A 144,179-nucleotide genomic window follows, 5' to 3' on the forward strand; every position below is an offset into this window, starting at 1 on the left:
AGCAAACAATCCCAAATACTACAGATCGATCCCATTCCGTTCTTCACCATCATCAAAACAAACACCATCATCAAAACAAACACCAGCATCTGCATACAACCATCACTGCTTTATGTTTCCCCCTATCACAACTGTCGATATCTTGAATCAACTCCACCGATATATTGTTACAAAAGCATCTCTAACCATTCTGCTTCACAAAGCCTCAAATTGAAGCACTTTAGCTCCATATTTCACTCTTGATTTCATCGGAATAAGCTTTATCACGCCCTAAATTCCTCCAAATCAAACCCTAGTTTCACTGTTGCTATCAGAGATATGAAATCGATCTCAAATCAAGCCTAAACTTATAAATTCCCATCAATTATTCAAGAACATAACATCAAATTCAAAACCCCTCTTTTAATATCTCTAATTACATCTTAATTAACCGCCACCATCTCCTTTCATCAATAACATCAGAAGCAGAAATCAACGTCTCTTATTTACCCCATGAACATCTTCCCTGTTAGTTATTAATGTGAGCTTTATGGAAGATCTTAAGATTCTTAACAATTTCAATACATTGGTTCACGATTTTAATGAAGGGTTTAATCTTTCATCCATGGGAGTTTTATCAGTGGGAAGCAGAATAAGAAGAGAGAAGAAAAGAAAAGAATAAAAAGACTCATCTTTTAGATCACAACCGTATGCTCCGTTGGATCTAATGGAAATATTAGGAAAGTGAAGGGTGTGATAGTAAACTCCTATAATTATTACTATTTTTCCATTTTTTTATAAAATTATTTATTAATTTCTTAACAGAAGTCAACATATAACTGAGTCAACGCGGGTCAACGTCTTTTCCAAGTACCAAACGCCAAGTTGGACAAATGTTAGACCAAACTCAAAACTTGGACAAAACCTGAGTACCAAAAAAAAAAATAACCCTTCTTTTCCGCATTATATTGTTTATCTTTATAATTGAAATATCACAGGTTGTGCGTAAGTTCAATCAATTGGGAATCCGACCTTTGGTTGTTGATTAAATTGATTGATACTTGGATATTGATTTTTGATACCGTCCAAGTTATTTCTTATATTCAATCGGGCTCGCAAATTCCTATTTGTTTGATTGCGGATTGAATTGAGAAATTGAGATATAACTCTTTGATATACTTTTCTTAAGATTGAGTCTGACTGTCTAGTTGATTCTCTTGAAAGTATATTGGAGTTAGTCCATACAGATTGCCAAACGAATTATTGGGTGTGGTTGTTAGACCCCCACCTTTTCACATTATATTTAATCTTTTAGACTATATTGTACAACTATACGATAGTCATAAGATTAATGATATGCGAGCTAGTTCTCATTTATGTTGTTGATTTAGTTATTATATTAATAAATCAAAATGAGCAAAAAAAAAAACTGGTTGGTTTGGGGTATACAAATTAATTGGGGGTATATCCAAATTAAAATTGACATATTTCCCTGGCTAAAAGGTGGTTAAATTTTGCGAATTTATCTTATTACCCTTGAACTAATAAAACTTAAAAGTATACTCCATTTTTTGACCATTTCTTTAAATCAGTTTAACCTAAAAACTAAATTCTAAAAATACTTAAAACTCTTAATTTTCTTTACTCCTTCGTCTTCCATCAAAATCGTCATCTTTGTATTTCTTAAAAAATGGGTGATCAAAACCAATCAAGGAACAATCCAGAAGGAAAAACTGATATCAAAACCTCAATGGAAAAAGGAAAGAGAAAAGTTGGATCTAGTGAATAAGTGAACTCAAACATGAAATCCCTGAATACGTTGAAAAGAACTCATCATCGACAAGAAGAAGACTGTAAGTGATGTCTAAACTCAAACTCATTATTATGTTGTGTGGTATGATTATTATATTTTGTTGTGTAGTATGACCGAAAATTATCATTTTCTAGGTTGGGGTCGACATGGTTGATATATTAGTAAATGAATTTTGACTAGGTCTCAACCCGTGTCGTAACGGCACGGGAAAGGATATGTGTTTCAAATGTATCCATCGATTGATACATGTCGTAATTGTCTGAGAAGAATCAAACCGATCGATATAGGCCTAAATGTTTTGAGGAGTTGGTTAATAAAAATGTCCTTATCCTCGAATCTTTTAATATTGTGTATGTAAGTCATACAACCCTTTGGGACAAACACAATTAATCGTTAGAGCAAATCCTATGGGCATTAGAACATTACTTCGTTCACTACTTCAAAAAAATATCATCAAAGGTCATTCACCAAACTTGTAACAAAACTAAAAATACCTAAAATTACTTTAAAATCAATTAGATTAATCTTGTAAAATCTGTTAGGATTGGAATTTAATTTTTCTCTTTGATATAAATTGTTGGTTCCCAATTTACGTAGATTTGTAGATTTGTGTTTATTCATTTTCCTAAACTTTATAATAATATTTAATTCTTGATCCATTTCTTTTCTTGTCTCTTTGCTTATTATCATGAACAGTTAATTTACCAAGCATGCATAATTACACAAAGTTGGGGAGAAATGACAAAAATAGAAATCATGACAAAAAAAGGGAATAAAGAGAGATGTGAGAAAATGAATCGATTACAATTAATTCACGCGAAGCCTTGAATAATCCCATGAAATAGGGGAAAAATAATGACAGAAACAGAAACCATGACAAAAAAGGGGAATAAAGAGAGATGTCAGAAACTGAACCGATTACAATTAATTCACGTGTTATCTAGCCTAACCGTGACTTACTCGATCGGGTACTATAAATAGCTGGGATCCCATTTGGGTGATCCACCGATCATGATCATATTTTCTTATATGATTTAGTATCCTCTTCAAAATATTTGTGTTTTGTCCTTACCAGTTGTGCTAAAAACAGCCAACTACATCTATCACAACAAAATGTTTCCCATTTTGTAAAGACACAAAACTATTGTTGTCCACTACTATTTACTAACATCCACCACCGTACGTAAGAATCAGCTACGCCCACTATTTTTTCAACCACGAGTAATGTTACCACCTCCACCACTCACAAATATCCGACATTGTTTCCACCACCCACTGCTTCTTTCACTACCACCGGGGTCACTGTAGTACAGTGGTAAAGTCATTGGGTGATGATACCAATTACCTGAGTTCGAAACTCGCCAGCACCAAATTCTTTACCGATCAATATATATATAGTTTTTTAATAAACTTATTTATTAATAAAAATACGTATTAATTAGATTCATTAAATGAACGTTTATCATGAAAAATTAATTAATCATTCATCATGAGCAATTAATAGGACACAAATTAATAAAGTATTTATAATGATTAGTTAAAAAAACCACGGCCGTAGATTTATCCCTCCTAGACAAATCTCGGTCGCTCTTTATCTAACATAACTTAGCCAAACTTTGTTTTATATTCTAGATATTTAGTGTTAGTTGTCACAGTATTTGGATGAAGATCTTGCCGACTTTCGATATTATTAAAGGCTACCGTTACCAAGAAACTAAGTTCGGCACGATATATAAGCCTGAATGACGACGACCTGTGCTAGTAATTTTTATCTTCATCTTCTTTAATTTATAACATGCCAGCTTAATGTCATTCAAACGTTGTTTTCCCTGAATAATTTTAGGATATTAGTCGTCATTATTTTGAAATATGAAGCTACCGACTATTTAGTCACATTTTTAGTTGGTGTAGTCGTTAAAACCATAATATAACGACCATTTAGTCAAATTTATGGTCGGTATTGTCGTAAAAATTAGAACATAGGGGTTGTTGGAGGTTCAACACTCTTTTATGTGTTCATAGCTTGTACTTGTGTATTGTTTAGGTTCCTAGAGGATAATATAGTGGATCTCCCTTGTTATACCAATACAACAGAGGTATTATCCTGAATTGAAAAGGTTTATCCTCCTTTAAAAGGTCCTTGTGATATAACTGGAGAGAAGGACCCTATAAGAGACTTATTTTTATGGGATAAGAATAATCCTGAAGAATTTCTAAGTGATATGCACAGTCCTAGCAATCTCCTTAAGTATATTGGATGTTGCACATCATCAGAGGAAGAAGAAGAGGATTGAGACGATTATGATCCAAGACTTTTTTCAAGGCATCTGACTTTTCTGGAGCGAACCCATATTACAACGAGGATGGTAACTACATAGGTTTATCGTTGCAGTCAGAAGCAAAAGCGGATGATGGTGAAAAAATGGAAGAAGTGAAGGAAGAGCAAGTTGATGATGCTGCAAACCCTGATGAAGTGAAGGAAGAATATCACAAGTATGGTGATCCATGAAAATGTGTGTTGATATGTTTGTTTATGTTGTGGAGTGTTTCTAAGACATTTTATACTCCCTCCGTTCCACTTTAGATGATGTTTTTGGAATTTTCACGTGGATTAAAAAATGGAAAAGATATGAAAATTTTCCACCTATACCTTGAAAAAAAGTCTTCAAACATTAATTGTTATTAGGGCACTTAAAAAGAAATTTATAGTTCCAAGACAAAATGCTAGGGTGTTATTGGAAGTTTTGTGGAAAAATATGAAAACCTTCAAGTATTGTGGAACAAAAAATAACCCTAAAACATCATATAAAATGGAACGTAGGGAGTATTATGTTTTGTACCCTTAATGTGTGGATTTAGAATGGTTGATAACTCTTAAACTTATGTTAATTTCAGTCTCAATTGCTTTCTTTAGAGATTCAGTCTTTTTCTGCAGTTTCAAAAAAAATAGTAATAAGTCAACAGGGTTTGAAATATTATACACTTCCAACTGTTTATGGTCGTCATAAAACTGATGTAAGTCCTTCATGACTTCTTAATGGTCGTGGTGGTACTAAGTGACTACCTCGACGACTAATGTAACCTATAACCTTTTGTTAGTATAAAAATAATACTTTGAAGTACAAAGTACAATCCATAGAATGCTCAACGGATAGTACTTGAAAATATTAGCCGTTGAGTGTGTTTTTCGTATAAAAGAACTTTCAACTTCATCTTCAACCAATTATGAAGAATGGAAGGCTAAAGTGCACAATTGCCAATTTTTTGTAGTTTTTGTACATTAAATGAAAACGCGAGGGTACCAAAATACACCACCAACTTTTTCTTAGGAAACCTGTATGGACTAAACCTAAATACAATTCTGAGAGTTCAACTTAATGAATTTCAATCAAGGAATAATATTCAGAGTTTGTATCTCTTTTGTTCACAATAAAAATGTTAACAGAGTGTAGTCCGCGAACCAGATTTATGTGTGAGAGTAATTGGACGACTCCAAAGATCAATATCCAAGAATCAATCACTACACCATATTCTGCGATTCGTAACTAAAATTCGTAACCAACATGTTGCCGTAACGAATTCGTAACCGGAAATTTCAGTTACGAAATTTAGTAACAGCAGCTGTTTGGTTACGAAATTTTACTAGTTTAGTGACAGCCCAGCCCGGGTTACGATTAGTAACTACTGGAAAAAAAATCGTGTGAAAGAACCGTGTGCAGAGTAGCACTCAGTAACACCCTCCTGAGCAGCGTGTGAATGAACCGTGTACATTTTTCTCCCTTTACCTACACCACAGAAATGTTATCTTCTTCTCTCTTCAGTATTCTCTCCCAAAAACTCCATCTCCATTTACTTCTCCCGTCTCCATGTCAGTTTCTTAACTGAGCTCTTCTTAACTCCATCTCAACTACTCTCTGCTGTGCATTATTTCCCGTCATTAACCTCCATCGATCTAGATCCGCCAGTAATTATTTGGTAAGATTGATAATTACGTTATCTTCTTTTAGGGTTTTGATAATTAGGTTTTGATTTTAATTAGGTTTTGATATCTCTGCACGATTGATAATTAGGTCATATTTCTTTTTGGGTTTTGATACCTCTGCAAGATTATTAGGTCATATTTCTTTTAGGGTTTTGATAATTAGGTTTTGATTTTAATGATTCTCATTTATTTTACTGCAGGTAGAAGCACTAACCTGGGATTATTTTACTGCAGTTGTTTGTGAAATAATAACCCATATATTATCCCTTTTCATGCCTTTGTTTTATTCATTGGGTTTAATTTTTAGGTCAGTTGGTTGTAACTGAGAGTTGGACAATTTTGAAGACTTGAAGTTTGAAGATTTGGATTGATGTTTTTATCATACTAAATCGTGTCGTTCCTATCTGAATGTTTGATGAGAGCTAGAGCACTCTCTTTCATTTGAGTAAGTCAATTGCTTAAGAAGAAAGGAATTGATTCTCTCATATGAAAGTGAGTGCACCAGCACTCTCTAGATTCCAGTTTGTATGGGCTTAGATGACTTATTCTAGTTTTGGTTGAGTTGGAACAGCTAGGAAACGTGTCGATTATATTCGTTAAGTTGCTATGTTTTACTATTATCTGAAAAAAATTTTCAATAAGTGTCATAATGAACTTCAAGTGTGAGATTTTTGAGCTTCTTGGTTGGGATAAAATGCTAGTTACAGCACATGATGAGTACTGGATTTCGCATTAGTGTGTGTTGTTGTGACATATGCTTTGGGTTTATCATTGCAGAATAAATGGATGATTATAACTTCACAATGTTGAATAATGTACAATACCTTCAAAAGAGCTTCAAAGTCGATACATTTTAAATTTTTGGCTAATGTTGTTCTGTATCTTTGGTATTTGCAGAGCCAGGAGAGGATCCTTTTGGCAAGAGCCAAACAGAAAAGAAGCAGCGGTTACGGAATCTGTTAAGGTAGTAATCTAAATTCCCGTTTGTATGTTCCATAAATATGCTCATCATGATTTGAACTTTTACTTCATGTTAAGGTAGTTTTTTAAGTTTAAATGAACTAAAGTTAGGAAGTTTTGTTTTGATATTGACTGATTCTCAGTGAGCATGGTGATAACATTCTTAGTGGTTATTCGCAAAAGTTACTTGTAGCTCATTCTCTCTTCTTTGAGGGGATGTTTCTGTCGCTAACTTGCAGGGCTTCGGCAACCCTGTACCACTAGGACTAAGTTATTTTATTTTGTTGATTATAATAGAAGTTGGTATTAGCATGATTATATTAGTATGTATGTTAAGTTGTGTATAAATAAGTCTGGTTTTATGTACTCTGTGAGCATGATGATAACAGTCCTAGTGGTGATTCGCAAAAGCTACTTGTAGCTTATTCTCTCTTCTTTGAGGGGATGTTTCTGTCGCTAACTTGCAGGGCTTCGGCAACCCTGTACCACTAGGACTAAGTTATTTTATTTGGTTGATTATAATAGAAGGTGGTATTAGCATGATTATATTAGTCTGTATGTTAAGTTGTGTATAAATAAGTCTGGTTTTATGTACTCCGTGAGCATGATGATAACAGTCCTAGTGGTGATTTACAAAAGCTACTTGTAGCTCATTCTCTCTTCTTTGAGGGGATGTTTCTGTCGCTAACTTGCAGGGCTTCGGCAACCCTGTACCACTAGGACTAAGTTATTTTATTTGGTTGATTGTAACTGAGATTTGGATTTTCAATTTTTTACATGAATATAGATTTTTGTTGAATCATATGCTAAGGGAAACTTGCAAATACATATGTGCAAGTCCCCTGCGTAACCACGTCTTGATCATGGGAGCATAAATATCATTTAGTTATTACAGTTGTAGTTATTACTTTGCCTGAATGTTAACATAGATATCATTTAGGTATCAATGGTTGATAAAGGCTGGATGAAATGTGCGCGTACTTCTGTTCAATACTTAGAAGGTGTAAGATCATTTATAGAGTTTGTGCGTGAAAATGCTGGTGGCAGGACGAAGTTCTCATGTCCTTGTAACAATTGTAAGAATGGTAAAGGACCTCTGTCTCTAGGTGAAATTGATTATCATTTGGTCAAGAATGGTATTAAGTTGACCTATACATTGTGGCGTTTCCATGGGGAGAAGTCACATGAAGGTAAACCCAGAAGTGATAATGTAGGAGTTGCAGTTGACAACGTAGGAATTAGAGACAATCTAGGAAATTCAGCTGACAATGTAGAAGATTTTGTTGAGAACGTTAATCCCGCTTGTAGTGTAGATGAGAATGTTGGCGTACACAGTAGGGTTCACGAGGAGACTAGTAGTAGCAAGAAAAAATGCGGGGGTACAACAACCACACCCAAAAAGTCGTATCCAATCAATACGATGGATGTGCCTACTTTGGTTGATTTACATACAACTTATGATATTTTAATTGTAAAGATAAATAATACAATGTGAAAATGCGGGGGTACAACAACCACACCCAACAATTCGTTTGGCAATCTGAGATGACTTACTCTAATATACTTTCAAGAGAATCAACTAGACAGTCAGACTCAATCTTAAGAAAAGTATATCAAAGAGTTATATCTCTATTTCTCAATTCAATCCGCAATCAAACAAATAGGAACTTGCGAGCCCGATTGAATATAAGAAATAACTTGGACGGTATCAAAAACCAATATCCAATTGTCAATCAATTTAATAAACAACCAAAGGTTGGATTCCCAATTGATTGAACTTACGCAAAACCTGTGATATTTCAATTACAAATATAAACAATATAATGCGGAAAAGAAATAACACAGACACCAGAAATTTTGTTAACGAGGAAACCGCAAATGCAGAAAAACCCCGGGACCTAGTCCAGAATAAACACACACTGATTATGAGCTGTTACACCAAATTCCTACTACCTATTCGGACTAGATGTAATACCTGCTTCAGCACTAATAAAACTCCTAGCACAACACAGGTTGTCTTTAGGAATTCTTCTCGTAAATCTTCTGGCAGAACCCAAGGCTCTCTTTAGAAGATACAACAACACGATTGATACGATTCGATATTTTGTCTGCAAAAAACACCGGTGTGATTTCCCTTTAGATGTGAATCAAGGTTTTGTAAATCTTGTGTTTGTTTTGAGAAAAAAAATTACTAGGTAAAATTAATATCAAAACAAACTTATAGATTAGGGTTTTAACTTACAATCAGTATGCGTACACACAAGGAGTCCGTGAAACTGATTTTCACAAGTGAACTTGGGAGATTCCAAAGATCAATTTCCAAGTTAAGAAAACCCTAATAATTCTACAACAAGAACAACTAGAATAAATCTAGAGATATCTTGTTTAAAACTTCTTAAGGATTTTTACGAGATACCTTAATCGAAGTTTTGTTTCTAGTCTCCGATTTCGACTAACAAGTGTTGGTATACGATCGGAAACTGAAATCTATCAAGACCTAGGGTTTATGATCAACAACTCTTGAATGGTTTTATATCAGAAGAGAAAACCTTAGAATAGATAAGAGGTGAAAACCCTAGATTACAAGTTGTATAATCAATCACAAAGATTAAACCCAACTTGATTTTGTGACCCCCATTACAAAGACTTTTATCTCACTCTTGTTCATGAAGAACAAAAGACATAGAAAACAACCTTATGAGCTTACACCAATTTTCCAAAGAGGATAAAAAAAACGTGTAGCACTCACGAACCCTTTATTTATAGTGAAAGGTAGCTTGAAAGCTAAGCATAGTTATTTTCCTTTTTCAAGACTCCCCCAATTTTGGGAGTCTTTCCTAAGTTACAACTCTTGATAAAATAATTAAATAAATGATTAATTAGCAAACATTGTATTTATGTGAATAAATCACACTCTAACTTAGGAATGAATCACAAACACTTTAATATGGTAATCAAATATGTTTGGAGTAATAGATATCTTGCCTAGATAAGGAAACATCACAAACATGACCAAAAATAGCTTCTAGTCACATAATTGGGCTCAAGTCCGGGAACCGTTACAAACAGTTTGTGGATTGTTTCCTACTAACGAACTGTAACAACTACAGCAACACTTATAATTGTTACTTTAATAAATCACTCATAACTTCATCGTTATAACTCGGAATTGAGTGATTCTTGGCCCGTTGAATTCGTAAGATCATTCACTATAACATGAGAACCTTTCCAGGAATAAAGATTATTGTCCCAAAAGTCGGGGCTCAAATAACCTCGAGTATATATACATAAATGTACATTAACCGTCATAGGAATTGTTCCATAGAGTGAGCATTTGTTTTGATAGATTAGAAAGGTAGAATTGAACAAGAATCCAAACGAAATCAATCACCACATACCTTTGTTGATGAAGTCCTTGTTGATGTCTTCTTTTAATCTTCAGTCTTCATGCTTAAGAGTACTTCTTAGACCTAATCTAGTCTGAAACTATCTTTAGTATACTAAATCAAGAATGCATTTTGGCAACTAAAATTGAAAACTAACTTGACATACCAACGCTAGTGGGTTCAACCGAGCAATGGTCTAACAATCTCCTCCTTTGTCAATTTTAGTGACAAAACAATTTTACATATGGATTGTACTTGTTAAAAGCATCACAGCTCCAAAATCCGACATGCTTGATTTCCTTGGTTCTTCAACTATGTGTGTGTTCATCCTGTACTTGTTGAAGATCCATCATGGTATTATTACAAAGCATCAAAGTTCAATTGTATCACAACTTTGACAATAATACTACAGTGACATGTATCACTCCCCCTTAGTCAATACTTCATCTCACAATGAAAACCACTCCCCCTTACATAATGACCCGTAAACCATATGTATATGTAGTGTGAACTACAAAATAATTCTCCCCCTTTTTTTCAATATAAATTGGCAAAGGTACGAAAACTAGTGGAATCCTAATGAAATTTTCATAGAGGAATTTCTTGACCAAAAGAAAACATGTCAACTTTACTTTAGATGATATATATCACAGAGTCGAAACTTAGTGACTTCATCAAGGAGTTTATTAAGATACAAGTTAACCCCTACATGTTCCACAACCGCTTCTCCCCTCAAAGATATAGCAATTAAGCACAAGATCAACAAGAACTCTCCCCCATAAAATGTCATTCTCTAAAGAACAACAAGAGTGACCTTACTCCAGAGAGAAGGATTTAAATATTGGATTTTAGAAATCCCAAAAGGAGATATGAGCTAAGAACCGATCATTGAAAGTCTCTCATGAGATCATGTTACAAAAAAAAATAGAACTATCTCATGGTAACAATACACAATATGTAATCATGAATATCAAGTATTGTGATCATCTTTTCTAAGATACAAACTTGTATAAACAAGAATTGATATACTTAGAAAGAAGAATAACCTTTTCCACAAGGATTGACACCAAGAATGGTTACCATAAGTGTATGAAAAAGTTTCTCTGACAATTAAAAACAGAGTTAATTAGTACTTGGGTCGTAGGTTTTGGTATGTCTTAGTGTTTGGGTCCTAAGTTTGCCCAATTTAATATTTGGGTCGTTGACCCGTTAGTCAAGCCAGTCAACGTGCGAAGTTAAGTCAAGTTGTTATTAGAGTTAACTTTAGTTAGTGTATCTATTTACACATATGCCACTCCATCAAATGTCAACTCTTCGGTTCTGTTAGATTAAATTTGTTCCTGGAAATCATCATTTGATCCCATTTCATCGTGTTTAAGCTGATACGAATATCATCATTTTAATCCTATTTCATAGGATTGGAATTCGATCCTATAAACCCACCATTTCTTCTATACCAATTATCAAAAAGAATTTCTTTTTCTAACAATCTAGCCTGCAACTGTTTCTAATAACATGATCAAAATCTATCAATAAACATGTGAGAATTTGGATTTAAGAACACAACTTGATGCTGATAGATATGAGGTCAGATTTGATATACCTTTACACTTTTACAGATTTATGATAGAAATAAGATTTCAACGAGGAACCAACCCTAACCGTTTTGGGAATTTTTTTCAAAAACGATATTGTTTGAAATGGCAAGATTTGAGTAATTAAGACAAATAGATTCGATTCCATTTTAGATATGATCTCTTCTTCAAGAACAGGGAACTAAGAGAAGATCTTGAGCATCGACACATAGAGATAGGATTTTGAGTATTTAGACATTTACTCTTAAAATGAGATTGACAAACAGAGGGATAAGATCTTGAATCTAATTTTCTTGGAACTCTTTATCGTATTTCTCAATTCCCTGTTCTCCTCTTTACTTGACAGTCGAAGAAAATGAAACTTGGATTAACCAACTAAGGCTAACGGACGTTAACCAACTTAACGGTTTGACTATAAAAATGGCTGACTAACGGGTCAACGACCCATACACTAAATTGGACAAACTTAGAACCCAAACACTAAGACATACCAAAACCTACGACCCAAACACTAATTAACTCTAAAAAACAACATCCAATGGCTTTGATTATTGATTTTAACCTGTTATACTTAAGAATTTCAATCAAAAATCAAGTTAGGTAATTAAGAATCATACACGTGGTATTTGTCCATATGAGCACTTTCATATTAACCTTATTCATCTTCACCATAACTAGTCCAAATAACTCAAATGAACTAGTTTGAGAGTTGTTCAATTGCTTAGATCTCATAGAAGTATACAAGACACAATCGAAGCAAAATCGGTTTCGATTCACTCGAATCGATTAATGAACAATATAGCCACGGTTTGCATTCCTTAATATATAAATGTTTTAGTTCATGAACAAATCGATTTTAGAAAGTAACCCAATTAAGTATGTGTACGGGTATGCGTACTTAAGTAACCGGAGTTGAGTTTGTTTTGGTTTTCAAACTCAGCAGAAATTTACGGACGTGAACTTTCCGCCAGCATGCATACGGGTACGCGTAATTTAGGTAACCGGATGAGTTTGGTTTGGTTTTCAAACTCGAGCAGAAATTCATGGACGTGAACTTCCGCCAGTATGCGTACGGGTACGCATACTTACCCAGTCTCCTTCAACCATTTTGTATATACACAAGTATGCATACTTTTGGTTCCCGGTTTTGGACTTATACACTAATGTGCGAACACACTATGCTTATATCCAAAGATGGTTACATGTTATAAACTCTTTATTTCAATCATTGAAACATTCTTAGAGGATGTTATATAGCGGTTATTCACAAACTATTTTCCATCAAAGCAATTTTCAAGATATTGAAATAATTAATATGACTTTCATCACGAGTAAAGATAAACTTGGACAAAGCGAAAGCTTACCAACACATATTTCGAGAAATAGATAGAAGATATAAACTCGGCTCAAAATAATAAATTGTTCCACATATTCAAAAATTACCCAACATAATATGTGTGCCCCAATTCTTTTGCAATCCTCACCGCATTTCCAAGGGATTGAACAAGATCTTGCTCACAATAGGTATTCGAAACAAAATCATGCATGGACTCTAGGAATTTAACAACTTCCTTGAAACTTCCAATAATTGTTCCATACCTTTTTAAGATGTTATCCCTTGTCGAACTCTTTTCTGGGAGATCCTTGCTTTATTGATCTTCTTTGGTACCCATTTCTGAGTATCTTTTGGAGCAAAGTATTTCTTTTTCTCCAGTTTGGTACATCTTGGAGGGAATAGTAGAAGAACTGAAATTCTGAGTCTCAGTTTTTCTCCAGCTTGGAACATCACATCTTGCCATCTTAGCATAATCAAATTTGGTTTTAACTCGTTTAAGATATCTGCAATTCCTTTGCAAGTGACCTGGTTTTCCACAGTAAAAGCAATGTTTAGTAGAATGGAAAAAGTTATGTTTAGTGTTACCTGAATGTATATGTGCTTGCTTTGGAGCTTGACAGAATTTCCTCTTTTCGTCATCGACAGTTGGTAGAGATCCTTCACTTTTGTCAACCGTGGAAGGTTTTGGTTTAGAAGAATATTTAGCTCTGACAAATTCTACTTCTTTGCTAATACCAGGAGCGTCCAGTCCTTCATATCCCAATCCTCGTGTATCACAATGAATTCTACATGATCCCAATATCGAGGTTAATTTTTCTAAGCTACTATTTCTAGACAAACTCTATTTTAAGCTCAAGTTTTCTTCTTCCAACCTTTTGACCTTTTCGAGCGCAATAACTAGATCATTCTTGGATGATTCACATTGAACTTTGAGATCTTCTCGTTCTGAATCAAATAACAAGTTCATCTCAATGTTCTCCAAGTTATCTAGTTTTGCTTAAAGAATATTTCCCGATCTCGACTTCCAGCAATTTCTTCTTTAAGCATTCGTATTTCGTTTAGATAATCTCTTGCACCATTAGAATCAAGTTGGTCTTGCAAGTATTTATTCCGAAAACGAAGTCTGTCATATTTAACTTTCTCACTGAGTATGGTGCTTTCAGCTTCCGAGTGTTTTTAATGACATTCCTTAAGAAGATTATTAGCAACTGGATCTTTATGGAACACTTCTTCGACAGAATCAGAATCAGTATCCGAAAGAATTTTTTTAAGAAGCTAATGCAACCTCGCTTGCATACTCTTGGTGATCATAATATTCGGGTCCATCATCAAGAGCAGGCAAAGCTGCTGCATATGCCGATTGTATATGGCTTCAACTAGGACATACTGAACAAAGGTGCCCGAAACCACGACAGTTAAATAATTGTACATCATCATTAGGAGATGTTGTACCTTTATAAAAACTCATTTTTCTGTCTCTCAAGATTTTTCTAAATTGTCGTGGAGTAACATCCTTAACATCTGGCGAACCAGATTTATCCTTAGAGGATTCAGTATTGTTTGCATCTTTAAAATAAATCACCTCTTTTCCAGATCGGTGCTCATTATCAAAGATCTTTAACTTTCCAATAAGAGTATTCCTGGAGTATGTAAAAAAATCGTTTGCTTCTTTAATGGCATGTTTCTTAGACTCGTATCTTGATGGTATAGACCTGAGAATTTTGCACACAATATCTCTCTCCGGAATAGTTCTTACTAATGAAAATGAGGAGTTAACTATTTGAGAAAGTCTTTGGTTAAACTCATCAAAGGTTTCATCATCAGACATACAAAGGTTTTCCCAGTCAGAAGCTAGGTATTGAAGCCTTGCTTCTTTCTCTGCGGCATTCCCTTCAAATACGTTTTCTAAGATATCACAAGCATCTTTAGACTTATTGCAAGTAGTCACATGATGTTGGAGATCTGGAGTAATGGCATGGATGATAGCATTTAATCCTTCAGAGTTTGTCTTGGAAACAAGAATCTCAAGATCATCATAATCACCAATATCCTTCGCAATATTTACACCGTCTATTGTAACTAATGGAGGATTATAGCCATTAACAATAAGAACCCTTGATTGAAAATCTCGCGCTTGAATAAAAGCACGCATAGTAATTTTCCACCATAAATAGTTTGTGCAATTGAAGACTGGCGGTACGTTTATAGAGATAGCACTTATGTCCATATCAGATCGTTACAAACACAGACTTATAAGGTCTTTAACGTGTTTGCCTGCTCAGATACCAATTGAAAATGCGGGGGTACAACAACTACACCCAACAATTAGTTTGGCAATCTGAGAGGACTTACTCTAATATACTTTCAAGAGAATCAACTAGACAGTCAGACTCAATCTTAAGAAAAGTATATCAAAGAGTTATATCTTTATTTCTCAATTCAATCGGCAATCAAACAAATAGGAATTTGTGAGCCTGATTGAATATAAGAAATAACTTAGACGGTATCAAAAACCAATATCCAAGTGTCAATCAATTCAATAAACAACCAAAGGTTGGATTCCCAATTGATTGAACTTACGCACAACCTGTGAAATTTCAATTATAAAGATAAACAATATAATGTGGAAAAGAAATAACACAGACACCAGAAATTTTGTTAACGAGGAAACCGCAAATGCAGGAAAAACCCGGGGACCTAGTCCAGAATAAACACACACTGATTATAAGTTGTTACACGAAATTCCTACCATATTCGGATTAGATGTAATACCTGCTTCAGCACTAATAGAACTCCTAGCACAACACCGATTGTGTAATACCCAATATTTTTATGTACGGGTTTAGGCTTCTAGTTATAGCCCGTTTGGTATATGATGAATATAGAAGCACAATATACACATATTTATAATCAAATAGTTAGCCCATAAAATCTTTATTGTGACATTTAAAATAATGTTAGACTTTTTATGTTTTGTTAATGTGGAAATTTCTGAGGAACCCGAATTTGATTCTTCTCTCTTCCACAAACCCGTCATTAAGATGGTATATATTTGTAGCCCAAAATACAATCATCTACCGTTAAAAATAGTAGTTTTAGATCAGATTGAAGTTTTCATGTTTTGAACATGACTATAATAACCTTTATCCATTATGTATTACTAACACAAATTAGTAAATAAAATTCTATTAATAACGGGTCAATAGTCAGTGTTTTTTGTGGGCGTTATTTAAGGGCGGTTCTTCTTTCTTATTGAGAATATAACCCCGATCCTTCGCAGGTTAGCTAATAATCCCAATCCGACATCCATTTCCTTTTATTACTTTTTTTTCTTTTTGCTCTGGCCATCAATAAATCTGTTGAAGCGGTAGATGTTAAGGCCTTTTTTTTTGCTTGAACTTCTTCTCCTCGATCAAGCTTAAATTGCTTAATCAATTGGATTTTAAATTTTTGTTAATCTTTCTCACGATAAGTGTGATGTTGTTTAACAGGTTTCATGGAATCAATCACAAAGAAATATCAAGTTGTTGATAAATAATTTTGTAAACGAGTTTTGATGACAATCTCCAACACGATTAACAAATACAATCTTCTTCTTTTCGTGTTTGATGAAAAACGATGGTGTATTGATGATAATTGCAATTATCCCAACTGATGAAAATAGTGACTTTCACAAGATGCAATGAGTAAAAATTAGAAAATTGCGATTATCACTAATTGGATACATGTGAAAATTGGAATTTTCCCATGCTTTTTAATTTGTGAAAATAAGAACTTTCACAATTTATTTCAACTGAATGTTGGAATTTTCATCAATCCTCTAATTCTCTTTTACGAAAAGTGTAGTTTTCACATATCTATCCAAACTTTACAAATCCGTGAGAAGAGGAATTTTCACTAATCTCCTACGTGATAATTGGAAATGTTTAGGGATAGGGAGATTTTTAAACGAGTATCTTTTGCAGAATATGGTATCGCTATAAGGAGAGATATTCGAGGTTATTTTAATTAGCAGAGTTATCTTAGGGATAATTTTCGGTAAACAAATTAATTAAGTTGAGTTATTTAAGGGAATTCTTTGGATAGAGTATTTTGAGGGAGTTATTTAGTGAATCCGTTTTATCACAATTTTTTTAATTTCCTAAATAAAACTTAAAAGGTTATTTTTGTAACGAATAATTATTATTAATAATTATGGATTTCTCATATATGGGATCTTAATGGAGGGTTATTGATATACAAAAATAAAAAATTGGGCTAGAAAAAAAGATCCCCTTTTGTTAATAGAATAAAGTTGTATTAAATAGATAGAATATATTTATCATTAGAATAATAATATATTTGTGGGACATGAAAAGATATAAACGAAAGAATTGTGGTGGAATGCTTAAATTTGATTTGGTATTTAAAATAGGCACTTGATGATATTGTGGAACTAGAAAATAGAGAAGGAAAGACACAAAATAGATACGAAAAACGGGAGAAAATCTTATTAGATATGAATAATAGACTAACATTAGAGCCTTTATTTATAGGGCTAGACACAAGGGCATCCCAGTAGTAAACAGGATTTTCCTATATATTCTTAACATAATTACACGTTTATAACACTTTTCCTGATGACATTATGTCTAAGCTAATTGTCTCGTTAAAACCTTGTCAGGAAATTCCAAAAGGACAAAAACTAATCGAAGGGAAAACAGTACAATTAAGAAAACTTAGAAAATATTTGGACACGCAAATGTTGCCTCATTAAAACCTTGACAAGGAAAACCTTGATGAAGGAAAAAGAGTACAACGTGATAGTCTAGTAACACCTTCTAATTTGATACTCCCCCTGATAAGTACTTCAGTTAAATCTTGGCTTGCAAATCTTTGATTCGAATCAATTTCAATAAACGAATTTCTTGAATTCTGGAGATAGCAATGCGTTCGTGATAAATTTCCCAGTTGATGAAGTATTATTTTGTGTTAGTCTTTTAATGGTAGTGTTCTCGAGTCTTCACGCTTCTTTAAATACATTGAGGACTTGCTTCTTGGATTGCTAGCTTCTCGAAGATGATTTGCGGAAGTAGTTGATGTAATTTCTTCAACAAAGTGCCAACATTTAACAAAATAACCAAGTTAATGGTGAGAATCCACCAAATAGGTGAATAAAAGTTGTGATGATACCATATACGGATTAGAATAATATCCAAATTCATAGGAGACTGTTATGTTGATGTGGTCTAACAAAATAACCAAGTTAATGGTGAGAATCCACCAAATAACCGAAATTGATATTGTTAGAGCATAGCTCGGTCGACCTCGCATGCGTTGCTATCTCAAGCATGTTTGTCAATATTAGTGATCAAAACTATGAGTCTTGATTTCTAGTCTACATAGCTAAGTCTCGGACTAGGATAGAAAAGTGTAGTTGGGCTCAAGGACTTCATGGCGATTCATCGTACAACGACGAAGATCTACTCAAGGAATCGTGTAAATTCATCAACAAAAAGGTATGTGGAGACTTGAACTTATCTATCACTCAAAAGTCTATCTCTTCTATCTCCTACTTCTTATGAGACAAAAGTCGTATGTTATATAGACTGGATCATACACATTTGATATTTTGAGCCGATTATATCTCTCCTATCTATATCTCTAAATCATGTGTTGGTAAAGCGTTTCGCTTTGATCGGGTTTATCTTCACCTAATGACGAAAGTCATAATGTTTCAATCACTTTGAAAATCGCTTTGACAAGAAATAGTGTAACAACTATATAACGTTCTCTAAGAATGTTTCAATGGTTGGAATGAGAGTTTAGGTCTATATAACCAATGATGGATATAAGCATTGTGTGGAAAAACATATGTGCATAAGTCATATTCCTTAATCCGAAGTTTGCGAACTTTGTTGATTAAGAGAAACCGGAGGAATTGGCTTTGCCAAGTCCGCGAACTGACGGAAATTCTCTTGCCGAGAATTTCTGCTGGGATTTTCCAAAAACTCGTCCACGAACTCATTCCGCGAACTGGTGGAAGTCTCCTTGCCGAGATTTTCTGCTGAGTTTGGAAAACTCTGCCGGTTGTCTTAAGTCCGCGAACTTGTTTGCGTACTTGAGTGGTTTATGATCTAAAGATGTGCTCTGAACATGAAACTAAAATTACTAAGGAATGCAATATGCAAACCGTGGCTATAAAGTTCATGAGCCGATTCAATCGAATCGATTCATCTTTGTTTCAATTGTGTCTTGTGTAGTTACATAAGATCTCATAGCAATTGAACAACTCTCTAACTAGTTCATTTGAGTCAATTGAACTAGTTATGGTGAAGAAGAACAAGGTTAATATGAAATGCTCATATGGTTTACCTTTTGGGTTACTATGTTGAACCAACATGCACGTACACGTTTGGGCACGGTTTTCACAAACCCAATAATCGTATATCTCAAGTGTGTGTGGAAAGCTAAGTTTTCGATCTAACGGTTGAGAAATATTAGCTTGAATCTAAATCAGGTTTTCATCTAACGGTGAATATTGATTGCTTTGTAACTAAGGCAAAACCCTGATTAGAAGACTATATATATGAGACATCTAGCATTGGGAAAAACTAATCCCCACACGTCTGTGTGATACTAGTGCGTTCACTAGAGTCGATTCTCCTCTAACCTTTGATTTTCTTTTCTAAAACAAGGTTAACGACTTAAAGACTTCATTGGGATTGTGAAGCCAGACCGATACTATTTTTATCGTAGTTGTGTGATCTGATCTTGCATCTTCTATCGTACGAGTACAATCTTTGATTGGCTTGAGATCGTGAGAGTTCTCCGATAGGCAAGATAAAGAAGTCACAAACATCTTCGTCTCATTGTTTGTGATTCCTCAACATCTGCTTGTGTAGTCAAGAAAGATTGTTGAGAGGTGATTGATTAATCTAGGTTGTTCTTCAGGAATATAAGACCGGATTATCAATTGGTTCCTGTTCACCTTAATTTCATATCATAAGACGGAACAAAAACCTAGGGTTCTTCTGTGGGATACAGATTTATCCTTTGATAGACTATTCTGTGTGAGACAAATTTGTTTATTATCAAGTCTGCGATTTTGGGTTGAAGCAACTCTTAGTTGTGGGTGAGATCAGCTAAGGGAATCAAGTGTGCAGTATCCTGCTGGGATCAGAGGCGTAGGAGTACAACTGTACCTTGAATTAGTGGGAGACTAATTGGGGTTCAACTATAGTCCAGTCTGAAGATAGCTTGGAGTAGGCTAGTGTCTGTAGCGGCTTAATACAATATGTATTCAATCTGGACTAGGTCTCGGGGTTTTTCTGCATTTGTGGTTTCCTCGTAAACAAAATTTCTGGTGTCTGTGTTATTTCATTTTCCGCATTATATTGTTTATCTTTATAATTGAAATAATACAGGTTTTGCGTTTGTGATCGTCAATTGAAAATCCGACCTTTGGTTGTTGATTGATATTGATTGATCCTTGGACATTGGTCTTTGGTATTGTCCAAGTATTCCTTGTGTTTAATTAGGATTCGCTGATTTCTATTAGCTTGAGTAATATCAAAAACAATAGAGAGATATTAACTCCTTGAGATACTTTTATCTAGATTGAGTATGAATGTCTAGTTGATTCTCTAGCAAAGTATTTCGGAGTTAGTCCATACAGATTGCTAAGCGAAATATTGGGTGGTGTTGTTAGACCCCCGCTTTTTCAATTGGTATCAGAGCAGGAAAACACGTTAAAGACCTTATAAGTCTGTGTTTGTAACGATCTGATTATGGACGAGTCTATCTCTAATAACGTACCAGTTCAGAAATTACCAGATGATTCTAAAAGCTTGGATTCACCTGAGAGAACTGTCACATCTAAGTCAATATCCAAACATTCTCTTGATGTAAAAACTGTTGATTGGGAAACTCTCTTAGAAGAACAGTTGGATGAACTTTCTGATGAAGGTGATTCAGATATTGATAGAGATGTTGATGAGGAAGTCTCAGAGTATGTTAAGTTTTTGGATTCGTGAAATATGAATAAGATTACAACTTCTCGTGTCACACCTCTTCTGACTCCTCTCTGTCGAGAAAACAAGAAATTAAGAAGATGTTACGCAGGTGTTTATTTTTCGAATCGTTCTACCGAATCGATCCTCAAGGATTCTGAGGAAAACCTACGTATGAAGTCACTTGAATGTGAAAATCTTTATCAAACATACTTTTTGTTGGAAGAGAAACTTGCAAAATCTCTAGCAAGGTTTAACTTCCAGCAAACAAGTTTTGACGACAGAGAATGCGCTTATCTCACTCGAGAAAAATGCCTTGAGGATGATTTAGCTGCTGCTCTTGATAAAATCAAGATGTTGGAAGATGACTTGAAAATTTTCAATACTAGTTCAAGCAAATTAACCACTATGCTAGGAGCAAGTAAAAATCATCGTGATACACGAGGATTGGGCTATAAGGGAATAGATGCTCCAAGTACTAGCAAAGAGGTAAAATTTGTCAAGGCTAGTAATTCTTCTCAACAAAAGGTTTCCACTGATGGAAAAAGTGAAATACCTTCTCCAACAGTTAAGGTTCAAAAGAGAAAAGTTTATCAACCTCCAAAGTTAGCACACACGGATCGAGGTAAGAACATTCCTTATGTTTGCCATTATTGCGGAAATAAAGGTCACCTGGAAAGGAGATGTCGTTTCCGTATAAGGAATGAGAAACTTCATGATGTTCTTGTTTGGGCATCACAATAAGTTGTGAAACCAAGATCATACGTTAAGACTGATCCTCTTAACGTTATAGGTTGTAATTGTCCAACTTTTAGGCAAAGGAATCAGTGCTATGATAGACCTAGATTTTCCTATAAACGTCATACGAATCCTTTTCATAATCGTAATGGTTATCAAAAGGATAACTTCGTAAAGACGAAGACAAGATCTGATGCTCCCAATTGGAGAAAGACTAACTTGCAAAAGAATAGTTAATCCAATTCTCTTTCAAGAATTCTAGAAGAGAGTGATGGGAAGAAGGTTCTGACTGTTCCTAAACGCACTCAGAAGTGGATACCGAAAAAAGACAATGATGTTTTGAGTGTGAAAAGGAATGATCTTCCAAAAAAATCCATGAGTATGGAAAAGGCAGTATCCATGATGTTGGAACTTAACAAGTTTTTTGGAAAAATGGAATTGGATGTGAAAGGTTCTAAAAGTGATCTCTTTCATAATAATCCAAAGGTCACTTGTGGTGAGCAAGACTTTGTTCACCCCAACGCAACTTGATTGTGTTGGAAGTGCATCCTCACCAAGGAATGTCCTGCTTTGTATACGGTGAGGGAAGCACAAGAATTGGGGCACACATATTATGTTCGGTAAGGCGGTAGAATTCGATTGTATTCATCTAAAAAGGTATGTCTATAAACTTGAGCAAGATTTGTACTTTTATTTGCTTAGAATACTTATAATAATCTTGCTTATCGTTCATATCTACCTAACTTGATTTGTGTTTAAGGTTCTTAAATGTTTAGGTTTGAAAATAATAGTTCGGGATGTTTGGACTACATGGTACACATACCAAGTATGCATAACAGCATTCAAAATCAAAATCCAGGGGTTTAAGTTCGCAAACCCGTATGCATACTTGACGTCGATATTCGGTAAACTTTTTTTGGCCGTAACTTCTTCGTCCGAACTCGTATTTACCTCATTCTTTTTTCATTATCTTCCTTATTTAATTCCCTTCAAAATGGAGATGAGAAGATGAGTTAATATTGGTCTTTGTCCTGTCTCTTGTTTTTTAGTGTTTGCTCTGTTTCGTTGCACTTGTTCTATTCTCTTGGACTTGGGCACTGGGATTCTTTGAGAAATCCTATTCTAAACTATTTTGTGGTTGTTACAAGAGTGATGTTGGTGAATCACAAAGAAGGAAGTTCTATAATGGGTAGTAGTTCGCATTGCTATATATTCTTGAGTGTTCACAATCATCTCATGTGAACTATGGTGCATAGTCGTCAATGACTTTGTATGTTCTTCTTTGTTAAGGAAATATTTTTATACGTTTTTGGTAACCACTTTTGGTATAAATCCGTGCAAAAAAAATTGATTCTACCTTCTAAGGGCAAAGATTGTTATTGCAGTATTAATCTTTATGATTTTGTCATATTGCAATTGTTTATGGGATATGTATTGATGCATCTGTGAACTTGAAGGTCCCATATGTTGTCAAAAGTAAAGTCGTTCATAAATTGGTATTGGTATTGATGAAAGGACGAATGGACTTTTGACAAATACAAAAGTTATGCCTGCAGTCATTTATTTGACGAAAAATAGAGTAAAATCTTTTGTGTGACAAGGATAAAGTCTATTATGTCGTTATGCAAATAGTGATGGAAAAATAGAATAGATCCGTGTATGTATTCCACGGTATTGATCTTCTTTGATCCATTCCTTTTGTATTACCATGAAGGCTCCATTGTGTGTCTTATGTTGAGCACGATACAACTAAGTCGATTATTCTTATTGGCTTTGTTGGTTGTTCCATAAGATGCTATATGTTGAGCATTATGAACTAAATTAATCATCTTGATTACCTTCGTGATTAGTTTGGTTGTTTGTATTCCAATTAGATTAATTATGGGTTCTCTTGTAATTAGTCTAGTTGAGTTTTCATATATTCCACAAGTTCTTGTGTTGAGTATATGAACGGCTACACTGACTATGTTCTATTGGTTGATATAGCCGTATATTCCGTAAAGTTTTCCTTATGTTGAGTATGTGAACGATTAAGTTATTCATCTCCGTATGATTACCTTAGTCGTAGCTCCGTAAGTTTACTTATGTTGAGCACAATCAATTAAATTGATCACTTTTGTGGTTTAATTTAGTTGCGTATTCCAATTAAATTAATCATGGGTTTACTTGTGATTAATTTGATTGAGTTTTGGATATAGAAAATCATTTTCCTATGGTTTTTGGTGTCCAATTAAAAATCCTTCTTTTCTTTCGAAATTAAGGTCGCTCTTGTTGTTCTCTCGGGAATGACATCAAATGGGGGAGAGTTCTTTTGAACTTGTGCTTAATGGTAATATCTTGCGGGGTGTGCGGCTGTGGAATTTTATAGGGGTTATCTTGTATCTTAAAACTCCTTGATGAATGCATTTAGCTTCGGCTTTATGATTGCATCTAAATTAAGTTGGTATGCAATTCTTCTTTTAGTCTATGAAACGTCTCTTCTCGGAAATTTCATTAGGAACCCGTTCTTGTACCTTTGCCAATTTTATTGACAAAAAGGGGGAGAACTAATGTGTAGTTCTACTACATATACATATGGTTTTCGGATCATTGTATAAGGGGGAGTGGTTTCCATGTGAGATGGAGTATTGACTAAGTGATACATATCACTGTAGTATTATTGTTAAAATCGTGATGCAATTGGACTTTGATGTTACATAATAATACTATGTCACTGTATAATGATGATCGAGAATCTCGATTTCTCTCATTGTTATAGCTACGGATCTTCAACAACGGTGATGCTAAACTTACAACCTTTGGGATCATTGGAGTACTTGGAAGGACGAAGATTTCAGGGAACGTTGAAGATTATACTATGGAATAGGAGCCACTAAAGTTTATCTTTTTTGTATTCCATATGTATTAATAGTTTTGTCAATAAAATTGACAAAGGAGGAGATTGTTAGAGCATAGCTCGGTCGACCTCGCATGCGTTGCTATCTCAAGCATGTTTGTCAATATTAGTGATCAAAACTATGAGTCTTGATTTCTAGTCTACATAGCTAAGTCTCAGACTAGGATAGAAAAGTGTAGTTGAGCTCAAGGACTTCATGGCGATTCATCATACAACGACGAAGATCTACTCAAGGAACCGTGGAACTTCATCAACAAAAAGGTATGTGGAGACTTGAACTTATCTATCACTCAAAAGTCTATCTATCTCCTACTTCTTATGAGAAAAAAGTCGTACGCTATATAGACTGGATCATAAACATTTGATATTTCGAGCTGAGCATATCTCGCCTATCTATATCTCGAAATCATGTTGGTAAAGCGTTTCGCTTTGATCAGGTTTATCTTCACCTAATGAAGAAATTCATAATGTTTCAATCACTTTGAAAATCGCTTTGACGAGAAATAGTGTAACAACTATATAACGTCCTCTAAGAATGTTTCAATGGTTGGAATGAGAGTTTAGGTCTATATAACCAATGATGGATATAAGCATTGTGTGGAAACACATATGTGCATAAGTCCTATTCCTTAATCCGAAGTTTGCGAACTTTGTTGATTGAGAGAAACCGGAGGAATTGGCTTTACCAAGTCCGCGAACACAGTCCGCGAACTGACGGAAGTTCTCTTGCCGAGAATTTCTGCTGGGATTTTCCATAAACTTGTTTGTGTGTTTAGTCCGCGAACCTAGTCCTCGAACTGGCGGAAGTCTCCTTGCCGAGATTTTCTGCTGAGTTTGGAAAACCCTGCCGGTTGTCTTAAGTCCGCGAACTTGTTTGCGTACTTGAGTGGGTTATGTTCTAAAGATGTGCTCTGAACATGAAACTTAAATTACTAAGGAATGCAGCATGCAAACCGTGGCTATAAAGTTCATGAGCCGATTCAATCGAATCGAATCATCTTTGTTTCAATTGTGTCTTGTGTAGTTACATAAGATCTCATAGCAATTGAACAACTCTCTAACTAGTTCATTTGAGTCAATTGAACTAGTTATGGTGAAGAAGAACAAGATTAATATGAAATGCTCATATGGTTGACCTTTTGGGTTACTATGTTGAACCAACATACACGTACACGTTTGGGCACGGTTTTCACAAACCCAGTAAACGTATATCTCAAGTGTGTGTGACAAGCTAAGTTTTCGATCTAACGGTTGGGAAATATTAGCTTGAATCTAAATCAGGTTTTCATCTAACGGTGAATATTGATTGCTTTGTAACTAAGGCAAAACCCTGATTTGAAGACTATATATAGGAGACATCTAGCATTGGGCAAAACTAATCCCCACATGTCTGTGTGATACTAGTGCGCTCGCTAGAGTCAATTCTTCTCTAACCTTTGGTTTTCTTCTCTAAAACCAGGTTAACGACTTTAAGACTTCATTGGGATTGTGAAGCCATACCGATACTACTTTCATCGTAGTTGTGTGATCTGATCTTGCATCTTCTATCGTACGAGTACAATATTTAGTTGGCTTGAGATCGTGATAGTTTTCCGATAGGCAAGATAAAGAAGTCACAAACATCTTCGTCTCTTTGTTTGTGATTCCTCAACATCTGCTTGTGTAGTCAAGAAAGATTATTGAGAGGTGATTGATTAATCTAGGTTGTTCTTCGGGAATATAAGACCGGATTATCAATTGGTTCCTGTTCACCTTGATTTCATATCATAAGACGAAACAAAAACCTAGGGTTCTTCTGTGGGAGACAGATTTATCCTTTGATAGACTTTTCTGTGTGAGAGACAGATTTTTTTATTATCCAGTCTGCGATTTTGGGTTGCAGCAACTCTTAGTTGTGGGTGAGATCATCTAAGGGAATCAAGTGCTCAGTATCCTGATGGGATCAGAGGCGTAGGAGTACAACTGTACCTTGAATTAGTGGGAGACTGATTGGGGTTCAACTATAGTCCAGTCCGAAGTTAGCTTGGAGTACGCTAGTGTCTGTAGCGGCTTAATACAGTGTGTATTCAATCTGGACTAGGTCCCGGAGTTTTTCTGCATTTGCGGTTTCCTCGTTAACAAAATTTCTGGTGTCTGTGTTATTTCGTTTTCCGCATTATATTGTTTATCTTTATAATTGAAATAATACATGTTGTGCGTTTGTAATCATCAATTGGAAATCCGACCTTTGGTTGTTGATTGAACAAAAGTTGTGATGATACCATATATGGATTAGAATAATATCCAAATTCATAGGAGACTGTTATGTTGATGTGGTCTAACAAAATAACCAATTCAATGGTGAGAATCCACCAAATAACCGAAATTGATATTGTTAGAGCATAGATCGGTCGACCTCGCATGCGTTGCTATCTCAAGCATGTTTGTCAATGTTAGTGATCAAAACTATGAGTCTTGATTTCTAGTCTACATAGCTAAGTCACGGACTAGGATAGAAAAATGTAGTTGAGCTCAAGGACTTCATGGCGATTCATCGTACAATGACGAAGATCTATTCAAGGAACCGTGGAACTTCATCAACAAAAAGGTATGTGGAGACTTGAACTTATCTATTACTCAAAAGTCTATCTCTTCTATCTCCTACTTCGTATGAGACAAAAGTCGTATGTTATATAGACTGGATCAAACACATTTGATATTTCGAGCCGAGCACATCTCGCCTATCTATATCCGAAATCATGTGTTGGTAAAGCGTTTCGATTTGATCGGGTTTATCTTCACCTAATGACGAAAGTCATAATGTTTCAATCACTTTGAAAATCGCTTTGACGAGAAATAGTGTAACAACTATATAACGTCCTCTAAGAATGTTTCAATGGTTGGAATGAGAGTTTAGGTCTATATAACCAATGATGGATATAAGCATTGTGTGGAAACACATATGTGCATAAGTCATATTCCTTAATCCGAAGTTTGCGAACTTTGTTAATTGAGAGAAACCGGAGGAATTGGCTTTGCCAAGTCCGCGAACTGACGGAATTTCTCTTGCCGAGAATTTTTGCTGGGATTTTCCAAAAACTCGTTTGCGTGTTTAGTCCGCGAACTCAGTCCGCAAACCTAGTCCGCGAACTGGTGGAAGTCTCCTTGCTGAGATTTTCTGCTGAGTTTGGAAAACTTTGCCGGTTGTCTTAAGTCCGCGAACTTGTTTGCGTACTTGAGTGGGTTATGATCTAAAGATGTGCTCTGAACATGAAACTTAAATTACTAAGGAATGCAATATGCAAACTTTGGCTATAAAGTTCATGAGCCGATTCAATCGAATCGAATCATCTTTGTTTCAATTGTGTCTTGTGTAGTTACATAAGATCTCATAGTAATTGAACAACTCTCTAACTAGTTCATTTGAGTCAATTGAACTAGTTATGGTGAAGAAGAAAAAGGTTAATATGAAATGCTCATATGGTTTACCTTTTAGGTTACTATGTTGAACCAACATACACGTACACGTTTGGGCACGGTTTTCACAAACCCAATAAACGTATATCTCAAGTGTGTGTGGCAAGCTAAGTTTTCGATCTAACGGTTGAGAAATATTAGCTTGAATCTAAATCAGGTTTTCATCTAACGGTGAATATTGATTGCTTTGTAACTAAGGCAAAACCCTGATTAGAAGACTATATATATGAGACATCTAGCATTGGGCAAAACTAATCCCCACACGTCTGTGTGATACTAGTGCGTTCGCTAGAGTCGATTCTCCTCTAACCTTTGGTTTTCTTCTCCAAAACAAGGTTAACGACTTAAAGACTTCATTGGGATTGTGAAGCCATACCGATACTATTTTTATCGTAGTTGTGTGATCTGATCTTGCATCTTCTATCGTACGAGTACAATCTTTGATTGGCTTGAGATCGTGAGAGTTCTCCGATAGGCAAGATAAAGAAGTCACAAACATCTTCGTCTCACTATTTGTGATTCCTCAACATCTGCTTGTGTAGTCAAGAAAGATTGTTGAGAGGTGATTGATTAATCTAGGTTGTTCTTCAGGAATATAAGACTGGATTATCAATTGGTTCCTGTTCACCTTAATTTCATATCATAAGACGGAACAAAAACCTAGGATTCTTCTGTGGGAGACAGATTTATCCTTTGATAGACTATTCTGTGTGAGACAAATTTGTTTATTATCAAGTCTGCGATTTTGGGTTGCAGCAACTCTTAGTTGTGGGTGAGATCAGCTAAGGGAATCAAGTGCGCAGTATCCTGCTGGGATCAGAGGCGTAGGAGTACAACTGTACCTTGAATTAGTGGGAGACTAATTGGGGTTCAACTATAGTCCAGTCTGAAGTTAGCTTGGAGTAGGCTAGTGTCTGTAGCGGCTTAATACAATGTGTATTCAATCTGGACTAGGTCTCGGGGTTTTTCTGCATTTGCGGTTTCCTCGTTAACAAAATTTCTGGTGTCTGTGTTATTTCATTTTCCGCATTATATTGTTTATCTTTATAATTGAAATAATAAAGGTTATGTGTTTGTGATCGTCAATTGGAAATCCGAACTTTGGTTGTTGATTGATATTGATTGATCCTTGGACATTGGTCTTTGGTACTGTCCAAGTATTCCTTGTGTTTGATTAGGATTCGCTGATTTCTATTAGCTTGAATAATATCAAAAACAAGAGAGAGATATTAACTCCTTGAGATACTTTTATCTAGATTGAGTCTGACTGTCTAGTTGATTCTCTAGCAAAGTATTTCGGAGCTAGTCCATACAGATTGCTAAGCGAAATATTGGATGGTGTTGTTAGACCCATGCTTTTCAGATACAACCCCCCCTTGGATGACCACCATGTTGAATTAATTTGCCTCACTAAAACCTTGCCACTAAAACCCAATGGAATAAAACTTGGAAGAAGGAAAAAGAGCACAAATATCAACATTTTGAGATAAAATTAAACATCAACGAGATGTTGCCTCGTTAAAACCTTGTCAGGAAAACTACATGGGACAAAACCTGAAACGAAGGGAAAAGAGTACAACTTTTGACGTAAATATGGATGCTAAACCAAGCATCAAAATAATAACTCTAGTTTATATCAAAAGACGAGTTTAAGCTAACATAATATTAACTGCAGATTTAAGAAAGAAGAAAAAAAATAGAATTTATGCTGCTAAAATGTGGATTTTGGTGTTTTTATGGACTCCTCAAGAGACTTATGAAGTTGACATAAACAACTAATTAATCTGGATTTTTTGGTCTTGTACCAAATTTCTAAAAGCACATAAAAGATTACTAAACCTTATATAGTCGATTCAGGTGGCTTCATGGATATGTTTGAATCCTTTAAGGATTACAAATCCTAGATGTTCTCTGACCAAATACGAGTCCCTCAGGGACTACCACGCCAAATGTATCATATAAGGAGAACAATCATTGAAGCAATCCTAGGATTTAAGCAAAAATTAAATCCTCAAATCGTTTTTAGTACGATTAGTTTCTCTTAATAACGCATCACGACTATACCAACCTGTAATTTTAAGAACTCAGGCTTGCACATTTAAGGTGTTAAGTCTTGGATCCATAAATTGCGTTATTCGGGAGATTTCAATCCAACATAATTTGGATTTTGTGCATACCAATCACTGATGTCGATATTTCTTTGGAGAGGGGTCAACAACCACCATCATTTACTATTTCAGTAGCTACTATAAATGAATATTCGACAATAATTTTCTTATCACAATCTCACACAACTTCCAGTGTATGAATACTTTGAAAAATTCAAAATTTGCTGGTACCAGTGCCCACGGGCGTGATAATCTCCTACTATTCAAATAAAGAGATATGGATTTTTAGAATGCGAATCGTATTATGATAGACTTTGTAGCCTATATAAAAATGCTACATGCTTTCTAGATGTGATTGAGTTTGCCTTTTCAAATGGCATAAGCTTAAATAAAAGCTAGATGAAATATTTTCACGCCTAGTAAATGACAGCCTTTTTCGATTATCAAGATGGGAGAAACGGATATAACTTTGAAGTTAATTAATATCAACGTTCGGTAATGTATATTCTCCCCCTGATTATGGCGGAAATATTTTCATCTCATATACGAAAACAAGTTTCGTAGAGTATTATCCGATTAATTCGAGGACATATACTCATAATAATTTATGGATTATAAACAACTCCAGATTGGACAGTAAATTCTGATTTAAATAATCGTAAAAGAGATTGTCCTAAAATTAATCATCAACCAAGGATTTTATTGGATACAACCAAAAACATATAAAATATGTAAATAAATCTCCATATAATTGCGTGAACCCTAAGGCCAACGATCCAACGAGATAAAGATTGGGATTGAGATTATAGACACTTTATTTTCCAAAAGAAACTAAATTTTAAGATCAATTTAGTCACTACAAGGACTAATGATATATAGGCTTACAAGCCGAATGCACCCTTTAATCTTATGTGTCTTTCGGTGTTCCAACAAGTGGAATAATCCGAATTTTGGAAATTATCATGAGGAAACAATAATTGCTCAATATCCCTAAGGAATGCAACAATTCCTCGTTTTATTGGTGTTTGTAATAATAACGATATTTTATGGCTACATCCTTTTAAGATCGATAGGAAAAAACCAAACTTAATTGGCTAATTGGTTTCTTTGAGAAAATATAGAAATCATTATCGTTATGATTTTTAGAGAAAATCCATTTTATGGTTGTTGAATGATTTTCTTAGAGAAATATAAGTCAATGGTTTATTATTTAATAAAACCGTATTTGATGGTGCAAGTTCATTTTCGAAATCACACCATATTGGCAAAATTTAGAAAATATGCCAATATATTTTCTCTCATCTTAAAGAAGCGATGGAGAAAATCAACATCGATTAGTTTCTACGATTTACCAAAATTGTATCGACAAAAGAAAAAAAAAATTGTCGTTCTAGTCATCCCAAAGAGAAAATCCTCGTTGTGGTTGATTAATGGTTTCTTGTAAAAAAAATAGAAACCATGTGAGTAAATCACATGATCTTTGTCTATATGACAAAGATACCAAAATTAATTGGCCGTAGATTTTTCAACCATTCATGTGGTTCCAAACCAACACCAATTTTTGGTGATTATAGTTTCATTACAGAGATAGAAACTATAAACTATCTTTCGATATTTTTCTTTTTCTTTTCTCTATGTAAAAGATGAGAGAAGAAAGAATTTGGAACTTGTTAACAAAAGTTGGTCAACACACCCCACAAAGAAAAAATAGGCCATGCCATTTTAGGATTAGACAATGGAATTTAATTGCACCCAAAATAACACCGAGAAAAATTATAATTAGATTCCCGTGTTAGGGTTACGAAGATATATAAAATCCATTGTAAGGAAATATATCCTGATGTGTTGACTAAATCAAGGAAGAGAAACGACATCTAACATAATTGACCATTAATGTTAATTGATCAAGTAATCAAATAAAAATAGAAGAAAGAAAAATTAAATTTAATAAATTAACTTTACTGTATAAGACCGTGTAAGTTGTGACATCTCATGCTCAAACATGTGTTTGTGCATATACCGCCATGGCTGCCTCTTAAAAGGTTCTGTTAATGCTGACGGAAGCACCAATCCACTTATGCAAGCACAAACATCAGATGATTTATTGCTTCAACTATCCAATCGAGATGAGTTGGTACATGCAAAACATGAACAATAGTCGATGTTAGAACTAAACAAATCATATCACGTTATGATTGAATATGTAAAACAAAATAGAGATTAGACCGAAAGCTTCCCTGTTTTATGGTGCTATCTTATGCGTCTTAGAGAAAAAAAATCAAAAATCTCACAACACTTTTTCTTCTTTAAGTTTAGAGAAACACTCAGTGTAGAGCGTGTTGATTACTTGTTGTGGAACTAGAAAATAAAGAAGGAAAGACACAACGTAGAGACGAAAAACGGGAGAAAATCTTATTAGATGTGTACAATAGACTAACATTAGAGCCTCCATTTATAGGACTAGACACAAGGGCATCCAAGTAATAAACGGGATTTTTCTAGATATTCTTAACATAATTACACGTTTATAACAAATGACGAATTATAATATGTAGTGAATTTATTGGGCTCCGGATCCCCTGTCTTCCTCTTCCGTGTGCCACAGTGTCCTTCCAATTAGACGCTGCCATGTGACGTTTATTTCCTTCCCATGTAAAAACGTAACAAAAATCTATTAAAATCGAGAAAGAGAATATATTTTCTTTAATTCTTTCCATATCAGGAAACCATATGCAAACCAATATCCAAATCTTTCGCTCCTCCTTGATGAACGAGTTTTCCATCAAACAATGAAACAAAAAATGACAAAAAAATAATGAACAAATATTTTTATAAGAATTTCATAATATAACCCGATCTATAAGGTTAAGATGATCTTCCTATAGCTCATTAGACTCCGTCTATTATGAATGACCCATGGGATGGTAAAAAATGATTCGGCTTTCACGTTCAGAAAGGTTGTGTATTATACCTATCTTCATTTCTCCAACTCCAATTCATAATCTGCTTGATTATCTTCTCTCTTTTGACTGTAAATATTTATATTTTATACTCTTTCCCGATTTAAGTAGATTCATTTATTGATAAATATATGGGTAAAAAATTGAAACCACATGACAGCGTTTAATTGGAGGGACACCATGGTACACAGAAGAGGGGGACAGGGGATCCCGACCCAATTTATTGTGAAATTAATAAATGAAAGTATCTGGATTTGTTTTAGGAAATAAGAAGAAGGAAAATAGAACGTTTCATTTGTAATATTAATTAAGAAACTTTAAGCAAAACATTTAAAATAGCTATTAATAGTGCATGCACTTGTAGTCTAATGGAAGTAAATATCCGCTGAGAAAATGCATGGCGTCTAGTGAAATTCTTTTTGTCCACTTAATAGAGATAATGTTTGGGAAAATTAATGAATATTAATTATTATTATTTTAATAATATGCTAATTATTTACATGGAATAAAAATTGAAAAGTCTTTCAAGCTTACTGGAAACTTCTTCTTATTATCATTAAATTATGCAGGTATTAAAAGAGTATTGAATGTGAGACTTATAATAACATTTTGGAATAAGAAAGATGGGTTTGAGAAACCATAGTTTTCTCACACCCTGTTTGTGAAATCGGATGATAGTTTGTGAAATCGGATGATAGTTTGTGCTATGATTTTGTTTCTTTTATTTTTGAATGTGAGTTAATCAATGAAACCATAGTTTTCTCACACCCTGTTTGTGAAATCGGAGGTATAATTTATTTGCATGTTGATTTTAAATTATGTGAAATCAGTTAATGGGTACCATTGACGATTTGCACCTGCAACTTAGCATTCTCTAAAAGTTTGATTATCTACTTTATGTTTTGTTTACATTAAAAAAAACTTGAAAAAGGCTTAGGTGCTGGGCCTGGCGCCTCAATACAACATAGGTACAGAGAAACTACATACTGAGTCTCAATCCATTGACGTTCTGCTTGAAACTACATTTAGAACTCAATGAAAAGAAAACGATTATTCCCCCACCAAGCTTTGCGTTGATTTCTTAGATTTGATAAAGAGGGATAAGTGATAGTACAGATACAAACCGACATAAACTCAACTCCTTCTCTAAATGACCTGATAGGACAACATGATATATGAACACATAATTAAATATCCCCTATGGGAATTTTTTTACAACATCTTTCAAAACAGACAGAAGCTCAAAAACATTCTTCTTACTCATGTGATCGTCAGTGATCATCAGATTGCATAGAAAACTAAAAAAAATAGAGGTATTATCATATCTTTGTACGCGGCTAAACAGAGAACCCATGAATGAATATATCCTTCTATGGCATGATGAAGCTTGAACACAGTTGTTGCTGCTCCATTACTTGTAGGGTACTTGAATATGAGAATCTCCCATAATGGTAGTATATCTTGTTCAGTTCCAACCTGCGAAATAATTTGCAGCTGTATTTTGAGTTTTTAATTGGATTATGGTACATCACATAAAAAATGATAGAAGTACTATACAGGTAAGAGGTCTTTCCTTACCTGTTAAAGCTAGTTTAACATAAAAATCCATTCCCACAACACAAATGTCGAACTGGATGTATGTCATACTTTTCTGTCTTTGCCAAAAATATGAAAAAATTTACTGCAGTTAATAGAGCAAACTGTGGATAAATTAGTTGTACATATATTATGGAAGCCCTGCAATAACTTCTCTCTATTACATTTAACTGAGCTTAGAATTTTTTTTCACTTTATAATAACTTACCAAAACAGATCACAACAGAACCCATTAAACGAATCTCTTCCCTAATTTGCATGGGTTTGTTTAAGGTTGTCAAGAATTCAATACTTTACACACACCTTAAAACTCTTGGGGGCTATCGAATTGATAACCATGTAAGTGGATACACACACCTATATACACATTTTCGATGCCAACTAAGTTACAAAGACTATTCAGTAACAAAAATAGCATGAAAGGGGACCAAAAGATAACCAAGAAGCAGGTCCATAAAGTTTGTTGAGACGCCATTCCAACCTGAGTCTGCCATTACGAACTCACTGCTGGTAGTTTGAACCACAAAACCTTATCCGCATACTCCAGGATTACCCATTGATGCCAATCACAACAAATCAAATTAGCTAGGCTGTCTAAAATAGCATTCTAACACTCTGACATATTTCACCTTCTTGCAAGAAGCAAGCTATGCTAAAGGCTTTTAAAATGTGTAAATCATAGGCTGAAGTGTGCATAACCACTTTTAATCTTCCTTCACAGTCATGAGTGACAGACAACACTCTTTGTATGGCTCTAGTACTGTCAGGCCATAGTCATCAAAGCACAATTTGTTTCTGGTGATCCATAAAAGCAGCAATAGTTCAAAGTATTCATAGATCATATAACTTTTATGCTTACCAAGAGATAGTAATTTATCAAAAGAAGTATGGTATCTCCTAAGTCCCAGCCATTTCCATAGTATTTGACTATAGTCACAATGCCAAGCTGATCTATCGAGATTCGCAAAATACATCTTCCTACTTCTGCTTCCATGAGCCTGAAAATATATGAAAACAAATTATTTATGAATTTTCTTTCGAACTTCTGAATATCATCAGCATATATGTTTTACTTGATTTTTCATGCAAAAATGATAACTGTTATTTCCACGAAATTGAATCTATATATTTAACAAATAAAAATTAAGATCAAACTGTGATAGATGCGTAGAATTTCGACTCCATCATGCAATCAAGGAACCAAAAGAAAAAGAAACTACCATCATGCATCAGAATCCCCAAACCAAGAACCGCAACATCTGAGCATAAAGGTCATTCAACCTCGTTCTGATATAATGGTTTCTTCTTTTGGCTCACCAAACATCCTGGAAACATGATTATCTACTCCGATTTATATTATAGAAAAGAAATAAAAAAGAAAAACACAACTAAATTAGCGAAAACCTTAGAAACCAAAATGATAGACACGTTTTTGTGTCTAATTTGATCTCAATACTATATATTGTTGGCACTCGAATTTGTACTAATTTCGGCATTTTATGTGTAGGTATTTTTGGAAAATAAATATTTTTTGGAAGAATCGGCTCGAAAAGTTGTTCACGGCACTCGGAGGACACGTGTTATTCGGACTCTCACTGTTGGTTAAGGGGCACCTCAATTACTAAGGGGTAACCCATTTCCATGGAAACTACTATTGGCAGGCCCGTATAGGATAAGGGGAGGTCATCTTCTTAATTTGAATTTCAGATTTTGGCGGGAATAGTTGCAGCGAAGAACATATTTTAGGGTTCGATCTCTGGGCAATTTCTGAGGAGATTTAATCGGAGAAATTCGTTGGTCTGGACTTGAATGGACTAAACAAGCCTGGTATGGTCGTCGGAATCAACGAATTTGGGATGGATAATCACATTGAATAAAACAGGGAAGAAGTTAGAAAACACGATATTTCTGTTAGAAATTTCCGGGAGAATTGGCGAGATTTCGCCCCATGGAATTGTAATCACCCTTCTACGGTTGAACAGGGGTGGTAAGGTGTTTTTTTTTTGACAAACTTGGGCTGGATCGTTGGAGGGAAGCAAACAGAGGACACGAGTTCTTCACGAGTTCTTCTTGAGTTACAGTGTGTTCGTAACGTGTTATGTGTGTGTTTGGAGTATGTTGAGTCGCAACAGAGGCATTGTGGAGATATTATACGCATAATTGACAGCTGAAGATGCATTGCGTAGGCAAGAAAGGAAAGAAAACAACCCGAGAATATATTTTGTTAACTGCGAGTTATTGTGAAGATTTATGGAGCTAATGTGGTCTTGTCAAGTCCTGTCGAGTATATATAGAGTTCTGAGGAGTTGTATCAGAGGATGGAGAGTTAGGAGAGGATACAGAGCGAGAAAATAGAGTTGCAGAGAAATTATGCTGAACATAATACTGTGAAAGACAGTCGTTTTCAGCGTCTTATATTTTTGTAGTCTGTAACGGTCCATAAGCAACGGTTAGCTTCAGTTCACAACTACTGCTTTGTAACGGAGAGTTTGTAACGTCATTACATCGTTGCAAACTCGTTGCTTTTGTTATTTCCCTTCATTTTCACCATTGTAAACACTTTTCGAGCCATAAAATAATCTTCTGAGAGTGTCTACAACATGAGGTGCTAAATCCATCACTGGGGCGACGGATGAGGCTGTTTTTCGTTCATGTGGTAATTAAAATAATTCTTTTATAACTATTTGCATAGAATTTAATGGTTTTATGATTTCTATTAATTATTTGGTATTTTGTTTGATGTCGCATGCTTGGTTTTAATTACTTTTGATGCGTCATGCTCACAACTTACAACTAATATTTTATGAAATCTACTTTGGCAAAGAATAGAGTTATTGTTTATTTTGCTTTGAGCTATAAATGTCTAGGATTAATTTATGAACCCCATGAACATGAAAAGCAGTGGAATCCTGAGTCCCAGTAAATTCTTCATCCTGTGACAATATTTTTGTATATATATTTTCTTTATTTTTATTATTTTTCGTTATTAAACCTGAAATCAATCTCATTAAGTCTGAGTGAACGACAACTCTACTTACCACTATTAAAACCGATCAATTTTTCGCGCCGCCGACGCGGATTTGTTTATAGATTTGTTTTTAGGTTTATTTTATTTGTTCTTTTTTACACGTATTGGTATTTTTTGTTTGCTTTCAGATTTGGAGCTAAGCTAAAGAAAAAAGAGAAAGTGCTGAAAAGAAAGGAAAAGCCCAAATAGGAAAGAAAAGAGAAATCCAAATGGAGTGAAGAAGAAGATTTTGTATATTATTTTATTTTATTTTTTTAGAAACTGTAATTAAGGTTTTTATTTTTGTAATATTTTATTTTTGGACATTTTTTTTCTTTTCTTTCGGACATTGAACATTGGACTTTATTTTTAAAACCCTAAGGAAGGGTTGGTTTAAATATAAACTGCACAGGGAAGGACGACAGTTACGATACTGTCTCGGCCCCTCGGGTTCGTACAGTGACATTGGAGTTGGCGGCCCGAGTCGACCTCAACGGTTCATCCCCCGTCTGGAACGGGAGGTAAGAATTCTAAACACTCGCGAATCCCCTGTCAGCGGGTTTACTGGATGATTTTGTATGCATATATGTTGAGGACCTGAAATCGGATTTAATTTTCTAGTAAAGTCCAAGGCCTGGCCAAATCAAGATAAGGATTCGGATTTCATCACCGTTTCCTTCTTGCCCGCCTTAGGAACACGTAACCTACGCGAACCTAAGACTTAAAATTTGGACTAGAACGAGACCGATAGGGTAACGAGCTTAATTGGAAAGTCGTTCGAAAAATATTGGTTACTCTTTTGAGCATACTTTGAAGTTCATGATGGTTTATGTGAGTTGAATACTCCGCCTTGTAATGCCGGTGAGGCCTTGGGTATCAAAGCTCCACGCAGCTTCCTTCGTCTCTATTCAACTTACTTTTACTCGGATTGATTCCAGAGGGGTTTGCTCAGATTGTAACGAATTCCTTTTCGAAAGAATAGAAGCTGGTCTAGAAACAATCTAAGTGGAGCCATCATGCTTTTTGTTTGCTAGATGAAATAGGCTTGTTGTGGTCGAGTCAGCCTTCTTTGTGCTTGTTTAGAATTCCCTTGCAGTTAGGATGTCAAACTGGTATTATAGTAGCCAATAAAATGAGTATCCGACTGAGTAGCTTGGACATTATCCTTTTTATGACCATACTGTGAATAGTGATTGGAAACGCGAAACTTTTGAAGTTTATGGTCCATACCATTGTGAGCCCAATTACTATCCACATACCCACAGGTCATACGGGCAAAAAAATCCTTTTATTTCTCTAGAAGAGTCACTCAAGAGTTTCAATGAGTCAACACATAAATTTCAATTATTTATGAAAGAGACTTATAATATTCCGCTCCCAGAAGAGTCCGTAGAGCAGTCAACTAAGATGTCTCTAGAAGAGTCCCTCAAGCAATTTACTGAGAGTACAAATAGGATTGTAGAAAAATTTGCTCAAGATAGTCTTAAATACCAATATAGTGTTCCCAATACCACCCTTGAAAATAAGGATAGTTTTTATTCACATAATCAAGATGACGAGGTTAGAATTGGTAATACTACTTATTTAGATGGGGTTCGATCATTTTCATGTTACTATGATGATTATGATGGGGATAGTATTGATGAAGAACATAAAATATGTAGGCATAGTGATCAGGAATTAGTTACTCCGATTGAGCTTTATAATGATAGTGTTGTTTCTAGTACAAATCCAAATAATTTTAATAATTATTCACCTATTCAAAAGGATGAGGATTTGACTAGAGATACCACCGTTTTAGACGATGTAGTTCATGATCCTTTAGCCTGCAATGTGTTGGATAATCTATTATTTGATGTGCCTATCAGTGAATCAGAGGAAGTAATTATGATTAACACCTTAGTGAATGAGCCTTTAGTAGAAACTTTCGCTGATAATCCTTTATATGATTGTGATGATGGTTTAGAGGAAAGAGTTTACCCTGAGAATATTGTTTTAGAGTCTAGCGATTTAGAAACACTAGTCTTAGAAGACCATAAACTCGTAGAGATGAGTGAGGATGAACCTGACTTAGAAGAATCAATTGACCATTTCCAGGAATCTGATGACCTAGAAATTAGGGAAGTTGTGACTAGTCTTTCTAGAGACACTGAAAACTCTAAGTTTGGGGGTGATTATCATTCTCCGTGTGCTTTAACTTTTAGAAAGGTCCCTCACTTGGGACTTGATATATGTGCCTCAAACATTGTGCCAGATTACCGTCATACTATCTCTCCCGAACCTAATAATGTCCAGGAAGAAGTTCAGTTGTTAGAAACCCATCCTCTGGTTGATGTGGTTTACCCAGGCTATGACCCAGATTGATTTTGTTTTCCCACCAAAAACTTTTATTCCAATTGTGGGAACGTTTGAATTTGAAATGTGTCAGTTATTAATTTTTGAGACTAAACCTAATTACTTTAGGAGATTAGGGTCGACACATTTGTTTAAGGAACACCACCACTCTCATTGTGGTCAGCTGCGTAAGTTAAATTTGATTGACTTAGAGGATCCCCATTTATTCAGGTTAATTTTATGTGCTTCTAAATTCTTAGTTGAGTATTTCCAGACTCTAGAACCTGAACATTCATCTAACTTATGAGGAATTGCAACCCATGAAAATATTTTATCTAGACCCTGTTATAGAACCCGAACCTGAACCACAGCTAGATATAGTTGTCTTAAACAGGAAACTAGACAAGGGTGTGCTTTATTTGCTAATTTTCTTGGGATGTTGCGGATTCCTTTTACTTGTGATATCCCTATTTGGTTTTGGTGATCCACAGTTATTCCGGCTATTACTTTATGATTCTATGAGGTGACTAATTCCTTCTGATGTCTGGCTGAAGACTTTAAACTTAGCACTTCTTGGGAGGTAACCCATGCTCATGCAACACGGTAATATCTTTCCTTAACTCTTTTTCTTCAATTGGTAACAGTTTCTCCTTGTTCATGCTTTTAATTTTATCTTTAGAACATTGAGGACAATGTTAGATTTAAGTTTAGGGGTATGGGAGAAACTTTTTAGTTGCAATACAAATAAATAAACTCCAGAGCCTAGAAATTTATGCTTATTAAGGTTGGCACTAACCAATCTAAGTGGATGGGAACATCTTGGTTGTAGGAGTTGAGGAACCAATCTGATTAGATGGAAACATCTAAAGAGTCTATTCATAAAAACACAGAGCTCAGGTGTTAGAATTTAGAAAAAAATATGGTAGTTTCGCCATATCCCGTTGAATCCTTTTCACCTTCTGTTTTTATTTTCTTATAAGTAATTGGGTGAAATAGAGTGATTGAGATACCAAAAAAAAAAAAAAAAAGTTTGAGACCAGACCATCAGACCAACCGGAATAAATTTAATAAAGTCGACCACTGGTGCCCCTGTATATGCCAGTTGTGTTGACCTAGAGTTAGGATTATCACCCGCTGGTTCCCTTGTATATGCCAGCTGTGTTGATATTAGTCAGACCGGTATCTCAGTCCATTACGATATGTTCACCTTAGTCAACATCAAAACCATCTACGTTTTTCTCTACATCCATCTTCTTAATCTTTTCATGTGATTGGTTGACTCCGGTTATGATGTACAGAAACTATCTGAGTAGAGCTCTGTCACTTATATGAATTTTAGTATGCTTAAGTGCAAACTCGTGTACAGTAATTGGAATTTCGCATCAAGGTACTTCCTCCTATAGTCAATGATTGTATTCCAACCAAGGAGATTCTTTAGTGCCTTTCAAGGTTTTGCGTAGATAGCTAGGGTCTAGAGTAAAGGTTTTGTGGGTACACCTCTTGTAAACCCTAACTCGGCCACTAGAGCCACCTAGGGGTTCAAAGGATTTTATTTTATAGAGTAAATTTGCTCAAGGACTAGCAAATAATAAGTTTGGGGGTATCTGATAGACACATTTTTGTGTCTAATTTGATCTCAATACTATATATTGTTGGCACTCGAATTGGTACTAAATTCGGCATTTTATGTGTGTGTAGGTATTTTTGGAAAATAAATATTTTTTGGAAGAATCGGCTCGAAAAGTTGTTCACAACACTCGGAGGACACGTATTATTCGGACTCTCAATGTTGGTTAAGGGGCACCTCAATTACTAAGGGGTAACCCATTTCCAGGGAAACTACTATTGGCAGACCCGTATAGGATAAGGGGAGGTCATCTTCTTAATTTGAATTTCAGATTTTAGCGGGAATAGTTGCAGCGAAGAACATATTTTAGGGTTCGATCTCTGGGAAATTTCTGAGGAGATTTAATCGGAGAAATTCGTTGGTCTGGACTTGAATGGACTAAACAAGCCTGGTATGGTCGTCGGAATCAACGAATTTGGGCTGGATAATCACATTGAAGAAAACAGGGAAGAAGTTAGAAAACACGATATTTCTGTTAGAAATTTCCGGGAGAATTGGCGAGATTTCGCCCCATGGAATTGTAATCACCCTTCTACGGTTGAACAGGGGTGGTAAGGTGTTTTGTTTCGAAAAACTTGGGCTGGATCGTTGGGGGGAAGCAAACAGAGGACACGAGTTCTTCACGGGTTCTGCTTGAGTTACAGTGTGTTCGTAACGTGTTATGTGTGTGTTTGGAGTATGTTGAGTCGCAACAGAGGCATTGTGGAGATATTATACGCATAATTGACAGCTGCAGATGCATGGCGTAGGCAAGAAAGGAAAGAAAACAAACCGAGAATATATTTTCTTAACTGCGAGTTATTGTGAAGATTTATGGAGTTAATGTGGTCATGTCAAGTCCTGTCGAGTATATATAGAGTTCTGAGGAGTTGTATCAGAGGATGGAGAGTTAGGAGAGGATACAGAGCGAGAAAATAGAGTTGCAGAGAAATTATACAGCTGTTGCATGAAGATGAACATGAAGAACATAATACTGTGAAAGACAGTCGTTTTCAGCGTCTTATATTTTTGTAGTCTGTAACGGTCCATTAGCAACGGTTAGCTTCAGTTCACAACTACTGCTTTGTAACGGAGAGCTTGTAACGTCATTACATCGTTGCAAACTCGTTGCTTTTTTTATTTCCCTTCATTTTCACCATTGTAAACACTTTTCGAGCCATAAAATAATCTTCTGAGAGTGTCTACAACATGAGGTGCTAAATCCATCACTGGGGCGACGGATGAGGCTGTTTTTCGTTCATGTGGTAATTAAAATAATTCTTTTATAACTATTTGCATAGAATTTAATGGTTTATGATTTCTATTAATTATTTGGTATTTTGTTTGATGTCGCATGCTTGGTTTTAATTACTTTTGATGCGTCATGCTCACAACTTACAACTAATGTTTTATGAAATCTACTTTGGCAAAGAATAGAGTTATTGTTTATTTTGTTTTGAGCTATAAATGTCTAGGATTAATTTATGAACCCTATGAACATGAAAAGCAGTGGAATCCTGAGTCCAAGTAAATTCTTCATCCTGTGACAATATTTTTGTATATATATTTTCTTTATTTTTATTATTTTTCCTTATTAAACCTGAAATCAATCTCATTAAGTCCGAGTGAACGACAACTCTACTTGACACTATTAAAAATCGATCACAAAATCAAAAAATGTAATCAGAAGAAAACCAATCTTGCAGACTTGGATATTTATAAGCATCCTGAATAATATCTTGAAACCTGAGAGACAACAAACCAAACTTCATGCGCAAAAGGACAATGTAACAGCAAATGATCCTTAGTTTCTAACTGATTATCACACATCACACAATTACTGTTATTCACTCTAGCTAGTTTTTGAACCCTCGCAGCAACTGGCAGAATGTCTCTAGTGAAAAAAAATTGTTGATCGATAGAACTAAACATAAGTGAAAACCCAAATGCAAAATGGGAAAACTGCTTCTGTTCATCAACAAAAGAATAAATCGAGAGGCAACAGCCTTTGATAGAAAATGTAAACGGGAGGAGGAGAGAAGGCAAAACTTACATGTCGAACTGGTGAGACTGATGTTGTTGTGTGATTTTCGGAGACAATTTATAGAGGCAGCAGTCAATCAAATCCATGGCGTGCGTTTCTTCTGGTGTAATTTCACTAATAAATCAATCTGAGCGGAAATCTCATCATTGGGGCAAACCTAGAACCGTTACTGGTTTAAGAAATTCTGAAATTGAATGGGAAATTGGAGCGACAACGAAATCATAATGAAAAGTTGGAAGTACTGGGTAACAAATGAAGAAAGATTGAATCACAGATAGTGGAAGGATTGAATCTGATAAGCATTGATAGGGGTTTTATTTGGGCGTTACAAAATAGAGCGCATGGAGGTTCTTTAATCAGTCCCAGGGTTCGTGGTACCTATATTTACTACTGACAATCATCAGTCACTGGATCAAACCAATCTAGAATGAGCTGGGAGGAGGGGTGAGATCACAACCGCCAGTTGATCTCAATGGATATATCCTAGTCGTCCCATGACTCACCAAACACTACTGCAGTATAAATATTGATATTACCTTTTCTTATATGTGAATAATTTGGAGAACAATATTTGGAGTGCTTTATGGAATCGAAGAAACATATTTTTTTGTGGATTGATTTATTGGTTCTATTGGAGTATAAATATTGAGATGTAAATTATAAAAAAGGTGGGTGTACAAACCCCTCTTCTTTAAATATTTGTTTGTGATTTCTTTGATTCAAAATGGTGTAATCTTCTTTTATTTCATCTTGTGATTTCTTTGATTGAAACTAATGACTTGTTTTTATGTTCTATTTTGAATCAAGTTGAGTAATTATGTACAATTGTTGTTTTGATAATATGAATGATCTAAAAACTAAATTGGAAAGATTAACTAAGTTAATTGTAAAAATAATGTGCAAAAAGAAGAGTTCACGTTTTCCGTCAGATGGAACTTCGTTTCATGCTAACGGCGGGTAATGATCCCCGAGATTTAAATGAGTAATGATTCCCAGTAGGAACTTGTGTTTCCTGACCATCAACGGCGGTTGTTCGTGCCGGATAACGAAAATGAAACGAGTAATGATCCCTGAGAGCAAATGGGTATGATCCCCATAGTAACTTTTGTTCCTGACCATTGATGGCGGCTGTCCGTGCCGAGAAACGATAGGTGGGTGTACGAACCAAGGACATTCGTATCCTGAACTCGTAAACTCAAATGAACTCATAAACTAAAATGAAAATGAATAATGATTCAGAATTAATTCGGGTGTTGTGAAATTATAAACAAATGGTTGAATGCATTTTTTGTTTAATTCATTGTGATCTTTGTATATTTTTAGAGGATGGGAAAGTATGCCTATTGATCCGTCAACTCACCCCAATTGATATTTTTTTACAGATTTCTTAAATGGTGGAATATGGAACTTAGAAGTTAGTTAAATTGACGATTGCGCTGCTTTTCCTTATAATTGTTGAAGTGTAATTATTTATCTAAATATTATTTGGTGAATGTTTTAATAGTAAATTTATAATACTTAATTTATGTATTTAAAAGTTAAGTTGTGCTTAGTGAAAAAAAATATAAATTTTATTAAAAAATAGGTTTTAGTCTCTTCCGACCCATAACGCTTCGAGTTCGGATCTCCATATGGGTTTGACCATGGTCCGGAACTCGGGGTGTTACAGATTTTCTTTAAGAATTCTTTTCATAAATCTTCTAGCAGAACCCAAGGCTCTCCTTAGAAGATACAACAACACGATTGATACGATTCGATCTTTTGTTTGCACAAAACACCGGTTTGATTTCCCTTTAGATGTGAATCAAGGTTTTGTAAATCTTGTGTATTGTTTTTAGAAAAACAATTACTAGGTAAAAGTAATATCAAAACAAACTTGTAGATTAGGGTTTTAACTTACAATCAGTATGCGTACACACAAGGAGTCTGTGAACCTGATTTTCGTAAGTGAACTTGGGGGATTCCAAAGATCAATTTACAAGTTAAGAAAACCCTAATAATTCTACAACAGGAACAACTAGAAGAAATCCAGAGATATCTTGTTTAAAAATTCTTAAGGATTTTTACGAGATACCTTAATCGAAGTTTTCTTTCTAGTCTCCGATTTCGACTAACAAGTGTTGGTATACGATCGGAAACTGAAATCTATCAAAACCTACGGTTTATGATCAACAACTCTTGGATGGTTTTATATCAAAAGAGAAAACTTTAGAATAGACAAGAGGTGAAAAAACTAGATTACACAAGTTGTATAATCAATCACAATCCCCAATACAAAGACTTTTATCTCACTCTTGTTCACGAAGAACAGAAGACATGGAAAACAACCTTATGAGCTTACACCAATTTTCCAAAGGGGATAAAAAAACGTGTAGCACTCACGAACCCTCAATTTATAGTGAAAGGTAGCTTGAAAGCTAAGCATAGCTATTTTCTTTTTTCAATACTCTCCCAATTTTGGGAGTCTTTCCTAAGTTACAACTCTTGCCAAAATAATTAAATAAATAATTAATTAGAAAAAATTGTATTTACGTGAATAAATCACATTCTAACTTAAAAAGGAATCACAAACACTTTAATATGATAATCAAATATGTTTGGAGTAATAGGTATCTTGCCTAAATAAGGAAACATCACAAACAAGACCAAAAATGGCTTACAGTCACGTAATTGGGCTCAAATCCGTGAACCGTTACAAACACTTTGTGGATTGTTTCCTACTAACGAACTGTAACAATTGCATCAACACTTATAATTGTTACTTTAATAAATCACTCATAACTTCATCGTTATAACTCGAAATTAAGTGATTCTTGGCTCGTTTACTCATAACTTCATCGTTACAACTTGAAATTAAGTGATTCTTGGCTCGTTGAGTTCGTAAGATCATTCACTATAACATGAGAACCTTTCTAGGAATAAAGGTTATTGTCACAAAAGTTGTGGCTCAAATAACCTCGAGTATATATACATAAATGTACATTAACCGTCATAGGAATTGTTCCATAGAGTGAGCATTTGTTTTGATAGATTAGAAAGGTAGAATTGAACAAGAATCCAAATGAAATCAATTACCACATACTTTTGTTGATGAAGTCCTTGTTGATGTCTTCTTGTAACCTTCAGTTTTCATCCTTAAGAGTAGTTCTTCTTAGAACCTAATCTAGTCCGAAACTATCTTTAGTATACTAAATCAAGAATGCATTTTGGAAACTAAAATTGACAACTAACTTGACATACCAACGCTAGTGGGTTCAACCGAGCAATATTCTAACACAATGCGGAAAAAGAAATAACATAAACGGAAAAAAAAATAATAAGGAAACCGCAAATGCAGAAAAATCCTGGGACCTAATCCAGATTTGAACACCAAACTGTATTAAGCCGCTAAAGACCCTAGCCTACTATTAATACTTCGGACTAGAATGTAGTTGCTAGCAAATTAAACCTCACAACAATTCAGTTGTACTTGCTCTGCTTATGAAATTTGAATCTCATCAAGACCTTGCGCAACGGATTCCTTTCACTGACGTCCTTTATAGACTAAGAGTTGCTTCAACTTAATTTAATACTTTAAACCAACCTGCCTCCCAAAGATAAGCCTATATGTGATTTCCTTTGTGTCCAAGGTGAGACTGGAAATCGATTGCAATAAACAGTCTAGCAAACCTCAAAATCCGGTCTTATGACTTCCGAACAGCATCCTAGACTATTCACCTCACAAATATAAAACCTGTGGAATTACAAAGTCTGAGACGAAAAAACTTTGCGATTTCTATCTATCTTGTTTGATGGAGCAAGACTTCATAATCAGGAACAAGATCATCATACATGAACTATCAAGATAAAGATAGTTTGACCCGGCTTCACGAATCCCTAGGTGAAATCTTTTTAGTCTCTAAACCCTAAAAGGGTTTGAGGGAGAGGACGACTCTAGTTTACAAATAGGACATACAATAATAGTGTTGAGGATTCAAAAATCCATGTTGGTTGAGGTTCTCTCTTTTATAGACTTTCAAAACAAAGGTTGCTTTAGTTTAAGCTAAGATAGATTTGGAACCTAGCAATCAATATCTACCGTCAGATGAATCTTTAATCTTGAGTCACAACCATAGGTTATAATGTGATCAAATATGTTTATATAGTGTTTTTAGAGAGTTATTAAAATGCTAACTATATCATATAAATAATTTTGATGCATCTGAAAATATTCGACATGGTAAGTACGTGTACTCTTCCTGTTCGTGACTATTTTTTCCATGGTACATGTACCATGTATATGTACCCTTAAGACAAAAACCAATCAGGAACTCAAAAATATTCTCCGGTTACGGTTATGTGTATCATTTCGGTTTCAAAAGCAACAGATCCTTTTCGGTCTGCATATAAGTTATGCGTACCTTCCTGGTTCATGAGTCGAGAGACTTTTTATGGTATATATACCGAGTATGCGTACCAAAAAGTTGTTGTCGAACTATAGCTATCCAGGTACATGTACTGCGGCTCCAGACCTATAACAGTTGTTCCAGATGTAAAACTGGTATGCATACTGTTATGTATCCAGATTTACAGTAGTTCTGAAAACGCGGGGGTACAACAACCACACCCAACTATTTCGTTCGGCGATCTGTATGGAACAAACTCTAATACAATTCTTGAGAGCACCAAGTTTCTGAGCTCAATCAAGAAAGATATCAAAGAGATTTATCTCTTTATCAATACAATCAGTAAATCGACATGATATAAATACGCGAACCTGATTGTTATGAGAATTACTTGGATAGTACCAAAGACCAATATCCAAGCGTCAATCATGTCACTATCCAACAAAGAAGGACAGACTTATCAACTGTGATTGAACAACGTACAACCTGCAATTACGGAACTTTATAAGGGTAAAATGAGTAACATACAAAATTGGTTATCCAGTACAAAGTCTTTATGTAGTGGTTAAACAAACATGTTTTCAGTGCGAGTTCCCGATTTTCAAAAAGAAGTGCCTCGAGAACCATCAAGTGGCCTGATGGTTCTCATGCTCCCTCCCTTAGAGGAGGTAAGGGTTCGAACCCTGGACCTTGTAATTGCTAGTAGTATTTAGGGACCACAACTAACCACTGTACTAACCCGTCAAAAAAAAAAAAGAGAAGTGCCTCACAAACACAAGCCCCCGCATTTTAGTGCCCTTTTATCAACCGGGCCGCGAAAATTCGTGAAATACCGTCACGGTCGGGCCTTAGCACGTGACTCATGTCCAAGTCCGGTTTTCAAACTTTGCTAAAAACATAAAAGCATAGAAGTTTTCTCCAACTCGGAACACCCCCTACACATCATACTCTCTTCGGGTTCTTGACGATTCAATCAAAATTTGAACAGAAATTTATCACTCAATCCATGGAGATTTAATCTGTAAGTTTACTTCTTCTTCATCATTGTTTTAGGGTTTCAATTTGATTAATTTTTCTCAGTAGTTCTTTTTTTTCATCAATTTCAAGGGTTTTTCCGTCGATTGATATTAGTTTTGCAAAAAAATTCAGCACAGATTTTTTAATGACGACTTCAACACAAACTCAGTCATCCTCATTTTCTTCTTCTACATTTTCATTCGGAACTGCCACCTCCTCTTCCTCTTCTTCCTCACAATTTTCATCTACCCCTTCTTCCACTGGATTATCTTTTTGTATTACAGCAGCATTTGGTTCATCTGCTGGACCTTCAACAAATCTTTTCTCATTAGGATCTCAACAACCTTCCGCTCCATCAAACAATTTATTTGGTTTTTCTAGTTTTGGAGTGACTTCTGCATCTGCCAGCACTACACCTGCATTTGGGTTTCGCAAAACAGCAGCAACTGCAGGCGGTGGTTCTTCATTGTCTGGTTCAACATCTGCAGCTCTAGCTGTGTCTAATGTAGCACCAAAGTTCTCCATTCCTTCGTTTGGAACAGCTCCCTCTACTTCGTCAGCTTTGTCAAATGCTGCACTAGCTTTTACTATGCCCTCGTTTGGAGCTCCCACTGCTGCTGCTGCCTCAATTACACAGACGACAGCTCCTGCATCAGTGGCACCTGCTGCAACCACCTCGTCAAATTTTTCCTTCCGAACTCCATCCTCTTCCCCATTTGGATCTAAACCAGCATCTGCTGCTGCTACTACAAATGCAGTTTCGGCTGGCGCACTCTCTATCCCTGCACTTGCAAAGCCTGTGTTCTCAGCATCAACAGTCACCACCATGGGTCCAGTCCTGTCAGCAAGTACAGCAACTGGTACCCCTGCTACTTCTACAAGTCCAGTAAAAACTGCTATCCCTGCTACCACTACTACAAGTCCACTAACAACTGGCCTACTCTCTTGGCCTGCACCTGCATCCACAGTCACGACACCTGCTTCCACTGCTCATGGTCTTTTTTCTTCGCAAGCTGCTGTCTCTGCTGGTTCCGCACCATCTATTTATAACTTCGGCAGGAAAAAGAGTGAAGCATCCTTTAAAGTTGATCAGATGTGGGCCATTTTTGACGATTTAGATCTTATGCCAAGAAAATATGTTCGGATCGATAAAGTGTATTCACCTTTCAAGGTGGATGTCACATGGTTGGAGTTTATTGCTGAGGATGTACATGAGACTGCTTGGAAGAGAAGTGGGTTACCTGTTGCTTGTGGAATGTTCAGATACAACAAGAGTCAGAAGACTGATACAATTAAAGATACGAGTTCATTCTCCCATATGATCAGGGAAAAATATGTTAATGAGGATTGCAACATCCATCCCCGGAAAGGGGAAACTTGGGCACTCTACAAGAACTGGAACACTAAATGGAGCTCTCATCCGGACAATCACAGAGAGTACGAGTATGAATTTGTTGAAATCGTGACAGATTACACCAACAAATATGGCATTGTGGTGACCCGTTTGGTTAAGTTAAAAGGTTTTGTATGCCTGTTTAAGCCCAATGGCATGACTTTCTTTCAGATACCATCCAATGAAATGTTAAGGTTCTCTCACAGGGTTCCTTCATTTAGAACAAACGGTAGAGAACGAGAAAATGTGCCTGAAGGTTATTTTGAACTTGATACTTCTTCCCTGCCAAGTAACCTTGAAGAAGTGTCCGGGGTAATTGATGTGGAAGCTGCTAATACAATTGATTATAATATTAATGGTTTGTTGATGTCCGAATCAAAAGATAAGCATCCTATGCAGAAGAAGAGAAAAAATCCTGATTCACAGAGTACCTTGGATGTAAGTTCCCAAGGTGCAAATAAGTTTTCAAGGATGTCAAACGGATGCTATAAGAATCCAAATGAAGAAAAGCGGGCAGCAGAAGCTTACAATCAAACGGGTAAGAGTAAGGCAACCAGTGTTTCAGTCAGCGAAAAAAATGCAGCTGCTTGCGCTAAGGAAATTAATCCAGATGGGGTGATTACCATACCCGACAGTGACGAGGATATCCCCTCTTCACCTTCTTCTTTGAGCATTTTTGAAATGCCAGACACGGAATTCTGCAACTTTGACAGAGAGCGTTCTTGTGAAAAATTTAAGATCAGCCAGATATGGGCTCTTTATTGCAAATTGGATAAGCTGCCCAAAAGCTATGCTCAGATAGAGAGTGTTACATCATTTCCTGTTTTTAAGCTGTCTGTAAAATGGCTTAAACCTTGCGATCCACCGAGACGTATTTTTCCATGGGTTGACAAGGAAATGCCAGTAAGCTGCGGAACATTTAAGGTCACATCTAGCGAAGTTGTTGTCTTTAGTGATTCTATTTCTTTCTCTCATCAGTTAACTGGGGTACCAACTGTTAATAACATATACACGATACTCCCAAGAGCAGGGGAAGTGTGGGCACTATATAGTAAATTTTGCTCTGACTTGACGTGCTCGGACTTGAAGAAATGCGAGTACGACATTGTTGAAATATTAGAGGTGGTTGATGTTCATTGGATAATTGTATCGGTTTTGGAAAGAGTTGCTGGTTTTAAGACGGTATTCAAAGCTAAAGAAAAAGAGGGACTTGATTCCACTGCGGCTATTCCATGGATTGAATTGTACAGATTCTCTCATCAAGTTCCTACTTTCATGATATCAGGAGCAAGGTATGGAAAATTGCGTGGTTGCTGGGAGCTTGATCCTAGATCATTGGCAGCTTTTGATCGACCTCTGGATAAGAGTAAGGCTACCAGTGTTTCAGACAGTGAGAAAAATATTGTTGCTCCCACTAAGAAAATGAGTCTAGATGGAGTCATTGCCGTACTTGGCAATGTGGATGAGGACATCTCCTCTTCACCTTCTTCTTTGAAGAATTTTGAAATGCCTGGCACAAAATTCTGCAACTTCGATCTAGTGCGATCACGTGAAAAGTTTAAGAGTGGTCAGGTATGGGCTCTGTATTGCAAATTGGATAAGTTGCCCAAAAATTATGCTTTGATAGAAAGTATTAAACCATTTCCTGTTTTTGAACTGTCCGTAAAGTGGCTTAAACCTTGCGATCCGCCAACATGTATTATTCCATGGGTTGACAGGGAAATGCCAGTAAGCTGTGGAACATTTAAGGTCGCGTCCAGTGAAGTTGTTGTCTTTAATAATTCCATTTCTTTCTCTCATCAGCTAAGTGAGATACCAGCTGTTAATAACGCGTACACAATCCATCCTAGGGCAGGGGAAGTGTGGGCAGTATATGGTACATTTCGCTCTGACTTGATGTGCTCGGACTTGAAGAAATGCGAGTACGACATTGTTGAAATTTTAGAGGTGGTTGATGTTCATTGGATAATCGTATCGGTTTTACAAAGAGTTGCTGGTTTTAAGACGATATTCAAAGCTAAAGAAAAAGAGGGACTTGTTTCCACTGTGGCTATACCGGTGCTTGAATTGTATAGATTCTCTCATCAAGTTCCTAGTTTCATATTGTCTGGTGCAAGGTTTGGGCAGTTGCGTGGATGCTGGGAGCTCGATCCCAGATCATTGGCAGATTATTGATATTCGACGAACTGAAGATGAGCAGGGTGGTGTAGATTTTATCCAGTACCACAGTCTGTTCCGAAAGATGAACAATTCATAAAGGTATTGTCTTTTGATGTGAAACTGTTTTTTTTTAAAAGGTATTGTATGAGCTTTCCTTGTTAGCTTGTAGAATTTTGGATGGAGTCGATGGCGTCAGTTAGTATAGCATCTCTTTTTCCTAGGCGCGGAAGTGGTTGTGTTTTGTGGAGCTTAATAGAGATGTACTCTGACATTACGTGTTTATTATGTGAAGTTATATTGGCGTCAGCATATAGTAACTATCTCATTTTACCTAGTTGGCTTGAAAGTATTCTTCTTCTGTATATCTTTATAACATATTCCAGGTCATATTAACCAAATGAGTCCATCATCTGACTAAGGAGACTCAGTTGCAAACAATAATAAGCTCTTATCTGTGTTTTCTGAAAAGTTTCATGAAGGACCACCGAACTGAACCCACGTTTATGTATTTACGTTGTGTTGACAGGCTTTAGTGTTGCTCATTCCACTTGTTAGTTAGAGAACTAGAGAGCTACTGAAGTAATGGATGTGTAACAATTTACTATGATCATTATTCTTTACATGGAGCCTACTGCATAAGAGCCCTTGCACATTACATCACATAAATAGGAGTGCTGGCATAATATGGTATCCTTTATGATGGATTGATGCCCAAGCTCTCAAGAACTTTGTTGGTATTCTCTTGCATGTGTTTTATATTTTGGATTGTCTGAGGATTTGCCCTTTGGGGTACCTGTAACTGAATATTTTAAGATTTTTTGGTCAGGTTGATAAATTAAAATCTACATTTCAGTTTTCACCAATGGGAGAATGTCCCTTCAAACACTGGATAGCAAGTCCATCTGACGAAAGAGGTACAAATTGGGTGTGAAAGCATTCACTGGCAGGTATTACAATCAGTTTGACAATTACTTTCTTAGATGAATATTTCCTGATACATTATAGGAGGAATACACACGTTTCAGTCCGAGTTTCCTCTTCATCTAATCCCACAGACTTAGAAAAACAAAACCCCATCTATGATAACTTCAGACCCTCTCTCTTAAGAATTCCCACAAACACTTTTTCAGATCTGAAACTCAAATTCATTCTTCCCTGAAGGAGAGATTTAGGGTTTTTTGATCTGATTGATTATCATCATCAAAGATGGGGAAAGGAGGAGTGAATAAGAGTGTTTTAAAGAAGAATGCATTATCATATGCTTATGTAAGTATATGGATCTTCTTAAGTTTCACTGTAATTGCTTACAACAGATACATTCTAGACAAAAAGATGTATAATTGGCCATTCCCAATTACTCTAACAATGAATTCAGAGAAGACACTTGAAATTTCATTGTGGACACTTGAATAATTTCATTGTTGACAGTATAAGCTAAATGCGCCTCTGGTCTTTTGTGACCCAAAGATGGCTGTTATATCCTTTGAAAATTTCCACCTATACTTTTACATAGAGTAGCATATTCTTGTTATGGCATTGATGAAGTGGAGCTTGAGAAACGTAGAAAAGATGGACCAGCACTGCTCGCATTCAGGTATATTGCAAGAATTCATCCGATGGAGACTTTTTATTAGAAACTCTCAAGGTCCTACAGTCATTATTTTAGTTTAAAGAAAGCTGCCTGATATTAAATTTTTGGGTCTTTTTCTTTCGAGAAACTTCTGCAAAACTTCTGCATTCAAGTTCATTTTTGATTTAAAAAAATCTGTTACTTTTTTATGCTGTAGAAGCAAGAAGTGCGAACAGTATGCTCCAGGAGCTAATGAGGGTCCCTAATGATCCTTCCCAGGCAGTCAAATCCAGCTCATATGCAGCACAAGATAATGATGATTTCATCATCTTAGTCAGATTGACAGATGCTCCGCATAAAGTAATCTCCCTCTCTGTTATTCCCCAGTGGTCCAACAAATACCAAGATACATACTTGATTCTTATCGATTTGCTTTTTGGCCAGCTGATATTTCTAGGCAAAAAGATAATGAACTGAAGGAGTTAAGTGCAAGCGTGCAAATAATTGGAGGTGTGGGGCTTACTTTACACGAAGAACTTACTCGACAGGTAGAATTTCTGATTGTCATTCCTTTTGTGAACTGTTTGTCTTGTTTGTCGGAATTTGGAGATACTAGGTTACTGAACTCACACCACTGTTATCCAGCATTACATATACTTAGATTTCTCAATGGAAGCTCTCTTTCGATTGTCTTCCTCTGCAGTTGCAAGTCTTGTTAACTTGTTTACAATGTCATACGTTATCTATGTATGTCAGTGTTAGAACGGGAATAGTGGCGATTCCTTCTGTAAGGTTGAAATACTGTCTTCTTTGTTAAAATTTGAAGATAGCATGTTACTGAAGTCACTCCCTTGGTCCTGCTGTCCAGCATCAGAGATAGTTAGATATTGTTTACGGAAATGTCTCTTAGGATAATCTTCCCCTGCAGTTGAAAGTCAAATTCACTTTTTATATTCTCATAATTCCATTAAGTATGTCAATGCTATTGCTGCGCACCCATAGTTTACCAAGTAGCTGCTGCCAAGTTTTCTGAGTTTATATAGAGATTTCTTTGTTATAGTAAAATGTTTTACTAAATTTTAAACATTTTGTTTCAGTTTTGTTTACGTATCTGTTGTTGCTGTTGGCCTTGTTGCATTTGTATACTGAGTCAATTTTATCCAATCAGACCCCAATAAGTTGGCTTGATTTGTTCAGAATACCAACATTATCTCAGGCTTTATTAAAACTCAGATGAGTCAGTTTGGGTTGAACGACCTAACAAAAGGAGTTGTCAGTTTGCCACCAATTTGTTGTTATTGATTCTGAATTACTATGCCCATTCTTGTATTTGTTAGTGCTTGTCCTGAATTACTCTTGTTTCTGAAAATTGTGGATGCAAAGCGTTCGATTGGTTGAAGGTTTCAGATCCATCAGTTCAAGCTGAGATGAAGTTATGGCCTTTCAAGGTTATTGCTGGACCAGGTGAAACACCTATGCTTACTTCACATACAAAGGTGAAGAGAAGCAATTTTCATCTGAAGAAATATCATCTATGATTAAGATGCGTGACATTGTAGAAGCTTACCTTGGTTCTTCTGTAAAGAATGCTGTTGTTACTTTCCCTGCATATGATTAGCAGCGTCAAGCTACAAAGGATGCTGGTGTCACTGCTGGTCTTAATGTCATGAGAATCATCAATGAACCAACTGCTGCTTACTGACCGGGGAGAAGAATGTTCTAATTTTTGATCTTGGTGGTGGTTTGATGTTTCCTTACTGACTATTGAAGAGGGTATTTTCGCTGTAGATACCCATCTAGGAGGAGAAGTTTTTGATAACAGGATGGTGAATCATCTCATGCAAGAGTTTTAGAGGAAGAATAAGGACATGAGTAGAAATTCAAGGACATTAAGAAGGTTGAGGACATCATGTGAGAGAGGGAAGAGGACTCTTTCATCCACTGCTCAGACCACAATTGACATTGATTCTTTGTATGAAGGTGTTGATTTTTACACATCTATTACTCGTGCTAGATTCGAAGAGATGAACTTGGATATTTTTAGGAAGTGTGTGGAGCCAGTTGAGAAGTGATTGATGGATGCTTAGATGGACAGGAACAGTGTTCATGATGTTGTTCTGGTCGGTGGATCAACTAGGATTCTTGAAGTGCAGCCATTGTTGCAGGAGTTCTTTGATGGGAAAAAACTCTGCAACAGTATTAACCCCGATGAAGCTGTGGTGTATGGAGCGGCTGTGCAGGCTGCGATTTTGAGTGGTGAAACTAATCAGAATTTGGATCAATTGTTGCTGTTGGACGGTACTCCTGTCTCCCTTGGGCTCGAGACAGCTGGAGGGGTACTGACCACATTGACTTCACGAAACACCGGCATTCCCACCAAGGAGGAGCAAGTTTTCTCCACCTGCTCCAACAACCAGCCTGGAGTATCAGTTCAGGTGTGTGAGGGAGATAGAGCTAGAACCAAGGATAAAAACTTGCTTGGTTTCGAGCTGTCTGGAATCCCACCTTCCCCTCGTGATGTTGCTCAGATTACCGTTTGCTTTGACATTGATGCAAATGGTACTCTAAATGAAGAACAAAATCACAATCACTAATGATAAAGGAAGCTTGTCCAGGAAGGAGATTGAGAAGATGGTGGAAGAAGCCGAGAAGTACAAGACTGAAGATGAACAACACAAGCAGAAAGTCGAAGAATGCTTTGGAGAATATGAGGAATACCACCAAGGGCGAGAAGTTAGCACCAGCTGACAAGAAGAAAAATGAGAATGCAATTGAAGCTGCTATTCAGTGGCTTGATACCCAATTGTTGCTAGGATGTATCAAGGTGGTGCTGGACCTGACATGGGTGGTTCTGGTGGCATGGATGAGGATGGTCCTTAAAATGGGTGGTGCTGGTAGTGTACGGGACCTAAGATTGAGGAAGTTAATCAAGTGGAACTTGGTGGATATGACTGCTTGGGGTTCTAAAGTTGGAGAAGATTTATTTGGTTTAGCTCTGTTTAGTTTACATTTTTAGCTGACAAAATGATGGTACAGTCTGGCTGTTGGTTGTAATTTGGATACCCAAAGGAAATATTTCAGTTCAAGTTTGTTAAATCAACTTCTCATATCATTAATTCTTCAAAACTTGTGTGCATTATTTGTGTATGCAAGCTCCAGAAGTTTTGAACATGAAAAACTTTGGAGGTATCCCTTATCAGTCGTCGTGCCGCTAAAATGCGTGAAAAACCGTCACAGTGGGCCTTAGCCCGTGAACTCTGTATCCAAGTCCGCTTTTCAAACTTCGGTTAAAATCTTGAAAAGCATAAAAGTTTTCTTCTCCAACTCGCAAAACCCCTTACTCATGAACTCTCGTGTGGGTTTTTTCCGATTGAAAATCTGAACAGCGAATCAATCAATATATGGAGATTTAATCTGTAAGTTTACTTGTTACTTTCATCATTTAATTTTTATTAATTTTGCTTTCAGTAGTTTAATTTTACTCTTTTCTTTTTCCAATTTCATGGGTTTTTCTTTTGCTTGATAAACCCTAATTCTGTAAAATTGTTCGGCACAGATTTTTCAATGACGACTTCATCACAAACTCAATCATCGTCATTTTCTTCTTCTACATCCCCTCTACGTTTTCATTTGGAACTGCCACCTCCATTTCGTCTTCCTCACAATTTTCATCTACCCCTTCTTCCACTGGATTATCCTTTAGAACTACAGCAGCATTTGGTTCATCTGCTGGACCTTCAACAAGTTTTCCTACTACAACCCCTAGCTTTGGAGTCACTTCTGCATCTACCACCACCACACCTGCATTTGGGATTCGCAAAGCAGTAGCACCTGCAGGCGGTGGTTCTTCATTGTCTGGTTCAACATCTGTAGCCCTAGATGTGTCAAATGCCGCACCAGCTTTTACTATGCCCTTGTTTGGAGCTCCCGCTGCTGCTTCAACTACTGTTACTGCTTCTCCAGGTTTCTCTACTTCAAATTTGTTGGTAACACCTTCATCTGCTGCTTCGAGAACATCTACTGCTGCTCCTTTTTCTAGCATGTCAACTGCTGCCTCTTCTTCTTCACCCATTAGCACGACTACGAAATCAACAGTTTCATGTGGAACTGGTTCAGCATTGCCCAATACCATTGCTAGCTTTACACAGGACTGCTCCTGCATCAGTGGCACCTGCTGCAACCTCTACTCCAACAACCACCTCTGCTGTTACTACTACAAATGCACTATCGGCTGGCGCACTCTCTAGCCCTGCACCCGCAAAGCCTGTGTTCTCAGCATCAACAGTCACCACCACAGGTCCAGTACTGTCAGCAAGTACAGCAACTGCTACTACTACAAATGCAGTATCGACTGACGCAGTCTCTAGCCCTGCACCCGCAAAGCCTGTGATCTCAGCATCAAGAGTCACCACCACGGTTCCAGTTCTATCAGCAAATACAGCATCTGTTACCCCTGCTACTACTACAAATGCAGTATCGACTGGCGCAGTCTGTAGCCCTGCACCCGCAAAGCGTAGAGTCTCAGCATCAACAATCACCACCAAGAGTCCAGTTGTGTCGGCAAGTATAGCAACTGCTACCCCTGCTACTACTACAAAAGCAGTATCGGCTGGCGCAGTCTCTAGCCCTGCACCCACAAAGCCTATAGTCTTAGCATTAGCATCAACAATCACCACCAACGGTCCAGTTCTGTCAGCAAGTACAGCAACTGCTAACTACTACTACAAATGCAGTATCGACTGCCGCAGTCTCTAGACCTGCACCCGCAAAGCCTATGTCCACCAAGGGTCCAGTTCTGTCAGCAAGGATGGCAACTGCTACCCCTGTTACTACTACAAGTCCAGTAACGACTGGCGTACTCTCTAGCCCTGCACCTACAAAGCCCGTAGCTACTGGTCTCGTATCAAAAGCCATCACCATGACGCCTGCTTCTCCTGCCCAGGGTCTCTTGTCTTCGCGAGCTGGCCTAGCTGCTAACTCTGCTGGTTCAACACCATCCATTACTACTCCTAAACGAGAACCTGAACTGGTGGTCCTTAAAGTTCCCAATCCAGATTTTTATAACTTCAGGAATAAGTGTAAATCATCCTTTGTAGTTGGTCAGAAGTGGGCCGTTTTTGACGATTTAGATCATATGCCCAGAAAATATGTTCAGATCAATAAAGTGTATTCACCTTTCAAGGTGGATGTCACCTGGTTAGAGTTTATTGCTGGGGATATAAATGAGACTGCTTGGAAGAGAAGTGGGTTACCTGTTGCTTGTGGGATGTTCAAATATGGGAAGAGTCAGAAGACTGATACAATTACAGCTATGAGTTCATTTTCCCATAAGATTTTCAAGAAAAAAAGTGTTAGTGAGAGTTGCAACATCTACCCCCGGAAAGGGGAAACCTGGGCCCTCTACAAGAACTGGAACATCAAATGGAGCTCTGATCCGGACAATCACAGAAAGTACGAGTATGAATATGTTGTAGTCCTGTCACATTACACCAAGTATTCAGGCATTTCGGTTGCCCATTTGGTTAAGTTAAAAGGTTTTGTAAGCCTATTTAAGCCAACCAATAACAATGCCATGGCTTCCTTTCAGATACCATCCAACGAAATGTTAAGATTGTCTCACAGGGTTCCTTCAAATAGAACGAACGGTAAAGACCGAAAAGACGTCCCTGAAGGTTATTTTGAACTTGATCCTTGCTGCCTGCCCAGTAACCTTGAAGAAGTGTCCGAGTTCATTGATAGGAAAGCTGAAGTTTATGATGATAATAATAATAATGGTTCGTCAATATCCGTATCAAAGGATAAGCATCCTATGCTGAAGAAAAGAAAAAACCCTGATACAGAGATTACCTTGGATGGGAATTCCCGAGGTGGAAGTAAGACTTCTAGGATGTCAGATGGATGCTATAAGAACCCAAATGAAGAAAACCGGGTAGCAGAAGCTTCTGGTCAACCTCTGAATAAGAGTAAGGCTACCAGTGTTTCAGATGGCGGGAAAATTGTTGCTGCTCACGCTGAGGAAATGAGCCCAGATGGTGTGAATTCCATACCTGGCAGTGTGGACGAGGCCATCCCCTCTTCACTTTCTTCTTCGAAATTTTTTGAATTGCTAGACACGGAATTTTGCAACTTTGACCAAGAGCGATCCTGTGAAAAATTTAAGACGGGTCAGGTATGGGCTCTGTATTACAAATTGGATAAGTTTCCCAAAACCTATGTTCAGATAGAGTGCGTTGAATTGTTTCTTGTTTTTAAGCTGTCTGCAAAGTGGCTCAAATCTTGCGATCCTCCAAGACGTATTATTCCATGGGTTGACAAGGAAATGCCAGTAAGCTGTGGAATATTTAAGGTCACATCTAGTGAAGTTGTTTTCTTTTATGATTCCATTTCTTTCTCTCATCAGGTGAGTGGGGTACCAACTGCTAATAACGTATACACAATACTTCCAAGGGCAGGGGAAGTGTGGGCACTATACGGTAAATTTCGATCTGACCTGACGTGCTCGGACTTGAAGAAATGCGAGTACGACATCGTTGAAATTTTAGAGGTGGTTGATGTTCATTGGATAATAGTATCAGTTTTGGAAAGAGTTGCTGGTTTTAAGACGATATTCAAAGCTAAACAAAGAGAGGGACTTGATTCCACTGCGGCTATTCCATGGATTGAATTGTATAGATTCTCTCATCAAGTTCCTAATTTCAGGATATCAGGAGCAAGGTATGGCAAATTGCGTGGCTGCTGGGAGCTCGATATCAGATCATTGGCAGCTTCTGATCGACCTCTGGATAAGAGTAAAGCTACTAGTGTTCCAAATGGTGATGAAAATGTTGTTGCTCCCACTAAGAAATTGAGTCTAGATGGTGTCATTTCCATACCTGGAAATGTGGGCGAGGACATCCCCTCCCCACCTTCTTCTTTGAAGACTATTAAAATGCCTGTCACAAGATTCTGCAACTTTGATGTAGTGCGATCCTGTGAAATGTTTAAGACTGGTCAAATATGGGCTCTGTATTGCAAATTGGATAAGCTGCCGAAAACCTATGCTCAAATAGAGAGTTTTAAATCATTTCCTGGTTTTAAACTGGTTGTAAAGTTGCTTAAATCTTGCGATCCACCAAGAAGTATTATCCCATGGATTGGCAAGGAAATACCAGTAAGCTGTGGAACATTTAAGGTCACATCTAGTGAACTTGTTGTCTTTAAAGATTCCATTTCTTTCTCTCATCAGTTAAGCAAGGTACCAGCTGTTAATAACGTGTACACAATCCATCCAAAGGCAGGGGAAGTGTGGGCACTATACAGTAAATTTCGCTCTGACTTGACGTGCTCAGACTTGAAAAAATGTGAGTTACGACATTGTTGAAATTTTAGAGGTGGTTGACGTTCATTGGATAATCGTATCTGTTTTACAAAGAGTTGCTGGTTTTAAGACGATATTCAAAGCTAAAGAAAAAGAGGGACTTGGTTCCACTGCGGCTATACCGTGGCTCGAATTGTATAGATTCTCTCATCAAATTCCTAGTTTCATATTGTCAGGAGCAAGGTGTGGGCAGTTGCGTGGATGCTGGGAGCTTGATCCTAGATCATTGGCAGTTTATCGATATTCAACGAACTGAAGATGAGCAGGTTGGTGTAAGTTTTATTCACTCGGAAGTCTATATCAGAAGATGAACCATTCACAAAGGTATTGTCTTTTGATTTGAAAACTGGGTCTCTTTTAATAGGTGATACACGAGCTTTCCTTGTTAACTTGTAGAATTTTTGATGGAGTCGATGGCGTCAGTTTGTATAGTATCTCTTTTTACCTAGGCCTGATACTCTCTGGCATTACATGTCAGTTATTTTGTGAAGCCATATTGGCGTCAGTATATTGTTTTCACCTAGGCCTGAAAGTTTCTTGTTTTGCGTATTCTGATAACGTAATCCAGGTTAGATGTGACAACAAATTCTAAGGAGACCTAGTTCCAAGTTGTCTGTCAGACACAGTTTTTAAACAACAAGAACCCTCTTATCTGCGTTTTCTGAAATGTTTCATAAAGGACTACCGAACTGAACCCACGTTCATGTATTTACATTGTGTTAACAGAGTTTAGAATCATATGGTTATGAAGCCTGTGTTGTTTGTTCTGAGTTTCCGATTATTACACATGCTAGTTAGAGGACTAGGGAGCTAATGGGTTGAAACTAAGTAATGCAATTTTACCATGGTCATGACTCTGTTTTGATACAATTCTACCGGTTATACAGGGCAACAATCTCATACTCCATCTTTTTACTGCGAGTCTTGGCCAGTAGTATTGAACTGTTGTCGGCATTGAGTGCATGTGTGGAGTGTGGGACCCACATGTCCAATCAATGAAGTCCACGTGTGTGGACTGTGGGACCCACATGTCCAGTCAACTACTGCCACGTGTGTAGAAAGTGGGACCCGCATGTCCAGATGGAAGTAATACAGAATGATTTTGAAAGAAGTTCTGTTGATTGATAAAAAGAGGGACAGAATTGGTCAACTGGATGTAGTGTGAGTTGGTAGTTTATGAAGAAACCGTCTCTCCCTTTGCTCCACTTGATTATACAACGAAGTTGACCTGAATATGTTCTTTGGTTCAAGTCATCTCAAAGCATCTAATTGACAAGCATGGTCAAAAGTAAGACAAAACAGGCCCTGTGCACTTCTGAATTCGATTCAAAGTAATACAATTTTATACTTCTCCCAAACTCCCAAAAGAAATAAATTACAGACCTTTGTTATCGGCATTCTGTAGAACTTAACCATTAACCAAATTTTCAAAAGCTCCACTCAATCGCATAAAAGTTTAATTTTCTTTCACTTTGGGACCACAAAGAATAAGAAATATACTTGCCCATTGGTACAGAAGGAAGCATCCAGCTTGCACAATGGTTTCTCATGATGAATATGTCAGCAGCTTCTTCAGCATTCATTAGGAAGGATCTTGTTTGGGTCCGATTCCCTTCTTGCTTTCTCAGCCTTTCTTGGACTGCCACAACTTCATCCTTGTCTTTGAAACCCTGCAGTAGCCAAATATAATATCTTAGGGATCTACTGTTCATCACGAAAAGCATACACATACAGTTCTTCTGGCAATCATGCATCTGTAGGTGTATTAGATCAACTACCCATTACTGGAAAAGTTATGGAACTACGGAAACTCGCATATTATTTGGATGGTTAAAAAAGTGAGGGGACCTTGTTAATTTTAAAACAAAGACATATTACAGCACTAAAACAAGGACTAGATGAAGAAAGAAGGCAGTGGGATGAATGTTACCCAAGAGAATATGGCATCTTCAAAAAGCTAGAAGATGGACTCATGAGGCTCCTGCTCCGAGCACTCCACCTTTGCTCTATTGGAGCAGGTGCTGGTATCCCTTCGCTCTCTACGAGCTTTTGCAGCTTCTCCAAGAATTCTAGGTCTTTCATGCTTGGTTTCGCTAAGCTTCCAGCAAGGAAGAAGTTCTCTGAGACCTACTGCTGACCACCACAATCAAAACCCAAAATTTCATCACTCCATCCCACTCTGTATCCCTCTGACTTTCTCCAGAACTCTGCCTCTCATCAAGTGGATCAAGGGAGAGAAGCTTATCTGTCAGCTCTGTAAACGAGAGTTCTTTTATGTCTGGCTCATCGTTTTCTGAAGATTTAGCAGCAGTTTCTCCGATCCTGCAAACAACTAATGTAACAGTTCATTAGTTAACACCATTATTAAGAATTTAATATAAGGACATAATAGACCTTACAACATGGATAAACTCCACACAAACATAGTGAAAAGAACAGAAAATCACTTTAATCAGCAGCCTCAAACTCAACATTATTGACCAGAAAAATAAGTATGATACCTATACAAGCTACAAATGTACAGCGAAAAAATCATAAGTGATTCCTAAGGAGAGAATCGAAGAAAGAGAAAATCTAAACCATAATACCAATTCACTTTTTTCAACCCAGTGGACCTCTACATGGATAGAGACGTAGAGTTTAATTCTTTGGGAGCTAGAAAAAAGCGTCAAAAGGGGACATCGGCAGCGTGGACACTTGAAAAGGACGAGGCAACCAAAAAAAGAATAAATATGACCAGATTTTTATATACTTTTTATTCCTGCTTGTAGGAAATAAAAAAAAAAGGTAGCACTTGAAAATGAGTTGATTATAGAAAATAAAAGAAAACTCTGTAGTTTGGGAGCTACTGCTAAAAAGATAACTACGAGAAACTGATTTATGGTGGATAAAATTAGTTTCTATTTTCAGTTCTCTATATTCTTTTTCAGTAATGCATTCTTCAAAACTAACTACCAAGTGCATCTCAAAGAGAACTTTGGGTATAAATTACAGCCTGCAGTTTGAATAATAGATGGCAATAGTTTTACCTGTACTTCTTCCCTAACTCCAGGTGAAGGTCACGCACATACTGCAGTGCTTCATCCTTCACATACTTAGGTTCAAACTTAGGTGGACCTCGCCACTTTGAAACAGGATTGCAAGTAACAACCACAACTGTCTCTGAATATGGATCCACAAGTACTTCAGATGCTTATTACCCGTAAGCCATTTCCTGAAATAAACAAGAAAACAAGAATCAATAAGAAACAGAAAGCAAATGTCCTGGAGATGAATCTTTAATGGAATGCTACATCCGATCACCAGATATAACATTAAGAGGGTACTACAACTTGATGAAGAAATATCCAGAATTGGACTTGGTCAGAAACAAATATCTTGAGATGTCGTTACTTGTGGTTTTTCTTGATCTCTATCATGTTGAAAACAAATGTGTCCTCCAAGGTTCCTGTCTCTCAACACTGCAGTGTGACCTCAACCTCACTCCAAGGCCCTCAAAGCCACAGCGAACTAGATAAAACAACTCAGGTTCCTTCTCTCTATTGTTCCCTTGGCAGGGATAACTAGTTTCATGCTGATGACTTGCTCATCGATGGGAGGCAATCTTGCACCAGTACCATGGGCACCAACCTACCCAAAAATGAATGCAAAAAAAGAGAAAGCTAAGAAACAAAAAATCAAATGAAAATCCTGGTGTAGGTGCCATTTCAAAATAGTGAACTAGGTATTACAATTTGAATTAGCACATGACACATTACCATTGTAGAAATTAATCACACAACCCTAGCAATCAGAATTTATTTGTTCCCTCGCATTTTAGCACTCTTTTTTATTTGTTTAAGGATCTAGTCTTAATCACGAAAAGCATAAAATGGCACAGTACATAGTTTAATCTTGTGGTTGTCAGGACTATAAACCTCAGTTAAGATATTATGCTTCGATCTGCTGGTCCTGATTGAAGTCTCAATACACTAAGAAGCTCAAACCCAATATCGGAGAAGTTATGAAACTCCGGCAACTCGCACATTATTTGGTAGCATTTCTATTTGGATGGTTATAAAGTGAGGGGACCTCGTTAATTTTAAAACAAAGACATAACAGCACAAAAAACAAGCATTAGATGAAGAAAGAAGGCAGTGGAATGAAAGTTACCCAGGAGAAAATGTCATCTTCAACTAAGCTAGAAGCTGGACTCATGAGGCTCTTGCTCTGAGCACTCCACCTTTGCTCTGTTGGAGCAGGTGCTGGTATCCCTTTGGTCTCTACGGGAAGCTCCTCCATGAATTCTAGGTCTTTAATGCTTGGTTTCCCTAACCTTCCAGCAGGGAAGCAGTTATCTGAGACCCACTGGTGATCACCTCAACAAAACCCAAAATTTCATCACTCCATCCCAAGCTGTATCCCTGTGACTTTCTCCAGAACTCTGCCTGTGCTTCATCAACCTTTATGACATGATCTGTGTCAAGTGGATCTAGGGCAAGAAGCTTGTTCTGCTCTGTGAATGAGAGCTCATTTATGTCTGGCTCCTCATTTTCTGAAGATTTAAGCAGTTTCTCCGATCCTGCAAACAACTAATTTAACAGTTCATTAGCTAACACTATTAGGAATTTGACATAAGAACATAATAGACCTTACAACATGGATAAACTTCATGCACACAGTGAAAAGAACGGAAAATCACTTTCATCAGCAGCCTTAAACTCAAACTTATTGACCAGAAAAATAAGTATATCACCGATACAAGCTACATATGTACAGCGAATCAAAAACATAAGTGATTCCTAAGGAGAGAAACTAAGAAAGAGAAAATCTGAACCATTACCAATTCAGTTTCTCAATCCAGTGGATAGAGATGTAGAGTTGAAATCTTCGGGAACTAGAAAAAACATCTAAAGGGAACATCATCGGCATGGACACTTGAAAAGGACAACCAAAAAAGAATAAATATGACCAGATCTTTATATACTTCAATTCCTGCTTGTAGGACAAAAAGGTAGAACTTGAACATGAGTAGATTATAGAAAAGAAACGGAAACTCAATAGATTCGGAGCTACTGCTAAAACGGTGACTAGGAGAAACTGATTTACAGGTCGATAAAATTAGTTTCTGTTTTCACTTCTCTGTATTCTTTCAGTCATGCATTCTTTAAAACTAACTACCAAGTTCATCTCAAAGAGAACGTAAAGGTATAAATGCATTCTGAATAATAAATGGCAATAGGTTTTACCTGTACTTCTTGCCTAACTCCAGGTAAAGGTCACGCACATACTGCAGTGCTTCATCCTTCCCATGCTTAGGTTTAAATTTAGGTGGACCTCGCACTTTGAAACAGGATTGCAAGTAACAAAGACAAATGTCTCTGGATACGAGATCCACAAGTACTTTAGATGCTTATTATCCCAAAGCCATTTCCTAAAATAGACAAAAAAAAAACAAGAATCAATAAGAAACAGAAACCAAAGGTCCTGGAGATGAATCTTTAATGGAACACTATGTCAGATCACCAGACACCACATTAAGAGTGTACTACAACATGATGAAGAAATATCCAGAACTGGACTTGGTCATAAACTAAAGTTTTGAGATGTCATTACTAGTGGTTTTTCTTGATCTCTGTCATGTTGGTAACGAATGTGTGCTCCACGAGTTCCTGTCTCTCAACACTGCAGTGTCACCTCAACAACCATTCCAAGGCCCCCAAGACCACAGCGAACTGGATAAAACAACTCAGGATCCCTCTATTTTGAGATCTCTATTGTCCCCTTGGCAAGGGTAACTAGTTTCATGCTAATGATTTGCTCATCAATGGGAGGCAATCTTGCACCTGCACCATGAGCACCAACCAACCAAAAAATGAATGCAAAAACAGAGAAAGCTAAGAAACAAAAAATCAAATGAAATTCCTGGTGTAGAAATTATTTACACAACCCTAGCAATCAGAATTTATTTGTTGCCTCACATTTTAGCACTCTGGTTTATTTGTTTAAGGATCTACTCTTAATCACGAAAAGCATAAAATGGCACAGTACATAGTTTATTCTTGTGGCTGTCAGGACTATAAACCTCAATTAAGAAATTATGCTTCGATCTGCTGGTCCTGATTGAAGTCTCAACCCAAAATTTAATAAATACACTCAAAAGCTCAACCTAATACTGGAAAAGTTATGGAACATTATTTGTAGCATCTCTATTTGGATGGTTATAAAGTGAGGGGACTTGTTAATTTTAAAACAAAGACATATTACAGCACAAAACATTAGATGAAGAAAGAAGGCAGTGGAATGAAAGTTACCCAGGGGAATATGTCATCTTCAACTGAGCTAGAAGCTTGACTCATGAGGCTCTTGCTCTGAGCACTCCACCTTGCAGCTCCTCCATGAATTCTAGGTCTTTAATGCTTGGTTTCGCTAAGCTTCCAGCAGCGAAGCAGTTATCTGAGACCCACTGCTGATCACCACAATGAAAACCCAAAATTTCATCACTCCATCCCACAATGTATCCCTCTGACTTTCTCCAGAACTTTGCCTCTGCTTGATTAACCTTTATGACATGATCTGTCTCGCAGCTCTGTGAATGAGAGCTCATTTATGTCTGGCTCATCGTTTTCTGAAGATTTAGCAGCAGTTTCTCTGATCCTGCAAACAACTAATTTAACAGTTCGTTAGCTAACTCAATTAGGAATAACATAATAGACTGTACAACATGGATAAACTCCTAACTCAATTAGGAATAACATAATAGACTGTACAACATGGATAAACTCCATGCACAAGAAATCACTTTAATCAGCAGCCTTAAAACTCAACATTATTGACCAGAAAAATAAGTATGATACCTATACAAGCTACAAATGTACAGCGAAAAAAGCATAAGTGATTCCTAAGGAGAGAATCGAAGAAAGAGAAAATCTGAACCATAATACCAATTCACTTTTTTCAACCCAGTGGACCTCTACATGGATAGAGACATAGAGTGTAATTCTTTGGAAGCTAGAAAAAAGCGTCAAAAGGGAACATCGTCAGTGTGGACACTTGAAAGGACGAGGCAACCAAAAAAAGAATAAACATGACCAGATTTTTATATACTTTTTATTCCTGCTTGTAGGGAAAAAAAAGGTAGCACTTGAAATTGAGTTGATTATGGAAAATAAAAGAAAACTTTATAGTTTCAGAACTACTGCTAAAAAGATAACTAGGAGAAACTGATTTACAGGTCGATAAAATTATTTTCCAGTCAATGTATTCTTTAAAAATAACTATCAAGTTCATCTCAAAGAGAACGTAATTAAAGCCTGCATTCTGAATAATAAATGGCAATAGTTTTTACCTGTACTTCTTCACTAACTCCAGGTAAAGGTCACGCTCATACTGCAGTGCTTCATCCTTCCCATACTTAGGGGTGGACCTTGCCACTTTGAAAAAGGATTGCAAGTAACAACCACAACTATCTCTGAATACGGAATCCACAAGATGCTTATTATCCGTAAGCCATTTCCTGAAATAAACCAAAAACAGGAATCAATAACAAACAGAAATCAAAGGTCCTGGAGATGAATCTTTAATGGAACCCTACGCCAGATCACCAGATACAACATTAAGAGGGTACTACAACTTGATGAAAAAAATGTCCAGAATTGGACTTGGTCATAAACAAAAGTTTTGAAATGTCATTACTTGTGGTTTTTCTTTATCTCTGTCATGTTGGAAACTGACGTGTGCTCCCCGACTTCCTGCCTCTCAACACTGCAGTGTTACCTCAGCAACCACTCCAAGGCCCCCAAAGCCACGACGGACTAGATAAAACAACTCAGGTTCCTTCTCTTTAGAAATCTCCATTGTTCCCTTGGCAGGGGTAACTAGTTTCATTCTAGTGACTTGCTCATCAATGGGACGCAATCTTGCACCGGTACCATGAGCACCAACCTACCAAAAAATGAATGCAAAAAAAGAGAAAGCTATGAAACAAAAAATCAAATGAAACTCCTGGTGTAAGTAAGAGCCATTTGAGATAGTGAACTAAGAATTACAATTTGAATTAGCACATAACACGTTTAATTACTCAACCCTAGCAATCAGAATTTATTTGTTCTTATCAATATCCAAAAGTTCACATAACCTATTATTTATCCACCATGCTATTCTCACTCAACAAGATCGATTAATGAACCAGTAACAAACAGAGATTCAAATCAACAAAAAAGAAGTTTGAGATGCTACATTTCTGTCTATTTTTGCCCCAAATTGAATCCAGACTAAAACAAACAAGTATCATTTTCAAAATTAAACTACCCTAATTTTAAACACGGAATCAATTCACTGAAATAACCTGCAAGATCCGGCTATTTTCTGCTCCGTTATCGATGCGAAATTCTGCAAAGGAAGGTCCATCCTCCTTAATTCCATCAACAAGTTGCTGAACTCTAACAGCTACTTCAACTCTTAACAGTTTTCTTTTGTTTATCAATCTCAAAAACCTTATCCATGAGTGCGAAATTCACCCATTCCAGCTCTCAATAAAACAATTCCATTGGTAGACAACCCTTAACCAACATTTCTGTCTAATCTTCTGTTCTTTATCATAATCTTTTCCGATCCTTCGAGATTTTCTGGTTGTAGAGAAACCCTAGTTTGAACTTCATGAGTACCAGTCCATCTGGAAACAGTATGAAGATCTTCAGGTAATGGAGCATACGAAATACTGCTCCATTGTCAACAATGTCAAGTGATGATATCTTCGGACTTCTCTCTTGAGTCAGTTTTCACTTTCTGGTCCGACTCAGAGTATGGAATGGAGTTGTTTCCTATTTCTATTGAAATGAGTTAGGTCAAGCAATAGTATTGCCTTGGCTTAGATTATATTGCCGAGAGGTGTCTAGGAAAAACACCTTAGTTTTTTTTGGATCCGTATGTAATAAAGCAAAAAGATGGATTATAATTGTGGGCTCTAAAAGAATTACTTTACGAAGCTCTAAAAGAATTACTTTACCGAAACTCACTTTTGATTGGTTTGACTATAAGAGAAAGTCTTACGGTGGAATCCATCCATCTTCCATTTTCCACGCCAACTAAGCACTTGGAACTGTGGATGGAAGCGCAAGTGTAATGGTGGAATAGTGAAAACCCTATTCTTAATAGTCTGGCATTTTTAGGGGCGACACAAAAGAAATTAGGGGCGATACTAAAAGACAAAAAAGGTCACACAAACGTAATTCTAAGCTACCCCTTATCTCTAATTTTTCGAAATGGACAATATGCCTTTATATAATCGGGAGCCTACACCATAATCGGTAGGTTAGAGGTGAATCGGTAGGTTAAATTGAAATTGTACCTACCGATTATAGTGTAGATACTTCGGCTAATAATCCCTTTTATAATCGGTAGGTTATCCAACATATATGACTACCGATTATAAGTTGCCCCAAAATGAGTTTTTTTCTAAAATCTTTCATGTATTGAATTTTGAAACCTGGTATAATCGGAAGGGAATACAACTTAACAACCTACCGATTATAAGGAGTCCCAGATCGAACCCTTGCCATATTCCATAGGTTTTGAGTGTACATAACCATCCATAACCACTTGGTTCGTGTTTTGGATGCAGCGTTAATCGGGAGTTAAATATATTACAAAACCTACCGATTATAAGTTGCCCCAAAATGAGTTTTTTCTAAAATCTTTCATGTATTGAATTTTGAAACCTGCTATAATCGAAAGGGAATACAACTTAACAACCTACCGATTATAAGGAGCCACGGATCGAACCCTTGCCATATTCCATAGGTTTTGAGTGCACACAGCCAACCATAACCACTTGGTTCGTGTTTTGGATGCAGCGTTAATCGGGAGTTAAATATATTACAAAACCTACCGATTATGAGTTGCCTCAAAATGAGTTTTTCCTAAAATCCTTCATGTATTGAATTTTGAAACCTGCTATAATCGGAAGGGAATACAACTTAACAACCTACCGATTATAAGGAGCCACGGATCGAACCCTTGCCATATTCCATAGGTTTTGAGTGCACACAGCCAGCCATAACCACTTGGTTCGTGTTTTGGATGCAGCGTTAATCGGGAGTTAAATATATTACAAAACCTACCGATTATAAGTTGCCCCAAAATGAGTTTTTTCTAAAATCCTTCATGTATTGAATTTTGAAACCTGCTATAATCGGAAGGGAATACAACTTAACAACCTACCGATTATAAGGAGCCACAGATCGAACCCTTGCCATATTCCATAGGTTTTGAGTGTACACAGCCAGCCATAACCACTTGGTTCGTGTTTTGGATGCAGCGTTAATCGGGAGTTAAATATATTACAAAACCTATCGATTATAAGTTGCCCCAAAATGAGTTTTTTCTAAAATCCTTCATTTAATGAATTTGAAATCTACCATAATCGGGAGGTATTGTTACTCGTAGCTTTCCGATTATGGGAAGCCCCGAATCGTTACCTTAGACAGGTTTTAATTTGTCTGATTATATAGGAACCCCAAATTTCACCATTGCAAAAATCTAAAGATTTCTAATTTCTATACTTTAACAATCGGTAGTCTCTTGAGGATCTTGTTACTCCCGATTGTTATAGAAGCCAGATACGAGTTTGGCACATAAACGAACTTAATCGGTAGTGTAATATAGTTAATAACCTTCTGATTAGGTATTTACAATCGGGTACAGTATAGCTTCCGATTATGTAAGGGCATTAACGTATTATCCGCGTTTTTGGACATCCCTTAACGTAGTGTATAGATTGGGAATAAAAACGTCGCCCCTAATTCCTTTTGGGTCGCCCCTAAAAATGTCAGGCTTAATAGCACTAAAAAAACGCTATTAAGAATAGCACTCAGTGCTATTAAGAATAGCGTTTTTTTCTCAGCCGTTAGATTTCAACAACTCATTTTAAGTCTACGGATAAAAAAAAAACGTTATTCTTAATAGCACTGTGTGCTATTCTTAATAGCGTTTTTTTAGTGCTATTAAGAATAGCGTTTCTTGTCTTCTACTGCGTTATTCTTATTGGCGTTCACATGGATTCCACGGACCCTTCCAAGAAACCGTGGAACTCTGCTTGGATTTTCTATGGAAGACCCCAACTTGGAAGCCACTCGACTTGACATTCCATGGTTTTCCACACTTGGAATAGGTTGGATTCCACCATAAGACTTGCTCTAATGAGAATAAATGTGTTCCACTCACTAGCCAATCCAAGGAATTCACATTTGAGACAACCCATGCTCTATAGTGGTTGGGTTTCGTTATTATCTAGTTATTGCCAAGCCAAAACCCTAGCCATAATGCTTGTCCTTAGTTGATGGGTAGTAATGGTTCAACAATTTCTGTTATTTTGTCGAAGTGATGACATAATTTGTAATAGGATAATATTGTACCATGTTTATGGTAGGTCTGTTCCTATTCCAATTTGTTGGATATTTTATTGGGATATTTTGAATTTGGTTCCCAACTTTGTGACCGGTGTTACGATTGGGTCCTGCAAAGTTCAATATTAGAGTTTGGATCCCACGACCGAGGTTGACCGCATTGATAGTTACAAAATCCAGTTAAAATACTGAAATGACCAACATAATATTGGGTTTTGATCTATTTACTAACCCTGCCATTATATTTTCCGTCAGACACACAATACTGAGATTTTTCACCAAAAAGAAGAAAAAAAATCATCATCATTATCTAAGATATGGTTTGGTTAAACCTGTACAGAACATCAATGGATTCTTTTTCTTTCTTTTTTTTTGAAAAAAACATAAAGTTTTACTTAATCCACAGAAAACATTACAGACTTGCAGAAAATTACAGACAACATCAGACCCAAAACACCTAACTGAAACAAACAGAACACTTACTCAAGCAGCAGACCAACAACAACTAACTACAACAGACAAACACCCACTCTATGCTAACTGATTCACACATATCATTGTTTAAAGACCGAATAAGGATATGAGGAGGATGAGAGTACCATTGTTGATTACATATATTACTTTTAGCATACTTAGCTAGGACATCAGCCACTTGATTACAACTTCTAGGAACAAACTGAACTACAATGTCACACAGACTCTGAAATAAAGAAACACATTCAGCTAGTAATACTTATCTTCCCACCTTACACTATCTAGTTGATTCTTTTAAAAAGCTTCCATTATACCTTTGTTATCACCTTCCACAATAATCTTACTTAAACCCTTAGTTTGAATCCATTGAGCTACCATGAGAAGAGCTAAAGCTTTCGCCTGATCTATATCTCGTTCCCTTCTATTCCTAGTCATGGCTTCCGCAAATTTCCCTGAATGATTACGAACAACAATAGATACACCAGCTAAATTAGAAGAATGGTTAATGGAAGCATCAAATTTAATTTTCAACCATTTGCAGGAGGAGGTTTCCAATGAATCCTGGTCTGAACGGTATGCAAAAGATTAAGACTAGGGTTATATTGAATGCATATTCTATAGTCGTAACAAAACTTAAAAATTTGAGAAACTATGGATCTAGGTGACTGAGTTTTATGATCAAACAATTTCATGCGACGACTTTTCCAAATGAACCACATAGTAATAACTGTCAGATTGAGTAAATCCTTTCGAGCCACTACGACCAAATTAACGCGAGAAATCCATGATAAAATCCATTCCTGGATATTAGGAAAATTATAGGTTTTTTGCAGAATAATGTGAGAAACACCAAAACAAACTTCCTTAGCAAAAGAGCATTGAAGTAGAAGATGATTAGCAGTCTCCAAAGCAGAACCACACAATCCACATTGATAATTATCCAAGGAAGCAACTCTCTGAAATTTGGTAGCAACTGGCAAGATTTCCTTAGCTACTTTCCATAAGAATAGTTGACATTTAGATGGAATTTCCATGTGCCAAATCATTAACCAAATTTTTTGTTGTTGCTCAGATATCACTTGGTATGTGTGTTGCATCGGTATAGCCATATAAGTTGACCTAACTTAGAAATCCCCATTTCTTGTAAGAGACCAACAAAGACAATCCATGGCTGGTTGTGGAGGAATTCTGATATTTTGTATGATCAGTAACTGATCATGTGTGTAATATTGAAGTAACTTGTCTACCTTCCACTCTCTATGCTCATGGTCTATAAATTCCTTTACTTTAACTACAACTTGAGGTGAAGTAAAAACTGGAGGCTAATAGTTATGATTAGAAATTGCTCCAAACCAATGGCCTTGAAAGAAATTTAATTTTTAACCATCACCTATATCCCAAACATGAAATCTTCTTACCCACTTCAAACCTATTTGAATTCCATGTCAAATCCAAGTTCCCTTCTCTTTGATTTTATCATACATAAGATCTTCATTTTTAAAATGACGAGCTTCTAATAATTGAACCCATTTGGCCTCCCTGTTATGAAGCATTCTCCAAGCAATTTTTGTTAACATAGCTTCATTTAGATACTTCATGTTTTTAAAACCCAAACCCCATAGTCTTTTAGGTTTATTCAAATTCTTCCACCAAATAAAGTAGCAACCCTTAGAATAATTCTTATTCCACCAGTAATTCCGCTTCAATGCTTCCATCTGATCAATTATTTTATTTGGAATTTTCATACAAATCATTTGAAAATGTGCCATAGCCCCAACTACATCTTGTATCTGAGTACTATGACCATCCTGATTAACCAATTTACCTTGCCATGCCTGAAGTCGAAAATCCATTTTATCAACAGTTTCTGCACAGCACGACTGTTTATTTCTGCCAATAAAAAGCGGAATACCTAAATATTTCTCATTCAACTGCATTCTTTGCATTTTAACTGTATCGGAAATAACAGCTTTGACAGTGTCATTCATATGGTTACGAAAATGAATACTAGACTTATGTAAACTAACCAATTGTCCAGAAATCTCACAAAACTGATTAATAAGATTCATTAGATTAGGAATCGAAGATCCTGCTGCTGAAGAGGATTAGATACATTCGTCAGCAAAAAAGAGATGAGATATCTTAGGGCCTCCTCGAATTGGTTGCAAGGGAGAAATTAATCCAGCAGATTCAGCATTTTTCAGCATACAATTGAAAGCTTTCATACATAAAATAAAAAGATAAGGTGAAAGTGCATCACCTTGACGTAGTCCTCTTGTAGGAGTAAAAGCCGGAGTAGGAGAGCCGTTTAGAAAAATTGAAATAGACGACGTACCGATGCATTGATTAATTAACTGACACCATTTAGTACTGAATCCCAAGCATTCCATAATCTTAATGATGAAACCCATTCCATTCTATCAAACGCTTTCGCCATATCTAGCTTAATAGCCACTGCACCTGGAAACATCTTTGTTCTTTTCATAAAATCAATTAACTCATGAGAAATTATTGTATTGTCTAAAATATTTCTACCTGGTACATATGATGCTTGCCAAGGTGAGATGATATTGGGAAGATACTTCTTTAATCTATTAGCAAGTGTTTTCGAAATAACCTTATAAGCTATATTGCACAAACTGATAGGACGAAAGTCTGAAGGAGTTTCCACACAAAGTTTCTTAGGAATGAGTACATGATACGTATAGTTCAGTTACTTGAGCAGAAATCCAGTCCTGGAGAAATGCTGAACCATGGATACTAGATCATCTCCAACTATGTCCCAACAACTTTTATAAAAGCACACCTGGAAGCCATCAGGTCCCGGAGAAGCCCAAGAATTTATTTTGCGAACAACCTCCCAAATTTCTTCTCTCGAGGGAATTCTGGTGAGAGCCTCATTATCCTCCCGAGTAATGCATGGATGTATAAGGTGAAAACTATCTGATTCTTGAGATGGATTGGTAGAGGTCGTGATATTGCTGAAATAAGTAAGAAGAAGATGTTGTATTTCCACTCTTGAGATATACCAGTTGCCTTTATAATCTCGGATTGAATTAATCGATTTGATTTCTTCTTCTTCTAAAGTTAGCTTTGGTATGAAAAAATTTGTGTTCTTGTCATGATTCTGAAGAATTCTCTCCCTGGACTGCTGAAAAGAAATATCTGCCTTCACTTGATACCAATGTTGGAGATCAGTTTGAAGTTTAAGCACAACTTCCTGAGATATATTTGTAGATAGTTGAGCTTCATGAATCTGCTGTTGAATATGATGAATATTCTCATCCACATTACCAAAAGTTAACCTCTTCCACTTGCGAATATCCTGACGAGCTTTATTTAATTTTTTAATAAACTTCGAAGCAGGGGACCCATTTGGATTATATCTCCAAGTATTAGTAATAAGATCTTTGAAAGTACCATGCTTAGTCCAGGTTTCATATAATCTGAAAGGCTTGTAACATCTAGATAACTGAGGATAGGTTGTTAACAATGTTGGAGGATGATCAGAACCCATGGGAATTAAATTATGAAGAATAGCATCAGGAAATAAAGAAAACCAATCAACTGAAGCTAAAGCTCTATCCAATCTAGTTTGAACAAATTGAAACTGCTTCCTTCTATTGGACCAAGTGAAAGGATGACCAGAAAATGGAATATCTTGAAGGCCACAATGAGAAACTGTTTCTTGAACTATATGAGGAGTAGATACTTTGTGGGTTGTTAAAGATTGACGGTCATATGAAAATAAAGTAACATTTAGGTCTCCAAGAATCATCCAAGATAAATCCATATGATGTCCCATGTCTGCTATAACTTGCCACTGTTTAATTCTATCAGCATCATAACATCAACTATACATACAAGTAGGAATCCAATATTGATTCTTCGGACCCGAAGGAATGATGAAGTTAACCATAAAATCATTATAATGCATAAACTCTATCTTGAAAACATCCTTCCATAATACTGCTAGGCCTCACTTATTTATCTTATCATTGTGACACCAAACATTCAGATAACTCATAGATTGTAACAAAAAATATGCATTTTTATTTTGTTGTTTGGTTTCCGATTGAAAAATAATATCAGGATTATATTGATGGATGCATTCTCGTAAATGTTGTGTAGTATGTTTACTACCTAGACCTTGAACATTCCATGCAAGAATGTGCATATTGACTATACAAAGAAAAGAGGTAAACTTTTTATGAAAACACCTAGCCTCTGGGGATGATGAGAAAAAATGAACATACACAAACAGTAAATATAAAGACGAAAAATGAAAGTCGAGAGAACTTTTAAGAAAACAAACCTGATCTTCCTGCCCTGCCTAGCTAGTTCCAGGATGTTCAAGTAAGTTGTCCCATTCTCCTTGCACAGGAAAAGCTCGATAGAAATAAGGATGCATTTGATGGTCAGTTCTATTGAAAATTCATAGTACAGTTTTATCTTGATACTCCCTGAGCATTTGACTCTCATTTCTGTCCTCCGGAAGTTGAACACTAGCTTGACTACACTCTGCTGAACTTTCTCTAACTCTTTTTGGCCTTCCAGCTGTAGAGGTTTCCGGCATCCCAACTGACTGAGTATAAATAGTGGAAACATGAAAACCATACTGAGAAATTTGGAAGTGTTTCTTCTCCATTCTTTTTTTTTCCTGTAGACTTCTTGGGAGAAATTAGAATCTTTTCCCCTTGCTGATATTTAGGATTATATTGTCTGGGATCGATAACCTCACCAAAATCTTCTCCAAATTTGAAGATGTAGCTCGCAATGGTTTGCACATGTTCATCTTTATCACCACATTTAGATTCATCAAGATCTAGAATTAGGCATGCAGGACAAAGTTGTTAGAGCACTGCTCGGTCGAACTCGCAAGCGTTGCTCTCAAGCTTGTTTGTCAATGTTAGTGATCAGAACTATAAGTCTTGATTTCTAGTCTACTTATAGTAATGTCTCAGACTAGGATAGATTGTGTAGTTGAGCATTAGACTTCACGACGTTCATCAATTGAAGACGAAGACTACTAAGGAGAGCTTGTGGAACTTCATCAACAAAAGGTATGTGGAGACTGAAACTCATTTATCACTTGGAAATTCTATTTCTACTCTATGTCTTATATTGAGCCAAAAGTCGTATTACTATATAATTGTCGATTATACACATTTGAGATTTCGAGCTGAGTTTAACTCGCTTACATATTTTTCGGAATATGTGTTGGTAAGATTTCGCTTCAACCAAGTTCATCTTATCATATGAAAATCGCCGAGTAACATCTTACATGGTTTGTGTGATACAATAATTTGATGTAGACTTGGAATGTTTCGTTATGATTATTTCAATAACTTGAAAATTGCTTTGATGCTAATTAATAGTGTGTGAAAACGGCTATTGTCATCCTCTAAGAAAGTTTCAATGATTGAAATAAAGAGTTTAAAATACTTAACCATCATTAGATTATAAACATAGTGTGCATTCTTGCATGTATGTGATCCATGACCGGAACTAAAGTATGCATACCCTATGCGTACTTGTAGTTGTGAAATTCCCTGTACCAAGTACACATACCGGTACGCATACTTGCGTGAGGTATAGGTCCGGGAATTTCTGGTGGTTTTTGGAAGTGAACTAAGTATGCGTACCCGTTTGCATACTGGCGAACTCAAACCCATACCGACTACTTAAGTACGCGTACCCGTTTGCATACTTGAGTGGTTAAAGTTCTAAAATCGGTTGGCTCATGAACTATATATTTATATATTAAGGAATGCATTCTTTGAAAATCGTGGATATAATGTTCATGAATTGATTCGAGTGAATCAAACCGATTTTGCTTCAACTGTGTTCTTGTATACTTCTATGAGAATATAGCAATTGAGTAACTCTTTAACTAGTTTCATTTGGGTCATCTGAACTAGTTATGGTTAAGATGAATAAGGTTGATATGAGAGTGTTCATATAGCTAACCTCGGTTAACTACGATTGAGCCAACATGGTGTACACGTTTAGGTACGATTACTAAACCTAAATGAGGGTGTTAGATCATAGCTCGGTTGAACCCATGATTAAGATTTTTTTTTGATTGTCGTTGTAATTGTAGTAAATAGGGATTCGAACTCTAAGACTTTTTAAGATTAATTTTAAAGGAACAAAATAGAGAGTTACTGGGCCTAGAATTCAGCCAAACTCATATCAAGAGGTTCAATTATTCATTCTCAAACAATTATCGCTTAATAAATAAAACAATATTGACTCTTATTTTTTCCAAGGTAGATTCTCCAAACATTAGTTATAAATCGTAAGCATGGGACATCAAACATCTAAGCAAGCATGACCCATCTAATAAAATGATAACTAATTTTTTCAAATCATATTTCAATTAAATTTAATGCAAAAGTCTTATAAAGAATTAAATAATTTTACCCATGTATGAAATTTGTCTTCCTCCGTCGACCCAGTGTTGGGGTTTAGCTTCTCATGATAATTACACACTCAAAAATATAATTTATAGCTCAAATGGTGTTTTTATTAAAGAAAACTAATAATACAATGAATCTGCAACGCTGTATCGGCGTTACAGAATTCACCGTTACAATAGATGTTGCAAATTCAAATTAAGCGTGCCAAACAGACTGTTACAAGTATTGTCAATAAACGTCAGTTTCTTGCGACAGTCCGTAGGCGTCAAAGCTCTTCTTCTTCTTCTTCTCTCTGCAGCAGCAGAGAAGTTGCTCTGCAACTCTCTATTTTCTTCCCCAGACTCTCAATATCCTTTCTCAGTTTACCAACCCTAAATCAGGTAACTTTTGGAAGTCTAGGGGACTAGAAACAACCTCTAAGTTGGGTGAAAGATCTTGTGAGATAGATTCTTCTAATAAATTAGACAAATCATCTACACAATCATTCACAGGGTCATCTAAAAATTTTGTCTCGATCATAGAGTCGCTACAGTCATCATCATCATTAAATAATTTTTGGCATTCCAGAATTCTCAATCTTAGTTCCAAGCTAAGTGGTGTGTGTTTATAATACTTCTCATATATCTCTAGAGGGGATTCTTCACTTACCACATGTGGATCAAAAACTCCATACCGTTGCCTACGCTTATATTCAGCAAGCGTCATCTCAGATGAGGTTTCCTGATAATTTGACTTTCGACGCTTATACTCCGCCAGCGTCATCGTAGGTGACGTCTCCTCAGAAGAAGGCATCATCCTCAAAAAGTCCCTGAAAAGAAATACAAAAAGAAACATAAAAAGGAAAAAGAAAATCTAAAGAAAATACTATAAAAACTAAAAAAAGAAAACTAAAAATTAATCTAAAAACAAATCCGCGTCGGCGGCGCCAAAATGATTAAGATTTTTTTTATTGTCGTTGTAATTGTAGTAAATAGGGATTCGAACTGTAAGACTTGTTAAGATTAATTTTAAAGGAATAAAATAGAGAGTTATTGGGCCTAGGATTCGGCCAAACTCATATCAAGAGGTTCAATTATTCATTCTCAAACAATTGTCGCTCAATAAATAAAACAATATTGACTCTTATTTTTGCCAAGGTAGATTCTCCAAACATTAGTTATAAATCGTAAGCATGGGACATCAAACATCTAAGCAAGCATGACCCATCTAATAAAATGATAACTAATTTTTTCAAATCATATTTCAATTAAATTTAATGCAAAAGTCTTATAAAGAATTAAATAATTTTACCCATGTATGAAATTTGTCTTCCTCCGTCGACCCAGTGTTGGGGTTAAGCTTCTCATGATAAATACACACTCAAAAATATAATTTATAGCTCAAATGGTGTTTTTATTAAAGAAAACTAATAATACAATGAATTTGCAACGCTGTACCGGCGTTACATAATTCACCGTTACAATAGATGTTGCAAATTCAAATTAAGCGTGCCAAACAGACTGTTACAAGTACTGTCAATAAGCGACAGTTTCTTACGACAGTCCGTAGGCGTCAAAGCTCTTGCTCTGCAACTCTCTATTTTCTTCCCCGGACTCTCAATATCCTTTCTCTGTTTACCAACTACCTTTTTATACTCCACAACATCCAAATATCCTCAGTTTAATGCAGGATATTTTCTCTTTAATCCATTATTCTCACTGCCATTATACGGAGATTATTTCTTTCTCTTCATGCGTTAAATGTCTTGGAAACTTCCCAAACTCTGTTGATATGATAAATATATGGATCCTAGGAGAATATCCTCTCTTAAATGCACTTAACTTCTATATTAAACTCACCAGAAACCCAACCATAAACCCGAAGATATTTCTTCCCTCTTTTATAAAAATCGTGTATATATCTTTCCTTCTTCGGAATTATGCACCTTACCAATCCTGTCATGCCGCTATAACTTCATCCAAATCCATTTGCACGAATAAATCACACAAAATCTTACCAAAAATCTCAACAAAATCTTCCATAATAACTCAACAGAATCTATGAAATATCTTCATCCTCAATTTCTTCTAACCGGTGATAATTTCCTTCCTTTCTCGATTCAAATGCAATTACCACCCCTGTTTACTCGAAACAGGATGGTATCTATCCATATCCGAGAGTAAATCCCCACAATATCTCCTCAAATCAATCCCAAAAATATTCGCAGAAACAGATTCATTTTTCCCGCCAAAACCTTGTGTTCTTGGTGATGAAGAAGGGTTCCCCGTAACAATTTGAAGGATGCCCATAGTGGTGGGGGTGTATATAACAAATCAGGTGGCCCCTTAGCCAGTGGAGTGCCCCATAGCAATAGTTTACCCCTTATCCAAAATTGTGAGTTCCAATAACAAGTGTCCTCCGGGGTCCAAAAACCACTTTTCGAGCAACTTTTCCATGAGAGCTTATTTCCTTGAAAAGACTTAAAACAATATTATTAGTGATAAAATAAGTCCTAGCTCATGTAATTATGGGTGAAAATGCGTCACACTTGCGTTTTCATCAAATTCCCCCACACTTACATTTTGCTAGTCCTCGAGAAAAACAGAAGAATTGACCCGCTACACAGCTGGTCATAAAATAAGAGAGAGAAGACCCGCTACACAGCTGATCATAATTTATTTATTTATTTTTCTTTCTTTTTTTTTCTTTTTTTTTCTTTTTTTTTAGACCCGCTACACAGCTGGTCATATAATGCAAGGAAAAAGAAAGACCCTCTACACAGCTGGTCGTAGAATAAGAGAGATACCCGCTTACACAGCTGGTCATAAAATGATAAGAGAACAAAAGAAAAGACCCGCTCCACAGCTGGTCATAATTTTTATTTTGTAGAGCTACACAGCTGGTCATAATATGCAAGAAATTCCTGAAACAGAAAAATAAAACGTTAACCACTCCCCCACACTTAAACGTTACATTGTCCTCAATGTAATTGAGTCATCCAATGCAAAACTTAAGATGGGAAATCCATAAAATGCAAAAAAGTAAACGAAAATATAAAAATAAAAATAAAAATACACCTACTGGAATGTACAAAAAGGATCCCCATACACTAATAACCTGTAAACTTGGGGATCGACCCAAAATATAATATTTACAAACGACAGCTTCACACTTATGTCATGAAAACGCGGAGACGCTGAAACTATCAAAAACCAAGATTTACCCCTAAACCAAGTTTTTACTGCACAAGGAAGTGCGTAAAGAACAAAATATGGGGATTATATTGAGACTGGGGAATTATCAATCGGCTCATGCACTGTATCAGGAATAATCAAGTCCTCTGGGTATTTAGATGCAAAGTAATCCAACAAAATTTTTGAAGCACATAATTCCAACCCTAAATCAGGTAACTTTTGGAAGTCTAGGAGACTAGAAACAACCTCTAAGTTGGGTGAAAGATCTTGCGAGATAGATTCTTCTAATAAATTAGACAAATCATTCACAGGGTCATCTAAAAATTCTGTCTCGATCAGAGAGTCGCTACAGTCATCATCATCATTAAATAATTTTTGGCATTCCAGAATTCTCAATCTTAGTTCCAAGCTAAGTGGTGTGTGTTTATAATACTTCTCATATATCTCTAGAGGGGATTCTTCACTTACCACATGTGGATCAAAAACTCCATACCGTTGCCTACGCTTATATTCAGCAAGCGTCATCTCAGATGAGGTTTCCTGATAATTTGACTTTCGACGCTTATACTCCGCCAGCGTCATCGTAGGTGACGTCTCCTCAGAAGAAGGCATCATCCTCAAAAAGTCCCTGAAAAGAAATACAAAAAGAAACATAAAAAGGAAAAAGAAAATCTAAAGAAAATACTATAAAAACTAAAAAAAAAAACTAAAAATTAATCTAAAAACAAATCCGCGTCGGCGGCGCCAAAATGATTAAGATTTTTTTTTTATTGTCATTGTAATTGTAGTAAATAGGGATTCGAACTGTAAGACTTGTTAAGATTAATTTTAAAGGAATAATATAGAGAGTTACTGGGCCTAGGATTCGGCCAAACTCATATCAAGAGGTTCAATTATTCATTCTCAAACAATTATCGCTCAATAAATAAAACAATATTGACTCTTATTTTTGCCAAGGTAGATTCTCCAAACATTACTTATAAATCGTAAGCATGGGACATCAAACATCTAAGCAAGCATGACCCATCTAATAAAATGATAACTAATTTTTTCAAATCATATTTCAATTAAATTTAATGCAAAAGTCTTATAAAGAATTAAATAATTTTACCCATGTATGAAATTTGTCTTCCTCCGTCGACCCAGTGTTGGGGTTAAGCTTCTCATGATAAATACACACTCAAAAATATAATTTATAGCTCAAATGGTGTTTTTATTAAAGAAAACTAATAATACAATGAATCTGCAACGTTGTATCGGCGTTACATAATTCACCGTTACAATAGATGTTGCAAATTCAAATTAAGCGTGCCAAACAGACTGTTACAAGTACTGTCAATAAACGACAGTTTCTTGCGACAGTCCGTAGGCGTCAAAGCTCTTGCTCTGCAACTCTCTATTTTCTTCCCCGGACTCTCAATATCCTTTCTCTGTTTACCAACTACCTTTTTATACTCCACAACATCCAAATATCCTCAGTTTAATGCAGGATATTTTCTCTTTAATCCATTATTCTCACTGCCATTATACGGAGATTATTTCTTTCTATTCATGCGTTAAATGTCTTGGAAACTTCCCAAACTCTGTTGATATGATAAATATATGGATCCTAGGATAATATCCTCTCTTAAATGAACTTAACTTCTATATTAAACTCACCAGAAACCCAACCATAAACCCGAAGATATTTCTTCCCTCTTTTATAAAAATCGTGTATATATCTTTCCTTCTTCGGAATTATGCACCTTACCAATCCTGTCATGCCGCTATAACTTCATCCAAATCCATTTGCACGAATAAATCACACAAAATCTTACCAAAAATCTGCAACAAAATCTTCCATAATAACTCAACAGAATCTATGAAATATCTTCATCCTCAATTTCTTCTAACCGGTGATAATTTCCTTCCTTTATCGATTCAAATGCAATTACCACCCCTGTTTACTCGAAACAGGATGGTATCTATCCATATCCGAGAGTAAATCCTCACAATATCTCCTCAAATCAATCCCAAAAATATTCGCAGAAACAGATTCATTTTTCCCGCCAAAACCTTGTGTTCTTGGTGATGAAGAAGGGTGCCCCGTAACAATTTAAAAGATGCCCATAGTGGTGGGGTGTATATAACAAATCATGTAGCCCCGTAGCCAGTGGAGTGCCCCATAGCAATAGTTTACCCCTTATCCAAAATTGTGAGTTCGAATAACAAGTGTCCTCCGGGGTCCAAAAACCACTTTTCGAGCAACTTTTCCATAAGAGCTTATTTCCTTGAAAAGACTTAAAACAATATTATTAGTGATAAAATGAGTCCTAGCTCATGTAATTATGGGTGAAAATGCGTCGCACTTGCGTGTTCATCAACCCACCAAGCGTTGGTATGTCAAGTTTGGTTGTCATATTTTAGTGAATCTCATTTAAAGAGTCGCTTGATTATATACTAGAGTCAACTTCGTATAGGTTAGCTTGAAAGTAATAGGATATGAGACTAACAAGTATTACATGAAGACTTGAAGAATGTGAAGAAGTATGGAGCTACAACAACAACATCAGCCTTCCTCTTGAGGTCCCGGAGTCCTCCATAGCCAAGAAGGGACCAAAAGTTAGTCACAAGAATGACTCTCAGCTGTTAATTGTTGGTAACAATAATTACAAGAGTGTTCTTGAAAGACTAAAGAAAGACATCATCTCAAAAATCTCTTGTACTAGTGAACTTTGTGATAAAGACACTCTTCATCACAAGTCAAAAAAGAAAAACAAGAGATGGAACAAGAGAAAACAAACCAAGCAAGAGGTCAAGAATGATGATTCTGTCTTAGTCACTCGTGACGAACAAGACAGGGATCAACTCAACACAACCTAGTTGTGTTGAATTGTGCATGCTCACCTTTGTGCTCAATTTTATGAAGGGTGAGTAAGCATTTTAAACTGAGCACATGATCTCTCGGTTATTATATGACTAATTAACATCTTCAGGGAGATTTATTTTCTTCTATACTCATACTTTCTCTATCTATATTTGAGGTTTTGATAGAAACGGTAATGAGTTTATTATGTTGATATATACTGATCATATATGTATAGCTCTTGTTTTTACGGTTAAAACGAGCCAAAAATTACTAAATTCGGACTTCGTATGCAAAAGATATGCCTAAAACAGTTTTGTGTATGAATTCGTGTGATAGCTTTTCGGTTACATAGCCTGTGCTTGAATACTTTATTTTATTGCTATATGTGTTTATGGGATGTTTGATTTCGATTTTGTAACCTTGATATTCGATCTCATAATGTGTGAACCCTTATGGTTTGAGCGACTTTTTGATTTAGCGGGATTAAGTTCTAGCCCATGTTGGTAGGCTTTATCAAAGGATCATGAGGGGTTCCGATGGAAACAATATGTGAAAAACTCACAATATGTTGAATCTTTTGGTTTAGCATAAAAGCATATGTGTTTCGAGGTTTTAACTTTGCATCGCATAGTTAAAACCGGTTTTCAACCTTTCTCTGGTAAAGGTTGGTTGTTGTTGTTCTTTTGTTCTTGCAAGAGGATGACAACATAAGGATACTTCTCCCCGGAAAGATGTGAAGAATTGGAGAAGAGGATGCGGAACTTGAGGTAACAATCTTGTTAGTTAATTGTTTTCCTGTTTAAGAAAAGCATGATTTTATTTCATATCTTTATTGCTTTTGCTTAACAAAATTTCGGTACAATTGATGTTGATTCCATTATTTGTGTATGGATGTTTGATTGTGATTCAATTGTTTCCGGTTAAGAAATACTATTGTTATCGTTCGTTATTGTTTGATATCAATTGTTTAGGCTTACAAAATTTCGGTGCAATTGCAGTGCTATAATGTCTATGGTTGTTTCAATTGCTTCCGGTTAAGATAAATGATTATACAAGTTGATTTATTTGGTTTGTATGAATTGTTTATGGCTTAACAAAAGTGTTTCGGGATCATTTTTTTAGTCCAAGTGATTTCCGGATAAGAGAAACTAAGTTTTTCGGATCTTAGTTAGAATTATCAAACGTGGAGGTTCCGGTTATTCAAGTCTAACCGACTGCCTTAACAAAAATTACTAGTTAACTAACCTAGTATTTGTCTTGTTTAAAAGTGAAAGGTCTAAGTTATTTTTGAGAATAATTAGATCCTGATGAGAAAAATAAAGTTAATTCTAATCTTTATTTTGGTCTTATCGAACAAGCGATTGTATTTGTACAATCGGTTTAGCAAAAGAACTAAGGTGCTTAGTCGATTTTTGATTTGATAAACTATGTAGTTTCGGTTTTGATATTGGTTATCTAAAATGGTGTGTAAAACCCTCGTGCTCAACTCTTATAGGTTTGCAAATTCTCTTTGTGAGATTTGTAAGATCCTTTCGGTTTGTCCTTTATTTTTCGTTTCTTTGTCATTTTGTGACAAAAAGGGGGAGAAATATATGGAGTAAACAAGTGATATTGATTTATTGTGAGTTGGTATCACTAAGGGAGATGACATTTGTGCTAAAACGTTTATTCTAACGAAAAGAGTGAAAGCATAGACTAAGGGGGAGTCACATACCATATGATATGTAGTTATGAGGAATTACATGAAAATAACAAAGACGTGCGGATTGAAAATCTACCTATCTTACCTTTAGGGGGAGTATTACCTTTGTTATTATAATGTCAGCAGCGACATTTAAGGATTGAATCTAATGGAGGTTTTGTGTTGTTGAACTTGGAATCAAGCGTATGTATATAATGATTTTTGTAATTTGTTTATCCATATGATGTAAGAGTTTTGTCACTAAAATTGACAAAGGGGGAGATTATTAGAGCATAGCTCGGTTGAACCCACCAAGCGTTGGTATGTCAAGTTTGGTTGTCATATTTTAGTGAATCAAACCTCATTTAAAGAGTCGCTTGATTATATACTAGAGTCAACTTCGTATAGGTTAGCTTGAAAGCAATAGGATATGAGACTTACAAGTATTACATGAAGACTTGAAGAATGTGAAGAAGTATGGAGCTACAACGACAACATCATCCTTCCTCTTGAGGTTAGTAATATTTGACTTGAACTGTTTCATTCCCTAACATATCTTTCAAGTCGTGTATATTGAAAAAATAACTGCAAAGCTGTGTATGATACTCTAGTTAGACATAGTATTAAGGAATACAATACGAGGTTTATTGCTTAACCATTAAACTTTGTATATAAGACATCGATATGATCATATGAATGCTATTATGATTATGTATGGGTATGAGTGAAGATTTCATCCTAGGAAACAATGTTTTACATTCGTTTAAAAGAAGTAAGTTCATACACTCATTTTGTTAATCGAAAGGAAAATCGCTAGGCTTATTGGTATTGTTATTCATTGCAAATATATTTTGAATTACTAATATGTGTGATTAGTATAGCCGCTCATAAACTCGTTTATGTGTCTTGGTAAAACTATTCACAAGGCCTGACTTATGTATTTGTATGACTTTTATTAGTGGAACCGATCTTAACTAATCACTCAAGATGGTATGATCGATGCCTTGTAAATAGCAACTTTTACACTCAAGATGGTATGATCGATGCCTTGTAAATTGCAAATCATATTATTTAACATACACTTTTAATTATATTAGGTTTTTATTCTACTTAACCGAAAATTCATAAGCTCGGCCTCATAAATATTAGGTCTTCATTCAACTTACAATCGGTTAACAAAATCATCTAACAATTAATTAAAGATCAAAGGTCCTACACTACCATTAGAATCGATAACATGTACTTTAACATCCAATTCAAATAAGAAAAATAAATGAATCATATATAGTATATCATAGTAAAATAAAACAACTTCAAAAGTAAGAGACTTGTAAACTAATTAACATTAACCAAACAACATGTTCATGATTTCAAACGAAACCCCTAACAAATGGTAAAATTAGCTAGGCATGAATTTCGTAAAACATATTGAAGGATAGTATTTCAAATTGTATATGATTACAATATTGAATATTACTTCCAAAGCAAAACTAGCTCATGTGTATGACTGACTGCTAGTTGAGTTGACGAGTTGTACCCACCATTACCATAGACACCCTAAAGAAACAAAACATATAATCTCCTCGAAAATCAAATACTTCACTGTTGAGGAAAAAAACATAACACAAAAAAGATTTTTTAAAGTACATATGTAGAGTAGTATTCAATTTTTTTAGAAGTTGGATTATAATCTTTTAATAATTTTTTAGCAAATTGTATATCGTTAGAAGTTGGATTATAATCTTTTAATAATTTTTTACAAAAAATATTTTATTTTTAATGATGTATTGTTGTTCTTTGATTCAACTTTTATCATATCTTTAGATTAATAGACGTTTTTATAAGATAATAAAAAATGTTCTATTAATTAAACTAAAAATGCAGTATTGAACCAACATACATGGATCAGATAAAAATTGGACAGGTCAAGAAACGCAGAACTCACCAGTAACCACAAAGTTGTATAGTTATTCTAAGTATTCTTAGTTATCTTGTTCATGATCAGTGAGTAAAGATGTAGCAGGAGGCTCAGAGGAGGAAGCAAAATGAGCGGTCATTCTTTTTTGTTTCATATGTGGTATGAAAACCCCTAACTGAAAGATCATTATTATTATTATTTTGTTAACTGATTGAATTGTTTTGTTTTTTGTTAGTCATATTTTTTTTAATTACAAGATGTTTGAAAGTGGTTATCGCATAGTCACTACTTCGAGAGAGAAAAATACATGTTTGATCTTGTTTTAAGTAGTGGTCATATGTCTGATATTAATGAACTTGAACTCCTCGATCTCATTGCAATGGAGATGGGCTTGCCTATTATAACTGAGTACACAATTTCAAATTTTTCATTAAGATTTTATATTTGATTCCACTGTGCATTGATAAATTAGTGATGCACACCCATAACATTAAAACATATTCGACACATTTTTTTTTGTAATTTTTCCCAATATCCATATAATATGAAACCATGCAGTGATGTTGATGGATGATAAAAAAAATTGTAATGTAGGATGTTACTCATGGTGCTTGTTATTACCTAATTAAACCAATTTGGGTGGAGAAATAAAAAAATGACAACATATTATTCGAAAGAGAATGTGTGAATTGAAGGATTAAAAGCAGGTGGCTGGCGTGGAAGATAACAAGCAACTTCAAAATTTTGCAGAAGATGGCGATAATTAATGTATCCTATAGAAACGAAGTAGAGTTGGAAAAACAAGATCAGGGATGAGGAAGATGATATAGACAATAAAGATGATAATTTGATCGTGAAAAACTCATGTGTGGTTTGATCAGTTAACTTCATTAACAACTTACTAATACAATAAGAATCCAATATTTATTTACAAGTTTCGTAGAATTTATTGGTGTAAAGTAAATAAAAAATACATGTTAAATATATTATTTTATTTTAACGAAGAAAAGTAAATTATATTAGTGAAATAAATATTATTTGATTCGTACATGAAAGATAATGAATTTACGATACAATTGAAATAAATATTGCTCACCATGTTCCAGGTTTCGTTCTGGGAGTAATGGAGCTGTTGTGCGGCTTGTGCCATTGCAACAAGAAAAAAACAATTGCTTCAAAGAAATTTTTTTTTTAACTAAACCCTCCACCAACTTTCAAAGAACCCAGAAGACTATCAACAAAATGAAACAAGAAATGAAGTGGTATGGAGGAGATTTAAGAGGTGAGTGGAGAAATGTCTCAATCTCATCGAGATAGTAAATCCCATGCCTTTCTCACTACACGCATTGATTCAGAAATTTACTACTGAAGTAAAGTAGTGAAGTGGTCCAACAACAAGCGAAAAATAAATGTACCATCTTTTAGATAGGGAACGCACCTAGCTATCCCAAATTATACGTGTATTTACGAATTACCAAATCATATGACCCGTATAATACTTTGCCACATTATCACAAAATTATCATTCTTTATTATATTTTTTACTTTTAAAGTTTTACATACATCAATCTGATTCCAATACCACAATGTACATGTTATTTACTGAGTGTAATGCACATATCATATGTATAGTTCATATTATTATTAAATTACAGTATCTTATGAGAGATTATATTAAAAATGACTTTCTAACAGGTTAATATATGCCGAGTTCATATCTCTAAAACGAATAATACACGTACATAAGTCGTTCCTAATACTTCCGAATAATGAACCATTGACCGGATTTTAGACCGAATTTGACTTTTACGAATCCGTATAATACTCATACGTATCCCGTTCCGAACATTTCCTGTTCCCCGAATTGTTAACTAGGGTTGTGATCCAATTACCAAATCCATTGGATTGAAGAGGTTTAATACTATAATATTACAACATTTCACCAAGTTAAAAAGTATATTAAATAAAAATACGATTTTAAGAACGACTAAAAAAAAACGGAAAAAACAATCACAGCCTACAAAACCATAGCTTCTGTAGAATACCATATGTTTTACTTTTTTTAAGAAAGAGAGGATTTATTAAACACTATATAAGAGATACATCATTAGATAGAGTTACACTGAGGAAATATGGAGGTTTATTCCACCATTCCCCTATAATACAAGATCTACGGACAGATTTGACTATAATCTGCCACCTTATTACATACCAAGGTATTGAAAGCGTGAAGCGAAGCGTAACTTGTTTTTCATTTTTAAGAAGCGATGTTATGTTGGATCGTGAAGCGTGATTCATGGTTGATGTTTGAAGCAAGATCAATGGAAGCATGTAAATTCAGAAGCGAAAAGAGGCACAATTACAAGTCAGTTGGAAGCATGTAAATTCAGAATGGGCAGCAATATGGGAAGAAAATTTGCCCTTTGGTGATATTTGCAGTGAGATGGGAAATCTGGAAAAAGAGGAATAAGAGATGCATGACTCACAAAAGACCAAGATCAATGGAAGAGATCATTAATGAAGACAAGCATCTGATATTCATTTGGGGAGTTAAAAGTACCCCTTTCACGAGACCTTATAACTCATTGGATAGGTATTACTGGTTGAATGTAACTAATACAATATTTAATAACAATAAACATAGGGAATTTGTTTTGTTACATTTTTTTCTTTAATACATTTTAACGTTTCCACTCAAGAAAAATTTGTACGGCATTTTGTAGTAGAATGTTTGAACTAACAACGAAATAACTGTAATATATAATAAAATTTGAAAACAAGTCCAAGCAATCGATTCTGGAGGTGTGATTCTTATACTATTGTTTCCTGCCTATTTTGTTTATCACAAACATCATACAACCGTGATATATGTGTTTACCATAAATTGACGAATAACTATCAAAACAAGTGACATTTTTGTATATCTTATATATGTTTCTTTAATTTTTCAAATTATCATAACTTTTTCCGAAATGTTTATTCTTTTTTAGTATCATGATCAAATTTCTTACTTTAAAGGGGAAGTGTTAATAAGATGGTGGAGTAAATTGAGTCGTCTGAGTTATATATTAGCAGTAATTTTGGTATCAAATTTAAGGTTTCTAAATACTTTTAAACGAAAACTCGAAGTACCAAAAGGAAGAAGGACAAACCTAATCAGTGCATTCTCTAGAAATTGGACCTAGTCACGCTCTGCAAATCGGGCGACCAACTCAGTAAAAAATTTCATTATACTCTCCTCGATTTTCGAGGTTAAATCCATTAATTTCAGGTGTTTTCTTCGATTTGTATTCTAGTTTTTATTAAATCTTCATGATTAATAATCATTAAGTCAGGTGGATTCATAGATTTTGGTCTGAAATATACCTGTTCTGATGATTCTCATTCAGATAAATCACAACCTAATTCAGAAATATCTTCATTAAAAATTCCTTCAATAGAACTGCCTGATGATTTGTTTGAAGAAGCTTTAAATCCATGGAAATTTTCGCTTATAGGAAGATTAAATTTACAGTACATCAAATTTGTTGACGCTGCTGTTTTCTTAAGACAGCAATGGAAGTTAACCGGGGAATGTAAACTCATACCATTGGGAAGAAGATTCTTTACTATTAAGCTGGATAATGAGTTAGATCGTAAGACTATCAAAGTTGGTCAATGGGAAGTTCTAAATCAGGTTCTACAAGTAAGAAATTGGAGTTCAAATTTTAGACCATCTAATCAGCGTACTTCTAAGGCTCAAGTTTGGGTTCGTCTTCCTGATTTTGGTCTGGAAGGAGAAAATATTATTCAAAATCTGCAAAGAGATTGGAACACCTATTAAAATTGATGCTTCTACTGAAAAATGTGAATCTGTGTGACGAGACGTATATTTTTCACTGGGCTTTGAATCCTAGCCCAACCCATAAGAAAATTTGTTTAGCTAGGTAGCCATCCCTTAGCAGCAATTAGTGAGCATGATTAGTAGGTGTCTTGAAGAAGTCTAGAAAAGAAAAGAAAAATCGCATATGTGCCACGTTACGGACATGAGCCACTTCGGTATTTGATACTGTAAACCAAATCCAATGGGGTGAGAGCATCCACAGTGGGCGAGTATAACCAAAAATTTGGGATGAGATCGTAACGCAGTGGGACGGAGTAAAGATTAAATCCCAGCCAAAGATCAAATCCCAGATCATATTTGGTCGCGACCAAATACCAAATCCTAATATAGTCGGGCGTAAATTTAAAGTACGCTTGTTGCTGGGCGGACACCCAATCATCCGCCCGTTCACTTACTCATCAGGCGGGCACCAAACCATCCGCCCCATTCAAAATGAAATTCATCAGGCGGACACCCAATCATCCGTCCGTTCACATTTCGTCAGGCGGACACCAAACCATCCGCCCCATTCAAAATGAAATTCATCAGGCGGACACCCAACCATCCGCCCGTTCACTTACTCATCAGGCGGACACCAAACCATCCGCCCCATTCAAATTTCGGGCGTAAACCAATTTTACGCCCCATTCAAGCGTACACCAAATTTACGCCCGTTTTCGTGCGGTGATTAATTTTACACGCGACCAAATTTGGTCTTCTCCCCATAACGTCACAGTACAGATTAAACTCATATTTAGTCTTTTTTTATGGTCTTTGATCTTTGAGTTTAGTCGTACCATTGCAGTCGCTCTGAAGACTCATTTTTCATTGTTTTATTCAACACTCTCTTCTCCTTAAAGCACTGTTTCTTTCCAACCTTCTCAAGCAGATCAGAAATTATTGATTTGTGAAGACAAATTTGGATGCAACTTCTATCCCATTTTCGATTAAGGATATTGACGCACAACGGTAGGGGGTTCTTTATCTTTACTCTTTCCCTTATTTTTGAATTGAACTATGAATTTAATTTGTGTTAATCAATCTGTGGCGAATGTTTAATTAAATTTTGTTTGTTGAATGTGATTTCTGCCAACTGATGAATGGGTTTCCGTCACTCCATATGATTTTGTCTCTAGCTAAATTCGTAGTTGAATTTTTGGTTTAATTGAAAGAATATGGAGAAAATTTACATTTCTATTTTTGCTGGTTTTCGATCCGGTTGTCGAGAGTGAATAATATGCATCTTTTTCCTTCATATTAAAGTCAATCTTTTATGGTTTGGTTGATTTTTCTTCTAGTGAAATTTTAACCATTTCCAGTATGGGTTGGTACCACTAATTTATGGTTTGAGAAATCTTTTGAAAAACATTTTCCTTATGGAACTTCGTATCAAATATTAGCATTCATGCTTCACTTCATGCTGTTTTCACACCTATTCATTTGATTGGAAAAGAAGGGCTTAATAAAATTCTCTGTGGTTTCCTTTAGATTGAGTTTAATCGCTTGTTACATGTTTGCGAAAATGACTCAATAGAGTTTTCATAAACCTTCTACTTCCTTGAATTTTAATGGATTTTCCTTCGAATTATTGTATCATGAATGTCCTAAAGGTTTATGTAAATTCATTTTGTTTTGATACTCATTCTTGTTACATCATCCAAATTAAAATAGCTATGTCATTTTCGTTTTCTTACTTATCCGTCGTTAATTTATTTGGCATATAAGCCTTGCCTCCATATCCATTTCTATTGGTTAATGCATTTGCTTATCCTTGTTGTCGCAATTATGCTTGTAATTTTTACTGCCAGGTTCACATGTTACTCTACTTAGAAATGTTTTGTCAAATTATCAAATCCATTGTTTACGACTTGTTAAACTTGGACTGTCACTTGTTTTGCTATTTAATACGATTAACTTTGGCTGGTGGTTTCTCACTGTCTTCAACAAACATATTTATTGTTCTAAGCATGATCATTTCCTCTCGACAATTAGGACTCATTTTTCTTTTGGTTGAACTCCAGATGTAAGTGTATTTGAAATATTTTCCATAATTGTGCCAGACTTAAGGCAAGTGGTTTTCTCTTTTGTATCCATGTTTTGCTTACAGCTTGAAAGCTTATATTGCGCTCTAGAAAATGTTTCCTTGAAAGGTTTTGAGCTAGCTGCCAATGATTCTCTGAAGACTTTATTACGGACTTCTGAAATTGTTGCAACTTGTGTGTGTACATTTCCTTTATGAACTCATTTGATTTGGAAACGAGATGTCTCTATTTTAATTAGGAACGTCGGGCCTAAGTGGCACCCCACCAACTCGGTGGCTACCCGGAAAATCGTTGCGGCAACGATGGCTGGTAACCAGAACTACCCTGACGGTGGCTATGGCCATGTGAATACTAGAGAAAATTTATTTGTGGCTCCGAATATTTTATTATGTATATTTTGCTTAAGATTTACATTTCTGAATTTTTATTTAGCCGCTGCTCTCGTCTATTTACTCATGTTTAGCACTGGCATTACATTTTTGCTGTTATACCCTCTATTGGGCATTCGCTCACTCCCTTTGTTTTGTTTTTCCCCCCTCAGAGTATGAAGAGAAGTTGTGGCAGTAAGCCGAGCAGAGCTTACAGAAACATTAGTGTCATGAAAGTTAGTATTCTGTTACATTTTGATGTGTATATCACGGGGTACCTGGGTGTTTAGTTTGTTTTCCTCGATCCCATTCCATTTTTGTATATTTTACCGCTATCATTGGGATCTTGTAAATGATCTTTTTATGGTCTGTAACTGAAAACTTGTCGGTTTGGTATATAATAGGTCCAGTCTTGGGTGTTGCAACAATGCTTTTGAATCCCTTTGTTGTCAAATATTTATGTACTGCAGGCATACTCATTTATGCATTATTAAGTGCTTGGTAAATTTTTTTTTTAAAACTCTTGAACTTGATTAATTTTACTGCATTGGATCATGGTATAAATTATATATGTTTTCTCTACTGTTTTAGCATATCTTGATCTCTGTGTTTTGCATTCCAATGTAAGTACTTAAAGTCGTTTCTAAACTGTGTCTCTTCACTATACTAGCAAGTCCTGTTTTATATCTTATTCCATTTTAAATTCCTATTTTGCATTTCTATGTTTGCACCTGTAACAAAAACAATAGATCTCAGTCAAGTCTTGTATTCTAAAACTCTATACTCAACAATGGGCATGAACTGCGTACATTTTAGTCTACTATATTTTATGTACAATACATCTTTTACCTCAACATGAATTCACTATGTCATCAAGGGTGTTAGCCTAAGTTTTTAATTTCCAGTAGCTAGAAGTCATTTTGTTTGGAACTTCATAGTCGACAGTACTAGCAACTTTTAATTTTAATTTTTATGTTTTACCACTTAAATGGAATTCTTCTTGTACATCTCTGTTCGTTTTTTTTGGGGCCTTCTTATGAGTATTGACGTTCTTAAATTCTCATTTTACATTTTGTAAATATTACTCACTTAGACAAAATCTATTGGATTTTTATGGATAAGCCTGTACTCATTGTTCTCCTTCACTATTTTCTTTTTAAACAAATCTTTTCTGTTCATGTATCGTTTTACACGTCGAGTGACGTACTGGGGGTTTGGTCTTGCTAATGGGTTGAAAACCATCCCATTAGGAGGAAAAATTCACCAGTCCGTCACAATCTGGGTATTATGCAAATGTTTTGGTTGAGATGGATTTCGCTCAGCCAATTCCTAATAAAATCTGGATTGGAACAAAGTATGGTGGATTTTTTCAGGATATTTCAATTCCAATTCTTCCTAAATACTGTCACCATTGTAAAATTATTGGTCATGTAACTGCTGATTATAAAATTCAACAAACCAAAAGTAATGTTGAAGGCAGTGTTTTACAAAGGAATAAAGGAAGTGTAGAAGTGCCTCAAATTCCTTTTGATATCTGTGATAGATCAGAGGTAGAAAGTTCTCCATCAAAGTTACAAGGTAGTACTTCCAATTCAATTCACCAGCAACATTCAGTGCAAGACTCTCTAGTTACCAATATTATAACTCCAGCTACAAAGCAAAACTCAAGTTCTATCAACTCTGGTTTGGTAGGAGGAAGATTTAATGTTTTGAATTCTGATGACAATAAGGAAGAGGAGGATATAAATAAAGAAGAATCCATTTTTGAGATACCTCCTCAACAATTACTTCAGATTGCTGAAGTTACTGAGCTTGAAAGTAGTGTTGTTAAATTTATTGATGCTGGCACAGGGCAGGTAACACTAGAATCTGTTCCTTTTACTTCATGGTCATCAGTAGTTAAAAATTCTGCAGAAAAAAAGAACTCCAAGTCCAATGATGATAACACTAATTTGAGTAATAGCTCAGTTGAACAGGCTAGTCCTGGTTCAAAGAATGTTAATGAGGTTGTTAAGAATGTTATTCCTGGTAATAACTCTGATGGAAAAATAGTTAATCCAGTTTCTCACAAGTATACTTTTAGGAAAAACAATGTTAAGAGAGGTCCAAAAAAACCTCCATCTCAAACCATGAAAGTTCTTTTTTGGAACATAAGGGGCCTTAAAAGACTTAGGGCTCAACAAAAACTACATTCTTTAGTTAACCAATTCAATCCATCACTTGTGTGGATTGCTGAACCAAAAATTAAGTGTTCTTCTTCCTTTTGTAGTAAACTAAACTTACCTGGTATGCAATATATGGTAATTCACAATGAAACTAATGACCACAAGAGCAATATATGGTTATTCTGGAGTAGATGAATATCTACTCCTCAGGTTGTTTCTATTACAAGTCAAATGATTACAGTGGCTGTGGGTGAAGTACTGGTATCTGGTGTACATGCTCATGTTAATGTGGTCCAAAGAAGGTATTTATGGGATGAAATGTCAGCTATTAGTGAATTCAAGAAACCTTGGGATGTTTTAGGTGATTTTAATGCAATCTTGTCTATGGAAGAAAAGGTGGGTGGCATAACTCCTTCAATAAGATCTATGATTGGTTTTAATGATTTTTTAAATGCATGTGAATTAATGCAAGCTCCTAAGATTGGTCTAGATTTTTCTTGGTCTAACTGTCAGCAAGGTAGCAAGAGAATTTTATGTAATCTTGATAGAGTTGTTTTCAATATAAAATGGCTGCAAATACATAGAGATTGGGGGTACAAGGTGGGACTCATAATTGCTTCTGATCATGCTCCATTATTGGGTGGGTGTGCAAGTGTTCCAAGGCCAAAATGTTCCTTTAAGGTTTCAAAAAATGTGGCTAGAGCATCCTACATTCATGAAGGTGGTTCAAGATAATTGGGAACAAGAAGTACATGGTGATGCTGCTTTCATTTTTATGAAAAAACTTAAAAATCTTAAACAGATTCCCAGAGAATGGAACTGGCAGGTTTTTGGTGATGTCAGAGTCAAAATTCAAGAGGCAGAAAAAAATGTTAAAGAAAAAATAATAAATTCAGATTCTAATCCTCATGATGAACAAGTACTGCATGATCTGGTCATTGCTCAAAATGAACTTAATTCAAGAGAAGTGCAATACAGTACAATGGTGAAACAAAAATCCAGAATAAAGTGGGCAATGGAAGGATCTTCAAATTCTAATTTCTTCCATTCAAATATTAAGATTAGGCAAACACAAAATGCCATATGTGAACTGGAGGAAAAAAATGGGAATTTGGTATCTGATCAAGCAAGAATTACTGACATATTAGTGAACTTTTTTGAACAAAGATTTAAATCTCAAAATGTGGTTGTTAATGACTCTATTCTTGATGTCATTCCTAAAATCATTACTGAATCTGATCAATTTATGCTTGAAGTTACCCCTGAAGCAGAGGAGATCAAAGCTGCAGTTTTTGGAATGGATGGAGATAGTGCACCAGGGCCTGATAGTTTTTCAGGAATGTTTTACACAGCATGCTGGGAAATTATTCAGCATGACTTTATCAAAACAATTCAATACTGTTGGAGCAGAACGTACATTCCTAAAGGTTTAAATTCTAACTTCTTAACTCTTCTGCCCAAAATTCAGGTTGCAAAAAAACCCAGTCAATTCAGGCCAATTGGCCCTAGTAATTTCAGCTTTAAGGTGTTCACTAAAATCATTTCTCTAAGTATGGCCAGTCTTATGCATAAATTAGTATCTCCACAACAAGTTGCATATATCAAGGGGAGAAGTATTCCTGAGCAAATTATCTTAGCTTCTGAATTAGTCAATGAGATGAAGAAAAAAATAAAAAGGAGGAAATTTGAGTTTGAAATTTGATATTTCTCAAGCATATGACTCAGTAAGCTGGGATTTTTTATTTAAAGTTCTTCTCAAATATGGTTTTTCTGAGGATTGGTGTCAGTGGTTGAAAGTGCTCTTATCATCTGCCAAAATATCTATCATGGTCAATGATGAACCAAATGGCTTCTTCTCAATGCAAAGAGGACTCAAACAAGGGGATTCTTTATCTCCGATTTTGTTTGTTTTAATGGAGAAAGTGGTAAGCAAAAATCTAACAAAGTTGGTGGAAACAAACTAGTTACAGCCAATGGTGACAAGAAATGGTATTGCTCCTACACACTTGCTTTTTGCTGATGACATTTTCCTTTTTAGCAATGGTTCAAATAAAAGCATTCTCAATATCTTACATCTACTTGATGATTACCAAAACTGCTCTGGTCAAAGCATTAATAAAGCTTAGAGCAAGTGTTTTGTTGATGGATGTTCTAATGCCAGAAAAGCTCAGATTGCAAACATGTTATAAATGGATTTAACATCATTCCCAGATAAATATTTGGGAGTCACTATTCATCCAGGAAGAATCAAAACTGCTACATTATGGCCAATGGTTGAAAAGATGCAAAAATATTTGGCAGTCTGGAAAGGGAAACTTCTGTTTTTTCATGACAAATTGATTTTGATCAAACATGTTCTTAGTAGCATTCCTGTATACAATATGGTTGTATATAAATGACCATCTTCAATTATTAAGGAATGTGAAAAAGTTATGAGGAATTTTCTATGGTCAGAAGATGCATAAGTGAAAAAATCTAAAACTATTTCTTGGAGAAGGGTCTGTACACCTTTTGCTGAAGGAGGCTTGGGAATTAGAAGATTATCAGATGTTAATAAAGCATTATTAATGAAAATGATGTGGAAACTCAACAACTCTAAGGGAGATTGGTCATTATTTCTTGCAGCCAAGTTTAAAGACAAAAATGGACAATAGACTCAACAATGGAAACTTTCTTCTGTATGGTCTGGATTAAAATGGGCTTGGAAATCTCTTAAAAGTGATGCTAGATGGCTTATAGGCAATGGAGAGCACACTTCAATTTGGTTTGATCTCTGGAATGGGGAATGTCCTATAATTGATAGAATTGGTTTTACTGAATATGTCAATTCCAATTTGCAGATGAAGGTTAAAGACTTAATACAGGATAATGAATGGATTATTCCCATTGAATTACAAAATTTAATTCACTATCCATTGCCAACTATAACTGGTACTCAAGATGAAATGGTTTGGAGTGGTGATATGAAGGGAAGTTTCTCTACATCAGCAGCAGTTAACAAAGTAAGACATGGGGAATCAATACTCCATTGGCCTTCTTATATATGGAAACCTTTCATTCATCCTGGTATTTCAAGTAACATCTGGAAAATACAGCAAGGAGTTTTTGTTGATGATCAGCTGAAAATTCAACAAGGATATTCAATGGTATCTATGTGTTGTGTTTGCAAACAAGATCAAGACAACATGCTCCATCTTTTGTGGTCCTGCAATTTCAGTATGAAGATATGGAAATGGCTAGGTAATATCTTTAACTTCTCCAATCCTTCCTCTTTTTATGATGTGATTCATTGTGCAAATAATCATAGTCCTATAGTCAAACAAATATGATTAACAACAACTTTTGCTACTATGAGAGAACAATGGTTCCTTAAGAATAAAATCATTTTTGATAATGCTAATCCAAATGAAATTCATTTAAGAGTAAAATTTTAAGCTTAGTTCATTATGGAGGATATAGAATGAAAGCAACAAGATGGAATCATGACTATGACTCATATAGTTGTAGGAAATCCTACACTACACCCCTCATATGATTTCATTAATACTCAACTTATTTTTAGATTTACAATCTTAATTTTATTGATGAATCTTTGAATATTCTTACAAGAAAAGATAAAGGAATCAAGAATGACCTCTGCTCTAGACTTTCTCTCTCCTATTTACTTGTTTCTTTCTCAAAAAAGATCTCTCTCCTTTCTTCCCAGTTGAACGACTATTTATAGGAAAATACATAGTGGATGACAGCTAATCTGTCCTTTATTTTCGGATATGGATTGCGACATTCTCGCAACCTTACAAATTTTAATCTCGCAAACTCTCTAATTTTCGCAGGATCATCACATCTTTCTCATGATTTTAGCTGATGTCGTTTATTATATCATTTCTGAAATTGTTCTGCGACGCTGTTCTGTTGTGTTGTTGATAGTTTCGCTGAAATATTATTGATGCGAGGTTCTGATCCTACATCTTGCCTCTTCGCATATCTTCTCTGCAAAGTAGAGAATGATGTGAGAAATGCCGCAGTTGTTCCTCTCTTCATATTCTGCATTTATCACACGTATTCTTTCTTCCATCCGTTTCTTGGCACGTCTTCTGTAACCGCTGCATTTCAACCGCTCATGTCTTTTCGTCTTAATGGTGTTTATTTCTTCGAGTTAAAAATATTCCTTATATATTCTTCTTACTATTCTTTTCACTTTCTTTTTACTTTCTCTTCTCTTTTAATTCTCTCATCTCTGCAACTCTATTGTTCTTCCGTAAATTCCGCTACTCTAGTTCTTCTTCACCATAACTAGTTCAATTGACTCAAATGAACTAGTTAGAGAGTTGTTCAATTGCTATGAGATCTTATGAAACTACACAAGACACAATTGAAACAAAGATGATTCGATTCGATTGAATCGGCTCATGAACTTTATAGCCACGGTTTGCATAAAGCATTCCTTAGTAATTTAAGTTTCATGTTCAGAACACATCCTTAGATCATAAACACTTAAGCTCACAAACAAGTTCGCGGACTTAAGACAACCGGTGGAGTTTTCCAAACTCAGTAGAAAATCTCGGCAAAGAGACTTTCGCCAGTTCGCGGACTAGGTTCGCAGACTGAGTTTGCAGATTTACACGCAAATGAGTTTTTGGAAAATCCCAGCAGAAATTCTCAGTACGAGAACTTCCGTCAGTTCGCGGACTGAGTTCGCGGACTTGGCAAAGCCAATTCCTCCAGTTTCTCTCAATCAACAAAGTTCGAAAACTTCGGATTAAGGAATACATGGTTATGTAATCTAAACTCTCATTCCAATCATTATTACATTCTCAGAGGAAGTTATATAGCCGTTATTCACAGATCGTTTCGCGTCAGAGCAATTCTCAAAGTAATTGAAATTTTTCATGACTTTCGTCACTAGGTGAAGATAAACTTGATCCAAGCGAAACGCTTTACCAACACATGATTTCGAGATATAGATAGGCAAGATATACTCGGCTCGAAATATAAAATGTGAATGATCCAGTCTATATAGCATACGGATTTTGTCTCATAAGAAGTAGGAGATAGAAGAGATATACTTTTGAGTGATAGATAAGTTCAAGTCTCCACATACCTTTTTGTTGATGAATTTCCACGGTTCCTTGAGTAGATCTTCGTCGTTGTATGATGAATCGCCATGAAGTCCTTGAGCTCAACTACACTTTTCTATCCTAGTCCGAGACTTAGCTATGCAGGCTAGAAATCAAGACTCATAGTTTTGATCACTAACATTGACAAACATGCTTGAGATAGCAACGCATGCGAGGTCCACCGAGCTATGCTCTAACAATCTCCCCTTTGTCAATTTTAGTGACAAAACTATTAATACATACGGAATACAAAAAAGATAAACTTTAGTGTCTCCTATTCGATAGTCTAATCTTCAACATTCCCTGAAATCTTCGTCCTTCCAAGTACTCCAATGATCCCAAAGGTTGTAATTTTAGCATCACCGTTGTTGAAAATCCGTAGCTATAACAATGAGAGAAATCGAGATTCTCGATCATTATTATACAGTGTCATGGTATTACTATGTAACATCAAAGTCCAATTGTATCACGACTTTAACAATAATACTATGGTGATATGTATCACTCCTCCTTAGTCAACACTCCATCTCGATCACGGAAACCACTCCCCCTTACACAATGATCCGAAAACCATATGTATTTGTAGTGTGAACTACAATATTTCTCCCCCTTTTTGTCAATAAAATTGGCAAAGGTACAAGAACGGGATCATTATGAAATTTCCACAAGAGACATTTCATAGACTAAAAGAAAAATACATACCAACTTAATTTAGATGCAATCATAAAGCCGAAGCTAAATCCATTCACCAAGGAGTTTTAAGATACAAGATAACCCCTATAAAATTCCACAGCCGCACACCCCGCAAGATATTACCATTAAGCACAAGTTCAAAAGAACTCTCCCCCATTTGATGTCATTCCTGAAAGAACAACAACAACGACCTTAATTTCGAAAGAAAAGAAGGATTTTTTAATTGGACACCAAAAACCATAGAAATGATTTTCTATATCCAAAACTCAACCAAATTAATCACAAGAAAACCCATGATTAATTTAATTAGAATACGCAACTAAATCAACCCACAAAAGTGATCAATTTAATTGAAAGTGTTCAACATAAGTAAACTTACGGAGCTAGGACTAAAGTAATCATACGGAGATGACTAACTTAATCGTTCACATACTCAACATAAGGAAAAACCTTATGGAATATACGACTACATCAACCAATAGAACATGATTTGTATAGCCGTTCATATACTCAACACAAGAACTTGTGGAATATATGAAATCTCAACTAGACTAATTACAAGAGAATCCATAATTAATCTAATTGGAATACAAACAACCAAACTAATCACAAAAATAATCAATTTAATTGTCAAAATATTTGCTCGACAAAGAAGACTTTCGGAGCAAATAACTAAATAACCAACCAAGATGATTAATTTAGTTCATAATGCTCAACATATAGCATCTTATGGAACAACCAACAAAGCCAATAAGAATGATCGACTTAGTTGTATCGTGCTCCACATAAGACACGCAATGGAGCCTTCACGGTAAAACATAACAAAATGAATCAATGAAGATCGATATCGTGGATAACATACAAGGATCTATTATATTTTCCATCATAACGATATAATAGACTTTATCCTTGTCAAACAAAAGATTTTATCCTATTTTCCATCAAATACATGACTGCATAGGCATAACTTTTGTAATTGTCAAAAGTCCATTCGTCCTTTCATCAATACGAATACCAATTCATGAACGACTTTACTTTTGACATCATATGGGACCTTCAAGTTCACGGACGCAAACAATACATATCCCATAATAAAATTGCAATATCACAAAATCATAATGATCAATACTGCAATAACATAACCCTCCAAATATTTTTAGAATTTAATACCATCTTTCTATCCACAACCACAGTTAGCTCATAATTGACTGTCTGGTTGATTCTCCCACCACAACAATTCACCCATTCCCTGCAGCTGTTGTTCACAACTCAATACCATCTTTCTATCCACAACCACAGTTAGCTCATAATTGACATTCATCAACAATTCATTCTATATTCGGTAATAACACCATCCTTCCTTCTCCCTGTAATTCACATCTATACAACTCCAATAACCCAACTTCCGAGTCGTCTCTACTTGAACTCATCCCTGAACATCAACACCAACAAACAACCACAACACAACCACCACTAATATCGGCAGCAACAGTTCAATCTACTCCAAACACAATCTATTCAACAATTAAACATTATCATATCATCACCTCAACCATCTACATCTCCATATCATTAAACATCTATAATTTATAACTAAAGAACCCTAATTTCTAATTTGGGGAAGAACAAGATGAACCCTAATTTCTGTGAAACCAAAATTAAACTCATATAAACATTTCTACTTCATACCTGATCAATCCCATCTGCTGATTCAATCTAAATAATCACAAATCATCACCCAAATTGAATTTCAATTCAACATCCCGAAACCCTAATTTCACTTCTCCCTTTGTAAAACAACTTCATAACTTCAATTGAATCTCTACCCATGATTCTTCATCAACAATATCTCCTTAATTCATCTTCTAAATCTTCAGAACATCAATCATCTCTATAACCCTAACTCATATCTTCTCAGATTTAATACTTCCTCTTCTCTCTTCATCCATCCAAGAAGAACACCACCTCCAGCAACAACCCATGACTCTTGTCTAATTCTCTCGACCTCACAGCCTCAGAACTCTCGCAAGAATTCACCAGAGATGAAGAACATAAGAAGAAAGAAGAAAAGAAGAATGAAGAAGGAAAAGAAAGAAAACAGAGAAGAAAAAGATAAAGAAGAAAGAAGAAGAGAAACTTATTTCTCTTCGACACGTATCTGGTGATAAGGCCAGTGACAAATGATAATTGCACCCTCCCAATTGATATGTGTAGTCAGGGTCGGTCCAAAGCGAAAAGACTATTTTTCTCTTCATATATATCCAATGATATCTCATTCGTCCATCATCCGATTAACACGTTCGAGTAGTCCATTCTGCATAACTTTTCGAGATATATCTAACAATACTAGTTTCGTATCTAAATCGTTGTTAGATTAATTCCTACAAATATCGTTCGAGTTACACTAAATGAGTTATTAGCAGTTAAGACGTCTCTTGACTAGTCTAATAGCATTGACGAGATTGAGGGTCTTTACATAACTCAGATGGTACCAAAGACCAATATCCGAGGATCAATCAATGATAATCAACAGCCAAAGGTTGGATTACTCTAATTGATGATCTAACACACAACCTGTATTATTTCAATTATAAAGATAAAACAATATAATGCGGAAACTGAAATAACACAGACACCAGAAATTTTGTTAACGAGGAAACCGCAAATGCAGAAAAACCCCGGGACCTAGTCCAGATTGAACACACACTGCATTAAGCCGCTACAGACACTAGCCTACTCCAAATTAACTTCGGTCTGGACTGTAGTTGAACCCTAATCAATCTCACACTGATCCAAGGTACAGTTATGCTCATACGCCTCTGATCCCAGCAAGATTCTACGTACTTGATTCCCTTAGCTGATCTCACCCACAACTAAGAGTTGCTACGACCCAAAGTCCAAGACTTTAATAAAAAAATCTGTATCACACAGAAAAGTCTACGGTAATAGATAAATCCGTCTCCCACGAATATACCTACGAGTTTTGTTTCGTCTTTTGATAAATCAAGTTGAACATGAACCAATCAATAATACCAGACTTATATTCCCGAAGAACAGCTTAGTATTATCAATCACCTCACAATAATCTTAATCGACGCAGCGAAAAAAGATATTGTGGAATCACAAACGATGAGACGAAGTTTGTTTGTGATTACTTTTCTATCTTGCCTATCGGAGTTATAAAATCTCAAGCCAATTATTTCAATTGTACTCGTACGATAGAAGATGCAAGATCAGATCACACAACTACAAGAAAAGTAGTATTGGTCTGGCTTCACAATCCCAATGAAGTCTTTAAGTCGTTAACCTGGTTTAGAAGAAGAAACCAAAGGTTAAAGGAGAATCGACTCTAGCTTAGCACAACTAGTATCACACAGAATGTGAGGGGATTAGGTTTCCCAGTTGCTAGAGTTCTCCCTTATATACACTTTTAAATCAGGGTTTGCAATCAATGTTAACTTAGTAACAAAACATTCAATATTCACCGTTAGATGAAAACCTGATTAGATTCAAGCTAATATTTCTCAACCGTTAGATCTAACACTTATCTTGTCACACACAAATGAAATGTCCAATTTTGGGTTTATGAACCGTACCCAAACATTAACATTTGTTGGTTCAACAATTCGACCAAATGGTTAGCCATATGATTACTCTCATATCAACCTTATTATTCTTCACCATAATTAGTTCAAATGACTCAAATAAACTAGTTAGAGAGTTGTTCAATTGCAAGGAAATCTTATGTAACTACACAAGACACGATTGAAGCAAAATTGGTTTGATTCACTCGAATCGGTTCATGAACTTTATAGCCACGGTTTGCAAAATAATTCCTTAGTTTATTTAAACATTAGTTCAAGAACAACCGACTTTGGATATAACCTGCTAGAGTTCGCGGACTGGGTTCGCGAACTTAATCTCATGGAAGGAGTACACAAACTCCAGCAGAAAATCTCGGGCCGAGAAGTTCCGCAAGTTTGCGGGTATGGCTCACGCCACTTCCATTTCTCTTGATCAACAAAGTTCGCAAACTTTGGTTCAAGGAATAAGGAATTATACATATATGTGTTTCCACAAAAATGCTTATATCCTACCAATGGTTATGTAATCTAAACTCTCATTTCAAAGTGATTGAAACATAACATGACTTTCGTCACTTGGTAAAGATGAATTCGGCTAAAGCGAAAGCTTACCAACACATATTTCGAGAAATAAATAGGCGAGATAAATTCGGCTCGAAATAGAAAATGTGTATAATGAAAGTCTATATATCAAAACGACTTTTGTCTCAAGAGTAGGAGATAGAGTAAATAGACTTTTGAGTGACAGATAAGTACAAGTCTCCACATACCTTTTATTCAATGAAGATCCACCAGTTCCTTGAGTAGTCCTTCGTCTTGTATGATGATTGTCATGGAGTCTTGAGCTCAACTACACTTTCTATCCTAATCCAAGACCTTAGCTCTAATAGGTTATTAATCAAGACTTATAGTTTTGATCACTAATATTGGAAAACATGCTTGAGATAGCAACACATGCGAGTTCGACCGAGAAATGATCTAACAATCTTCCCCTTTGTCAATTTTAGTGGCAAAACTATTAATACATCTGGAATACAAAAAATAAATAAATTAACTTTTGTAGCTCCTATTCCACATGCCTAATCTTCAACATTACTCGAAATCTTCGTCACTTCCAAGTACTCCATGATCCCAAAGAGTGTAAGTTTAGCATCATCGTTGTTGAAAATCTGTAGCTATAACAACAAGAAAACAATAGTTCTCAATCCTTTTTATACAATGTCATAGTATCATTATATAGCGTCAAAGTTCAATTGTATCACAACTTCAACAACAATACTATGGTGATATGTATCACTCCCCCTTAGTCAATACTCCATCTCACATGGAAACCACTCCCCCTTACATAATGATCCGAAAACCATATGTATGTGTAGTGTGAACTACATATTAATTCTCCCCCTTTTTGTCAATAAAATTGGCAAAGGTACAAGAACGGGATCCTAATGAAATTTCCGAAAGAGACATTTCATGACCAAAAGAAAGCAAAAATATCAACTTGTTCTTTAGATGCAACCATAAAGGCGAAGCTAAATGCATTCATCAAGGAGTTTATAAAGATACAAGATAACCCCTATGATATTCTACAACCACACTTCCCCACAAAGATATGGAAATTAAGCGCAAGTTCAAAAAGAACTCTCCCCCATAATATGTCATTCCCAAGGGAACAACAAGAGAGACCTTAATTTCGAAAGAGAAAAGAAGGATTTCTTTGGACATAACTGTAGTTGCAGGAAATCCTACACTACACCTCTCACAAGATTTTATTAACATTCAACTCATATTTAGATTAACAATCTTAATTTTATTGATGAATCATTGAACAATCTTACAAGAAAAGATAAAGAAATCAAGAATAATCACTGCTCTAGATTTTCTCTCTCCTATTTACTTGCTTCTCAATCAGAAAAGATCTCTCCCCTCCTTACAGCTTATCGGCTCTTTATATAGAGTTTTACATAGTGGATGACAGCTAATCTAACCTTTATTTTCGGATATGGCTTGCGACATTCTCGCATCCTTACAAATGTTAATCTCGCAAACTCTCAAATATTCACAGGACCGTCACATTTTTCTCATGATTTAGCTGACGTCGTTTATTATGTCATTTCTGAAATTGTTCTGCGACGCTGTTGTGTTGTGTTGCTGATAATCTCGCTGAGGCATTATTGCTGCGAGATTCTGATCCTACATCTTGCCTCTTCTCATATCTTTTCTGCGAAGTAGAGAATGATGTGAGAAATGCCGCAACTGTTCATCTCTTCATATTCTGCATTTATCACACGTATTCTTTCTTCCATCTATTTCTTGACACGTCTTCCGCAACCGCTGCTTTTCAACCGCTCACGTCTTTTCGCATTAATGGTGTTTATCTTTTCGAGTAAAAAAAATCTTCTTTATATATTCTTCTTACTCTTCTTTCCATTTTCTTTTTACTTTCTCTTCTCTTTTTATTCTCTCATCTCTGCAACTCTATTGTTCTTCCGTAAGTTCTGCTACTGTGATTCTTCCCTCTTCAATCTTCTTACTTTTTATTCATTCTCATACTCTATATTCAGATATGCCTACAAGTGGCCACAAACATGAGAAAAACTTAAAAGACGTCCAAAAAGATCTTGCTGAGAAAGGTTTCACACTTTCTACCATTCTTGGTGAAAGTGCCAAGTCAATTCTTTCTATCAAACTTTTCTCTAATCAACATTGTGATGATCAATCAATCATAATTTCGCTTGGTCAAATTCTCGCAGGTCTCCCCATTCCTCTTTATGACCCAGATATTCCTCTGTTCTATGAAATTCTCGCTCACTCGGGATTTTCGCGAGCTATCTTCCAATTGAGTGGGGATTGCATCCGTCTGATGCTAGAGTTCGCTAACCGTGGTGCTGGTAAAGGATCTCTTTACTCCAAAGAACTTAGGGATCCTAAATTCGCAGACTTGGAGATAATTGCTGAAAAATACACAGTAGCGAGTTTCTTTGAAAATTATGAATTGATCTCCATGAAGAAAGAGAATACTCGCTGGGGTATTCGCTTTAAAATGAAAGATAATATTTATAAAGATAAAATACTCATTCAAGACATTGATTGGCATTCTGGTAAGAACACAACTCCTCGCCAATCCAAAGATGATAAATGGTGTGTTTTTCCCTTGATGTTGAAAGGACCGTACATTGCTGGGTCAAATGTTCTTCCTGAGAATCTCGCTTCCTATCAACCTTGGGTATTCTATTGACCCGAGAAGGAGAAATAGGTATGTCTCTTCCAGTGTTACCCACTTTATATTTCTTTATTTGTCTTTATTCTTTTGTTCGTTGACTCTTGCGACATTTTACAGATCCATAAACTGAAAGATAGCTATCACAAGACTAGGAAGGAAAGTACCTTGTTAGATATTCTCTCATACACAGATGAGGTAAGAAATATTCTCTTATGATTTTAAACAGTATACTGTTGCCCCTATTTCTTATTTCTATCTGTGTGTGAAGATTATTGTTGAAATAGAAGAGTCTGCCAATGTTGGGAAGACTGGTGATAAAGGAAAAGGTGCCCTTCGCAGGGAAAAACCAACTGCTCCTCCTTCAAAGAAAAGAAAATTTCGTACTTCCTCTCCTTCAAATATTCCTTCTCATGAAAACTCCGAGAATGATGAGGATGATGAGGATAATGATAACCTTGCTGCAAATGAAGATTCTCCATCTGAATCTTCTATGGCTAAGCTCTCTGGCCTTTTTTCTGATTCTTGGCAAGGAATGGGAGATAATCAATTCGCTAATACCTGCAAAGATCTCGCTACGATTTGCGATGTTCCTTTACTGGATGGTGATAATTCTCTTCGCGGAGTTTCTAGATCGGTTACTCCCAACTTCCTGCATTCTCTTAATAGTCTGATATGCTTTCGTCTTTTTACTTCTTCATTATTGTAACTAAAAATCTCTTTCTATTTTAATACTCTTTACATTTTCTCGCAGGCTGGAAAAGCTTCTTTCGCTGTTGCCTCAGATCTGGAGAGGAGACGCGAAATTCTTGAAAAGAAGAATCTTCAATTTCGTACAAAAAATGAGGAACTGGAGGCTGAAGTCAAATGTCTTCGCGAGAAGAACAAACAACTAGAAATTGATTCTTCTTCGTACAAGAACAAAATCTCTAGTCTTCAGCAAGCTAATAATCAACTCTATGGTATGTTAATTTTCTCCCTTCCCTTCATTCATTTATCATGTTGTTTTATCTTATTTAATTGATCATTTTTGCAGACATTTATGGTCTTTCTGATGAAGCTACCATTCTTCGTTCATTTCCTAATGCCTTGGATAATGATACCCTTCTTGAGCGTCTTAATAATTCTTTAAATAGTTTCTCAAATGATAGAATTTCATATATTTCTCTAGATGAACTTAGATCCAAATTTCGCCTCTTAGAAATTGACTATAGATATAGTTTAGGATTGGCCAACCGATTTAAGCGTCTCCTCCTTAATTCTAAAGAGAAAATCAATGAGTGGAGAACCAAAATTAGCGGTCTTATAGATGATAAGGATCGTATCTCTGATCAAGGTGCTAAGGCTTTGGCGAAATTCCAAGAGACTCTTCTTGAAGTTCAACTTGAACGAGATGAGGCTAACCGCAAGAACATCGAGCTCTGCGAAAGAGAAACCAAATTCGTTCTCGTCTTCTTATAAGTAACGAGGATGAATTTGTTTGGGCTGCGAAAATCTTAGATGATGCCAGAAAAAATTTAGGTGTAAATGTTAGTCTCCAAGTTGAGCATACAGCCTTGATTAGAGATATGATTTCTGACAGAGAAGGTTATTAACTGCTCTTCTTTACTAATCTTTTGCTTCTTATGAATTTTCATCAAGTTAATAATTGATTGTCTTTTGCTCGCAGATTCTGAAAGTAGATATCGTGAAAAGATTGAGGAACTCGAAGCTGAAAAGGAGGAATTCGCAAAAAATCTTTCTTCTTGCAACAATAAGTATTCTAGATTAAAGAATCAAATCCAGATCACTGTTGCGAATTTTAAGAATGATGCTATGCATTTTCGCAATCAAACTATCCAAATGGTTTGTGACGACCATAATATCCCTCATTCTGATTATCCTTGTCTCTTGGAAGAGATCCCACAGAATACTCCCAGTCTGATTATTTCTGATAGCGAAGCTGATGATGAAGGTTCTGATGGTGATGAAGGTTCTGATGGTGATGAAGATTCTGACGCAGACGAAGAAGGGAACAAGTCTGATGAAGATGATGAAGGATCAACTAAGAAGTAGTCTTTGTTTCTTTCTTTGATCCTCTGTAATACTTGTACATTTATTCCCTCTTTCTGTATATTTGTATTTCTTTCATTTTGACCTGCATTCATTAAAACAATTCTTCCTTGCAATACAGTTAATCAATATAATCATTAATTTTTGAATTTTTGTGTAAATCTATCATATGGAGACAAATAACATTTTCTAATTTCAGTCGTTCCCATACTTGCCTCTGTTATTTGTATCCAAATGAGAGATTTTATAAATTTTTCTTATTTTATGCCTCAATTTCACAGTTAATTATGTATAATTTCGCAATCTTATGCGAAGTGAATTTTGATTCTTTTCAGAATCTCATTCCTGTGTGGTCTTATTTTTCCTTCCTAATTAAAGGTCTTCTTATGCCACAAAATCGCAGGACGTCTTTGCACTTTCATGCAAAAACCCATTGATCTTGCCTTAACTTTTTCTTTTGTATTGTGTCCTCTTCAGGAATGTTGCGACAATATGACATGCCTAAATATTCTTGCGAAAATAAAGCCCCATGACATTGCCGTCGTGCGACGAAATCGCAGGACGTCTTCGCACTTTCAAGCGAAAACCCATTGATCTCGTCTTATCTTTTTCTTTTGTATTATTGCCTCTTCAGGATTGTTGCACAAATATGACAAGCCTTAATACCCTTGCGAATAAAAAGCCTCATGACATTTGCGTCTTAAGACACTTATCAGCTCCCTAATGGAGGGTGCCGCCCTTATCTCCCCCTGGTTTCCCCTTCAAGGAGGCGTACTTCTACCATACAAGGTTAGCTCCTCTCATCCAGTCTTAACAACAACCAGTTGTTTTCGCAGCCTCTTATCCCTTTTACCTATATGGCTTATGGTTACGAGACTGAACCTTAAGTGGGGTTTTCTTCAGGCCGAGTGCAGTATAAGCCAAGACTTGTCAAGAATGGCAAAGTACGCTTCAAACGTCCCTGACACTCTTGACTCAACCGTGTACCTCGGCGCCTTGATCAGATCTGCACTCCTTGGGAGAGTCCTTATTACCTTAGTATCCCAACCTAAGTCATATGCTTAAGCTGAGAATCCAAGGTGCCTCTCCCGGATGGGCTTTATTGACCCAAAATCTCCATGACTCAGGTTCCGGTGGCGGTGTAGCCTTTCCCTGAGTCATGCAACATGTACGCCCTTATATGACGTTCTTTAGGTCTTACATTTGCCTCTTGCGAAATTGTATTCGCGAACTAGGGTGTACGCCATAAAGGTTCGCCCCTTTCTCTTTTGTCATTTTTCTCTGATTGTCTTCTGTAGAATTTATTATCTCTGCGAGAGTCTCGTACATCATCATATTGTATTTGAATTTTGGAATCTCAATTTTGTCATTCAATAAAATGTATTTTTTGAGAATTTTACTTATTGCGAGAGTGTCGCAACAACTTAATCATTCATACATTTCTTGTTTTTATTACCTTTTCCATCCTTTGCTTCTTTATTATTTTCTACTACTGCTTCCTTGGTAGTGGTATGTTCATCATTTTTATTTTGAGCTAGCATTAATTTCGAAACATCTCTTCTTCTTTTCTTTCGATTGCATCTACCATCAACCTCTCACTTCTTCGTGTCTCTTTGATTTTGTGTCGCCAATTTTCCTTCTTGTTTTCTCTTCCTTCGCAAGATTCTATCTCAGTTTCGTAACATCTCTTTTCTTCAACCCAATCTCCCTTTATAATTACTACACCGTTGGGGTGAGGGAAATTGATGCATTGGTGGAAAGTTGAAGCTACACCTAGAATCCCATGTATCCAAGGTCGACCAATTAATGCATTGTAGGGTGGTTCTACATCAACGACACAGAATAAGATTTCAGAAGATATTCCCTTCAATGGAATTCGCATAGTAACCTACCCTTTAGGCTTGTTAGCAGTACCATTAAAACCATATATCTTATATGTTGATGGTATAAGATCATCATCTCTTCCTCCCATAGTTTTGTAAGTATGATAAAATAAGATGTTCACAGAGCTTCCAGTATTGATTAGAATTCTATTAATTGCCCATGAATCTTCAGCTTCATCATCCTCATCTTCTTTCGGTTTTGGATTAATTTCTAATTTTACTACCAATGGATTATCATGTACTTTTTCACCTTCGGGGATTTATTCTGCGGTAAAAGAAATGATCTGTTTCTGCCATTCCTTTAGTGGCGAGATTTTCGCAATATTCATAACTTCTCTTCTATCATTATCTCTTGCGAACACTCTACTTAAAACATTGTCATGAAAATCTTCAATTGTCTTGTACGAATGTACGATAGAGTGACAGAATAAATTCTTTACTTTTGCACCAACTTCTATGAAGAATGTTTCCTTCTTTTTCATCGCGTTTACTTTGTGATGCTCTAGTGGTGGTGGCAATGGTTGAGATTGTGGGTGTCCTACTAAAAATTGGTTTAGTTTTCCTTGATCTATCATTCTTAGAATAATTCTTTTTACATTTCTGCAATCATTTGTTGTATGTCCATGAAAATGATGATAAGAACAAAACTCATGGCTTCTGTGGTTTGGAGGTGGTTCTGTTCCCATGTTCCATGGTGTTGGTATCTTCTCCATCAAAATCATAGCTTCCCATATTTTCTCCACACTTGCATTTAGAGGTGGCATCTTGATTCTTCCCATACTACCTTGTGACCTCCTTGTCCTCTATTATAGTTTTGTCTTTGACCTACATAAGTTTCTTGTGGTTGATCGAGTCTTTGAATCTTGTTATTTCCACCACAATTATAGAAATTTCTTTCTCTTTCATACTCCTCTTGATCTCGGCTTCCCATAGCCACCAGTTTTTGTTGATTGTTACTTGTCACCTTCTCTTGTTGTACTTGCGAAATATTCGCTACTGTGTTTATTAGCTTGGGTAATAAGCTTGCATTCGTTGTTTGTGAGCTGGTGTTCGCAACTGGATATGATTCCATTTCATTTTTCCTTTCCTCTAGAACAATGTATTCTTCTTGAAGTTCTCGCAATTCAGTCATTGTGATCGTATTCTTGACTCTGAAAATTTGGACATACAATAGGTTTGTTGCAAACATAGCATTGATAAATGATAATATAAGATATCTCCCATCTACACGGCCAGCCATTTCGCTACACATAGTTCTCCATCTTTTAGTCAGGTGTTTCAAACTTTCGCCAATCCTCTGTTTTAATCCAAACACGTCTTCTATACCAGGGCGCGAAGAATTATTACTTATATATGCCCCTAGGAATGTAGTCTGCAAATGATTGAAGGATGTTATTGTATTCTTTGGTAGACCTTCGAACCATTTTAACGCCTCCCCTATTAAGTTGGATGCGAAATACTTGCATAACACAACATCATGATTTTCCCATTGCAACATGCACCTCACGTAGGCTTTAATGTGTTGAATTGCACAAGTTGTTCCATCAAAAATGCTGGTTAATGCGGGTAAATTGCATTTCGGTGGTATTCCTCCTAATTGTACTTCCCTTGTAAATGGAGTTTTCGCAGCTTCTTCTATAGCTTCATCCAATTGTCTTCTGCCTACTTCTCCTCTATTATTTAGCATTCCTCTCATTTCTTCTAACTTTTTCAAGATTTGTTTATTTACACCTGAATTTTGATTCATTGGTATTTTTAATTTCGCCTCTTTTCTTCTGCGTTCATGTCTTTCTTCTCTCACGAAATTTTGCATTTCTTCTGCATTATCCTCATCTCGTCTTCTTCTGCGAGTTTCTTCTTCATCTCTATCTTGAATTCGCAAATGATTATGTCTCTCATTTTCCCCTTCATGATTTTGTTCATTCCTTATTAATTCCATTCGCTATCTTTCAGCCATCCTATTTATTCTATCGTACTCTTCATTGATATTACCGTTATTCCGGTTTTCCGTACGCTTTCTTTTTCGATTGTCGTGATTGTTCTGGCGAATTGTCTCTTGAAGCTCTTGTTCTTCCATTTCCGCTCTCAATCTTTCACGTTCGCAAATTAAACGTGCTTGTTCAGCATAATGTCTTTCAATTTCTTCTTCAATCGTTTGTTGGTTTCTTTGAGCTTCTCTCTCATGTAAAATTCTCCTTCCTTCCTCTCGATTCCCTTCGCCATCTTGATTATTTCGTCTATGAAACTTCGTTTGTTGGTTTCGTCCATGTGAACGATCTTGTTGTCGAGAAGGGCCTTCATGCATTGATGGTATGTTGAAGGAACCACCTTATTATCATGGAGCCATGGGCGTCCCAGTATTATATGGTAGTCAGGTTCTTGCTCGATCACATGAAACTTCACTTTCGATCGAATCGGCCCCACCCTCAAATCTATGTATGCATATCCATATTCTGTCTTTGACTTCCTTCAAATCCTGTCATTAGGATGGGATAGCGAACGAATTTACCTTGTAGGAACCTGGCCATCCTGAGAGTCTTCATGGTGACAATGTTGGTAGAAGCACCGGTGTCAACAAGAGCTCTTCTAAATTTGGTGCCTTTGATGAAACCAGTGACATACAATGCTCGATTGTGTCCTTCATCCGTCATGCGATCTTCTTCTCCAAAAGAGATGTTGTCGATCGAATGCTCAGGCACTAGGGAGACTTCTTCAAGTGATGGTGTTGGTGGCGTTATTTGCACGCTGGATGATATCTGGTGAGTGCTGAAAATGTGTCTGTGCGCTGATCCCTGGAGAAGTGCAGGAGTTCACATAGATTTTCGATCAAATGTGTGACCTCTTGTTCCACCGGCTTCTCGTATGTGGTGAAGCTGTTGATTCGAGGGTCAGATGACGCTTCAGTCCCCGGTGTTGAGACTTCTGGAGTGGAGGTACCGCCTAACTCGGATGTTAATTTGATGAGAAAGTCGAGGATGTGGTTTATCGTCTCCTTCATCAGGTCCATGTTCCTGGTATGGACCTCTAGGATTTGAGCCAACTCTGCCAAGGTCGGGACCCTTCTGCCTTCCATGCCGCCAGGTGTAACATGAGGAATGTTGCCGTTTGAAATATTCTGATCTGAATTAGTTGAATTAGTCCTAAGACCAACCATCTTGTGAGATTGTTATATTGCAACCGAGAGATTAATCTCCCACTGTGGTCGCCAATCTGTAGATGGGGAAAAACGATTTGCTGGTTTTTAAGGAATTGAGGAGACGACCGTACGGAGGAGACTCCTCGGACCGAGCGAAATGTTAAACCCCACACAGATACACCGCTGCAAAGGGGGTGCTTTAGATTCGAGAGATCAATCTGTAGTACTCCGACCTAAATCAAGACAATGGCCGTTCCAGAGTAAATTCGATCACAAGAAAGGATAGGTTGATCTGTAGGAGGGAAGTTGAGAAATGTGTGGAATCAATGGTAATCAAAGATTGTGGGTATGTAAATTCCAAATGCAATAAGCTCTGAGTGATTGAAATTTCTCAATTGAGAGTAGTTGCTCAATTGATGAGTTGATGATCTCGTGTTGTCAGTTTGACGTGAGATTGATGATACTGATGATGATTCAATCATGATTCAGAGACTTATTTATATTGCTGGAATTGTAGACACCATGATTCCATGAAGTGTAACAGTTGATGGAATCAAGGAGTGGGGAAGTGGAGATCGTGTTTGAAACCAGTTGCTCAACGTGTGGAGACTTGGTCGATTTTCCACCCACTACCTCGTGAATTCCTTCAACTGATTGCACGACTTGCTCACATTCCATCGTGTGTTTGAACACACGTGTCGTAGACCGCCAGACCAAAAACCCTAAGTGATATCCCCCCAAGTGACACGATTGACGTCTCGTGGTTTGTTAGTCAATTGATGACATCGTGGTTTGATGGGACGATGAGTCCATGTAGTCGTTGATTTGAACATGATGTTTTGAAACTCATGAATTGAACATGTCATTTTACAGAGGTATAGTTCTTACGATAAAGTGAGCAAGTATTGCTCATTCGATGGATCGTTGGATATTGATTGTTGAACCAATATTGAGCAAATATTCCTCATCTGAGCAAGTGCTGCTCATGTGATGAATTGTTGAATATTTGATCGTCCGAGCATGTGTTGCTCATCTGATGGATTATTGGCAGCGTACCAAAATATTAATTAGAATACTGGTCGTTGAACCGAGCATAATTAATGAAATTAATGACCATGAGGCCGTCATAAAATTATTAAGGTTGGAATCTGGAATGATGATCCTTGGATTCAGAAACCCTAATTTGATCAATTGATGATCAATTCATGGTTGTCAGAATTTCAACCATGGGACGAAGGAGGGAGCGACTACATGGGACCGTGGATCAACCATGTAGTGTCCATATGTTCACGTGAGCAAATACAAAGAACTCCTGAAGAGTTGACGATTTGTTGGTGGAAGAATGATTAAATGCTGGTTTAATCATTTATTCAAAAAATGCTCGTCTGAGCCTTAGGTGAGAAAACCTAATTAATTATGACGAAGCGAGGGACCGACCATGGAGTCATGAAACCGACCCTGGGTTATCCCGTGACCGCCTGACGATCACTTCATGAAAATCCAAAGTGTTTGGGAGATTTTTGGACCTAATACGAGCAATTGTGCAAATTAGGTCAAAACTGTGAAAATTGATGGGACCGGCTTCCGTGAGCCAAAGAGCCAATCTTGGTCGGTCAAGATAGCATGCTCGTGTCCTTAAGGCGTCCGCGTCTCAGTCCTGAGAATATTTTGATATTTTCTGGCGTGCAATTGAGCATCCATTCGAGAAAATATGCCAAAATTAGGGTTTCGACGAAACTGAGGAAAAACACCATGAGATGATGAAAAATAATTATAAAATAAGGAATGAGAAGGCGTGGGACCGCCATGGTCAAGGCATGGTCGGTCGGTCGTGACCACGGTCCCGTGGTGCCTTTTCCTTAATTTTATAATATTTTGATGATTTTATGAAAAAATCATGAATTTTGAGAAATTTGATGAATTTTGGGAGTTTCCATGAACTGAAGGAGTTTTCATGAGTTCAGGGAAGCAAAAAATATTAAAATAATAAAAACAAGCGCGTGTGGGACCATGGAGGCATGGCCGGTGCTTGGGCCCGGTCCCACGAGTTTTCATAATTTTTTTAATATTTTTAGGTATTTTTGATGATTTGAGGGAATTTTTCCAAATTTGAGAGAAATACCATGAAATCAAGGAATTTGATGAATTCAAGGAAAACTAATAATAAAATAATAAAACAAAGGGGCGTGTGGGACCGGCTAGGGCATGGCCGGCCGGCCAAGGCCCGGTCCCACAAGTTTTCATAATTTATTTTATTTTATTATTATTTGATGATTTGTGCAAAATACCATGAAATCAAGGAGTTTTTTCATGAAATTAGAGAAATAATAATAATAATAATAAAATAATAAGGAACCGTGGGTGTGGGGCCGGTTGGGACCAAGGCATGGCCGGTTGGCCAATAGTCACGCCCCACACTCCTTTCCTTAATTTTATATTATTTTTTATGGATTTATGGAAGTACCATGAAACCGAGGAGATTCCTCGAGACGAAGGAGATTTGATAAAATGAGAGGATTTTCATCAAATCATGGAAAATAATAAAAATGCATTAAAAATATAAAACTGGCGTGGGATTGACCACGACACGGTCGGTCGGTCGGTCGTGTGTCCGTGCTCCCAGCACCCTGGTCAATATTTTTAATTATTTATTATTTTCTTCTCTATTTTGCATAGGTTCATCGTTTCGTTGTATTTTTGAAATACTCGTTCGTGTGGTGACTGTTAGTGTATCATCGTTGAATACACCTTCACCATTTGAATCGAGGCTTACTTAGAGGTAGCTCAGACGCCCGGTGGTTGTTGATTATTTATTACTAATTGTGGAATTCAATGGAGAATAATTCACAAAACTGAGTAAAAAGATGTTTATTATTAATTCATAGGATCAACTGAGGATTCGACTACGGATTCAGAATAATAAAGTGAGCATTACCATTCCATGGGATCGTAGATTCGACCATAGAATCAGAGTAATTAAGGTTTATCTATTACCATTTATGAGACCAGTTGTGGATTCGATCATGAAATCGGAGTAATGAGATAATATAGTTATTGCTATTCTATGAGATCAAGTTGTGGACTCGATCATAGAATCAGAACAATTGTTATTGTCATTCCATGGAACCAGTCGTGGATTCGACCATGGAATAGGAGCGACTGTAATTAGGAATAATTAATTTTGTGGCTCTATACTAGCAGAGCAAGCTGTATAGGAGCATTAATTATCCTGATAGGAGCTTGCCGGTAAGTCATATCCTTTATATAGTCAGGGTAAACTTGTTGTTTGTTCCTGAAGACGTTATCACTCTATACTAGCAGAGCGAGCTGTCCAGGAGACGTCCATCTCGTGATGCTATATAGAAATAATCACTGAAAGTATTAAGTATTCATGAGATATGCCGTTGTTCAGTCGTGAGACTACATATCTATATGTACTCTGAGATAAAGTACTCTCCGTTGAGGATTCGATGAGAGAGTCATGTCTCAATACTCGCGTATGATTGCTGAATCAGAGCTTCGTATAATTATGAGTTTATAATTTTAGCCTTTGTCGAAAATCCACCATCTACATTGATGAATCTTTGAATATTCTTACAAGAAAAGATAAAGGAATCAAGAATGACCTCTGCTCTAGACGTTCTCTCTCCTATTTACTTGTTTCTTTCTCAAAAAAGATCTCTCTCCTTTCTTCCCAGTTGAATGACTATTTATAGGGAAATGCATAGTGGATGACAGCTAATCTGTCCTTTATTTTCGGATATGGCTTGCGACATTCTCGCAACCTTACAAATGTTAATCTCGCAAACTCTCTATTTTTCGCAGGATCATCACATCTTTCTCATGATTTTAGCTGAGGTCGTTTATCATATCATTTCTGAATTGTTCTGCGACGCTGTTGTGTTGTTGATAATTTCGCTGAAATATTATTGCTGCGAGATTCTGATCCTACAACTCACACATTCTTGATTTCTTTAAGTTGGCAAACAGGGGAAGTAAGTTCACAACAATTATAGAATGTGTCTGGTTGTTGCCTCTAAGAGGGGTTATACTATTTGTTGTAATGGAACTGCAATAGGGGATCCAGGTTTGGCAGGATTTGGTATTATTGTCAGAGATCATGATGGCTCTTGAAAAGCGGGGTCTAACAACACCACCCAATATTTCGCTTAGCAATCTTTATGGACAAACTCGAATATACTTTTAAGAGAATCAACACGACTCAATCAATTAAAAGTATATCAACGAGTTTATATATCTCTCTTGATTTGATTTCCTCAAACAGAAACTGTGAGTACTAATCAAATACAAGGAATAACTTGGACGGTACCAAAGACCAATGTCCAAGAATCAATCAATAACAATCAACAACCAAAGGTGGGATTATGCTAATTGATGATCTAAACGCTCAACCTGTATTATTTCAATTATAAAGATAAAACAATATAATGCGGAAACTGAAATAACACAGACACCAGAAATTTTGTTAACGAGGAAACCCCAAATGCAGAAAAACCTCGGGACCTAGTCTAGATTGAATACACACTGTATTAAGCCGCTAGAGACACTAGCCTACTCCAAGCTAACTTCGGACTGGACTATAGTTGAACCCCAATCAGTCTCCCACTGATCCAATGTACAGTTGTACTCCCTACGCCTATGATCCCAGCAGGATATTGCGCACTTGATTCCTGTAGGATCAGAATCTCGCAGCAATAATGCCTCAGCGAAATTATCAACAACACAACAGTGTCGCAGAACAATTTCAGAAATGACATGATAAACGACGTCAACTAAAATCATGAGAAAAATGTGATGTTCCTGCGAAAATTAGAGAGTTTGCGAGATTAACATTTGTAAGGATGCGAGAATGTCGCAAGTCATATCCGAAAATAAAGGACAGATTAGCTGTCAACCACTATGTAATTCCCTATAAATAGCCGTTCCGTTGTAAAGGAAAGGGGGGGGGGGAGCTTTTCTGAGTGAGAAGCAAGTAAATAGGAGAGAGAAAATCTAGAGCGGGGGTTATTCTTGATTCCTTTATCTTTTCTTGTAAGATTGTTCAAAGATTCATCAATAAAATTAAGATTGTTAATCTAAAATGAGTTGAATGTTATTGAAATCTTGTGAGGGGTGTAGTGTAGGATTTCCTGCAACTACATAATGGCGCTAGAAACAGGGAGGGTTGAAGATTGAAGATTATTCTAGAAAAAATTGAAGATTAATATTGAGATTTGTGAAGATTTGGGGTGATTGATTAAGAATTTTACATAATCTCTTGCAATTCATTAATATTGAAGAAATGGCTAGAAGAAGAAATACATCAGAACAACCAACTACTGTTAGAAGAAGCAAGTAAATAAGAGAGAGAAAATCTAGAGCAGTGGTTATTCTTGATTCCTTTATATTTTCTTGCAAGATTGTTCAAAGATTCATCAATAAAATTAAGATTGTTAATCTAAAATGAGTTGAATGTTATTGAAATCTTGTGAGGGGTGTAGTGTAGGATTTCCTGCAACTACATAATGGCGCTAGAAATAGGGAAAGAAGTGAAATGGGAGAATCTACTACAATGAGAAATCAAAGATTCATCAATAAAATTAAGATTGTTAATCTAAAAGAAGTTGAATGTTCAACCACCAGTTCAACAAAAACTAATACAAGGAAGGAATACAGATTATGATAGGGTGAGTATACACACTTGGCAATCAAATCCAGCAGAAGAAGTAGAAGAAGGGCAGCAAACCAGAAACCATAGACAAGTAGAGAGAAATCAAGAAGCAGATGAAGGAATAATTCATGGATATGAGGAAATTGGAGCGTTAGAAACGTTGAGACGAAGAATACATGAAGAAAGAAGAGCTGAGGCAGAAGAACGTGCAAATCTAACAAGGCAAAATCACGAATTGAGGATGGAAAATATGAGACTACAGAGTAGAAGATCGAGAAGTATTAAAAAATCATATTCAAGATCGACTAGACGAGAGATGAGGCGAAACTCACCCACAATTAATGCCGGAAATAATATTCAAGAAGAAATATCAAATCCTAATGAAGAACATCGCGAAAATAGAGAAAGAACTGATGATCGTTACATTCCACACAATGAAACTTTTGATGATAGGCAAAATGATAGAAATCAAGAGAATGGAAAACGTCATGGACGAAATAATCAAGATGGCGAAGGGAATCGAGAGGAATGAAGGAGAATTTTATATGAGAGAGAAGCTCAAAGAAACCAACAAACGATTGAAGAAGAAATTAAAAGAAATTATGCTGAACAAGCACGTTTAATTTGCGAACGTGAAAGATTGAGAGCGTAAATGGAAGAACAAGAGCTTCAGGAGACAATTCGCCAGAACAATCACGACAATCGAGAAAGAAGGCGTACACAAAACCGGAATAACGGTAATATCAATGAAGAGTATGATAGAGTACAGAGGGTGGCTGAAAGACAACGAATGGAATTAATAAAAAATGAAAAAAATCATGAAGGGGAAAATGAGAGACATCATCATATGAGAATTCAAGATAGAGATGAGGAAGAAAATCGCAGAAGAAGACGAGATGAAGATGATGAAGAAGAAATGCAAAATTTCGCGAGAGAAGAAAGATATGAACGCAAAAGAAGGGAGGCGAAATTAAAAAGACCATTGGATCAAAATTCAGGTGTAAATAAACAAATCTTAAAAGAATTAGAAGAAATGAGAGGAATGCTAAATAACAGAGGAGAAGTAGGCAGAAGATAGTTAGATGAAGCTATAGAAGAAGCTGCGAAAACCCCATTTACAAGGGAAGTACAACTAGGAGGAATACCTCCGAAATGCAATTTGCCCGCATTAACCAGCATTTTTGATGGAAAAACTTGTGCAATTCAACACATTAAAGCCTAAGTGAGGTGTATGTTGCAATGGGAAAATCATGATGCCGTATTATACAAGTATTTTGAATCCAGCTTAACAAGGGAGGCGTTAAAATGGTTCGAAGGTATACCAAAGAATATAATAACATCCTTCAATCATTTGCAGACTACATTCCTGGGAGCATATATAAGTAATAATTCTTCGCGACCTGGTATTGAAGACGTGTTTGGATTAAAACAAAGGATTGGCGAAAGTTTGAAGCACCTAACTAAAAGATGAAGGACTATGTGTAGCGAAATTGCTGCCCGTGTGGATGAGAGATATCTTATCTTATCATTTATCAATGCTATGTTTGCAACCAACCTATTGTATATCCAAATTTTCAGAGTCAAGAATACGATCACAATGACTGAATTGCAAGAACTTCAAGAAGAATATATTGCTCTACAGGAAAGGCAAAATGAAATGGAATCATACCCAGTTGCGAACACCAGTTCACAAACAACGAATGCAAGCTTATTGCCCAAACTAATAAACACAGTGGCGAACACTTCTCAAGTACAACAAGAGAAGGTGACGGGAAACAATCAACAGAAACTAGTGGGTATGGGAAGCCGAGATCAAGAGGAGTATGAAATAGAAAGAAATTTCTACAATCGTGGTGGAAATAACAAGATTCAAATACTCGATCATCCACAAGAAACTTATGGAGGTCAAAGACAAAACTATAATAGAGGACAAGGAGGTCACAAGGTAGTATGGGAAGAAATCAAGATGCCACCTCTAAATGCAAGTGTGGAGAAAATAAGGGAAGATATAATTTTGATGGAGAATATACCAACACCATGGAACATGGGAACAGAACCACCTCCAAACCACAGAAGTCATGAATTCTGTTCTTATCATCATTTTTATGGACATACTAAAAATGATTGCAGAAATGTAAAAAGAATTATTCTGAGAATGATAGATCAAGGAAAACTAAACCACTTTTTGGTAAGGAACCCACAATCTCAACCATTGCCACAACCACCAGAACATCACAAAGTAAACACGATGAAAAAGAAGGAAACATTCTTCATAGAAGTTGGTGCAAAAGCAAAGAATCTATTCTGTCACTCTATCATACATTCATACAAGACAATTGAAGATTTTCATGACAATGTTTTGTGTAGAGTGTTCGTAAGAGATAATGATGGAAGAGAAATTATGAATATTGCGAAAATCTCGCCACTAGAGGAATGGCAGAAACAAACTATTTCTTTTACCGCAAAAGAAGTCCCCGAAGGTGGAGAGGTAAATGACAATCCATTGGTGGTAAAATTAGAAATTAATCCAAAACCGAAAGAAGATGAGGATGATGAAGCTGAAGATTCATGGGCAATTAATAGGATTCTAATCGATACTGGAAGCTCTGTGAACATCTTATTTTATCATACTTATAAAACTATGGGAGGAAGAGATGATGATCTTATACCATCAACATATAAGATATATGGTTTTAATGGTACTGCCAACAAGCCTAAAGGGGAGATTACTAAGCGAATTCCATTGAAGGGAATATCTTCTAAAATCCTGTTCTGTGTCGTTGACGTAGAGTCACCCTACAATGCTTTAATTGTTCGACCTTGGTTACATGGGATTCTAGGTGTATCTTCAACTTTTCATCAGTGCATCAAATTCCCTCACCCCAGCGGTGTAGGAATCATAAAGGGAGATTGGGTTGAAGGAAAGAGGTGTTACGAAACTGAGGTGGAATCATGCGAAGGAAGAGCAAACAAGAAGGCAAGTTGGAGACAAAAAATCAAAGAGACACAAAGAACTGAGAGATTGATGGTGGATGCAATCGAACAAAAAGAAGAATAGATGTTGCGAAACTAATGCTAGCTCAGAATAAAAAATGGTGAACATACCACTATCAAGGAAACAGTAGCAGAAAATAACAAAGAAGCAGAGAATGGAAAAGGTAATAAAAATAAGAAATGTATGAATGATTGAATGACAAAATTGAGATTGCGAAATGAAAATACGATATGATGATGTGCAAGAATCTCGCAGAGATAATGAATTCTACAAAAGACAATCAGAGAACAATGACAAAAGAGAAAGGGGCGAACCTTTATGGCGTACACCCTAGTTCGCGAATACAATTTCGCAAGAGGAAAATGTAAGACCTAAAGTACGTCATATAAGTGGGTACCTGTTGCATGGCTCAGGGAAAGGCTACACCGCCACCGGAACCTGAGTCATGGAGATTTGGGGTCAACAAAGCCCATCCGGGAGAGGCACCTTGGATTCTCAGCTTAAGCATATGACTTAGGTTGGGCGACTAAGGTAATAAGGACTCTCCCAAGGAGTGCAGAATCTGACCAAGGCGCCGAGGTACAAGGTTGAGTCAAGAGTGCCAGGGGCGTCTGGAGCGTACCTTGCCATTCTTGACAAGTCTTGGCTTATACTGCACTCGGCCCGAAGAAAACCCCACTTAGGGTGCAGTGTCGTAACCATAAACCCTATAGGTAAAAGGGATAAGAGGCTGCGAAAACAACTGGTTGTTGTTAAGACCAGATGGGAGGAGCCAACCTTGTATGGTAGAGGTACGCCTCCTTGAAGGGGCAACCAGGGGGAAGATAAGGGCGGCACCCTCCATTAGGGAGATGATAAGTGTCTTAATACGCAAATGTCATGAGGCTTTTTACTCGCAAGGGAATTAAGGCTTGTCATATTTGTGCGACAATCCTGAAGAGGCAATCATACAAAAGAAAAAGATAAGACGAGATCAATGAGTTTTCGCATGAAAGTGCGAAGACGTCCTGCGATTTCGTCGCACGACGGCAATGTCATGAGGCTTTATTTTCGCAAGAATATTTAGGCCTGTCATATTGTCGCAACATTCCTGAAGAGGCCATAATACAAAAGAAAGAGTTAAGGTAAGATCAATGGGTTTTTGCATGAAAGTGCAAGAACGTCCTGCGATTTTGTCGCAATGACAAGAGGTGGCATAATAAGACCTTTAACTAGGAAGGAAAAATAAGACCACACATGAATGAAATTTTGAAAAGAATCAAAATTCACTTCGCATATGATTGCAAAATTATACATAAACAACTACGAAGTTGAGGCACAAAATAAGAAAAATCTGCAAAATCTCTCATTTGGATACAAATAACAGAGGCAAGTATGGGAATGAATGAAATTAGAAAATGTTATTTGTCTCCATATGATAGATTTACGCAAAAATTCAAAAATTAATGATTATGTTGATTAACCGTATTGCAAGGAAGAATTGTTTTAATGAATGCAGGTCAAAATGAAAGAAACTCATGCATTAAGGAATATAGAAAGTTCGCAACAGTGATCTTGATTTGATTCTTTAATATAGAATACTTGTCGTTGCGAGAAGAAAGATTCTTTGCGAGTTCCTCTTTTTCAGCTTCAAGTTTCTCAATTCTTTCGCGATATCTACTTTCAGAATCTGCGAGCAAAAGGCAATCAATTAATAACTTGATGAAAATTCATAAGAAACAAAAGATTAGTGAAGAAGAACAGTTAATAACCTTCTCTGTCAGAAATCATATCTCTAATCAAGGTTGTATGCTCAACTTGGAGACTAACATTTACACCTAAATCTTTTCTGGCATCGTCTAAGATTTCCGCAGCCCAAGCGAATTCATCCTCATTATTTATAAGGAGACGAGAACGAATTTGGTTTTCTCTTTCGCAGAGCTCGATGTTCTTGCAGTTAGCTTCATCTCGTTCAAGTTGAACTTCAAGAAGGGTCTCTTGGAATTTCGCCAGAGCCTTAGCACCTTGATCAGAGATGCGATCCTTATCATCTATGAGACTGCTAATTTTGGTTCTTAGCTCATTGATTTTCTCTTTAGAATTAAGAAAGAGATGCTTAAATCGATTGTCTAAGCCTAAACTAGATCTATGGTCAATCTCTAAGAGGCGAAATTTGGATCTCAGTTCATTCCGAGAAAGAGATGAAATTCTATCATTTGAGAAACTATTTAAATATTTATTAAGACGCTCAAGAAGAGTATCATTATCCAAGGCATTAGGAAATGAACGAAGAATGATAGCTTCATCAGAAAGACCATAAATGTCTGCAAAAAGGATCAATTAAATAAGATAAAACAACAGGATGAATGAATGAAGGGAAAGGAGAAAAGTAACATACCATAGAGTTGATTATTATCTTGCTGAAGGCTAGAGATTTTGTTCCTGTACGAAGAAGAATCAATTTCTAATTGTTTTTTCTTCTCGAGAAGACCTTTGATTTCAGTTTCCAGTTCCTCATTTTTTACACGAAATTGAAGATTCTTCTTTTCAAGAATTTCGCGTCTCCTCTCCAGATCTGAGGCAACAACGAAAGAAGCTTTTCCAGCCTGCGAGAAAATATAAAAAGTATTAAATAAAAAGAGATTTTGAGTTACAATAATGAAAAGTAAAAAGACGAAAGCATACTAGATTGTTAAAAGAATGCAAGAAATTGGGGGTCACCGATCTAGAAACTCCATGAAGAGAATTATCACCATCCAATAAAGGAACATCGCAAATCGTAGCGAGAGCTTTGCAGGTATTAGCGAAATGACTATCTCCCATTCCTTGCAAAGAATCAGAAAAGAGGCCAGCGAGCTTAGCCATAGAAGATTCAGATGGAGTGTCTTCATTTGCAGCAAGGTCATCATTATCCTCATCATCCTCATCACTCTCGGAATTTTCATGAGAAGGAATATTTGAAGGAGAGGAAGAACGAATTTTTCTCTTCTTTGAAGGAGGAGCAGTTGGTTTTTCCCTGCAAAGAGCACCTTTGCCTTTATCACCAGTCTTCGACATTGGCAGGTTCTTCTATTTCAGCAATAATCTTCACACACATATAGAAATAAGAAATAGAGGCAACAATATACTGTTTAAAATCATAAGAGAATATTTCTTACCTCATTTGTGTATGAGCGAAGAGCTAACAAGGTATTAGCCTTCCCAGTCCTGTGATAGTTATCTTTCAGTTTCTGGATCTGTACAATTTCGCAAGAATCAGCGAACAAAAGAATAAAGATAAATAAAGAAATGTAAAGTGGGTGAAAATGGAAGAGACATACCTCTTTCTCCTTCTCGGGCCAAGAGAATACCCAAGGTTGATAGGAAGCGAGATTCTCAGGGAGAACATTTGACCCAGCAATGTAAGGTCCTTTCAGCATCAAGGGAAAAACACACCATTTATCATCTTTGGATTGGCGAGGAGTTGTGTTCTTACCAGAGTGCCAATCAATGTCTTGCATGAGTATTTTAGCTTCATCAATATTATCTTTCCTTTTCAAGCGAATACCCCAGCGAGTATTCTCTTTGTTCATGGAGATCAATTCATAATTTTCAAAGAAACTCGCTACTGTGTATTTTTCAGCAATTATCTCCAAGTCTGTGAATTTAGGATCCCTAAGTTCTTTGGAGTAAAGAGATCCTTTACCAGCACCACGGTTAGCGAACTCCAGCATCAGACGGATGCAATCCCCACTCAATTGGAAGATAGCTCGCGAAAATCCCGAGTGAGCGAGAATTTCATAGAACATATGAATATCTGGGTCATAAAGAGGAATGGGGAGACCTGCGAGAATTTAACCTAGCGAAGTTATGATTGATTGATCATCACAATGTTGATCAGAGAAATGTCTGATAGAAAGAATTGACTTGGCACTTTCACCAGGAATGGTAGAAAGTGTGAAACCTTTCTCAGCAATATCTTTTTGGACGTATTTTAAGTTGTTCTCATGTTTGTGGCCACTTGGAGGCATATCTGAATATAGAGTATGGGAATGGATAACAAGTAAGAAGATTGAAGAGAGAAGAATTACAGTAGCAGAACTTACGGAAGAACAATAGAGTTGCAGAGATGAGAAAGTAAAAAGAGAAGAGAAAGTAAAAAGAAAATGGAAAGAAGAGTAAGAAAAATATATAAAGAACATTTTTTTTACTCGAAGAAATAAACACCATTAATGCGAAAAGACATGAGCAGTTGAAAAGCAGCGGTTACAGAAGACGTGTCAAGAAATAGATGGAAGAAAGGATACGTGTGATAAATGCAGAATATGAAGAGATGGACAGCTGCGGCATTTCTCACATCATTCTCTACTTCGCAGAGAAGATATGAGAAGAGGCAAGATGTAGGATCAGAATCTCGCAGCAATAATGCCTCAGTGAAATTATCAACAACACAACACAACAATGTCGCAGAACAATTTCAAAAATGACATGATAAACGACGTCAGCTAAAATCATGAGAAAAATGTGATGTTCCTGCGAAAATTAGAGAGTTTGCGAGATTAACATTTGTAAGGATGCGAGAATGTCGCAAGTCATATCCGAAAATAAAGGACATATTAGCTATCATCCACTATGTAATTCCCTATAAATAGTTGTTCCGTTGTAAACGAAAGGGGGAGATCTTTTCTGAGTGAGAAGCAAGTAAATAGGAGAGAGAAAATCTAGAGCAGTGGTTATTCTTGATTCTTTTATCTTTTCTTGTAAGATTGTTCAAATATTCATCAATAAAATTAAGATTGTTAATCTAAAATGAGTTGAATGTTATTGAAATCTTGTGAGGGGTGTAGTGTAGGATTTCCTGCAACTACAATTCCCTTAGATGATATCACCCACAACTAAGAGTTCCTACGACCCAAAATCGTAGGCTTTAACAATAAACAAATCTGTCTCACACAGACAAGTCTATCAAAGGATTAATCTGTCTTCCACAAAAAAAACCTAATGTTTTTGTTCCGTCTTTTGATAATAATCAAGGTGAACAGGAACCAATTGATAATCCGGTCTTATATTACCGAAGAACAGCCTAGATTAATCAATCACCTCACAACAATCCTAATCGTATGGTAGTGAAACAAGATGTTTCGGAATCACAAACAATGAGACGAAGATATTTGTGATTACTTTTTATATCTTGCCTATCGGAGATATCAATCTCAAGCCAATCAATATGATTGTACTCGTACGATAGAAGATGCAAGATCATATCACACAACTACGATAAAAGTAGTATCGGTTTGGCTTCACAATCCCAATGAAGTCTTTAAGTCATTTAACCTGGTTTTAGAAGAAGAAAACCAAAGTTTAAAGGAGAACCGACTCTAGAACGCAAACTAGTATCACACGTAAGGTGTGGGGATTAGTTTTGCAAAGTTGCTAGATGTCCCTTTATATAGTCTTTCAAATCAGTGTTTTTTCTTGGTAACAAAGCAATCAATATCCACCGTTAAATGAAAACCTGATATCGATTCAAGCTAATATTTCTCAACTGTTAGATCGAAAACTTAGCTTATTATACACAAATGAAATGCACGCTTCTAGGTTTGTTAACCGTACCCAAACGTGTACATTGTTGGTTAAACAATAGTCAACCAAAAGGTTAGCCATATGAGCATTTCATATCAACCATGTTATTCTTTACCATAACTAGTTCAAATGACTCAATTGAACTAGTTAGAGAGTTGTTCAATTGCAAGGAAATCTTATGTAACTACACAAGACACAATTGAAGCAAAGATGATTTGATTCACTCGAATCGGTTCATGAACTTTTATAGCCACGGTTTGCAAATAGCATTCCTTAGTCTTTTTAAGTTTAAGTTCAAAAATCATCTTTAGATATATAACCTTCTCAAGTTCGCATACTAGGTTCGCGGACTTAAGCAACCGGGCAGAGTTTACAAACTCCAGCAGAAAATCTCGGCAAAAGACCTTCCGCCGGTTTGCGGACTGGGTTCGCGGACTGGTACTCACGCAACTAGTTTGTCAACTCCAATAAAATTTCTCGGGATGAGAAGTTCGGCAGTTCGCGGACTTGGCACTTGCCATTCTACCGGTTCTCTTGATCAACAAAGTTCGAAAACTTTGGTTCAAGGAATAGGACTTATACATAACTGTGTTTCCACAACAATGTTTATGTCCACCATTGGTTATGTAATCTAAACTCTCATTCCAATCATTGAAACATTCTTAGAGGACGTTATATAGTTGTTACACCATTTTTCGTCAAAGCAATTTTCAAAGTGATTGAAACGTATCATGACTTTCGTCACTAGGTAAAGATGAACTTGGTCGAAGCAAAAAGCTTACCAACACACATTTCGAGATATAGATAGGCGAGGTACACTCGGCTCGAAATACCAAATGTGTATAATCATAGTCTATATATATATAGCATACGACTTTTTGTCTCAAAGAGTAGGAGATAGAATATATAGACTTTTGAGTGACAGATAATTTCAAGTCTCCACATAACTTTTTGTCGAGAAGTTCCACCGGTTTCTTGAGTAGATCTTCGTCTTGTATAATGAATCGACATGGAGTCCTTGATCTCAACTACACTTACTATCCTAGTCCGAGACTTAGCTATAGTAGACTAGAAATCAAGACTTATATTTTTGATCACTAACATTGACAAACATGCTTGAGATAATAACGCATGCGAGTTCGACCGAGCAATGCTCTAACAGCTCTGTTATTGGAACCATTTCAGGAGGTCTGGGAATTGCTTCTAGTTATATAGCTGCAATGTGACAACATTATTATCAGAGCAGACTCAAAATCAGTGATAACAGACTTTCAAGAAGGAACAATTCCATGGTGCTTTAAGACAAGATGGATCAAGCTAAAAACAGCTTAAGTCAACTACGCTATGAACATTGTTATAATAAAGCTAATTTTTCATCTGACAGTCTAGCTAAAATGGGAGCACAACTGCAAATGGGAGAAGTTGAACATCATGTTGGAAGACCAGCTCATTTGATCACAATAGAATGCCAAACAGAAAATATTACATAATTTTTTAGCTGTTTCAAATTTTTGTAATTCTTTTATTGTAATTTTGGCTTTCCTGTTTTTGTTGTAAAACACTTTAGTTTCTTGATATAAATAAAAATTGGAGATTCAACAAAAAAAAAACAAAAGGAAGAAAGAAATTCGGAAAAGAAAACACGAAAAAAAGGGGTTCATTTTGTCTCCTTATGAAATGTTAGCCTGTGTTTGATAACAGAGAAAGGAAACAATTACAGGAAAAATGTATTCCATAGAATCAGTTTCCTGGGGGAGACAAGGAAGACTTTTCATGGAATTAAGTTTAAAACATGCTTTAGACCACACTTTTTGACAATTCCATGAAAATAGATTTTTGACCAAACAACGGAAAACACTTTATTTCGATAGAAAGATGACTAATTCCATGTAATTAACTCCTATCAAACACAGTATTAGGCTTTCAACGTTATTAATGATTCATGATTAAATAAAAGCTTATGCAGTTCATTCGCATTTAAGTATGAAATATAAAACTTTAATAGGCGTTTGTTTGGATATAAAATTAATGAAGTATATAATTTAGAATAATTTTTTAATGGTTCAGACAGGGATGGGCTTTTTTAATATTTCTCCCGTATAGACGTGCCATTTCATATTGCTCAACTAAGAAACTCTCTACCGTGTTGGGTTAAAAAAATATCGTAATGACGCGTAGATCCTTTTGTTGTACAGGACAAGAGGAAAACTATCGATGGTGCCATTACGAACCATTAAAACTATAGGGGCTTACAACGATAAAAGGAAAAACAAATGGATCATCGTTGATATCGGTTCAGATTAGTTTAGCCCATATCACGCGTATCACCGAGATATTGGGGGTTCGTAATGGCATCAGTATCACCGATGATGTTCTGAAGGGGTCATCCGAATCACCAACATAGAATATCCCATCATAATTATCCTCATCACAACATAAATCTCCATCAACACCATTCTCGCTATCATGTTCATCAAAATCCTGAGAGTCTTCGTACAACCAATTTCCATAATTCTAAAGCTTTATATAACCCCCTCCTACATCAAGCGGGACCAATCGTATGCACCCCTATAACCTCTATAAGAAAAAAAAAGTCTATTCTCATTGGTCAAAAAGTCTGTTGGGAAATATGAAAGGGATGTCTATTGTCATTGATCAAAAAGTCTGTTTGGAAGTAGAATACGAACAACATTAGTTATCTTGTAAACATCTTGAGCAAGCATCAAGGTAAAACCTGTTGGGTTGGAATTCCTTGCGTTATCCGCTACTGCAAAGGGGATAACAACTGATATGGGTTAAACTTTTATTTATAACTAAGGATTTTTAATGTAAATCCGGTACATATTATCGTAATATAAGCAATAACAACTGATATGGGTTAAACTTTTCATCGCTCATATTACCGATGAGAAATTTGTTGATCGGTTATGGACGTTGGTCGTGTATTGATTTGTAATGAATTCATATCATCTAACACTCTAACACTTATCGCTCATAACCTGTTGGGTTGGAATTCTGCAAAGGAGAACCTAGACCAGCGTTGATACCTCCTTAATTGAGAGGTATAACCAGTGTAAATCCGGTACATGAGCTTGTCATAATCCAAAGATGTTATTGTGTACGGGTCCTTGAAATATATGCATGCTGAAGAAGCATGGGGTTAGTGATACAGAAGATTTCGAACAACAAAGTACATGCCTCACCATCCGTGAAACAAAAGGCGTTCCATGTTATGGGGAATCTTGTTCAAATATGAATTTCCTTGAAAAAACATGTTACTTTATGGGCTTGAACATATACTATTTGGTTGAGAAGCCTACTACAAATTAAAGTTGCCCGTTTCTGGTGTGATGATGCCAACACGTCACTGCTATGGTACTGAACCAATACGCGATTAAATTAAACTTCAATCGGAGTGTAGCTATATGTTGACATAGCAAGAAATATGTTTATGTGTTACCAAGAGTGTTCTTGACATTTACAGGTTGAGTTTATACTATGTAGATATGGTTTGGGATCAACACAAACCTACTATGAGAAGGATGACATGGTACTACAAATGTGCATTGGTGCACATCCAATATATAATAAAAAAATAAACCGATAAGGAAACACGACATAGATCACAAATGCTTACATGATTTGGAAAATATAATGTAGTTATATAGCGAATGTGCACTAATGAAGTGACGATCTACACAATATATAAAACTAAAAACAAAACTAAGGAAAACAAAAACAACGAAAAAAAACAACTACATAGATAACCTGGGGAATGTGTTAGTGGCATGTAAATCTGGAGTACATTTTTCAGATTGTCCAACAAAATTCTTCAACGAGACAGCGCCACTCACGTGAAGAATAATTCGAACCCATGTGTTCCATGGTATTGTCCCCAAAATTTCCGTCCAAGTTCTGGTGAGTGTATTGTAAAGCAATAAACGCCTATTCTGCCACAATAGGAGGTCGTTGTTATTGCCAAAGGCTATCGGGTTATAGCACGTGGACCTAAGAACATAAGTACGTGTCGTGCCAACCGTAACTTACAATTCCAGACTATAGACTAAATAGTTGTATATTTGGTTGTGATAAGGTTGTCCTGGTTGTGTATCCGTCCTACACTTGGTGTAAACCGTGTTGTCCTTGACTAGTAAGTATTTTAAACGTTGTCCCAAAGCGTATTGTCCAGGACAACGCCTATTGTAAACATTGGCATACACTGTATTGTCCCGTTGTCCAACAAAATTCGGGACAACTAGTCTAACGACGAAAAACAAAGGAAATTTAGGACACACGCGATATTAAAAAAATTCCGCGTGAGCGTACTAACCGAAGTCCCTTAGTTCGAAATTTTAATATTTCCGCCCCTTATTTTGTCAATCGCAATATAAATGTCCCCCATCCAGGTATTGCCCCATTTAGAATCTAAGAATTTAATTATTAGTGGATATTGAAATATTTAACTAGATCAAATTTCAAAATTTTGATGTTTAACTGATTTACGCAGGAGAGCAATCAAAATAGTTCCAAGTTTTTCTTTTTAACCGGGCCTTAATATTAACATCTATGCACAAAATAAAGAAAAAGTCGGCGGCCCGCCCTTCCATGCAAATAAACTTATTTCAACTTTAAGTTTACGTTTGGCCATAAGAAACAAAAGGAATGAACAAAATAATTTTGTTATACAAAAGAGAGGTTTTCTTCGAAAAAAATTAAAATTTAAACTAATTTCTGATTTTTCTACTCAATTTAATTAATAGTTTTATTCCTTCAACGTGGTATTCAAAATCAAATCCCCCATCCACCCACACACCACCCCAATCCAGACCCTATCCATTTAACAGACTGAGTTAGGATCAACCTGGTGTAACTATTGCCACCAACTTTCATCAAAACTGTCTTGTTCAACTTTTCCCCGAAAGCTATGCATTAAAAGTATTCTGGCTAAAAATATCAAACTCATTAATGCTAATAAGGATATAATTTACTCGATGTACTGAAACCACCCATATAGGTCAAAGCACCTGTTTGTTTGTCTTAGATGAGATTTGATACCCTATCCAGTAAACTGGCACCGATTAACAATCATGTAAAAATATTTCCTAGGAAATGATGGAACGTAGATAGTTCGACTAGCCTATTTTTGACGTTGGAGCCATTTGGGAGACGCCTACTATGACCTAGTGTTATTTTATTATATTTTAAGTTTGACAAGAAAGAGAAATAAAAACCCATCACTCCATAAGTCATTTTTCAGAGATAGAATGGAGCACAACTTTCATGTTACAACCGTAATTGGAGAACAGACACTTCCACTCTACGACATTTTCTATTAGAATCTCTAACTGTCCAAGCTAACAAGGTACTATTTAGCAGTAACACATAATTGGGTTTTGGACACAAATCTATGAAATTCACTTCACATTTTACTAGGAGGTTTGGGAAGCTTAAGCTACCTTTTCATATGAATCATGCCTATTTTGTTCATCACATAAATCATACAATCGTGATAAGTGTATTATCAATGAATTCGCAAACAACTGTCACAATTTAAACGGAACATGTACATATTATTTTTTCTGTTTTATTTCTTCTCTTGACCACTTTTATCCACAAAATGTTTATACGTTTTTAGTATATCATGATCAAGCTTCTTATTTTAAAGGGAATTTTTTTTAATAAGATGTTGGAGTAAATTGAGTTACGTCTGCTTATAAGCAAAAGAATTGGCTTGGGATTAATTACATTACAGAGACAAATTTAATTTGGTTCGAATATTTGGTAATTTTGGTTTTAATTTAAAATCTGCTAATTGGATCCCCCAGTTATTGAATTATCTGTCAAAATACAACGACGGTTAAAACAACAAGGATGAAAAAACTTTTCTACGTTTGTTTTTTCTACACCTTAGTTGTTCTTTTAGGCTACACCTCCTCGTTTGCTATTAAGTATTAACACAATACACAACCACTTGATAAAACTTCACAAACCTCATAACTTTTGTTACTTTTGAAGAATTTTGAATATGGCACTATTGAAATCAAGGTGAAATTCTATTCTAATTACATTTGGTACGGATAAAATAAAGAATTGTTTTATTTCATTGGAAATTGTGTGTTTTTGTGTTGTTTTTCTAGCATTAAAAACAACAAATCTTGTTCCAAATGCAAATAACTACTGTTTTCAATGCAACAAAACAAACAAATCTTGTTTACAATACAAAAAATTATTATTTTTGTGAATCTTAACAGATTAACAAGACCCGGATAAAAATGGCTTCAGACTGAATGCTCCAAATTTGAGAACTCTACTATCTCACATTATGTCATTATACATATCTGGTTACTTTTAGTAATGATACTTCCTTGTTTTTGGTCTCTTTCTTTCTTAATAGCTGTTAGGTTTAGGTTGGTCTCCACTAAATGCCTTAGAGCATCCACAGTGGGCGAGTATAACCAAAAATTTGGGATGAGATCGTAACACAGTGGGACGGAGTAAAGATCAAATCTCAACCAAAGATCAAATTCCAGACCAAATATGGTCGCGACCAAATCCCAAATTCTAATATAGTCGGGCGTAAATTTAAAGTACGCTTGTTGCTGGGCGTAAATTTAAAGTACGCTTGTTAATGGGCGGAGATTTAAATTACGCCCGATGAAAATTCAAATTAAATAAAAAAGAAAAAGAATGAGGCGGACTTTTAAAGTCCGCCTGATGAAAGTTACCAAAAATGGGGCGGACTTTTAAAGTCCGCATGATGAAATTTTAATGGGGCGGACTTTTAAAGTCCGCCTGATGAAAGTTACAAAAAATGGGGCGGACTTTTAAAGTCCGCCTGATGAAATTTTACGAAAAAAAAATGGGGCGGACTTTTAAAGTCCGCCTGACGAAATTTTAATCATGTACCGTTGCGTCACAACACGGACTAAACCCAAAATTTGGTCTTTTTTTTTATCTTTGATCTTTGGTTTTGATCGCACCACTGCAGTTGATCTTAAGGTAGTAGATTTTTGTAATTGCTCTCTATGGGTCCTGTTAGGGAGACCCAAAATAAAACACCTTGAAAAATCGTCCATGGTCAGGTGACTCAGGCCAGTTGAGTTAGTTTTACAGCTATGGAAAGTGCAACTTTTGGATCAAATCAGGTCGTATCATCTGATTAACACGTGAATCTAATCCAAAAGAAGAAACCCAAAGAGGAAACTTCCTCAAGGGCAACTTGGACAATATGTCATATCCAATAATTCCAGATTTTTTGCTTTTCCGACCTTTAAATATAGAGCGAAAGACCGGTAGAGAGAAAATTGTCTCACGTTTGTTGTTGTTCAGTTCCCCATTCTTTCGCTAAATCAAGATCTACGCCGTTATTTAGGTACGACTCCTGTTTTCATCATCTTTTCACTTCTTTTTCCCTGTCCTGTTTATGTTTAACAGTAGAAATCAAAATTAAAAAATAACAAATTTTTCTTCTACTAACGGGTTGAAGGAATTTGACCCAGTTGAGTTTTTTTTTTTTGTTAACTTTTAGTTGTTGAAATCATTATTTTGATGCTTAATATTTCATAGTAATTTTCAATTTTTTTAGTGAAAACTTTCTAATATTTTCGTATTTTCGCCATTTATTTTATAGCATGATTTTTAGTTACAGTGAAGAAAGCGTGAATTTTTGCTCTCTATGGGTTGTTTTATGTAGCTTAATTTGGTGTTATGTGGTCAAATTGATGAAGGTTGCGAGTCTATTCGTGTTCTAAAATAGGATAAGTGATTTAGTTTCCTTGTGGTTTTGAGATTACTAGTTTTCTGGTTTGCTTACTAGAATTACCTAATTCTTAGGTTTTGCTTGAGGTTTATAGTCGCTATGTATGCCATTTGTGGAAATTTATGGATATAACTAGGTCAATTGATAGTTGCTAAAGTGGTGATGCTTTGTTTGTTTCTATTTCACTGGCTATTTCTTAATCCTTTTTGCTTAGTTGTTGTTGTAGATTTATAAGAATAAGAAAGTATGGAATCAAGCCGTCAAGGTGGTGGAATTCAACAGCTCCTAGCTGCAGAACAAGAAGCTCAGCACATCGTCAATGAGGCTAGAAATTGTGAGTAACTCTCGCCTTTAATCAATTTTGTATATACAGATGTTTATGTTGGTTAAACCTTATATGCGTGTATGCTTAAATCATGTAATGAGTGGTCGTTCTGACATGATTGTATCATCTCATTGTCTGATTCTTGTCTACAGTAAAAACGGCTAGGTTGAAACAAGCCAAAGAAGAGGCTGAAAGGGAGATCGCTCAATACCGTGCTCAAGTGGAAGCTGACTTTCAGAGAAAACTTGAAGAGGTAAACAAACACGATCTCGATATAGTGACTTTGTTATTAGTAGAAAGATCGTGTGAGTCATTACCCATCCAGTTGAGATCGCTGTTATTCAATTATGGGTTCCTATTGGACCCCATGAATTTTCTTAGTTTAATTTCTTGATTCCCCTGTGAAGCTTGTTGGGAAACATATAGTACTAGACATAGCATATGATCTCTTGCTACTTTATCATGACCACTTGAAATGCTAACTTGATATTGCGTGTTGTCTCTCTTGCCGCCAACATTGATAAAACAGACTAGTGGAGATTCAGGTGCCAACGTGAAGCGTCTAGAGCATGAAACTGAAGCAAAGATTGGCAACCTAACTGGAGAGTCTGAGAGGATATCCAGTGATGTTGTTCAGATGCTCCTAAGGCATGTGACAAGCGTGAAAAACTGAAGTTGTGTTTGTTGGAGGAATAACTTATTTTGATTATGTTAGTTCTCCTTGTTATTTATTCAGTGAGCTTTGCCGTTTTCTTATTCAGTATCTGAGGAAAAGAGAATATGCCATTTCGTATTATATTTGTAATAGTTTATTTGAGTCCTGTTCTTTGCCAAATAAATGACTCCGAATCTTTGTATTCCAACATTGACACTGGTTCATTATTTTTAGAAACTATTCTTGATACCTAGTATGTGCAGTGACCTGTTGCTTATACTTTAAAATGGATTTTGCATATCATCTTGTACCCAGAACCTGCTCCCACCACTATACACACCAGACTTGTTTTAACGTTTAATTCTGAATGGAGCTCAGTTGGAGACACTAGAGATGCCAGTGAAATATTGATGCTTTAGCACCCTATATTATATAGACCAATCACTCATCTTATACCTGAGATCCAGCTGACTCAGGAGAGCAGAAGACTGAAGCATAGGTAAAAGTTTGCTTTCAGAAGAAAAAAATCAAGATAATGTTGTGCTTAAGCTTAGCTACTTCCTAAACATTCCAAGATCTTCACACAGAAAACAGAAAACTAGTGCGGAAATAAAACAAGAACACAAGATCTTCACACAGAAAACAGAAAACTAGTGCGGAAATTAAACAAAAACACAAAGAATTATAGTGGTTCGGCAATGTGCCTACTCCACTGCAGCAATAAACTTCTTATTGAAACTTAGAGAATAGACTTCTTCACACACCTCTACAATTCAGACTGAGATACAATAACCAAAGGGTTACACTCTTATTTATAGGCCTAGGAATAATCTAGAATTGCTTAGAAATAGAAGTCCTAAATAGAGAACTATTTCCTAATGTAACTTAGAAAACAGATTCCTAAAATACTTGAGGAGGTGCAAAACTAATTTAGGGAAATCAGTTTGATCTTTCCTAAAACAGGGTGTTTCCTAAATCAAAGCCAATAACTAACAATTCTCCACCTTGGCAAGATTTCTAGGACAATTTCACTATTCTCTAATTTCTCCACCTTGGCATGAAATCTGACATTCCATTTCCTTCAAACTTTGCTGCTTTCACTCATCCTTAGATGCTTCACTCCCTTTTTGGGCTTCACATGTGCTTGACAGCACCACTACACCCTAAGGTGTCTTCAAATATGCACAATGCTGATCAAGTTTAGACAATGTCTAAACTTTTCACCTGTCACCACTTTGGTGAGCATATCTGCTGGATTGTTGGCGGTTCCAACCTTTTCCAGCTGAATTTCACATTCTTCAACAATTTCCGTACTTTATGATATCGTACATTGATGTGCTTTGTTCGAGCGTGATAAACTTGGTTCTTAGCTAGGTGTATTGCATTTTGACTGTCACAATACACGCTTACTTTCTCTTGCTGAATTCACAACTCCTCAAACAAACCTTTCATCCAAACGGCTTATCTAATACCTTCTACAACAGCCATATATTCAGCTTCGGTTGCCGATAATGATACTGTTGGTTGTAAGGTTGACCTCCAACTTATTGGTCCACTCGCAGCTGTAAAAACATACCCCATAGTGGATCGAAACTTGTCCAAATCACCAGTGTAATCAGAATCACAATATCCGACTACTTTGCAACCAGTTCTCTCATTTCGTGAGAACTTCAATCCAACATCTATGGTACCTTGAATATACCGCAGAATCCACTTCACAGCCTGTTAGTGCTCCTTCCCTGGATTATGCATATATCTACTAACCACACTAACATCTTGTGAAATATCAGGCCTAGTGCATACCATAGCATACATAAGGCTTTCAACAGCACTTGCATACGGTATTTCAGCCATTATCCTCTGCTCCTCCACTGTTTTTGGTGACTGTTCAGCATTCAACTTAAAGTGTCGAGCTAGAGGTTGTGTTACCGGTTTAGACTTGTCATCTAAACCAAAACGCTTCAATACCCTTTTCAAATAAGACTTCTGAGAAAGACTAATAGTGCCTGATTTCCTATCTCTCTCAATTTCCATGCCCAAAATTTTCCTTGCTTCACCGAGATCTTTCATCTCAAATTCACTGCTCAATTGATTTTTCAATCGTTGAATCTCCACCTCACTTTTAGACGCAATAAGCATGTCATCTACATATAAAAATAAGTAGATAAATGATTCATCTTTGAGCTTTTTGAAGTACACACAAGAGTCATAGTTGCTGCTTGTGTACTTTTGCGTCTTCATAAAATTGTAGAATCGTTTGTACCACTGCCTTGGAGACTGCTTCAAGTCATACAACGATCTCTTCAAGTTACATACCCAATCTTCTTTACCCGCTACTTCAAAACCCTCAGGTTGCTTCATATAAATCGTCTCCTCCAAGTCACCGTGTAAGAAAGCAGTTTTCACATCAAGTTGTACAAGCTCGAGATCAAACTGCGCCATCAAAGCAAGTAAAATTCTAATGGAAGTATGCTTTACCACTGGAGAAAACACTTCATTATAGTCAATACCTTCCCTTTGCGCGTATCCCTTAGCTACCAACCTTGCTTTGTATCTTACGTTGCTTGTAGTTGGAGATCCTTCCTTATTTGTATATACCCACTTGCATCCAATTGCCTTTTCTCCTTTAGGTAGCTCCACCAGCTCCCAAGTTCCATTCTTGTCAAGACAATTCATCTCTTCACTCATGGCTTTCTCCCACTCCACCTTTTCAGCTGTCTTGACGGCTTGTTTATAAGTGGAAGGAATATCTTCTTCTACAATCGGTAATGCATATGCAACTATATCCGCAAACCGTTCTGGTTGGCGAGTATTTATTTTTTCTTTCCTATGAGCAATACTATCATAATATGTAGCTTCTTACGGTACTTCAGGTTGCGTTTCTTCTACTTGTACCTCTTGTTCTGGTTTTTGGGTTGAACCATCAGTTGTTCCCAATTCTAAGTCTTCATCAGAACCTTCATCTTCCAAATTCCCATTTATGTAGACAGACTTCACTGGTTTTTCATTTGGTTCAAACACCGCTATTTGCCGACTTTCTACTTCTATTTCAGATGATACATTCTTCCACATTGCAATCTCATTAAAGGTAACATCCCTACTTATCACTATCTTCTTCGACTCGGGACACCATAACTTGTATCCTTTTACTCCTGATTGGAAACCTACGAAAATAGCTTTCTTGGCTCTAGGATCAAGTTTTCCTTCTCTCACATGGTAATAAGCGGGACAACCAAATACATGCAACATATCATAATCTGAAACTGGTTTACCATACCATACTTCCATTGGTGCTTTACCTTCTAGTGCCGCTGTTGGCAACCGATTCACTAGGTGACACGCATATTCCACAACTGCAACCCAAAACTGTTTGCCTAATCCAGCATTAGTCAACATACATCGTACTTTCTCCAGTAATGTACGATTCATGCGCTCCGCCACCCCGTTCTGTTGTGGAGTCTCCCTTACTGTGAAATGACGCTCAATGCCTTCATCTTCACAGATTCGCAGGAACGGATCAGACTTGTACTCACCACCATTGTCTG

The 144,179-nt window shown here is 36.2% G+C and overlaps 5 protein-coding genes, 1 long non-coding RNA gene and 2 pseudogenes across 13 annotated transcripts; 5 read left to right on the forward strand and 3 right to left on the reverse strand.

Moving 5' to 3' along the window:
• The first annotated feature begins 49,110 nt into the window (after positions 1–49,110).
• On the forward strand, positions 49,111–56,192 carry LOC113309542. Of its 8 annotated transcripts, none has more exons than XM_026557975.1 (6): positions 49,111–52,841; positions 53,269–53,476; positions 53,569–54,336; positions 54,530–54,672; positions 54,757–54,860; positions 55,696–56,192. In XM_026557975.1, the coding sequence occupies exon 1, from the start codon at positions 49,335–49,337 to the stop codon at positions 52,755–52,757; it is 3,423 nt and encodes a 1,140-aa protein (XP_026413760.1). In that variant the 5' UTR covers positions 49,111–49,334; the 3' UTR covers positions 52,758–52,841; positions 53,269–53,476; positions 53,569–54,336; positions 54,530–54,672; positions 54,757–54,860; positions 55,696–56,192. The 8 variants fall into 8 exon arrangements, with proteins under 8 accessions (XP_026413760.1, XP_026413763.1, XP_026413761.1 ...); XM_026557978.1 differs by lacking the exon at positions 53,269–53,476 and having other exon boundaries at positions 53,569–53,689; positions 54,256–54,336; XM_026557976.1 differs by lacking the exon at positions 53,269–53,476 and having other exon boundaries at positions 49,111–49,193; positions 49,322–52,841.
• Positions 56,193–56,399: 207 nt separating this feature from the next.
• Positions 56,400–56,906, forward strand: LOC113311593 (probable mediator of RNA polymerase II transcription subunit 37c). The gene has a single exon (XM_026560414.1). It carries the CDS (start codon positions 56,400–56,402, stop codon positions 56,904–56,906), a length of 507 nt encoding a protein of 168 aa, XP_026416199.1.
• A 2,092-nt stretch (positions 56,907–58,998) lies between these two features.
• Positions 58,999–63,129, forward strand: LOC113309544. Its single transcript, XM_026557982.1, has 2 exons — positions 58,999–61,993; positions 62,557–63,129. The coding sequence occupies exon 1, from the start codon at positions 59,087–59,089 to the stop codon at positions 61,670–61,672; it is 2,586 nt and encodes an 861-aa protein (XP_026413767.1). The 5' UTR covers positions 58,999–59,086; the 3' UTR covers positions 61,673–61,993; positions 62,557–63,129.
• Positions 62,926–65,950, reverse strand: LOC113311594 (annotated as a pseudogene).
• Positions 65,951–65,979: 29 nt separating this feature from the next.
• Positions 65,980–74,561, reverse strand: LOC113311595 (annotated as a pseudogene).
• A 411-nt stretch (positions 74,562–74,972) lies between these two features.
• LOC113311596 (uncharacterized mitochondrial protein AtMg00310-like) lies at positions 74,973–75,515 on the reverse strand. The gene has a single exon (XM_026560416.1). The coding sequence runs from the start codon at positions 75,513–75,515 to the stop codon at positions 74,973–74,975; it is 543 nt and encodes a 180-aa protein (XP_026416201.1).
• Positions 75,516–94,235: 18,720 nt separating this feature from the next.
• Positions 94,236–96,361, forward strand: LOC113313881. Its single transcript, XR_003342095.1, has 2 exons — positions 94,236–94,400; positions 96,015–96,361. It is a non-coding gene; the product is annotated as an uncharacterized LOC113313881 (long non-coding RNA).
• Positions 96,362–139,149: 42,788 nt separating this feature from the next.
• LOC113308131 (V-type proton ATPase subunit G1-like) lies at positions 139,150–140,887 on the forward strand. Its single transcript, XM_026556621.1, has 4 exons — positions 139,150–139,267; positions 139,881–139,988; positions 140,132–140,232; positions 140,509–140,887. The coding sequence occupies exons 2-4, from the start codon at positions 139,901–139,903 to the stop codon at positions 140,650–140,652; spliced, it is 333 nt and encodes a 110-aa protein (XP_026412406.1). The 5' UTR covers positions 139,150–139,267; positions 139,881–139,900; the 3' UTR covers positions 140,653–140,887.
• The last annotated feature ends 3,292 nt before the right edge of the window (positions 140,888–144,179 follow it).

The sequence above is a fragment of the Papaver somniferum genome, chromosome 9 (genome assembly GCF_003573695.1).
Source record: "Papaver somniferum cultivar HN1 chromosome 9, ASM357369v1, whole genome shotgun sequence".
Taxonomy (NCBI): Eukaryota; Viridiplantae; Streptophyta; class Magnoliopsida; order Ranunculales; family Papaveraceae; genus Papaver; species Papaver somniferum.

Bases quoted from the DNA above. Each gene is read 5' to 3' on its own strand.
- LOC113308131 (XM_026556621.1), top strand. From the start codon at position 139,901: ATGGAATCAAGCCGTCAAGGTGGTGGAATTCAACAGCTCCTAGCTGCA. The intron at 139,989-140,131 runs GTGAGTAACTCT...TCTTGTCTACAG, and splicing joins CGTCAATGAGGCTAGAAATT to TAAAAACGGCTAGGTTGAAA. The intron at 140,233-140,508 runs GTAAACAAACAC...TTGATAAAACAG, and splicing joins TTCAGAGAAAACTTGAAGAG to ACTAGTGGAGATTCAGGTGC.
- LOC113309542 (XM_026557975.1), top strand. From the start codon at position 49,335: ATGACGACTTCAACACAAACTCAGTCATCCTCATTTTCTTCTTCTACA.
- LOC113311593 (XM_026560414.1), top strand. From the start codon at position 56,400: ATGGACAGGAACAGTGTTCATGATGTTGTTCTGGTCGGTGGATCAACT.
- LOC113311596 (XM_026560416.1), bottom strand. From the start codon at position 75,515: ATGAATGACACTGTCAAAGCTGTTATTTCCGATACAGTTAAAATGCAA.
- LOC113309544 (XM_026557982.1), top strand. From the start codon at position 59,087: ATGTCCACCAAGGGTCCAGTTCTGTCAGCAAGGATGGCAACTGCTACC.